At 48.8% G+C, this 141,346-nt stretch overlaps 5 protein-coding genes across 8 annotated transcripts in view; all 5 read right to left on the bottom strand.

The window, feature by feature from the left end:
• The window catches only part of MEIS3 (Meis homeobox 3), an 11,713-nt gene extending 1,770 nt beyond the window's left edge, over positions 1–9,943 (bottom strand). The window contains exons 1-12 of one of the 2 annotated variants that reach the window (XM_063109895.1): positions 9,914–9,943; positions 8,237–8,406; positions 7,804–7,963; positions 7,658–7,708; positions 6,684–6,734; positions 6,355–6,504; positions 3,238–3,349; positions 2,902–3,050; positions 1,755–1,831; positions 1,515–1,573; positions 1,324–1,407; positions 851–917 (exon numbers count right to left, since the gene is read on the bottom strand). In XM_063109895.1, coding sequence (XP_062965965.1) covers positions 868–917; positions 1,324–1,407; positions 1,515–1,573; positions 1,755–1,831; positions 2,902–3,050; positions 3,238–3,349; positions 6,355–6,504; positions 6,684–6,734; positions 7,658–7,708; positions 7,804–7,963; positions 8,237–8,406; positions 9,914–9,925 — 1,125 coding nt within the window. In that variant the 5' untranslated portion in view covers positions 9,926–9,943 and the 3' untranslated portion in view covers positions 851–867. Of the gene's footprint in view, positions 1–850; positions 918–1,323; positions 1,408–1,514; positions 1,574–1,754; positions 1,832–2,004; positions 2,092–2,901; positions 3,051–3,237; positions 3,350–6,354; positions 6,505–6,683; positions 6,735–7,657; positions 7,709–7,803; positions 7,964–8,236; positions 8,407–9,913 lie in introns of those variants that run through there. The other variant, XM_063109894.1, reaches the window with a different exon arrangement.
• A 19,023-nt stretch (positions 9,944–28,966) lies between these two features.
• Positions 28,967–56,021, bottom strand: SLC8A2 (solute carrier family 8 member A2). 2 transcript variants are annotated; one of them, XM_063111814.1, is made up of 9 exons: positions 55,347–56,021; positions 50,007–50,671; positions 42,600–43,022; positions 37,631–37,734; positions 37,464–37,481; positions 35,386–35,510; positions 35,024–35,123; positions 30,919–31,197; positions 28,967–29,343 (listed from the first exon to the last, which is right to left on the bottom strand). In XM_063111814.1, the coding sequence occupies exons 1-9, from the start codon at positions 56,019–56,021 to the stop codon at positions 28,967–28,969; spliced, it is 2,766 nt and encodes a 921-aa protein (XP_062967884.1). The 2 variants fall into 2 exon arrangements, with proteins under 2 accessions (XP_062967884.1, XP_062967883.1); XM_063111813.1 differs by lacking the exon at positions 37,464–37,481.
• Positions 56,022–62,761: 6,740 nt separating this feature from the next.
• On the bottom strand, positions 62,762–70,474 carry KPTN (kaptin, actin binding protein). 2 transcript variants are annotated; one of them, XM_063111816.1, is made up of 12 exons: positions 70,223–70,474; positions 69,778–69,860; positions 69,570–69,654; positions 69,431–69,485; positions 68,203–68,278; positions 68,012–68,085; positions 67,526–67,635; positions 67,374–67,451; positions 66,403–66,478; positions 65,451–65,586; positions 65,195–65,356; positions 62,762–63,157 (listed from the first exon to the last, which is right to left on the bottom strand). In XM_063111816.1, exons 1-12 carry the CDS (start codon positions 70,443–70,445, stop codon positions 63,029–63,031), a joined length of 1,287 nt encoding a protein of 428 aa, XP_062967886.1. In that variant the 5' UTR covers positions 70,446–70,474; the 3' UTR covers positions 62,762–63,028. The 2 variants fall into 2 exon arrangements, with proteins under 2 accessions (XP_062967886.1, XP_062967887.1); XM_063111817.1 differs by lacking the exons at positions 69,570–69,654; positions 69,778–69,860.
• A 2,816-nt stretch (positions 70,475–73,290) lies between these two features.
• NAPA (NSF attachment protein alpha) lies at positions 73,291–100,493 on the bottom strand. Its single transcript, XM_063110821.1, has 11 exons — positions 100,185–100,493; positions 87,337–87,416; positions 85,142–85,258; positions 80,033–80,079; positions 78,596–78,673; positions 78,341–78,396; positions 78,170–78,254; positions 77,009–77,113; positions 75,770–75,838; positions 74,925–74,975; positions 73,291–74,058 (listed from the first exon to the last, which is right to left on the bottom strand). Exons 1-11 carry the CDS (start codon positions 100,280–100,282, stop codon positions 73,957–73,959), a joined length of 888 nt encoding a protein of 295 aa, XP_062966891.1. The 5' UTR covers positions 100,283–100,493; the 3' UTR covers positions 73,291–73,956.
• Positions 100,494–104,829: 4,336 nt separating this feature from the next.
• On the bottom strand, positions 104,830–134,469 carry ZNF541 (zinc finger protein 541). The gene is made up of 15 exons (XM_063113174.1): positions 134,163–134,469; positions 130,435–130,678; positions 126,763–128,623; positions 124,964–125,022; positions 124,531–124,690; positions 124,085–124,243; positions 122,662–122,986; positions 116,050–116,113; positions 115,284–115,426; positions 114,761–114,864; positions 113,483–113,558; positions 112,854–112,942; positions 105,489–105,629; positions 105,114–105,295; positions 104,830–104,992 (listed from the first exon to the last, which is right to left on the bottom strand). The coding sequence occupies exons 1-15, from the start codon at positions 134,467–134,469 to the stop codon at positions 104,830–104,832; spliced, it is 4,077 nt and encodes a 1,358-aa protein (XP_062969244.1).
• Positions 134,470–141,346: the final 6,877 nt, after the last annotated feature.

Here is a 141,346-nt window from a genome sequence, read left to right as displayed (position 1 = left end):
TCTGTTTTCTCATCTGTAAAATGAAAATAATAATAGTCTCTCCCTCTTGGGGGTTGCTGTGAAGACTAAATGAGAAGATGCTCTAAAGTGCTGCCATGATGCCAGACCGGAGGAAAATTTATCCCCCACTTCTGTCCAGCAAGTTCCCATTCATCCTTCAGTGCCCCATCCAGGAAGTCTCCCCTGATCCCCCAGAGAGCGCGATGACTCCATCCTCTGGGCAAGCTATGGTCCACTGTCGCTCTGAATTGTCATCGGTTTTTGATGTCCATTTCCCCACAAGCCCAGAATCTCCTAAAGAGCCAGACCCTACCTGAAGCATGTCAGAGCATGAAGCAAAGGTGCAATGCATGTTGGGAGATGTATGTATGAATGGGTGGGAGGCTAAGTAGGTGTGTGAATGCATGGATAAATGAGATGTGCAGGTGAATAGGTGGGTAGGTAAACTGATGTGTGGGTAGGTGAGTGGATCAGTGTGGAGGTGGGTGGATGGGTGGCCAGCGGGTGGATGGGTGGGTAGGTGGATGCATGTGTAGGGAGGTGGGTAGGTGCGTGAAGGCATGGATAAGTGGGTGGATGTGTGGGTGCTGGATCAGTGCGGAGGTGGATAGATGAGTAAGTAGGTGGGTGGATAGATAAGTGGAGTGAGTGGATGAATGATTGATGGATGGATACATTTTTGGAGGGGTGAGTGAGTGAGTGAAACGGATGAACTATCTCTCCACCAAGCCTCGGAGAACTCTCAGTTCAGGGGCCCAGGCTGACCGTGCTCTGGGGAGACCCACTACTGGAGTCTGGAGGTCTTCTGAATGTTTGAGAGTTGTGCAACCCTTGGGCCTTGGACACTCACATTTCCGAATCCAGCCTCTACAGGTAATGCCACTCTCCTTCTAAGTTCAAACTCATCCCCACTGATCCTGGAAGACAAAAGAGAAAGGTTAGTGGGTTTTCCCCAGACACATCCAGTTGCCCCTAAATTCTTCCCGCCTTCGTTCAGCAAGAGATCCCTCTACCAGGATAGACCGAGTCATCTTTTAGGAGGGTGCTGGCCCTTTAAGAAAAAGCTGAGCCTTCCAATGTGGTGAGCGGAGCCTAGAAGAAGTGAGCTTTGGACGGAAAAGGTGTGTGTGTGGGTCCATGGACACTTCAACCACTGGGAGGGAGGCCAGAAAAAATTTAAAAAAGGAAAGGTGGGATGAGGAAATCTGTCTTGGCATCTTGTGCTCCCCTGATATGCAAACGAGGCACTGCATTATTCATGAACGGAATCTCAGAATGTGGGGCGTCTCTGTTTAGGAGAGGGGGCCTGGTGGGGGGCCTTACCCTGCGGCCGGACAGTCACGTGTGGCTGAGTCTCCGCGTAGCCGGCCATGGGCTGACCCTCTGGGCTGAATGCTGCACCCTGACCTACGAAGGGGGTTGAGGGGCGCCGGCTGAGCTCCAGGAAGCCCGTGTCCCGGCTTTGACACCCTCCTGAGGACCCCAAGCCCTCCCTCCCCACCGTCGCCCTGCACCTGTGCGGTTGGATTGATCGATCATCGGTTGCACGATGCGTCTCCGGGCGTTAATGAACCTGGGAGGCGGCCATCGAAACGGAGGGGGATGTAAGGAGGGAGTAGGAGGGAAGAAGACATAAACACGGAGAGAAGAGAGCAGCGGGGCTGGGCGCCGGGGCCTCCTTCAGCACCGTGGACAGCGCCCGGCCTTCCACCCTGTGCCGACCCATGGCCCTCCCGACCCTCCTGCCCACTCACCAGTTGTTGACTTGCAGGATGGTGAGCCCCGTGTCCTGCGCCAACTGTTTCTTCTGCTCCTCCGAGGGGTACGGGTGCTGTGGCCACCAGCAAGAGTCACTGCCAGCCCGGCCATCTCCTGATCCCCAAGGCCTGGCTCCAAGGATGGCGAGCCCAGGCTGGGGCAGGAGCCGGGAGAGCCAGCGTGTCTGGGCGTCTCCGCTCTCCCTGGGCCGATGGAGGCGAAGCGGAGCCAAGCTGCGGGCTACTGCCTGTGTGGTGCCCCCGCCTCTTCCGGCAATTAGAGGCTAATTGGCCAGCTCACCTTAGGGAGGCCAGGCTCCAGGAGGGAGCTCCACTGGCGTGTGGGAGGAGGCAAAGCCATCCCTGAGTCTCTCTGTCAGGATCCCTGTGCGTGTGTCCCCCTACCCCTGTGTCTTTCTCTGTGGCTCTCTCTCTCTCTTGCTTGCTTCTCTGTCTCCCACCCTCTTTCTGTTTCTGTTTGTGTCTCTTTGCCTCTGTATCTCTCTTTCTGTTTCAGTGTTTCCCTATGTCTCTCTGTGATTCTGTCCCTCCCTGCCTCTGAGCTTCTGGTTTTCTCTCTGTCTCTGTTCTTCTGTGACTCCATCTCTCCCTGTCCCTATCTTGCTCTGATTTGGGCCTTTCCCATATCTCTGTGTCACTCTGTTTCTTTCAGCCTCTCCCTGTCTCTACTTTTCCATCTCTCTCCATGAGGCAATGTGATGCAGTGGTTAAAGCCAGACTGCCTGTGTTTGAACAGCACTTCTGGCTGTGTGACCTTGGGCAAGTCCCATAACCTCTCTGTTCCTCAGTCTCCTCATCTGCAAAATGGAGATAGTAGCCCCTCCTTCACAGGGTACGTTTGGATGGATGGTGGGTGGGGGGTGGATGATTGATGGATGGTGAATAGATGGATGAATGGGTGGGTTGTAAGTGAGTTAAGAGTCCTTAGCAGCACCTAGCACACAGATAATGCTCACTGACGTTTGCCCTTGTCATTCCCCACCTCCATGAGAGTCTTCCTCGATATTTCTCCCCTGCCTCAGTCTCCCATCTCTGGGTTTCTCTTGGGGGCTCTGTCTCTGTGGATCATCCTTCTCCATCTTTCTCTATGCCCACCCTGCACCTGGGGTGGCAGGGTTCTCACCGAGAGGTGCTGGAACAACCAGGCTCTCATGATGCTGGTGGCCACCTTGGGGAAGATTCCCCTCTTCTTGTTCCGCCGCCGCTCCTGGTCCAACTCCTCATCCTCTCCCCCAGAGCTTGGAGAGGCCATGCTTGTGTCCAGTCCATCTCCTGAGGGGTACAGGCATGCTGTGTTTGTGGACAATGAACAGTGGGGGATCAGAGGACCCCAGAACCCTCACCCAAGACATGACCTCATATCCCAGCTGTCCTTGCCCCTTTGGAAGTCCTACTTGCAGTCTAACTTCAATCCTAAGACCCGCTCCTGTGTTTCCCCTTTACCTACCAAGCTTCTTACCTTGGTCACTGGAGTTGTCCCCACTGTGGGAGGCCAGGCCCCCACTGGATGGACCTGGGGTCCCCAAATGTACAGACCCGCTGTCCTCGTGGTCTCTAATCCATGTATTAGTCTAGAAAGCAAGAGTTGGAAGTTAGTACCAAGGCTTGGGACACAATATAGCACAGTGGCTAAGAGCACAGGCTCTGAAATGAGGACTCCTGGATCTGAAGCCTGTCCCTGTGTCTCTTTCCTGGCTGTGTGATCTGTGGCAAGTCACTTCATCTCTCTGTGCCTTAGTTTCCTCAACTGGAAAATGGAGGACAATAACAGTCCCGACCTTACAGAGCGAGGTAAGGATTCAATGAGTTAATTAACGTAAAGACACATAGCAATCGCCCAATAAAGATGAGCTTATTCAGGTCTGTGGCACCTTGTCTGAAATCCGTGGGGCCAGAGGTATTTCAGAATACAGAATTTTTCACATTTTTATGCAGTAAATCAGAACGTACATTATGTATGTCATAACTACTCCAGCAGGGTCTGGGGCATAACCTCGTCATGAAACTCATTAACATTTCTGCAGCAAAATGGATGAATATTTAACTAAGTGGAATAAATAAAGACTATAAATAGTCTCTCATTATTTCAGGTCAGATTTTGCTGCCAAATGAGTTTGCACTAAACTTATGGGGAAAGAAAACCCACAAAACTTTAAGTTTTCAGAGACTCTGGGGTCTTAGAATTGCAGATAAGGGAGTCCAGGGACTGTATTTTCTTTCCTTTTTTTTAAAAAAAGATGATCGGTAAGGGGATCTTAATTCTTGATTTGGTGTTGTCAGCACCACGCTCTCCCAAGTGAGCTAATCGGCCATCCCTATATGGGGATCCGAACCTGCGGCCTTGTGTTATCAGCACCACACTCTCTCAAGTTAGCCCCAGGCCAGCCCAGGGACTATATGTTCTTTCTCCAAACTCCAATGCATTTTGAGGAACTTGAGATGTGTTGGACTCACTCTAGGCCCCAGCTCTGTGCCCCAGGGAGCCAACCCACCCATATCGACTGCATCAGGACTTTTGTCATTCCGCTTAAGGTTGGGTTCAATTTCTGCCAGGTGGCTGTAGGTTAGTTGTGTCCTTCTACCCAAGGACTCAGCAACTATTAAGCAGCCCTCTGCATTCTGCTCCTCTTTGGTGCTGGCAACCTCTCCTTCTCCCACCCTTTAGACTAGGGGTGGAAATATTGCCCACTGTTGCTCAGTCCAGAGGTACACATCATCCTTGGTGACTGCCTTAAACTTTGCCCACCTCTTTGCAAACAGTCCCTTCCCAAATCATCTGGTGTGGGTGCATAGTGTGTTTCCTGCTATGGCTCAGAGACGTGTCCTGCAAGCGCCATACATCTATGTGGAATTGTGCATTTGATGCATTTTGGGATGAGTGTGTGCAGCTGCCAAATCACTCAAGTCAGAAAGCTGTGAGCACAATCACGGCTGTCACCTGTAGCTTTTACAGTGCTGGGTCTGATCAGATGCTGCAGGTGGGTGTATACAAGTGGATGTGCCTGAAGCTTTCCTGAGCCTTTCATTTGGCACATAAGAGAACATGACCTATCTGACCTATGAGTGTACCCACCATAGGTTGTACCTGAGGATACTGAGATGGCATGGCTGTCCCCTGAGAGGATGTGACAGTGATACGGTTGTTACATGGGTGTAGCTGAGGCATGCAGCAGGATTTGAGTGTGGTTGTGTCCATCTGTGCCATGCCTATGTGGTTGTACCTGACTCCAGTTATCACAAGACTACATTGTTCTAAGTTTGTGACTGCAATTTGAGGGTTTGGTTGTCCTATTTGTGAGACTGTGCATGTGGTGACTGTGATTCCCACACAGGTGGGTAGATGACTCCGTGACTCTATCTGGGCTGGTGACTTTCATGCAAGCATATCTGAGGCTGTGTGAAGATGTCCAAGGGAGATGTCACCAATCATTGCATGCAATGTGCTCCCTCTGAGCATGTGCATATTATGGTTCGTGGGGCAGAGGGTCCATGAGGCCATTCTGTGATGGCTGTGTGTGGGTGTGACTGAGTCTGTGCAGTTATACTGTGCGCCTGTATCTGACTTCACTCTGTGCTGTATCATTGCTGGGTGTGTTGACAGGTGTGGCCCTTATGTGACTTTTCCCTGAGGCTTCCCCTCTCTCTCTCTGTACATAGCTGTGGCGAGTTGGGACCACATGGCTGTTGGGCTGGCCCGTGGCTCACTTGGGAGAGTGTGGTGCTGATAACACCGAGGCCATGGGTTCGGATCCTATATGGGGATGGCCAGTTTGCTCACTGGATCCACATGGCTGTTATGTGTGTGACTGTTGTCTGGTGTCCTAAGTCAATGACATTGTTGCATGGCTGTACCTGAGATGGTGCCACTTTATCTCATTGCTTCACTGGGTCTACTTCTGTATGGCTATATCCAAGTCTGTGAGTCTATTTCCAAGTCTGCGTGAATGAATCTGTGGTGTGTGGCTGTCGAGGGGTGTGTGTGCATGCCTACTGTAGCCCGTCTGTTACATGGTCAGGGTCACGAGAGTGCATGTATGCATGCCATGTGGTCACACATGGGTCTGTGGTCAGTCTGGGTCCAAGTGTGGCTGTATCTGAGTTTGTGTGGCAGTATCTGGGGCTGTTTGGTTCTATCTCCATCTATGTGGCTGCTGTGTGGCTGGAGTGCGTGTTTGTGTGCTGCGTATACATACACACACTCTAGAACGCAGTGCTGAATCTGGCTGCGAACTACATTGTTGTCATTGGCTGGGATGTGGCAGTATGTGATACATGCTGTCACCTGGCTGGGAGTGGGGATGGGTAGCTGTGTGGGCATCTGCGTGGATATAGCCAAGCCTGTGGGTGGTATCTGAAGCTGTTGCTGTGTGTGTGTGTGTGTGTGTGTGTGTGTGCGCACGCATGTTGCCCAGCAGCATCCGAGTCTGTGTAGCTGTTGTGTGACTGTTGCACGTGTGTGCCCCATGGTCAGGCCATGTCCATGAGGCTGTGTGGTGTGGCGTGCATGTACCCTCATGCTGTGTCCAAGTGTGGCTTTGGTTTCGGGGTGATGCCTGGCACCCTGTCCCAGCCTAACCTGGTCTGGGAGGCTGGGGCAGGAGGCCGAGTAGTCCTCGAGATCCTCCCTGCAGCCGCCATCCCGATCCTCGATGACCAGGTCGATGGGCATCTTTCCCTTGAGGCAGGTGATGTAGCGGTGACAGAAGTTGTCGCACAGGTCGTGGACCTGGGGGGGCACCGGGGTACTGGGGGGGCACCCAGGGGCCAGGGCTGGGGTGCACAGGGACGGGGTGGTATTCTGCTTCAACTCCAGTGGGGAGAGAGTCTGAAGTGGAGGGTGCAGGAGGCGAGAGGGGGAGGCATGTGGGGCAAGTGGGGGTGTGAGGGGAAGTGGGGGGTACTCACCTTCTCCAGCTCCAGCAGGTGGAACCTGAGCACCTGGATGGCCTGGATCATCTGAAGACACAGACAGGAAGGGATGGGAGTGGGGGAGGGAGAGAGAGAGGAGGAAGAAGGAGGAAGAGAAGGAGGAGAAAGGAGAGGAGACAGAGAAAGAAAGAGGGAGACAGAATGACAAAGACAGATAACAGACAGAGACAGAGCAAAGAGAGACAAAGACAACAGGGGCAGAGGGAGAAACAGGACAGAGACAGAGACCAGAATTAAGGAAAGAGAGGATGTTAGATTGAGAGGCAGAGACAAGAAAGGGAAGCAAGAGACAGAAAAGTGTGCATCAGAGGAGGAGTGAGCTAAGGTGCACCATAGGAGTAGACACACCTGCCCCATGCTGGTTTGCTCTCAGCCCCATTTTCCACCTTTCACCTGCAAACTACATTTCCCAGCATCCTTTGCTGAAGGACTTGGCCAGCAGGAAACCCTGGCAGGAGCTTGGAGAGCCAAGGAAAAAAGAAGCCAGGGTATTTCTTTCTTTCTCTCTCTCCCTTCCCCTCCTCTCCTCCTCTCTCTTCTGCAGCTATGTCCCTGTGCTCATTTTGGTGTGGGCTCTGTTCTGACAGGTAGAATGGCAAATGCCCCACTCTGTGCCAGGCATTGCTCTGAGGGCTTGACTTGTGTTAATTCATTAAATCCCCACAGCAGCCCTAAAAGAAATTACTGCTACGTACACTTTACAATGAGGACACTGAAGCACAGGGAGTCGGAGCTACGTGCCCTGTGTCATAGAGCCAGTGAGTGGCAGGGTTTGGATTCGAACTCAGGCCATCAGTCCCATTCTCAGCATTGCCCATGGGCAACAATGATCACGGTTTGAGAAAGCAGAGCAGGTGGTCTCCTCTGTTCACCTGCCAACCAACCCCAGGGATATGAGGGTGGGGCAGGAGACCACCCTGGAGGAGGGAGCATGGGAGTGTGGGTCTCACCAGATTGTCCAGCTCTGGGTTGGAGGAGAAGAGGGGCCTTTCGAAGAGGACCTGTGAGGGAGGAGAGAGAGAGTGAGGGCACATGCTGTCTCCCAACCACCCCTCCTTGCTGGCTTTCCTGGCACATGGCCGATGGGAGTGTCCACCTGCTTGGCAAAGGCTGCGATGTCCTCGTTGAAGGAATCAGAAGAGCAGACGTCGCCGCCCGGGGGTGTGCTCAGCCCAGCCCCAGCCCCGTCGCGGGGTGAGCATGTGGCCAGTTCACATTTCTCAAAGACCAGAGCCAGCAGGGGGAAGAGCGGGTGTCTGGGGGAGGTGGGAAAGGAGAGAGTTCATGAAGGGAGGGCAGGTGAGCTGTGAGGTACGAAGCCACTAGGAGGGGGACAAGAGACCCAGAGAGATGAAATGGAGGCAGAGACACGGAGAGACAGAGACCGAGGCACACAGAGAGAAACAGACCCAGAGAGCAAAGGGACAGAGCGAGACCAAGACAAAGACAAGAGGGAACGGCAGAGGCAGAGAGAGACAGAAGCCCGAGGCCCGCAGCCCAGAGCCCCGGCGTTCCCAGGCCCCTCTTACCCATAGATCTCATCCTTCTCCCTCTTCAGGCTGTCGCTGTCCAAGCCCGGGGCTGGGTGCTGTGGAGGCCGGTGCAGGCCGTAGGGCCCCGGGGCTCTTGGTGCCTCAGAGAAGCCGGCCAGGGCTGCGGTGCTGTCCACGATGCCTGGGTAGCGGGGCAGCTCATCATACTGGGGGAGGCGAGATGGGGAGAGCCCAGGGAGGGGTCAGACGTCCAGCTAAGGAGCTTCCCTACCCTGGGACGCTCCCTCTGTGTCCCAGGAACTCGCCCTTCTGGTCCCCAAGTTCTGAACCCCTACACCTTTAAGCCTCTCCTGTCCCATAGAACTGTCTGGGTGGGACTGAGGACACTGTCCCCATGGACTTCTCTTGTGCCCTGGACTGTGAAAAAATGCCCCGTCAGAGATTCCTGACGTGTGGGTGGGAGGACCCAGAGGAAGCAGCTGAACCCGGTTGTGGATAGGAGGTGGTGGTCAGTGATGGTCTGGCTGGTGACCACCAGCTCCTCACACAGGGAGGAGGGGAGGACAGAAGGGACAGAAAGACACAGAGGAAGTCAGAGAGAGGTGTGGGAGGAGAGAGAGACCGGAAGGAGAGATTTTCACCCATGGACAGCTCTGATAGAAACGGCGCATTGTTTGTACCCAAATGTACACGTAGGCAGCCTCCCCCACTTCCATTGCGTTTCACTGTTGTCAGATATGCACGTCTGAGTGTGTCCTAACAACCTGTCTCACCCTACTCGCCATGTGAATCCGCCACACACATATACACAGACAACCATACACACACCCGCGTGCACATCTATGCACCCAAACACCCCCACATACACTTTGGTGCACATCCCCCACAACATGCAGGCTTAGAGGAGCCCCCATCACCAGAGACACCCCCTACACACACAGTCGCAGAGCCAAGCTCCAGGCACGGGAATGAGGAATGAATGAATGAATGAAACATTTAGCGTAGTGCCTGGAACACATTCGCCAAACGCTTGTTGAAGGAAAGGACAGCTCCACACAACTGCACAACACGCTTGTGCAAGCAGCCCCAGAGAGAAACATGCGCATCGGGTGGGATTTCGTGTCCTGTTGTCATGGCACCACACACCGGGGAAGCCCGAGGAATCTTTGAATCTCCAGGTCAAACCCTTTCCTTGTCGATGAGAGACTGGGGCTCGAGGGGCAAAGGGACTGGCCAGGGAGCAGCGCAGGAGCGGCCCCGCCTGCGGCTGTCGCGGACCTGGGCGCCCGGGCCGGCGCGTTTCTCTCTCCCGCTCCGTCTCTCACCTCCTCTTCTCCTCACTTCCCCTGAGCCCCGAAGTTGGACCTCGCTGCCCCCTGCTGTCGGTCGCGGCCACTCGGCGGGGCCTTCGCGTCCTGCGGTGTGTCCGCTCCCACCCTCCCCATGGGTGCTGCCCTCCTGTCCCGTCTGCTGTCCCCCGTCCCACCTCTGCCAGCACTGTCCCAGCCCAGCCCTCGGGGACAGCGACGGGTGGGGGTGGGGTGGAGGGCCCGGGGTGGAGGAGGAGACCGGGGCGCCGGGAGGGAGCCGGACGGAGGGGCCGAGAGCGGCGGGGGAGGCCGGGGCGCCGGAGCCGGCGGAGCGCGCGGGAGGGGAGCTGGGGGGCCGGGGGTGCAGACGGGCCGGGCGCCGGGCTCCGCGCCCTCGACCTACCCTCCGGGCCATGGGCCGATGGCGGCGGCAGCTCCCGGGTCCTCTCGGAGCCCGGCCGGTGGGGAGGGCGCAGCCGGGGCCGGGGGCGGGCAGGAGGCTGGTGCGCGGCCCCCCACGCCCACCGCCGTCCGTGGCAGGCGCCGGGCAGGGCGCAGGTGCCGCGCATGGACGCCCCCGGCCCCCTGCCCGCGGGGGTCACAGCCGGGGGCTCATTGCAGCCAGGGGCGGGCGGCGGCCGGGGGCGGCGGTCCGGGAGCGCCGGCTTCTCCCTCCGCCCGCCGGGCTCGCCCTCCTCTGTGGTCACATCCGGAAGCTCCGCCGCGGAGACGCTTCCCGCGCCGTCCGCCGCCGCCGCGGCCCCGCCCCGCCCCTCCCCCCGCCTCGGTCGGCGCGCCGCGCCTCTCCCGCTGCTTCCGCGCCCCAGTCGCCCGGCGGCCCGTCTCCCTCGCTCCGGCGCGCCAGCTCCGCGGTTCCCTCCTGCTTTCTACGTCTCTCTCCGTCTGTCTCTCCCCGCCCCCGAATCAGAGGGGAGGACGAGAGGCAGGAAGGGAACAACACCCCATACTTTCGTGTCCCCTCTTGCTCCGGCCCCTTCCCGTCCCTTCCCAGGGAGACAGCGATTCCTGGGCCTGCGCGTGTGGCCGCCTCTGGGCGCCGCGCTCCTGCGTGTGTGTGTTGCCCTCTCCCTGGCAGCGTCTCGGTGTGTGTCTGGCTGCTGGACTGTGTGTGCCTTAGGGGCAAGTGTGTGTGTGTGTGTGTGTGTGTGTGTGTGTGTCCCTCTGTCCCTCTACCCATCTTTGACCCCCTGCCTTCTAGAAGGTCCTTAGCCTGAATCCCCTCACTGCTCTCGGCGTCTGTGGCGTCTCCAAAACCGAGAGCGAATCATGCGCCGCTCACGTGTGCGCTGGCGAGCAGGTCCACAGCTTCTGTCCGATTCCTAGACAGGCGTTGGGACTGGCGCCCTAGCGAGGTGAAGAAGACGCGCGTGTGCAACTACAGCTCACGGAGCGCCTATTCTGTGCCAGGCGGTGTTCTGGGGATATAACAGGCAACAAAGGACAAACTTCTTGGCCTGGAGGCGCTCACATTCCATTGGGGATAGGGTAGGGGACAGAGGACAGTCAAGTAAACAAACGTGTAAGTAGAAGATAATGCCTGGCGAAGACAAGTGCTCTGAAACAAAGCAGTGTGACAACGGGGATGATTTCTATTGGCTGGACAGGAAAAGCCCGTGGAGGAGGTGACAGCTGAGCAGAGACCTGAGGAAGGTGAGGGAGGCCCATGCAGGTGTATGGGGGAAGATCATCTCAGGCGGCGGAACAACAGGTACAAAGGCCCTGGGGCAGGAGTGCGCCTGCTGTGTCTGAGAAACAGCAAAGAGGCCGGCGAGGGAGGGGGCGACAGGGAGAAGAGACACATGAGACTCATTCTCTGGATGGCATTTTCTACATTAGGGCTCTTTATCTTCTGGGGTCCTCGGACTGCCAAGGGGGTGTACAAATGGGTGTCAGGAAACTTATGAATTCCTAAATTGGATGGGAAACCGTGGACTTGGTGCTTATGTGTTTTTTCCCAGGGAGGTGGATTGTGTTTTTCATCCTATTCTCACAAAGGGATAATTGTCCCCACAAAAGTTACAAACCACCACTTCAGAGGAATAGCACCAAAAAGAAATGAGACAGAGATCCAGAGAGAAGGATAGAGATCAAGAGAGACAGGGGACAGAGGCCCAGAGAGAGAAAGACAGAAACCCAGGGAGACGGGAAGACAAAGACCAGAGAAAGGACAGAGACCCAGACAGAGTGTGGCAGACACCCAGAGAGGGAAGTAGAGACCCAGGCGGAGGGGAAAGCTGAGAGAGGGGTCTGGAGGCAGTGCGCCCACCCCCTGCTGGCTCTCTTGGGACTGACTTTATGATTGTCACAAGCAGCGCTACCTCTGCTGCATCCTGCTTCTCCTTCACCTTCCCGTCTAGTAGAAAAACAAAACCACCCAAGCACGGGCAGGGAAGGGGCGAGCCAGGCTGAGCCAGAGCTACAGCATCAGGGGTCAGGGTCAGGGCAGCAGCGGCGCCCCCCTACGGGAGAGGGTGAGTTGGAAAGCTGTGGGCAGAGGATGAGGAAGAGATGACGGCCCTAGTCCCCTCAGGCCCCTGGGAAGGCCCCTTCTCCCATCCAAGGCTCAGCTTCTCCTGCAGGTTTCTCAGTCTCTCCCTGTCTCCCTCTCTCATGCTCTCACTTTCTCTGTCTCTCTTTCTTCCTTTCTCTCTCTCCCTATCTTTGTTCTTTGACCTTCTGGACACAACACTGATCCTCCTCTCTGGCCATCTCCAGGGCTCCCCAGGGAATCTGGAGTCTGGACCCACCTCAGACAGGTCCTTCCCTTTCTGAGCCTCGATCTCCTCACTTGCAGGACAGGTAATGAGCTGGGGGGTCAGGGGAGGAGCAGATAACGAGGAAATGGTTAAACTAGAGGATGCCAGGACTGGGAGCGGGGGCTTGGCTGAGTCCGGGGTCCCCACACCCGCGGGTGCTCCCCGCTGAAGCTCTCAGGCCTGTCCTGCGGGACGCTGGCCCTTTAAGGTAGGCGGAGGGAAGGGGTCTGCAGAGCCTTCAATTACTGCTGTGCAACCCGCCCCCCCCATAGGGGTTTTGGAGCAGAAAATTAATTTAAATCACTTTTTAATTAAAGATGCAAAGCTCTTCAGTCTGTCCCACTCCTGCTCCACCCTCAGCCTGGATTCAGAGTAGGAGACCCAAGGGTCTGGGGTCCCAGTTTCAATTTGAATTTTGGGGGGTTGTGTGCTGAGGTGTCCTTTGCCCTTGCCCTTGCTCAAGCTGATTCTGAAAAGAACAAGTGTGGCCTTATCTGACAGTCCCAGCAGGTGCTGAGTGGAAAGAGGGGTGGGGTGAGGGTGAGGTGCGGAGGGGAGTCCAATGAGGAGGTGTGACTCGGAGAAAGCAAAACAGAGTGGCAGAGAGAGAGGAGGAAAGGAGGAAGAGAGGCGACTGAGCGAGGCGGGGGGGGGGGGGGGGGGGGGGGGCAGGGAGAAAGGAGAGAGGCGCATGAGTAGACTCCAGGGTTGCTTCTGCCATCGCTGCAAGCTCAGAAGGACCCTCTAGCCCTGAAACAAGGAGAGCAAGGCTTGGACTCTTGGGCATAAATCTTTTTAATTAAAGAAAGGAATGAGATGTTGGAAAGGGAAAAATGAGAGTGTCTGGGAGAGAAACTGATGGGGGAGGCAAAGGACTGGAGGGACTCCAGCTTCCTCAGTCTCTCCCCCTAGTCAGCCTGTCTGGATCACACACACACGCACGCACACACACACACACACACACACACACACACACACACGCACATACACGCACACACACACACACACGCACACTCACTCACACCCCTGTCCTGTCTGTCTCTTTCTGAATCCAACCCTCCTCTTCCCTGCTATCTCCCTTAAATGGTCCTTGGATCCTTCCGTTCTCAGGAGAGGGAGCAGGTGGCAGCCAGGTCTGGTACTGGAGTGGGGGTGTCCCATGCTTGCTGATGTTGTGGGTGTCCCCGGCTTTGTGGCTGCATCCGTGCCTCTGTTAGGCAGGTGTTTGGGCCTCTCTGTGCAGGTATCTGGAAGTACCTTCACCGAGTGTGCATGCCTGTGCTGCTCTGGGGTGCATGCCTCTGCGCATGTCAGAGTGGGCACCAGCTTCCAGCCTGGAGGGTCTGGACCCTCTAGCCCCGCCCCACCCCATCCCCATTTTACAGATTGGGAGGCCTTTAGGCCAGAACTGTTGTGAGGCCCTCTATGAGTAAATCTGGGGGGCTCCCAGATCTCCCCAACACAGGTGGGCGACCCCTCAGCAGCCTGGCCAGAGCCCTCAGCCTCTCCTCAGTCTCCCCGCTTGAGCACGGACCGCTAGGGCTGTGACTGTCAGCAGCCACACGCTCCAGGAATCCCCAGCGGCCCCGGGACCTGCTCTCAAAGGCTGTGGGAACAGATTGAGTGAGCAAGGACCTGCTCAGGGCCTCCTGTCTCTTCTCTTGGTCCACCTACCTCTCTGCCTCAGTTTCCCCTCTTTATCAGCAGCTCTGGGGGGGCTTAATCTCTGTCCCTCCTTTCGAACTCCTAGACCTTCTCTGAGACTCTGTGTCTCTGCTTAGACGTGGAAGATAAAGGGGTCCTAAAAGAGAAGCCCTCTGTGTCTGTTTCTGCTGGGGAATGTCGGTCTGTCTGTCTCTCTCACAGGTCTCTCCCTCTATCTGTCCCTCTGTCTGGGTGATCTCTCTGCCTCTGTTTCTGTCCCTGTGTCTCTGCCTCTCTCTCGCCCTCCTCCTTGTTCTCAATTTATCTCCCTCTGGCTTTCTCTCTCCGTCTCTCCTTCTCCGGGGCCTCTGTCTCCCTCTTCTCTCTTTCCCTCCATCTCTCGGACTCTGCCCCTGCCCCTGGGCTTCTCTCTCCCAGGTTCCGCCCTGTACTCCCCACCCCACTGCTCAAGCCCCTCGTAAATACATTGCCCTGAACCCCCAATTCCTCCCCCACCTGGCCTGGCTCCAGGAGAAGGAAAGGTTTGTCTTGGTGGGTCCCCCCCACCCCTGCGCCCGCCCCTCCGCCTGCCAGCCGGGCCATCCATCACTGAAGCTGGTGACTCAGGCGGCTCATTTGTCACTCGCCCTGACAAACGCCTGCCGCCTCCCTTCCCCTCCCGCCCCACCAAGCAATCATACCATTAGCCAGGGCTCGGCCACCGCCACCGCCACCGCCACCGCCACCGGGGGACCGGGCCTGACCCAGGGTGGGGGAGGAGCACAGGGGTGCGACTCTCCCACCCCAAGACTCCCCCTGACCTCCCTGCCTCTTTCTTTTTTCTTTGTTCCTGTGTTTCCCTTGCCCCTTCGGTCCCTTTGTCTGAATCTGCTTTCTTCTGTCAGCTTCTCTGTGTGTCTCTGTGTCTCATCTCCGGGTCCCCCCTCTTCCTCCTCTTCTTTCTCTGTCCCCAACTCTGTCTCTCTCTTTGTTTCTCTCTCTCCTTGACTGTCTCTCTTGGTCACTGTGTCTCTATAATTCTTATGTCTTTGTCCCTCTGTGTCTTTCTGCCTCTGCTTCTCTCAGTCTCTCCCTCTCTCTGCCTCGCCCCCACCTTGCCCTGCTGTGGTCTGTCTGTCTGACCCCATCCATGCCTCTTCAGTGTCTGTTTTTCTCTGAGCACATCCCTAGACGGCTGCCTCCCTTTGTGGCTTTGGGTGCTGGTGAAGGGTGACAGGATTGCTTCTGACCTCTGCCACCATCTCTGGCTCTCCGTCTTCCATCTCCCTTGGTGCTGCGTTTCTAAGTCTGGGTTTCCTCCCTCTGTATCTACTCCTGTGCGTCCTTCTGTCTTTCTCTCCATCTCTGCGGCCTCCCTGGCCACATGTTTTGTTCTGTGGCCCTCTGCTCCTTCCATCTCTCCTTCCCTCCTCTTTTTGGGCCTCTTCCCCCTCCAGCCCTGTGGTCCCTCCTCTACTGACCCCACCTGCCCCTTTCGATCCTTCATCCTTGACATTTCTTTCCCTCCACCTCACAAGGCGGGAATTGCAGCGAGAGGGCAGGGAACAGGAGGTGGGCAGTGGGGGAGGAGAAGGCTTGTAGGTACCTCGGGAGGCACTGAGGACCGAGCCCCTCTCAGGCCTGGGGAGCCCATCCCTTCTTTCCTCCAGCCTTGTGTGCTGGGAAGTCCTCCCTAGAGTCTGACTTCAGTCCTCAGAGGGACAGCAGGATGTGGAGGAGGTGCCAGGAACCAGCCCTTCCCAGTTCCCAGGAGAGAGCACCTTCATGCTGGGAGGTGCTGAGAGGGGAGCTGGAGGCACCGGGCCAGGACAGAGGGAGACGCAGGCACAGCTGGTGCCTCCCCTGCTGGTGCTCACAACTGAAGGAGGGAGGTAGTGAGCCCCCAGTCCTGGGAGGTAGCCTTAGCACAGGCTGTCGCAGCCCCATTCATACCCCTTATGACACAACAGCAGCTCTCACACCAGCACCAGCACCTGCCACCCTGTGTTGAACATGCTCTCTGGCCAAGGCGGGAAGGGCTGGGAGTCTACATCCCTGGAAGGAGCCCTGGAGCCCTGGGCCATCATCAGACAGGAGTTAGTGGATGAATACCCTAATGTTCTCACCCTTGGGTTGGGCAACTCGAAGTGAGTCCTACAGAGTCCCTGAGAGGTCCCTGGCAGGACAGAGATCCTGTTGCCCACAGGGTAACCTGCTCATCAACATGCCCCTGAGGCTGGCCGGTTAGCTGACTTGGGAGAGCACGGTGCTGGTAACATGCCCTTGGATGGCTTCCTTCCCTTCCCTGTCTCCTCTCCAGTATCTCCTGGGGTCACCTCCCAAATAAGCCACTTGCCTCCACCGGCTTCTGTGCAGTGCAACCTGAGACAGTGGCCAGGCCGGGATGTGGTGGATGGAGAGGCAGAGAGGAGGCAAGGGGAAAAGAGCTTCCTCTTCTGCTGGTTAGTTTTATGCATCCACTTGGAGAGGCTATGGTGCCCAGATATTTGATCAAACACCAGCCTCGATGTTGCTGTGAAGGTATTTTAAAGATGAGATTAAAACTGAAGTCAGTTGACTTTGCATCAAGCAGATTGTATGGGCAGGCCTTATCCAATCAGTTGAAGGCCCTAAGAGAAAAAGACAGGTCCTCCAAGGAAGAAGTGGAGCTGCATAACTGGTTTCAACCAGTGTCCCTTCTTTGCACTAGCATGTTGTTGAGCATGCACAGAGGAGAAAGGTTGTGACCTTGAGCACTACAGGAACAAAATTCCCCACCAGCAGAACCAAAGCCTGGAAACTTAACAGCTGGAGCCAATTCCGAAGTGAGGGATCTTACAATGCAGAAGATCGGGTGCACGGACCAATCAAACTCTGACAACTTGCAACTTCCTTGCTCTCTGACCCCTTAAAATATGCCCAGACTCTAGATTGGGGAGACAGATTTGAGCCTTGCCTCCTGTCTTCTTGCTGGTGGACCTTGCAATAAAGTTTTTCCTTTTCTCAAAAACCAGTGCCATAGTATTGTCTTCTATGAGCATTGGGCAGTAAGCCCTTCTCCGTGACGGGAGGATCTCTACTCCCAGACGGCCTTCGGACTTGGGCCGCAGCATCAACTCTTCCCTGAGTCTCCAGTCTGCCAGCCTGCCCTGCAGGACTTGGACTTAATGGCTCCCACAGTCATGTGAGCCAATTCCTTAAAATAAATGTCTCTCTCTAAATATCTTTACACGTCCTACCAGTTCTGTTTCTCTGGAGAACCCTGACTAACACAGTTCCCACTCTTAAAGTGCTGTGGGCATTGAGCCATGGGAAAGAAACAAAAGGAGCCTAAGAGTTCAAGACTGACGAATGGATAAACAAAATGCGGTCTGTCCACACAGTGGGATATTATCAGCCATAAAAGAGAATGAAGCACCAATACAGGCCACAGCATGGATGAAACTTTAAAACATGATGCTGAGTGCAAAAAGACAGACACAAAAGGCCACTTATTGTATGATTCCATTTATATGAAATGTCCAGAATAGGCAAATCCATAGCAACAGAAAGCAGATTAGTGGTTGCCAGGGGCTGGGGAGTGACTGCTAATGGCCGTAGCGTTTCCTTCTGGGGTGATGGAAAAGACCTGGAACAAGTTAGAGGTGCTGGTTGCACATTGTGAATGTACTAAACGCCACTGAACTGTACACTTTAAAATGGTTAAAATAGGCAACTTTACGTTATGTGTATTTTTACCACAATTTTAAAAAGAAGATTTCAAGACACAGTGACACATAAGAACTAAGAGGCAAGAGGCAGTGGTGAATCAGCTCCAAAGATTCTGTGGTAGTTTCCTATGGCTGCTGTAGCAAATTAGCCCAAACTTAGTGTTAAACTAAGCACAAATTTATTCTCTCACAGTTCTGGAAGCCAAAAGTTCGAAGACAGTCTCACTGGGTCAAAATCAGTCTGTCAGCAGGGTCACGCTCCCTCTGGAGGCTCTAGGAGACCATCTTTGCCTCCTCCAGTGTCTGGTGGCCATTGGCATTCCTTGGCTTGTGGCAGCATCACTCCAGTCTTCAAGGTCAGCATCTTGAAGTCTCTCCCTGCCCCGTAATCACACCACCTCCTCCTCTGTGTGTAGTCAAATCTCCCTCTGCCTCCCTCTTGTAAGGATGTGTGTGATAGCATTTAGGGCCAGTTTAGATAATTCAGGATAATCTCCACACCTCAAAATCCTCAAAATAATCATATCCGCAAAATCTTTTTTTGTTGTATAAGGTAACACATTCCCAGGTTCTGGGGATTAGGACATGGACATATTTTGGGGAGCTATTATTCAGCCTGTCACAAATGGCCACCACCACTTCTCTCCCTCCCTCCACGCACATCCTCTCCCCATCAAGATTCCCCTCTCCCTGAATCTTTTGACTTGCTTTGACCAACAGAATATGGTAGAAGTGACCTCAGGCTTTGCAGTTTCCACTGTGGCTCTCTTGGAACCCAGCCCCCTGCTGTGAAGAAGTTGGTCTGGTCTTCTGAATGAAGGGGGGCCATGTGGAGAACTGAAGTGCCCCAGTCCACAGACAGCACCCACTGCCAGCCACGAGTGTGGGCATCTTGCATGTTCCAGCCCCAGCCAAGCTCCAAGTGAATGCAGCCACATGAGAGGGCTCAGCCAACACTGCATGGAGCAGAACTGCTCTGTCAATGCAAAGCATCGTGAGAAATAATACACCATTGTTTTAAACCACCAAGTTTTGGGGGGTGGTTTGTTACTCGGCAATAAATAACTGATACACACACTCTCAGAAACACACAGACACACACGCACACGGATGGGGACAGATATTTGGAAACAGATAAAGAGAGAGGGAGTAAAGCTACAGATTGAGAAAGCAAATGAGAAAGGGTGGAGGGGGGGTAGAATTGGGGAAATGGAGGAAACAGGGTCAACAAGAGACACAGAGACCTTTGGAAACACAGAGGGAGAGACAACATTGCAGAGACAAGATGCAAAGAAAGAGAGATGGAAATTGTCAAGAAAGACATAGCTCCGTCAACAGCTGCAGCTCGGCTTTCAGTCAATAGCCAGCATCAACTGCCAGCCGTGGCAGTGAGCTGTCTTTCACATCCAGCCCAGCCGAGCCTTCAGATCACCGTCGCCTCAGCTGACATCTGACTGCAAACATGACAGACCGCAAGCAAAGACTGCCAGAGTCAATCCATGGAGCCTAACTGAATGAAGTCCACCTACAAAACCATGAGAAATAATGACAAATTGTTATTTAAAGCCACTACGTTTTGTGGTGGTTTGTTATGTAGCCATGGATAACAAAGAAAAGGGAATGAGTCAAGAAATTTAAAGAATCTTGGGCACAGTGACAATGCTTGGAGTGTCAGAGAAAGCTGAGTGAGGAAATTGTGAGGGGATCTTAGGCTGAAGATTTATTTGAAGAAAACAGGATAAGGATATGAGGTACTGTTTGGAAAGACGAGGCTGAGGAAATGTGGGTTTCAGAGTTTGGGATGGTTAGAGGATCAGGACTGGATTGGACAAAGCAATTGATGGATATCCAGGGGACGTTTCTAAGACCTGAGGAAACAGAAGGCACGGGTGGTGGAGAAAAAGACCCAAGCCCTGACTTCTTGGCCATTCTATTAGGCTATTATGTGTCACAGGCAGACAGCTGGCCAGCAAGCATTAATTCTCCCCTTGCATAGCAGAGTGTCCCTGCGAAGCGGCTGCCAGAGACTATGTTCCCAGACCCTTGTGTCTAGTTTGGGTCATGTGACTCAGTTCTGACCAATGTCGTGTGAGCCTAAGTTATGTGTTCCTTCAAACTGATGTGGGTAAAAAGTGGATATGCCTTTTCCACCACTTTAGCCCCCATTTGTTGGCAGAATGGAGAATATTCCAAGGACTTAGCGGAGGGAGAGCCACACGGGAAGCTGTCTGACTGTAGCACAAATCCAAAGTACACTTTGATTATGTTAAGCCATTGAGGTCATGGAGTTCATCTAGTATCAAAACTGGCATTATCTTAACTAATGTAGATGAGGATAAGGGTGAGGGTGAGGATGAGACGATGCCGATGAAGATCACATTGGGAACAATGGTGGGGGTGGTGATGATGACAACAGTGATGAAGGTGATGATGGTGGGGGTGGTGATGACAACAGTGACGAAGGTGATGGTGGGGGTGGTGATGACGACGGTGATGAAGGTGATGATGGTGGGGGTGGTGATGACAACAGTGATGAAGGTGATGATGGTGGGGGTGGTGATGATGGTGATGAAGGTGATGATGGTGGGGGTGGTGATGACGACGGTGACGAAGGTGATGATGGTGGGGGTGGTGATGACGACGGTGATGAAGGTGATGATGGTGGGGGTGGTGATGACGACAGTGATGAAGGTGATGATGGTGGGGGTGGTGATGACGACAGTGACGAAGGTGATGATGGTGGGGGTGGTGATGACGACAGTGATGAAGGTGATGATGGTGGGGGTGGTGATGACGGTGATGAAGGTGATGATGGTGGGGGTGGCGATGACGACAGTGATGAAGGTGATGATGGGGGTGGTGATGACGGTGATGAAGGTGATGATGGTGGGGGTGGTGATGACAGTGACGAAGGTGATGATGGTGGGGGTGGTGATGACGGTGATGTAGGTGATGATGGTGGGGGTGGTGATGACGGTGATGAAGGTGATGATGGTGGGGGTGGTGATGACGGTGATGAAGGTGATGATGGTGGGGGTGGTGATGACAACAGTGATGAAGGTGATGATGGTGGGGGTGGTGATGACGACAGTGACGAAGGTGATGATGGTGGGGGTGGTGATGACGGTGATGAAGGTGATGATGGTGGGGGTGGTGATGACGACAGTGACGAAGGTGATGATGGTGGGGGTGGTGATGATGACGGTGATGAAGGTGATGATGGTGGGGCTGGTGATGACGACAGTGACGAAGGTGATGATGGTGGGGGTGGTGATGACGACAGTGATGAAGGTGATGATGGTGGGGGTGGTGATGACGATGGTGATGATGGTGATGATGGTGGGGGTGGTGATGACGATGGTGATGATGGTGATGATGGTGGGGGTGGTGATGGGTGATGACGGTGATGATGGTGGGGCTGGTGATGACGGTGATGAAGGTGATGATGGTGGGGGTGGTGATGACGATGGTGATGATGGTGATGATGGTGGGGGTGGTGATGACGGTGATGAAGGTGATGATGGTGGGGGTGGTGATGACGACAGTGATGAAGGTGGTGATGGTGGGGTGGAGATGATGATGACAGGTAAACTTCATTGAGCTCCGTGTGGAGGGTTTTAGGTGGATCATCTCACTTAATCGTCACCACACACCTAGGAGGGGAGGGAAGTCCTTTGGTTATCCTCACTTTACCAATGAGAAAACTGTGGCTCAGAGAGAGGAGTGGACATTTGCTGAGGACAACAGTTGGCTTCCAATGTTTGTGGAATTCACAGCTGTGTGAGTCTCAGGAAATTGTTGGATTCCAAATCTCACTGAAGAAGCCAAAAAGGTCAAATGCTTGCTCTTCTAGACCATGAGCACATGACTCTAGTTTGGCCAACCAGATATTCTAACTGGGGACCTTGATTTTGGAACAGTCCTGATGCAAAGAGTCTGGGGCTCTTTGGCATAAATTTCAGTGGTAATTTCATCCGGTATTCCTAATCTGACTGGTTAGAGCTGCTGAGAATCAGCTGTGTGCTTCCTCAAATCTTTCTGCAGAAGAGGCTGTTAATTGTTCCTCCACATCCATTCTTCCACTTTTCCTTAAAAATCCTCTATGAGTTTTAGCATGATGACTCAGAAAAAAACCCTACATTTTTCAGCTCTTCTTGCAGCTAAATGCGGCCACGTGACTCAGGTGTGGTCAGTGAGGTGTGGAAGGAAGTGCTGTGTGGAACCCATGGGTCAAAGTCTTAAAGAGAAGGTTGGACCCTGGGCCTCCCCCTTCCTATGTCTCCCTTCATCCGTCCTCCTGGTTGGAAGGACACTATGGAGGTGAGCCACCTTGGACTAAACAGATGAGGGTCATACTCCAGTCATGTCAGAGGAACAAGATAGAAGAGAACTAGATTTTTGATTGCCCTCATGAAATAGGTTGCTGTTCCAGACCTGGACTGTTACACAAGAGAGAAATAAACCCTTATTTTATTGAGGCCACTGTTATATCAGAATACTTTTATTCACATCCAAACCCATATCTAACTACTGTTAATAAAAATATTAACAGAAAGTTCTTACAAGGGCTTAATATATGTTAAGCACCGTTCAAATCACTTCTCATACACTTCCTTACTTAATCAGTTATCATCACCATTTTACAGATGAAGAAACTGAGGTTAAGTAACTAGCCCAAGATGGCACAGCTAATGAGTGGTGGAGCTGGGATTTGAACCTGGGTGGTCTGACTCCAGGACCAACAACTTGGAGTATTTTAAGTCAGTGACCAATTTGAAAGTCTAATAAATGCTATAGGCCCTCTCCTTGGGAAAATGCACCTGTGTATGCAGTTTACACACATGTTCAGGGAGTTCCCGAAACTTGCCCACTGATCTTTTTGGTGTCTGTGGACTCTGGCTTAAGAATCCCCATCTAGTCAATCCCCTCAGCATCTGTCAGGGTTCTTGGGCACACACAGCAGATGCTGATTCTGACTGATTCTACAGAAGCAGAGTGTATCGGTCAGCTTAGGCTGGGTTGCACTGCAGTAACAAATAGCCCTTAAATCTCAGTCGAATAAAATAAAGGTTCATATCTTGATCAAACTGCAAGCCCACTGCAAGTTGCCTGCATGTCACCTTCACTCCAGGACTCCAGGATGTTACAGCAAGTCACTATCTACAACATTATGGGTCACTGTGGCTGCGGGAAGTGACATGGAAAATCATGAGCTTTCAAAGCTTCTACCCAGAAGGGTCACACATCACTTCTACCCTCTTTCCTTGGCTGAAGCAAGTTGCATGGTCATTGCTGAATTCGAAAGGGCAGAAATGGGGAAGGAAAATAGAATTTAGTGAACAGTAATATAATTTGCCAGATGGGGTTTATTAAAAAAGAGATGAATGGCTTACAAAAGCATTTGGTGGCCTGGAGAACTGAGCAGGAGGCTAAGTTTCCAGAAAGAGAGCTCCACAACCAAACCCAGAACTGAACAAGTTTCTGGCAAGGAAACTGCCTCCACAGCCACTGATCAATGTCCGTCTTAGGTGCCCCCATTTGCATTGCTGCCAGGCAATATCACTTTATGTCTTCCTTCTTGCAACCATTGTTCCCTCCCAAGGTCAGACGGTTCCTCTCACACCATTCTCCCCAGTGATATGGATCCAATACAGAGACTCTTCTGCAAGGGACTACTTGAGTGGAGTCAAAGTAACGTGCCTGTGCCCTGGATGCAACGAAGGCTGGGAGAGGGAATTCCATGGGTTCTCTCTGGAGGATCTGGGACTCTCAAAGCTGGAAATTCTCCCAAACATAGTGAGTGTATTTAAAATGTAGCCAGAAATAGGAGAAATATCCATCATGTGCTCATGTTATGCATGAAAAACTGAGGTCCAGGGAGAACTGAGTTGGGACTAGAACCCTTCAATAAGTGTCTGTATTAGTTTTCTATTGCTGCTGTGACAATTTCCCACAATCTTAGAGGCTTAATACCTCATGTTTATTCTCTTACAGTTCCAGAGATTGGAAGTCTAAAAAGCAAGGTGTCAGCAGGGCTGCATCTCTTCTGTAGGTTTTGGGGGGAATCCGTTTCTTTGCCTTTTCCAGCTTCTAGAAGCCATCTGTGTTCCTTCCTCATGTCACTCCCATCTCTTGCTCCCATCACCACACTCACTGTAGTCCAACCTCCTTCCACCTTCGTTTTATAAGGACCTCATGATTACATTTAAGGGCTACCTGGATAATCCAACATAATCTCCCCACCCCAAAATCCTTAACTCCTTCACATCGACAAAGTCTTTTTTTTGGTCATTTAAGGTAACATACACAGGTTTCAAGGACTACAGTGGGGACATCTTGGGGGGCCATTATTCAGCCTCTCGCTGTCTCCCATCAGTGGTTTAAAGAACTGTATCCAAGGCTTCTCTCTACTGTGGATTTCTGCAGAGCTCAGCCAATGAAGGCACCACAGGCAGGGTGGAGAGTGGGGTCAGGGAGTTTGTCCCCCAGCTCCTGTTGTATCCGGCCAGCATGGGTTGGCTGCACCCCTGTACTGAAGCCACATACAGCCCTGTTCTGCAGGTTCTGGAAGCCACTCCCTTCCCTTGCCCCTTCCCCACCTTTGCCAGCCCCAGGTGCTGCGCCATCTCTTGTTCATGTCCTTACACCCTCGCACACCTTTGTTAACACCCCCGTCTTAAACCCTCCTCAGTGCCCCAGTTTAGTGCCATCTGTGTCTGGCTCTGTCCTGCTAAAGAGTCTTTCCCCTCTCATGTCCCAATCTGACCACCACCCCCTCACCCTGTTCAGCATCTGTGTCCCCCACTGCGCTGTAAACCCTCTGGTGATAGCAGGTGAGAGCAGGGTCCAGGGACATTTTGGTCACTGTGCTGTTCCCACTCTAGTGCCAGACACAGAGCAGGCACCCAATGGATAAAGTGAATTAAAGAATTCCAGGGACTTGAGCGACAGGAAAGAATAGCTTCCTCCTCCATCTTCTCCCTTGGTGTGTTGGGTGATTTAGCAAATGAACTCAGGGAGCAGGGCACATTCCTGGGGATTCTGCATTTTTCTGTCATTTTGAGGCTGTTTGTTCTAGTATGTCCATTGTGGGGGGTGTGCGGGGGGGGGGAGAATATGGAAGTGAGCAATCTGGCTGGGAATATCTGGGAAGCATATTTATAGTTACACCATTTACTGAGCTCTTACCCTGTGCCAGGTATTATTCTAATATATATTAATCTTGTCCTCACTGCAACCCTGTGAAATGGGTACTATTAGCATCATTAATGTACCCATTTTCCAGATGAAGAAACTGAAGCACAGAGGAAGTTAAGTCAACATGCTATGCTACCTCCACGACAATTAATTTACTCCTAAGCAGACCTCATGGTCTTTGCGTCCAGGTGAGAATCATGACATTTGGGACAGGGTGAAGGGAAATTTGTGCTGTTCCTCGTCTTCTCCAAGTCCCAAGCTCTCCATATGTCCTCTTTGAGGCTGAGACCTCACTCGTCTCCCTACCCTTGGACTCACATTCTTCCCTGCCTCCACACCTGCTCTCCTTTGCACCTGTTAAGATGGAGGTGTCCCTTGTCCCATTCTGCATCCTGGGCCCCTATCCTCTCCCATCTCTGCTGTTGCTTGCTGTGAGACTTTAGGTAAGTTGCTTCACCTCGCTAAGCCTCAGTTTCCTTTTCTGTAGAATGGGGGTGATTCACAGAACTGGAGGTGGATTTAAGGAGACTGCATAGCTCAGTGCCTGGCATGGGAGTTCTCCATCCCTGCCAGCTCTGGCTGGCACTGTTCTCATGACTTCAGCCCCTCAGTTGCTCTCTTAGCCCCTGTGGTCAATGCCCTACTGCTCTACGGTTCCTCCTTGGGGGAAAAGCCCCCTCATGCCCTCCATCTTCCTCCAGCAACCTCCTCCTCTCTCCTTCATGGTAAGGTTCTTCAAAGAGTGGCCTGCGAGCTCTGATCAAGTTCCCCACTTCCCTTCCCGCCTCACTCCAGATCAGCCTGGTTTCTGCCCCCGCACCCTCAGTCAAACTGCTCTCATCAAGGCCGAAATCCAAAGGTGCTTCCTCGTCCTTGTCTCTCTCGACCACTCCACAGCCTTTGGCCCTGTTGACAACACCCTCATTCTGGAAACTGTTCTCTGGCTTTCAAGTGCCCCAGTCTCCTGGTTTCCTTCTACCTCTCTGGCTTCTCCTTCTCCATCTACAGTTCTCCTATCTTCTATGTGCCCTTTAAGTGTTGGGGCACCTCAATCCACCATTTATGTCCTCTCCTGACACCACACACTCCCCAGGCAGCCCCATGCCCTCCAGTGGCTTGGTGGCATCTCATGGCTGACAAATCTCTAAGTCTAGCCCTCTCTCCTGAGCCCCAGGTGTCCCCCGCATGTCACCCCTCCCTGACATCTCCTCAGAATGTAACACAGGCATCCCACCCTCAGCATGGTCCCACCTGAATCCAGCATCTTCTCTGAACATGTTCTTCCACTTATCCCACCTTGGTTCCCTGAGCCTGGGAGAGATCTCACTCTCTGTGCTGGAAATTCTCCGCACTGCAGACCCCTTCCTCAGATCCACTCTCCACCCTTCCTCCTGCTGCTGTGTGCCTGAGACTGACCTGTATGCACTGCACCTGCACTGCACCCACTGCCTCTCGTGACCTGTGGCTTCAGGTTGGGTTCAGACAGTGGGAGCTGGCAGGAGGAGGCTGCTGGGTGGGAGGAGCGCGAGGTTGGGGTGTTCACTCTCCAGGCCCCCTTCTCTCTTGGGCGTGGATTGGTGACGCCTGTGCTCTTCTCCTACACTGTGGTCACACCCATGAGTTTCCAGCCTCAGGTAACTCTCCGCTCACCCCTTCAAGCCCAGGGGTGGGAACTGCTCCCTCTGCTGCTAACCCTGGGCTACTGCACCTCTCCTCGTCTGTTTTCCTTAACCCTGCTCACTTTTTAATAGTCTTATCACTAAACTCTCCCTGGCTACAACTTTGAATGCACCACCTCTTTTTTGCCAGAATGCTCTCCCTGAACCCCCTCACCCAGCCCGATCCTCTCTCTCTTAATCACCCCCTGCTCACCATCCCTCCCCTACCACCCTACTCCAGCCCCCTTCTTCCGCTGCCTGGGTTCCTGCTCCAGCCTCTTCCCTGGTCTCCCAGCCTCTAGTATCACAGGTGCCCGGGAAGAACATTTGAAAATATAAATCAGACAATATCAATCACCTGCCCCCCACCTTCATTTAAATTCCTTCCAAAGCTGCCCTTTACTCTTAAGATGAATTCCAAGCTCCTTAGCAGGGTCTTGTAATTAGTCCTCTTAAGTTCTCTCCACTCCTCACCCCGCATGCACCCCATACTCCGTTCATGCTAATCACTTGCAGGATTGTGAAGAAGCCATTATCTCACAAGTCTGCACACCTTTACATAGGCTGTGCCCTTTATCCAGAAACACACACACACACACACACACACACACACAGAGACACACACAGAGACACACACAGACACAAACACACACAGACACACACACACACACACACAGAGACACAGACACACAGACACACACACACAGAGACACACACAGACACAAACACACACAGACACACAGATAGACAAACACACACACACACACACACCTCCCCCTATTTCAGGATTCTGAGAAAATTATTTGCTTTATTTAGGAAACCTCCTTAGTCCCTGCTCTCCAGCTCAGGCAAATTAGGGTCCTTCTCTTTTGCCCTCTAAGGATACTGTATGAAGAGAAATAGTTGTGGCTGTTGGATGGGGGTATGGCTAGTGGACTCCCATGGACCTTGTGTGGCTGGTGGATGTGGGTATATTCTGCAGAGGACTGGGGGCGTGCAAAAACCCAGACTGCCTGGTCTATTTCACAGTTGCCTAAATCTCAGTCAGAGACCTCATTAGCCCCCTTCTGAATCCCAACTTCCCACGGGAAGATTGTTTTTCAGGCAGAATTTCAAAGTTTTATGGCAACTTTTACAGAAATCACAGAAAAGACAGCGACTGGTGCTGATGAGCTAGAGAAGGGGAGAGGGCAATGGGTCTGGGATGTTGGGGCTGATGCACAACAGGATGGTAGAATGCTAAAAACCTGTGGGAAGCAGGAGGTTATGGGGATGGCAGGGCCATCCTAGGGTCCCAAGGAGTGGGTAGCACTTCCCATACCCCAAGTGTGTCCTTTAGGCAGAAAACATCAATAGTAAGAAAATACAGAGGGCCTACCATCAGTTGGGTGGCCTCCAAAATTAAAAATGCCCACCCAGACCCCCTGACTAGTCCCACCCTCCCTCCCACCCCCGTACTAACCCCCACCCCCCATCAGGCAGAGATGTGGCAGCATTTGCTGGCTTGTAGCATTGGTCCTCTGGGACCCTCGGTCTCCTCTTCGAGGGTCTTGCCCAGATTGGCTGGCACTGAGGGCAAATGAACCTTCTGGATTGTCAGGGGAGATCAGCTGGACTCCCTTTGATTCCCGGCCTCCTCTCTAAAGCCGATTCTCATTTCTCATGGCCGAAGGAGACTGCTGCCCTCTCGAAAGGAAAGTCTGTCACCCCACCTTCCCCAAGACATGCACCCTCCCATGTCCCCCCTCCCCCAAACACACTATATACACACACAGGCCCCTCCCTCCGAGGCGTGTCTGGGCTCTCAGAGGTAGTGGAGGGTGAGTGGAGGCGCTGGAATGTGAGAAGTTGCGGTTCACAATGTGCCTCCTCCAGCTGAGCCTTGGGACTGAGACCCCAAACCTCTGCTCTCCCTTCTCCAAGCCTCGAGAATGTGTCCTCCCAGGAGCCTGAGTGGAGAAATCAGGAAAGGTGTGCGCCCCCCTTACGCACACACTCACCTGCTCCTCCCCTCGGGGGCTGAACAGAGCTCCCTGAGGGTTGGGGGAAGGGCTGAGATCGGTGACACCCTGGGGTGGATCAGCCTCCTTCCAAAGGTTCCCCAGGGAGGGTAAGTTCTGAGGCTCTGGGGCACGGGTTGGGGGGTCGCTAGGGGAAGGAAGACTTACAGGACGGAGCCAGGCTGGGTGTCTAGGAAGAGAGATGTTAAATTCTCTAGAGGAATGGTCACGGGACGTGGGGAAGGGTGTGTGTTCTCTGGGGAGGGGCCACAGATGGTGACTAACGGGGATGGGACGGAGTCGAGGGGTGGGGCGGGGAGGCCGAGCTACTGGGGACAGAGGACGAGGAGATCACATCCCAGGAGAAAGGGAGCCCGCGTCTGGAGGGAACAGGCGCCAGGGGTCCCGGAGCAGGTGCAGCCGTGCGCCCGGGGCGGGGCGGGGCGGCGCGGCCGAGTCCGCCGAGAGCCCTAGAAGCCTCGGATGTGGCAGTACGCCTCGAGGCTGGCGAAGAGGATGTACAGGAGCCAGAGGCCCAGGAAGAGCGCGGCGGTGGCGAGCTTGGGCCCGCGCGGGCCGCCCAGCTCGCCGCCGATGTGCGGCCTGCGCCGGTACAGCAGCACGGCGATGCCCACGAAGGCGAAGACGGTGAAGAGCGTGACGGAGAAGGCCAGGGTGCCGGTGCGCACCTCGAAGGGGCGGCCCTGCACCGCCCAGTACACGGCGGCCACCGACCAGGCCACGCCCAGGCCCAGGAACACGTTCACGGCGTTGGAGCCCGTCACGTTGCCGATGGACGCGTCGGCGCACTGGTCCTGCAGCGCCGCCACCTTGCTGGCGAACGTGTCTGCGGGGCAGAGACACGCGGGTCGGACGGGCTCCGCGCGCCACCCGCAGGGGGCGACGTCCGCTAGCTCCGTGCAGGCCGCGTGGGCTCGAGGCCCCTGACCCGCCCCAGGCAAAGCCCGTCGCCATCTCTGTGCCCGCTCGCCACGGGACCAGCTGCCTGCTTTCTGTGGGATCCACGGCCTGACGTTGATGGGACCTGCTGCTACATGCTATTGGACGTGTTGCCTGCTTTCCATGTAACCTGCTGCCTGCTTTCTTTCTATGGGATCCACTGCCTGCTTTCTGTGGGATCCACGGCCTGCCGTTGATGGGACCTGCTGCTACATGCTATTGGACGTGTTGCCTGCTTTCCATGTAACCTGCTGCCTGCCTTCTGTGGGACTCTCAGGCTGCTTTCCTTGGGACCCATTGTCTACTTCGGGGACCTGCTGCCTACTTCGATGAAACTCGCTGCCTGCTTTCGATGTGACCCACTGCTTGTTTTCTGTGGGACTCAGTGCCTGATTTTTATGGAATTCACTGCATTCTATGGGACCTGCTGCCTACTTCCTATGGGACTCGCTGCCTGCTTGTGATGGAAATCACTATCTGTTTTCACTAAGCACACTGCCTGTGTTCTATGAGCCCAACCATCCAACTGCCACTTGGCCTGACAAAAATGTGTCAGGCCCCATCCACATGCACCCTTATCCTGTCAATTCCCACTAAGTTTCTATCAGGCACACAGCCTGCTTTCTCTGGCATCCCCAGTCCTGAACATCTTGCAACTCAAGTCTCTGATGTGGAAGGCAGGCATCAGAAAACAATGAGACTCCCCACCCCACTGCCTGCTTTCTAGGCCTACAGTACCACCACCTGACCGGTGAACACAGTCACGTGAAAAAGAAAACTTTTGGGCCCCCCACACACCTGGTTTTCCTACTCCCGTCAGAATTTCAGTCTTGCCACCTTGTTTCCAAGGGACCCTCCCTTAGGTTTATTGGGAAGTGGAGATCATGGCCATTTGTGTCAGTGGGACATTCCCTATAGCCTCTGAGGCCCCACTATCTTATTTCTATGGCACCTCCTCCTCCAACATCTGGTTTCTACTCTGTCCTCACATCTTAGTTAAAACTTTCAGATTCACTGGTTTTGTTCTCCTCATGCCCATCAGCACAGTTCTGTCTCGTTCCCTGGGGGATGGAAGCAGTAATGTCTTGTTTCTCTAGAACCCACTGAATGATTTCTATGAAGTCCCCACCTTATTTCTGTGGGATCCCTCTCCCAACACCTGTCACCTCAATGCTCTGCCACCTTCTTTCTATGGAATCCATTGTCTGCTTTCTACCATTTCCCACCACTTAAGTTCTGCGGGACATTCCACCTGGTTGCTTTGGGAAGGGTGGAATTCACATACTGCATCAATGGGACCTCCTTCCTGGCTTCTATTACGCCCCCACCACATTTCTCTGGGCCCTGCCACATGGGCTCTGCATGATTCCACCACCTTATTTCTGCAGGATCTTTCCCTTATGCTGCACCTGCCAGGCTTCTCTGAGACCCCACCCCAACAAGCAGTCTCCCAGGGCATTACCAGGGATGGAGGTTCCCAGGGCCACAAAGACAACGGCGTTGACAGAGTCCTTGAGGCCAACGGTGCAGCCAAAGTGGGAGGCGAGGTCCCCAATGAGGGCGGTGAGCAAGCCAATGACCAGGATGCAGACACCAAAGCAGGCCCAGCCATGGCAGTACTCAGTTGGAGGCACGCAGGCGAACAGCACCTTCCAGAACACTGTCAGGAAGTGCATCACGTAGTCAAAGCAGGATGGCAGCCGCTCCTCCCGGGAGCCGTCCTCCTCCTCCTCCTCGTCCCCTGTGGGCACACGACTCAGCTGGGGCACACACCCGTGCCTCTTTCCTTGTCTACAGAGGCTCTGTTTTGTTTAACTTTCAGACAACAAGTCCCACAGACAAATTGCTTTCCCAGAATCCCTTGCAGGTATGTATGGCTAAGTTAGCAGCTAAAAACAGTTACTTTCCCAGAATCCCTTGCAGCTAGGATAAAATATTTAACTTCCTAGGATTCCTTGAAACTAGAGGAGGCCATATGTGCCCAGCTTAAAATATCCAGCCTGCCAGGATCCCTTGCTGCTAGGGATGGCCATATCCCTAGCTAAAAATATTTCTTTTCCCAGAAGGCTTTACAGCTACCAAAAGCCATATCTGTAGGTAGAAAGATTTACTTCCTCAGATTTATTGCAGCTAACCATAGTCATATGCTCTGCTAAATGTACTCACTTTCCCAGAATCTCTTGCCACCAGAGAGAGCCATATACCCAGCTAAAATTAATCACTTTCCCAGAATCCCTTGAGGCTAGCAACAGCCATGTCCTCAGATAAAAAATTCACTTTCCCAGAATTCCTTGCAGCTAGCAGTGGCCCTGTCCTCAACTAAATACTTGCTTTACTAGAATCCCTTGCAACAATGGCCATCTGACGTAGTCTGGCAATGAGACATAAACAGAGGGTTTCTGGAAAGCTCTACCTTTCCTGATATGGGCACTGTTATGAATGTGTTTTCTGTACTTTGTAAGGGATGCCTCATCCTTGGCTTGTTAAAGAATTAAATGCTTGAATTTGTAAATGTTCAATCAAGTGGTTTGTGTGGTTTCTTGGTTCTGCATGCTACATCTCAAAGAATAAGGTTTTTACTGTGACTCCAAGTAAAATGGTATTAGAAACTAAAACAGGAAATTCAGATTCAAACACTTCCTGCTTCTCTGCTTCCTCTTTCTTCCTGCTTGGAATATAGACTTGACAACTGGACGTGCAACAGCAATCTTGCCACCACGAGGGCAAAAGCTGAGAATGGGAAGGAGAAATAAAAGAGGAGCCTGGGTGTTTAGTGATATGACTGGGCTGCTGTACCTACTCATTGCCTACTAGAGATTTTTTTGTTCCAGAAAAAAAGAAACTTTAGTGTGTTTAAGCCATTTGTGGTTGAGTTTTTTGTTGTCTGCTGCTGAACGCATCCCTAACTTAACCACGGTAAGACATGGCCAAGGTCAGAGCAGGGAGGTCACACTCTTTGGCAGGGAGGGGACTGTTAGCACTGTATCATTTGGGGCTTCTCCCTGCTCTACCCCAAATCTTGCTTTGGCTCTCTACTGCTCTCGAACCCAGTCCCACACTCCTGGGACTGGCATTCTAGAACTGTGGGCTCTGACCTCTGCTTGCTTCTCCAGCCTCTCCCATCTAGAGGGAGCCTCATGGTTACACCTGTGGTTCTGGAGCCATCTCTCTGGTGTCAAACCTTGGATCTGCTGTGTGATCTTGAATCAATGACTTAAGCTCTCTGATCCTCTGGGTGCCTATCTGAGAAACAGGAGTAATAACTGGATCTGCCTCATGAAAAGGTTGTGATGACTGAGTCAGTCTGTGTAAAATGCTCTCCTGACAGTGCTTCACACATCTCCTGCATTATTATTGTTGTGATCATTATTGCTGAAGTCTCCTTTCAGTGTCTGGGGGGATTCAAAGATGCTCCAAACCGAGCCCAGCCCGCAAAGAACCTACAGTCTAGGAAGGGAGGCATAGAAAATACAAAAGCACCTCCAGGTATAAAATGGGACATGATTCATCCCTAAAGGAGCAAGAACTGCCCTTCTCCATCACCTTCATGCTCACATAACAAAGAATCAAAAGACTTTTGTGGGACAAAGTGCAAAGTGATCAAGCACCAGTCCAGACACTGACAATACATTGATTAAATGAGTTCATATGGGAAACGAACTTCCAACTGTGACTGGCACTCAAGAGATGTCAGTATCACCACCTTCATCATCATCATCATCATCATCATCATGATTAGTATTACTGTTATTCACGTCATGATGGTTGTTATTCTCCCTTCACTCCAATACTTGCTCTGATTTCATTACCTGGTTTCTATAAACTCATAGGCTGACATGTCTTGGGCCTCCATGACTACCACCTCATGCCTAGTTTCAGTTTGCCTCGCCCTCTCTCTCCACGAAGCCCCCAGAGGAAACATTCTGAAGCTCAAAGAACCTCTTTCCTGCTCCCAGCTGTTCTTGGAATGAAACTCAATTTCCCACCATATCCTCTGAGACTCTCCAGGACCCATCTCCTGCCAGTTCCTACAGCCTCAACTTACACCCCATCCCACCCTCCCGTTTTCCTCCCACAAACTCTCTCTAGCTCCAGGAGCTCTCCCCACTTCAAAATCCACCATGGATCCCTAGTGCATTGAAAATGACAACCAAGCTTCCTGCTGTGGCCTAAAACAACCTGCATGGTCTGGGCTCTGCTGACTTCCAGCCTCATCCTGTACCTCTTCCTCATGCCCCAAACTAGTCACCCTCCCCAAACGTGCTATAATCTTGCACACTTCCAGATTTCTGTACTTGGCTTTTCCTCTGCCTGGGACACTCTCCTATCTTATTCCTCCTCCTAGCTGACATCTATTCCCATCTGAAGACTCATCTCAGATGCCTCCTCCTCCAGGAAGTCCTCCCTGACTTTCAGACTGGGTCAGGCACCCCATCTGGGTTCTCCCTGGGTTGCCCGTCCCAGACCTGCCAACTCTGGGTTGTCATACTCTTGTAACATGTCTGTCTTCCCCTACTGGACTGTAAGCTCTGTGAGGACAAGGCCAGGACTGTCTTAGCCACTTCTCTGTCCCCTGCAATGTCCTACACAAGGCTGGGTCCAGAGGATCCCTCAGAAATATTTTGAAAGAATGTGGCTTCAGAGGCAGAGGCCACTTTGTTTCCATTAGGCCTACAATCCGGTGTCTCTAAACCTGCTTCCTGGTATTTTTCCATCCCTGAAGCCTGGTTTCTTTTGATCCCACTCACCAATTTCTTTCCAATCACAATTTCTCCTGTGTTTTCAGTCCCCACCAGCCGGGGCTTCCCTGAAGGAAACCTGATGTTATATAAGGAATGGAAGCCCTGGACTCCAACCTCAGCCCCTTGGACTCGCTGTGGGACATCAGGCCACTCCCTCCATTATCTCTGAGCCTCAGTTTCCCCAATCTATATTACAAAAGGCCAGTGTTAGTCTCCAAGATCCAGTCTGCGGATCCAAGTGTCATAGTGTCTACGGCCACAAGAGGGCAGTGCAGGCCAGTCTGAGGCCTAGGAAGGGTGGGGCCTTCCACAGGAGGCAGAGAACTCGGTGCCCAGTGACTGTCTCCATGGCAGCAGAGGAACCCAGGCTCCGGGGAAGCCATGCCCTTTAAGCTGTTCCCACCCTCCAACTGCCTGCCCAGGTCAGGTCCCCTCCTCCCCTCAGCTTCTCTGCCTCTGTTCTGTCCCTGCTCTGTCTCAGCGTCCGCCTGTCTCTCCCATGCCCTGGCCCACTCTAGCGACTGGACTTTTCATTCTCTGTCTCCTGCTTCCTCCATGTCTCTGTCTTCCTTTGATTCTCTGGGTGTATCTCTGTGTGCCTCTCTCTCTTGTTCACATCTGCCTCCTGTGTTTTCCTTTGTCTTTCTGTACCTCTGTTTCTTCTCTGTGTCTGTACTCTGTGTCTTTCCTGCCCTCTTTCTCTTCTCCATCACTCTGTTCTCTCTCTGTCCCTCTGTCCCTCTCTCTGTCTTTCCATTAATTTCTCCCCCTTTCTCTGTCTGTCTCTCCATCCCTCTCTCCTCTCTCTCCTCCCTCCCCACTTACCTGCGCTCACCGTAATTGCCTCTAAAAACTGCTCCCTCCACGAATGGGTCCCAATCACCAAGGCCAAGTTTGTTTTCTTGATGAGTTTATCCACTGTGTTCTGGGGATGAGAGAGTAGGGAGAGATCATTGCCAATGAGTACTCCAGGGCAGCTCCATGAGAGGTATTGGGGTTGGGGGCTCACACCCCATGTTCAGTTCTACCAGCAGGAAAGAAAAAGGGAAGTGTGTGCTGTCTGTGGTGCTGAGATGGACCCGTTGGTTGTTCCACCCATGAAACCTTCATGGTTCCTCCCTTTTGAGACCCTCCGTAAGGAAATGACCCAGACCAGACTCCAGGAAGGTGAGGCCCCAGAAAATAACCTTAAAATCATACGACTCCTCGATGATGACCTCCAGCCGGCAGTTCTCCCCAAGAACCGGCTTGCCCATCTCTGCTATCCTCCGAGCCTCCTCCTCTTCGGCTGTCAGTTTCCTGTCCCCATCCCCTGCAGCACGAGGGACGGCTGTTAGACTACCAGCAGGCCTGCCTAACCGGGCCTGTGATGCCTTTGCTACCTGTTCTCACAGATAGAAAAAACCCATCTGCTCTGTGGGAAGCCTCCTTAGTTACCCCTTCCAGCCTCCCGTCTAACCCGCTCTCCCTCAGCCCTGAGACCCAGCTCCTGTGGGCTGTCCATGAAGTTCAGCTGGTGGGCTCTGGGGTTCATATTGTGGAGACTGTGTGATCCTGGGCAATGCCTTAGCCTCTCTATGCCTCAGTTTTCATATCTGTAAAACAGGCACAATAGCAGTACCTACTTCACAGAGCAGTTGTGAGAGTTAAATGAGTTAATTCACGTGTAGTGCTTAGAATAGTGCCAAGCACACAATAAATATTCAATAAATGTTATTTTCTTTATTGTTATAACCAACATTGTCATCATCATCACCACTCTTTTGGGAGGAGGCCTGATTTCTACATCCAAGCTCTGGGAACATTCTAGAGTGTGTCTGAGGTGATGAGGAAAGAAAAGGACATCTGATCTTGGTACAAATATTGACCCAGACCCATCTACATCTTGGCCCTGAGCTGATTTATCTTTCCAAAATATATTGACCTTTTACTCCAAACCCAGCACCAACCCAATCCTAATTCTGGTCCCTAACTCTGAGCTGGAGTCTGTGATCACAAATGTAATTCTGTCACCAACACTGATTCCAAACCCCAGCCCTTAACCCTAGATCTGACCTCAATCCGACCCTAACTCTAAACTCCAATCCTAACCCTAACACTCACCGTAACCTGGCCCATCAGTAACCCAAAGCCAAATCCCAAACTCTAACTCCACGTTTAACTCCAGTCCTAAATCTGATCTCAAACCTCAGTCCCAACTCCTAACTGACGCTATCACTAAGAAAGAACTTGACCACGTGTCAGAGACTGCTATGTGTCTACCTGACCCTGCTCCTTTCCTTCCCAGAAAAACAGCTGAACTACATTTCCCAGCCTTCCTTGCAGCTAGGCATGACCATGTGATGGAGCTATGGCCAATAGGACGTGGGCAGAAGTAATGCACAGTTCTTCCAGGCTTGGCCCAAGGAAACCTCCCATGTGATCCTCCTAACTCTCTTGCCCTATTTGCCAGCTGGAAGCAGTTGAGGGTCCAGAGGCAATGCCAAAGCTTCCTGGCATGGTGGAGCCATAGGATGGAATGGTCACACGGCAGAGGAAAGCCACCGACCAATGAGGAACACTCTCATACAACTTTGCCCAAGCAAGAAATAGCATTTATTGTGTTAAGCTACTAGGATTTGCAGGTCTATTTGTTACAGCAGGTTGTATTACTTACCCTAACTAATACAATCTTTACTGTAACACTAGTCCTAACCCCAAACACCAATTTTGACCTTGATTCCAAAACTACTCTGTCACTATCTCCAAGCCACTACAGTTAGCCCCAGCTCTTACCCCAATCTCTGACCCTAACCCCAATTCTAACCAAAATCCTTCAAACTCTATTACTCATCTTAAACTCCAACATCACCTTTGACCTAAATCTGACCCTGATTTTGATACCACCACAATCCCAGAGAACAATCTCTGTCTTAACCTCTAACCTTAACCTAGTCCTAACACTGATCTCAAATCCCAGCCCCACCCCTGTCCTAATTCAATCCCAAACCTGATTCCCTCTGACTTTACCACAAACTCAGATCTGATTCTATGATTTATTCTTCCCCCAAACTACACTATAGTCTTTACCTCCAAACCCCTAAGTGTAACCCCAAACTCACACCAACTCTAAGTCAAGCTCCAACCCTCACTCAGCCCTGAATCTACCTTTACCGCCAACCTGCCTCAAACCCCACCTAGAAGGGTAGTTTGGGCTCTGACCCACCCCCGAGGCCCCCTTCCAGTGGCCCTTTCCCACTCCAAGCCCGGAGGTGACTCCACTCACCTTGATTGAGTAGCAGAGCTGGGGAGAGACAGAGACAGGGAGACAGTGAGATCACTTCCCTGCGAAGCTCAGATTTACAAGCTTGAAGAAGTGCCCGCAATTAAGCCCTCAAGGATCCCCCAACCCTGGACTCCTTATCTCTCCCACAGCCCACCCGTCATCCTCACCTGAAATCCCTCGCTTAAGCCACTGGGGCTGGCCCAGCTCGATGAAGAAATTATCCTTTTTCTCATATTCCTCGTCATCAACTATCTTCACTTGAAGAGTTTTCCTGGAGGTGGGGGAGGGGGTGAGGCAGAACACCCAGCATAAGGCTCCCTCCCCAGAATCACCAGGTAACCCTCCTATTAGCCACCCCATTTCTTGAGCACCTCCTCTGTCCCAGGCTCCATAATTTCATCCAATCCTCACAACCACTCTAGGAAAAGGCTTTGTTGTTATCACTATTTGACAGAAACAAACTGGTGAGGAAGCTGGGGTTTATTAAAGTGAAGACACACGAGCTGGCCAGTTAGCTCAGTTGGTTAGAGCACAACCTTATAACACCAAGGTCACAGGTTCAGATCTCTGTAACAGGACAGCTGCCAAGAAGTTTTTCTAAAAATAAAAATAAAAAAAGAAAGAAAAAAAAAGAAAAACAAGTACATAAAGTGAAGAAACATGAGTTCACGGATGAGACAGGATTTGAACTTGTATCTGTCAGACGTCCGAGTCTGAGCCCCGCCCCCAGACTCAGCACCACCCCTCTGCCTGTACCAGAGCCCAGCCACCATCATCTCCCACCTGGACTACTGCAGTCACCTCCTAAACAGTCCCGTGTTCCAGCTTCACCACCCACAGTCTGCTGACCCAACAGCAGCCAGAGGGATGATCCCAATGAAACTGAAGTCAGGTTGGGTCCCTCCTGCTCAGAACATTTGTGTGGCTCCCATCTCACTCACAGTAAAAGCCAAAGTCCTTAAAATGGTTCACAAGGCCCCATGCCATCCAGCCCTTGTTCCCTTTCTGGCCTCCTCGCTATTTCTCGAACATCAGGCCTGCTCATGCCTCCAGGCCTTTGCACTGGCTGTTTCCTCTGCCTAGAACACTCTTCCCACCCTGGCTTGCTCCCTCAGTTCCTACAGTTCTTTGTTCAAACTTCATCTTCTCATTGAGGCCCATTCCCACTATCTTATTTAATATTAGAATCCATCCCTGCTCCCACCCCAGCACTCCTAGCCCCCTTACCCTGCTCTGTCTTCTTTTTTCCATATCATCTTCTAACACACCATCTAACATATTTATTTATTTTGTTTACTGTTTGCCATTTGCCTCCTCACTTTACAGCAGTTTCTTTCTTTCTCTTTTTTTGGCAGCTGGCCAGTATGGGGATCCGAACCCTTGACCTTGGTGTTACCAACACCCTCCTCTAAGCAACTGAGCTAACTGGACAGTCCCCCAGCCCCACCTCCCACCCCCAACTTTAAAATGTAAGTTCTATGGGGAGAGATCAGACAAGGGGTATAAAGAATAATTACGATTTGTAACAATAAATATGCTAGTAATATTGATTTGATCAACATATCTCAATGTTGAACCCCAAAATTATGTATAATCAATTTTGATTTAATAAATAAAATAAATTTTTTAAAAAAGGGATAGATTTGGAGAAACAAGGACCCCCCCCCCCAAAAAAGTAAGTTCTACCAGGTAAGTTCATTTATGTTCTTTGCTGTATCCCCAACTTCCAGAACGATGCCTGGCACATCATATGCCTTCCATAAATATTTTAACTCAAATTCTTCAGCACAGAAAATGCTTGGTTTCCTGCCCTCCACCCCAACAATATGCAGAGGGTCAACTAAGTGCTAATTGATTTTCTCTGATTTTCTTAGCATCTCAGCTGCCATGGTAACCAGGGGGTGGCAGGGAACAGCCAGAAGTTACCTGTCCTCTTCAGGCACACGTCTCATTCTCCTTAATCACAAAGACCCACAACCTCGGAATGCCCACAGCTCTGCCACTAGCAACTCTTCCAGCTGTAGGAACCGTATAGTCCCACAAGGCCTGGCCCCAGAACTCAGAAACACAAACACTCAACCCACACAGTCACCCAGTAGAGGAAGCACAGCCAATCACACCACCCACACCCACACGCCATCACACCCCGCAGCCATTCTCTATGCAGTGGCAAAATCTCATGGACCAGATGCCCGTTTGTTAGCATGACACCCCCACCACAGCCTAGGCAGCGACATCGCCAACCTGCACACCCCCACTGTGGTATCACACAGACTATCCGTCCTTCTGTCTTGCTCTTTATGCCTTTTGGTATCTCTGTTTATTGCTTCAATGTCTCTCTCTGCATCTCAGACTCTTCCCATTTTCCTTTCTCTCTCTGCCTATCTCTCAGCTTCGCTGTGTCTTTCTGTCTCTCCATCTCTCTGACTCTTTCTTTCTCTCTCACTCTTCAGTGGTCTCTCTCTGACCCTCTGTTTGACTCAGTCTTTCCCCATCTCTCCACCCTTCTTAACTGTATTCTTCTCTTCCCTTTTCTGTCCCTCAGTGTCCAAAGAATGGAATAACCAAAGTCAACAGACACATCTCAACACAACATAAATATGCACAGGACACAGTGACACCTGTGCAAGGACAGGCGCACACAAGACAGTCAAGTGGGGACATACACGCACCTCCACCCTCCTAGTTTCAGGATATTTTAAATTTTCTGTGGGTGGAAAGAAATGGCTGCCCCCAACCTGGGGGTGGGGGTGGGTGGACTGAGAGCCCTCTGCGGTTCTGAAATGCTGCGACAAGAAGGGGGCCTCCTAAGACAAGCTCCTCACACACCCTGGCACACACAGACAGCTGCCGACACAGTGACACGTTGACAGAGTGACACAAACACACCTCCGTCGTGCACTCTCTCGCAGACACCCTGCGATCCGCTGACAGAGTGACTGACATACAGCACCACACACATCACTTGGTGCCTTGGCAGACATTACCTAAGGGGACCTAGAAGGAGCAGAAACCCAACTGGCAGGCAACAGCAAGAGGGACTCGAGCTAGACAAGGGCAAAACTTCCTGAGATCAAAGGAAGCAGATTTCCTCCCCAGCCTGCCCCCCTTGTTTCCTGGAAACTCCACTCTCCTGCCCCTTATCCCTTGAGGCCTCTGATCACAAACCCAGTCCCTTTCTCATCCTGTCTCCCTTCATCTCTCACTGACCCAAACTCTCTTTTTTTTCTGTAGCATCATGAGGATCTCTCCTTCCCTGGGTCTGCATCTCTCTCCTCCATGTCTGTCTTTCTCTCTCCTGCACCTCTCTCCCTTTCAGTCCTCCTCAGTCTCAGTCTCTCAAACTTTCTCCCGCGCACGCGGGCGCTCTCTGTCTCTGTCTCTGTTTCCTTCTCCCTTTGTCTCTGTTTTTCTGTCTGACTCTCTGTCACTCTGTCCCTGGCTCTCTCTGTCTCTTTCCCTGAGTCTCCTCTGTCTCTCTGTGTCTGTCTCTCTTGCACTCTCTCCGCACTGCCCCATCTCTGGATGTCTCTCCTCCACGTCTGTGTTGATCCTGCCCAGGCCTCGCCTTCAGCCTGGCTGCTTCAAAGCGTCTCTAATTAGCGTCTGCCCGTCAGGGGAAGGATGTGTTCCCTAAACGCTAATCAGCCTCCTGTCCCCTGTCTCCAGAAGCCACAGCTGGAAGCTGGGGCGGGGGCGGGGGCAGAGGGCGTCCCAGACTGGGGAAGCCGTCCGGGGTGGGGGGGGGGAGGAGAGGGCCTGTGGGGCCACAGCAGCAGGATGGAGGTGGGTTAGACTACGAGAAGGACCGGAACAAGCAGAAAGAACACTGCCCATGCCTCCTGCCTCTTGGGTGTGAAGGATGCGGCTGGGATGGTGATACAGCCGCCCCCCAGTCCCAGCCTCCAACCCAAGATCTCAGCAACTCGAGACAAGACAGCAAGCCAGAGATAGGAAGAGGTACAGAGGGCCCGTGCCTGAAATATCGCCTGAGTCAGAGAGCTAGATGCTGGGGACAGGGAGCCAGAGATGAACAGGGCCACAGAGCAGAGAGATCGCTCGGGAAGCGAGAAGCTGCGCTCTGCCCGAGGCGAGGCGCCGAGGCTGGGAGCGGGAGGGAGGGGAGCGGCGGCCCGCTCGGGCGGGAGGCGCGTGGGCGGCGTGCAGGGGACAGACGGGCGTGCGGGGGCGGAAGGAGCGGACGAGGGGGGCAGGGCCGTCTGCACCCGGGCAGCGGGTGGGGCTGTGAGGCCGCAGTCGCGCATCGGCGGTTCTCGGGCACTCTGTAAGGGGCGGCCGGGGGTCTGGGCGTGAGGACAGTCGTGACTCTGTTTTAATGTTCATGTCTGTGACTTTACGTGTGTCTATGCCAATATAAATGGCTTTGTGCGAATCCGCGCATGTCTGTACGTCTACGTGTGTGTCTACACATCTCAGCCCTCCAGTCCCCGCGTGTCTCCCCAGGCCCTGCCCCGCCTTCTCCAGCCCCCATACTCCTGCACCATCTTTTCCCAAGACCTCGCCCACACTTCCCTGGGGTCCTCCGCCACTTCCCAGGTTCTTCCTCACACCCACAAGCTCCACCCCTCCCGGTCCCGCCTTCCCAGGCCCTACCCGTTTGCTGACGCCCCCCTTTATCCGCACCCCACATCCACTTCCCTGTGTCCTTACCCACTCCCCACCCATCGCCGTGGGCCCTGCCCCTTCTCCATTTCCACAGACAGCGTCTCACCTCGGCAGGACCCTCCCTCATCTCCCTGGGCTGCGCACCCCCGTTCCCGCTTAGGCCGCAATCCGTCTCCACCAGCTACCAGTGAAGGCCCCACAGCCCTGTCCCCGGTCCCTGTCCTGTCTCCTCTCCCGTCTCTCCTCACCTCGCCCACCCTTTCTCCTCGGGTCCCTCCTCTAACCTGCCCCGATCCCTCCCCTGGGCCCTGCCCCGCCTCTTTATTTCACAGCCACTGCTCCAGCCAGGTCCCGCCCATTCCCAACGCCCCTCCCTGTCGCCACGGCCCGTCCCCTCTCCCAGCCAAGCTCCATTTCTCAGGCATCGCCCACCCCGGGCCCGCCCGCGTCCACAGCTGCGGCCCCCTCGGCCCCGCCCGCCGTCCCCCACCCGACGGCCGGCGCGCTCACATAGTCTCGTCGTCGCCGAACTCGAGCTCGCCGCACGCGTCCTCGTAGTGCACGCCGCCGCCGCGCGCCGTGCCGTCCACCGTGCGGTAGGGGAGGCGCACGGTGCCGCGCGCGCCCGAGCTGCGCACGACGCGCACGTCCACGGTGCCCATGCACTCGCTCACGTGCAGCAGGCGGTCCTGGAAGGAGAAGATGCCCGCGTGGTCGTCGTCCAGGATGGTGACGGTGGCCAGCAGCGGCGCCACCAGACGCCCCTTGGGCCGCCCGCTGCCGTCGGGCTCAAACATGCCCTGCGCGTCGCCCACACGCAGGTTCAGCAGCCGCACGAAGAAGTGCTCGTCCTCCTCAAAGATGTCGTCGTCGATGATGCCGATGCGCAGCTCCTTCTGTGTCTCCCCTGGCTTGAACACCAGCGTGCCCTCGCTGTGGCAAGGGAAGGGGAAGAAAACAGGATGAGGGTCGGCCAACGTTTGCCGTCGGGGAGTCAGGACGGGCTTCCCAGAGGAGGGACCGGTGCCACAGGAGAACTCACAAGTATGAAGGTGGATAGGCAGTAAACAGGTAGTGCTGAGGGCACATCAGGGTGGGCTTTCTGGAGGAGGGGATGCAGAGCAGGAACAAGACAGAGTTGGTCTTTCCCACCATGGAACTCAAGAGGATTAGAAGGGTGGACAATGAACGGATAACGATGAAGGTGAGATCAGGGCAGGTTTCCTGGGGGAGGCAACCTAATACAGAAGGAGACAGTGGGCAGGCATGCTCCAGGCAGAGGGAACAGCACATGCAAAGTTTCAGAGTTGAGAGGGAGCCTGGAGTGTTCTACAGCCCTGCTTCTCACACCTTAATGTGCACATGTATCCCCTGGTGTATCTTTTAAAATGCAGATTCTGATTCAGAAACTCCTGGGTTTCTAGATTCTACATTTCTAACTAGCTCCAGGATATGTGGATGGTCCTGGTATGGAGTCTACACTTTGAGTAGTGGGGATATAAGGACTTTGGAATGGATGTTGTCACTCCTCTGATAAAAACCCTTCTGTGCTCTCAGGTGGCCCCAAGAGAAAATCCACACTTCTTAACTTGGCATCATTCATTCACTCAACAAACACTCCTCAAGCATCTGTTCTGTGCCCTGTGCTAAGCAGTGCTGGGAACACAGCAGTGACCAGGGCCTGTCCTCAAGGGGTTCACAGGCCTATTGGGAGAGCCATATCACAGCAACAATGACACATTCAATGATTTAATTACAGTTCATTCATTCAACAAATACTGACTGAGCGCCTGCTGTGTGCCAGGTCCCGTTTTAAGTGTTGGGGAGAAAGCAGCAAAACCAGGTCAGACAAAAATCCCTGCCCTGTGGTGGAGCTTCTGTTTTAGTGCAGGAGATTGTGTGTGTATGCAGGAGATTGAATAATAAGAAAACATGTAATGTCAGGTGATGATGGTGCTATGGAGAAAAACAGAGTAAAGAAGTTAGGGAGTGAGAAGAGGGAGCTATATTAGGGTGGTCAGGGAAAGCCTTCTGGGGAGATGACATTTCAGCAGAGACCTGAAGGAGGTGAGGGAGAAGCCATGTGGAGGGTATCTGGGAAAGAGTATTTCTGGTAAAGGGAATAGGCAATGCAAATGTCCTGAGGCAGGAGCCGACCTAGAGTGTCCAAGAAACAGCAAGGAGGCCAGTGTGGCTGCAGCAATGGGAGCAAGGGACAGGGGTGGGAGATGACATCACAGGAGGAACAGGGACAGATCTCATAGGGCCTTGGTGGGCCATGGTGAGGACTACCAAGTTTACTCTGAGTGAGATGGGAGCCATGGGAGCTTCTGAGCAGAGGGGGGATGTGAGCTGGCTGTGAGGGATGTTAAAAAAGCAATAGTGGTATAAGTCTCTGAAGCTTCTATAAAGTGCTCTGTAATGGAGGGGTGGGGAAGAGAACGAGGCAGTGACATTAGATCAGTCAGGGTGAAACTTTGAGGGGACAGGGAATGAGTGAGCTTCTCCTGGCAGGGCTGAAGACGTTAACGTGATTCTGAGATGTTAATGAATCATGAAAATCTGTCATTTCCCCTCAGTCCCTCCCACCATGCACGTAAGGGGCTCAGCACCATTTATGAAATATGCTATATGAGCAATAAGTGTTCACTGTCTTTACTATTATTTTCATAATAAAGGGGTCTTGGGCTCCAGTTCTCCAAGAGAAGCCCAGCTCTTTGGGAGGGACCCCAAGGTTCTGGCAAAGAGGTAGGGGGTGTAGAACCAGGTAACAAGACCTGCAGTGGAAAGACAAGGGGCTCATTGCTGCGGCCCTCTGCTTGGGACACACTGTCCATGGTGGCCAAGCACCCAGCAGTGTGGCCAGACCTGCTGCAAGCCCAACTTGGTCACCATGCCAGCTGTGTGATCTCAGGCAGTTAGTATTCTGCAGTCCTCTGAGCTTCGATTTCCTTATCTGTAAAATGGGGCTAATGATAGTGTCTACCTCATGGCGTTGTGGTGAGGATTGAGTTAATTACAAGGGAAGCACTTGGAGGCACAGCAGAAGCACTCAATGCAAGTTAGCATATTAATGTTATAATCTTAGAATCTTAAAGTCACAGGATTTTAGAAACTTAAACTTAAGGGATAGTAGAATGTGAGGATTTTAGCATCGTCTTTGCCAAACAAGTAAGCCAAAGATTTAGCACCATCTTTACCAGACAATTAAACTAGACATCACCAGCAATGAATGAGTGGACATCGTGTGCCTCCTGACACAATGCACAGAGGAGGATACAGCATCATTTCTGTGGGATTCCTGCCCAAAGTGCCACAACTTGAGTCTAATCATCAGGAAACATTAACATACCCAAATTGAGGGTCATTCTAGAAACTGGCCTATCATTTTCAAAAGAATCAGGGTCACAAAAATCATGGGAAGGCTGAGAAACTGACCCAGACTGAAGGAGACTAGAGACATGACCACCAAATGCAACATGAGGTTCTGGATTGAATGGGAAGAGAGAGGAGTGAAAATACAGCCATAGGACCGGCCCGTGGCTCACTCGGGAGAGTGCGGTGCTGATAACACCAAGGCCATGGGTTTGGAATCTATATAGGGATGGCCGGTTCACTCACTGGCTGAGTGTGGTGCTGACAACACCAAGCCCAAGCGCTAAGATACCCTTACCAGTCATCTTTAAAAAAAAAAAAAAAAGGAAAACACAGCCATAAAGGATGGCTTTATACAGGCACAGCTGGGGAAATGCAAACATGGACTGTAGATTGGTTAATAATATTGGTCTAGTGTTAAATTTCAAGTGTGATCATTGCATTGTGATTATGTATGAGAACGTCATTATTTTAAAAAATGTATCCTCAAATATTTAGGGGTGAAGGGTCATGGTGTCTGCAACTCACTCTCATAGAGACCACAATTATTAATATTACTATATTTAAAAAGAGAGTGAAAGCAAACAGGACAAAATGTGAACGATCGGTGAATCTGGGTGGAGTTTATATGAGGGTTCATCAAACTGTTCTTGTAGCCCTTCTATAGGTGTGAAATTTTTCAAAATAAAAAATTGGAGAGAGGGGCCAGCCTGTGGCTCACTCGGGAGAGTGCGGTGCTGATAACACCAAGGCCCCAGGTTCGGATCCCATATAGGGATGGCCGGTTAGCTCACTGGGTGAGCGTGGTGCTGACAACACCAAGTCAAAGGTTAAGATCCCCTTACCGGTCATTTAAAAAAAAAAAAAATAGAGAAAAATAATATGGAGATTTTAAAAGCCAAGTATCACAATTATAGAAGGCTACATTCACAGGACTGATTATCCAACACTGGACACACAGAATCTGAGAAGATGAAATCTTAGAACCATCAAATCAGACCAGTTGGGGTACAGATTAGAATTCCAAAATGTTGGAATCCTGGAATCTAAGAACTTTAGACCCTTAGTGTGTTAGGATTATAGGGGCCTAAATCTTAGAATCTTGGAAAAACTGTGCTGTTTGGGGGCCTCAGAGATCATGTTTAATTTGGAAAAGTGAGGCCCACAAAACCTCTGTAGTCCATGTGATAACTGGCCAAATCAGAAAAAGGCTTCCCTTCTTCAAGACACTTATTTCCATGAGTCAGGAAATTGTCATAATAGACACACAAATCTACAATGTCCACTATGAATAGAGCTCTCTCAGATATGGTGCTCTTGAGGAGTGCACAACCTCAACAACTGTACATGACAGCCCTGCATGCCCAGACTGAGGCAGGGACTTCCCCAAGGAACAAAGTCCAGGGCTAAGTTTGGACTGGAACCCAGGTATCCTCCCTTTCAGTCCTGGACATACACTGCTTTGATGTCAGGACTTGGATGTCAACTGGGATGGGAAAGGATGGGTAGGAAGGTGTTGACTCTTCCTAGCTCTTTGGTTCCACCACTGAGCAGCATTTACTCCTTCACTTCAAACATCTAAATCCTGAGGTCATTTGCAGATGAGAAAGTGGCCTCTTATCCCAGCAGGTGACAACTATACTCACTTCTTTCTGCAAAGGCTCAGGGCTTTAGATGGGGGCATTGTGGATGAGGGTTGTGGGTAGGAGTGGATAAATGAATCCCCAATATGGTGAATGCAGTTTCCTTAACCACGGGAAACTGGGAGATGTTGGACAGTGGGGGAGGATGGAGGGAGGAGATCACAGGTGGACAAAGGGATTCCATGCAACAAAGACCCTGAACAGTTGTGTCCACTTAGGGAAAGGCTGGGGTGGGGCAGGGCAGGAGAGGTATGTAAAGATGGGTGGACAAAAGGATCCTGGACTGAGGTGGAGGGAAAGACCTGCATTTGTCTGAAGCAGTGGAAAGCTGTGAAGTGACAAAGGCAGAGAGGGGAAGCTGGGCTACTGAAGGTATTTGCTGAGGCACAGTGGTGGAACTAAAGATCTGTGAAATGGATAATTCAGCCCCAGAAAGAAAGGAGTTAAAGGGAAGAGGGATTGGCTGCTGTTTGATGGCAGAACCAAAGATCTGTGAACAGTTCAGCCTCAGCTCTACCCCAGGGAGAGGATCAAAGGGGGATGTGTCAGGCTGCCCCGTGGTTCAGTTGGGAGAGTGCAGCGCTCGTAGCGCCAAGGCCCCAGGTTCGGATCCTATATAGGGGTGGCCAGTGTGCTAACTGGCTGAGCGTGGTGCAGACTTACCGGTCGGGGGGGAAAAAGAAAAAGGGGGATGTGTCAGGCTACTTAGCAGGTGAAACCTGTGAAAAGCTCGGCCACTGACACTCTTTCTTCCTGTACTCTGCGTTATTTTTCTTCACAGCTCTTACCATTACCTGACATTTTTATGTAATCCATGTTTACTTCCTAATGGTCTCTTTCCCAGGAGAGTGTCAGCTTCATTTGGGCAGGGACATTATGTGTTTTGTTCACTGCTAGTCATATTTGCCAGATCCGTTTCTGGCACAAAGTAGATACATGATAAATATTATTATGGGAAACAGGAGACATGTACATCAATTAACAAGACATATTTTAAAGCTATAAGTCTTAAAAGAGTGTGGTATGGAAAGGAAAACTTCAAATAGATGAATTTTGTGGGCCATGTGAGAACAGAGATCTCATCTATCTTATTTATTATTCTATGTTGAGCCCCTAAAAAAACATCTGGCAGACAATAGGTGCTCAGTAGATATTGTTGACTGCGGGAATACCACAGGTCTGCTCAAAAAGGGGTAAGGAGAGGGACTGAGGAAGTGAAACAAGATAGAGGGAAAAGGCTGGGTTGCTTTATGGGGTAACCAAAGACCTGTGAGCACTTTGGCATTGTCTCTCTCCTCTTATCCTACTTTATTTTCCTGCATAGCACTTATCACCACTTCATGTTTATAGGTCTCGCAGTTTATATCTTCTTTGCAACTTGAGGGCAGGGGACTTCAGCTCTTGTTCACTATGGTATACTCATTGGCATATAACAGGTGCTCAATAAACATTTCTACTTCAGTAATGGTGGTAGTGGTGGGGAGCTTGTTCTGCAAGGTAGCAATACATATAATAGAGCTATAATAATTAAAACTGTAGCATCAGCACAGACAGACAAAGAATTGGGAGGGGCAGCATGAAAACTGAGAGCTTGTCTGTCTAATACATCATATGTAGCAGATGCCTGGGACAGTGCCTGGCACAAAGGAGGTGCCCCCTAAATGTTAACACTATTATGAATGTGTGGGGTGAGGGGAAAGCCATTTTACCAGGCAACAAAACACAGACAAAGCTGTAAAAATGAAAACAGCATGGTTTTGAACCAGTGCTATGGATAAGTTATGACTATTGGAGGGAAAACTTGAGGTAAGCAATTTTATATGTCATGTTTCTTCACCATTATATACACACCTAGAATAGTCTCTGGCACAGTGTTGGGTGCTCAGTACATATTTTTTGCTCTTAATAATGGCAGAGGGCAGACTTGATCAACCCAGTAGCAAAACATATGTTAAAGTTATAATAGCTAAAACCGTGTGGTTTTGATACAAGAAGCAGTGCATGATACTGGATGCAGTGTGAGGGCAGGAACCTTATCTGCCTTCAAATCTAGTACATGTGGGGTGCTCAATAAATGTTTTTACTATGACTGTGTGTGTGTGTGGGGGGGGGAGGGCTGTTATCTTCCCAGGTAACAGGATATACAATAAAACTATACTAATTAAGACAGCATAGTTCTGGAACAAGAGGTACAACAATTTCTGAATATTGGAGGGAAAATTTGAGGGTCGTGATATTGTCTTGCTATTACATACCAAATACCTGGAATGGTGTCTGGCACATACAAAATGCTTGATAAATGTCATTTATTACCAGAATATGGGAGAACACTTGTCCTGCAGGTAACAAAGCATGTGATGAAGCTGTAGTTATTAAAAGGGCATGGTTCTGGCACAAGGGCTATGAATAACTCATGCATGTTGGAGGGGCAGCATGAACCCAGCACATTATCTGTCTTGGGCACCACCATAAACACATCACCTAGAACAGTGATTGGCTCACAGTCCACACACCATGTATCTACTCAGAAATAGGAAGAAGCTTGTTCTACCAGGTAACAAAGCTTTCACTAGAGCTGTAATAATTTACACACTATGGTGTCAAGCACAAGAAACCACAAGTAGGGAGGGGCAGTGTGCAGACAGCCATGCTGTCTGTCTTTTCCAGCACTGTGTGCCAAATGCCTAGGACAGTGTGGGACAAAGTAGGCTCTCAATAATGAATGAAAGAATGGCTGAACAGTGCAGGTCTGCCCATAGCAGGGTAAGAAGGAGCACTGGAGGTAACTGGGAGGCAAAGAGCCTGGAGGCTGCTGGACGGTGGAACCCAGGAGTGCGAACAGCCAACCCTCCCTGTCCACCCACCCAAGGCAGGTCGGGGAGCCCCGTCTGGGACGCACCTGTACTCATAGTCGGAGCCGGCCTTAGCGGAGCCGTCCTCGGTACGGTAGTCCACGTAGAAGGTGCTGTTGCCCTCGCCACCTTGGCAGGTGACGGACAGCAGCACCGAGCCACAGTTCTCCAGGCAGTGGTAGAGACTGGGCTCGAAGAAGATGCGGCTGGCGCCGTCGTCCTCGTCCTCCCCGGGGCCCTCGGACGGGGCGGCCCTGCGCGAGGCGTCCACCGCGTGTCGCCGCAGCACGTTGCCAGCGCCGGTCATCAGCCGCGTGGCCTGGATGCGGTAGAAGGCGCGGCTCTTCTGCTGGTGCAGCAGCGCGTAGTAGTTGGCGATGCCCACCAGCTGCTCCAGGTCCTTGTCTGGGTGCTTCTGCTTGAGGTCCTTAAGGATCTGGATGACCTCGCGGCGGCTGGCGTCCAGCTCGCGGGCCTCCGCCGGGCCCGGGCCCAGGCCGCCCAGCTCGCCCGGCGCCTCGGCGCCCACGAACGTGCCGTCCAGCTCGATGCTCTTGGGGGGGTCGCCCTCGGCGCCGATGATGATGCCGCTGCGCGGGTCGGTGCGGTAGCGCTTGTACACGTACTTGTAGAAGAGCAGCCGCTTGTCGGCCATCCAGGCGAACACCACGCACACCGGGAAGAAGACCAGGGTCAGCAGAGCCTCCCACACCTGCGGGCGGCCGCGGGCGTCAGCACCCGCCGCGCCGGCAGGGGGCGCGCTCGCCAGCCCCGCCCCGTCCCCTGCGAGTGTCCGCGGTCTCGGCGGCCCTCTCCGCAGCCTCTCCGGGAAGCCCCCCGTCCCCGTCCCCGTCCGCGTCTCTGTCCATCTCTGCCTCTCCCCATCTCATTCCACCTCTCCCTTTCTCTCTCCCACTCGTTTTGTCTCTGGCTCTGGCCTCTCCCCACTGCTCGCCCCTCCCCTCCCCCAGTTCCTCTCTCCCTCCCTCCCTCTCTTCCCCGCTACTTCTCCCTGTCTCTGTCCCTCTCTTTTGGTCTCTGTCTCTGTCCATCTCTGCCTCTCCCCATCACTCTCTCTGTGTGCTGTCTCATTCTCTCCGTGTCTCAGTTGGCTTTTTAGTCTTTCCTCCTCCTCTGTCTCTCTTCTTTCTCCCTCTCTTTCTTGCTGCCTCGGTCTCCTTGTCTCCATGTCCTTCTTTTAGATCTTATTGTAGATACCCATCTCTCTCCCTTGTGTGATTCTTCTCAGCTTCTCTCTCTCCATGTCTCTCCAGAGCTACTTCTCTCTCTCTCTGTATGTCTGTGTATGCACGTGCTCTCTGCCTGTCTGTCTTCTCATCCATCCACCCATTCACCATTTACGTGCAGGAAACCACACCCAGCTGCCCAGGTGTGAGGAACCCAAACATCCTCACCACCACCCAGAGACAGACACATTCTATCCTGTGGTCCCAGCCCCTGTCACAGGGCAGAGCCCGTGTCTCTTCCTGCTTCTCTGTCTCCTTCCATCTTCTTTCTCCCTGCTCCATTTCTCCCCCATCATCTGGGATGCCTCCACTTCTCCAAACCCCATGCATCCTCCAGGGTCTGCTCTCTGCTCACCAAAACTTCCTCAGTTCCCCCCCCCCCACCAGTAACTACAGCCCTTGCCAGACTCTCCCTCTTTAGAAATTGTTTGGCCCTTAGGGACAGGACTCTGAAGCAGAAAGAGGCACAAGTTCAGCTTGTCACCTCACAGCTTCATAAAGTGAATTCCCACATAGAGACAAAGCTGTTCTGAGTGGAGAGCCTGGTTCTACAAGGGGGAATACCTGGCCCAGCCTCTTGGTCTATAAAGTGGGGACATCTCCAAGACTGAATGAGGATATGAAACCTTAGCACGTAGCATTGTCAGTTCCATGGAAAACACTCAAGCTGTGAAATTAATATTGTCATCATCATTATTATTACTTGTACTATTATCCTGGGCCGATTGAGGTCTGAGACTCAGTCTGCCTGTGACCTGGCATAGGCATGGGTACATACAAGAAACATCCACCAAGACTTGACAGTTTTCCTTGCAGATATTCATGTAAAGACTCAAATGTTACGGGCCCTGTTACGGGCCGACCCCGCGGCTCCCTCGGGAGAGTGCGGCGCTGGGAGCGCAGCGGTGCTCCCGCCGCTGGTTCGGATCCTATATAAGGATGGCCGGTTCGCTCACAAAAAAGGACAAAAAAAAAAAAAAAGACTCAAATGTTACCTTTCTCATTGAAGATGGAAAAGAAAAGATTAAAGAGCATTTACAATCAGATGGCCCCAGAAGTACTTTAAAAATGAGCCTGGCAGGGAAAATACCTTTTAAGATCCAATTGCCACATCTCATCATCATTGTGTTTACTGATGGCTCAGAGAAAAGCCAAGACCTGGAAACAACAAAACTACACAAAGCAATCAGGCAGATTTGCGAAAAGAATCTCAAGCTGTGAAATGAACTCTCTCCTCCTGTATTAATTGAACCTACCACTATGTATATTGCAGGGGAATCTCTATTAATCAGAAAAAAATCTGAAACTCTTAAGATTTGCTTCCTCCCTGCAGGTAAATATAAGATGATTCTAGCAAATTCACACTGTCTTTCCAGAGCAGCCACTGCAAATGGGCACCATGAATGTGCCTACTCTGGGGGGGAGGGAACAAAGACACTTTCAGGTCTCAGTAGGGCAGGAATGCTTCTGAGAGGGGATATTGGAAATCTAGGGGTGTTTATGGTTTGCCATCATAGTTGGGGATGGAGATATGGTCCTGGACTTTAATGGCCAGTGACTCATGGGATAGCACACACAATACAGAATGATGCCATGTGTCACCTAACTTTGCTACATCCCACTGGATGTCATGTTCATGAAAACCCTGTTTATAATCTGTTTTATGTATATCTGAAGTGTTTTCCTGTATGGCTTCACATACACCAAATACACTTATTTTTAATCTTGTGGCTACCTGCTCCTCATCCTCGACTTCTTGCACGGGATGCTTTGGGATCTTCTTCTTCCTCTTAAACCCAACTTATTCATTATAAATAGGCATCTGGCTCTCTTGTCATGAGAGTAGTGATGCTGAAGCATTTACATGTGGGAATGCAGATTGTTCTATAAGAAATCTTTCCTTTAGACAACAGTTTGGACATTATACTGACTTTGTGAGAAGCCAACTACATAGGCAAGTTCATTAATGGGAAGAAGAGCTAACATTCACTCTATCACAGGCATGCTGTTCTGGTATAATCTCTTCAACCCGGAGCAATTCAGTTGATTCTCACAGCAGCCCTATGAAGTCAGGACTATGATCACTCCCATTTTACAGGTGGGAAAACTGAGGCACAGAGAAGTTAGGGAACTTGCCCAAGGTCACACAGCTAGGGAGCCAGCAGAGATTGGATTTTGAACCCAGGTCTCTAATTCTAGGATCCATGCAACAAACCTTGAGGCTAGACCTCTCTTCTATTATCTAAGAATTTCACATCAGCGAAGTAAAGGGGACGTAACAAAACATTTGTTATAAAAAGGGAGCACTAGGTATGGAGGGTCAAAAACCAGTGGTTTAGTCCAACCCCTTTTGTGATTCAGATGTGAAAACTGATGCCCAGAGAGGGTATGGGCTTTGCCTGAGGTCACACAACAATTGTGGAGAAAACCAGAGCCAGACTGATCTTCTCACTCCCCCAGGTCACTGCATCTAGGAGGAACTGGAATCAGTTCTTTAATGAAAATGTCACATAATTCTGGTCTCCAAGTTACTCCTGGAGGGATCCCCTGTGGCTACTACTCCACCCAGGGCTGTGGCATGTTATACCCTCCCTCTGTTCTCTATGACTCAGCCAGCTCCTTTTCAAGGAGAAATGTCTCTTCCACCCCATCCACCCCATTACTACCTCACCTCTTGCCCAAGGCATCTAAAATTCTTTTCCACAGCCTTGGTGTAAATTTTCAGCAAAGGCCATTTTGAAAGCCCAAGTCAGGACACCACACATTTTTTTTTTTTTTGACAGCTGTGTGGTACAGGGATCTGAACCCATGACCTTGGTGTTATACAGCTGTGCTCTAACCAACTGAGCTAACTGCCCAGCTGGGACACCAACCTTTGTAACAGCACCTGAAAACTGTATGATGCATCATTCCATATTTTTCACCATGGCAGCTGGGAAATTCAGCACTACAGTCACGGGTCAGTCACAATAACTTTCTCTCTCCCTCTTTCATCCTTGTCTTCTGGTGCCACTCTCTCCCCTTTTCCTCTCTGTGGTTTCTGATCCCTTAGTTCTGCCTTTACATATCATACGCAAAGGATTTTTCTATTTCTAGCTTTAGATCTTTCCCGGGAAGAAACTATAACTGGCAAAATCTGACAGATAGGCATGAATAGATTACACACATGTTTGAATGAATCTGGGCACCCCTAAATAAATTATGCATGGGTGTGAATGAAGTAGGCCAGGTCCATAAATAAATTATGCAAATGTAGTGGCAGTCATGGAGTTGTGGGAAATAAATTAGGCAAATGTAAAGGAAGACTATGCAGTACGCAGTTAAAACACTGGACAAATGAGAGGCAAGTGGCTATGGGACCATAGGTGTAAATTATATAGCTGTGGGTATAAATTTTGTCGCACTGTTGGAATAAATTATGCAAGTGGTCATTGGGCTTATATCTATGTTGAATTGGATGGGAATATAAATTACGCTGAAGTGGCATAAATTATCCCAATATCAGAAATCAATTATGAGTAATGAATGAATTATGCAAACCATGATTGCATATCTGGCAAATACAGAGCTAAATTTTGCAGATATGGGCATGTATCTATGCAATCCCATGGATAAATTATGCAAATTGCACCAAGTTACCCAAACCAATTACCACTGTTAGAAAACACAAGGCTAGATTACAAAAATGTAGTATGAATTATGCAAATAGGGATGTCTTATTGCAAAAGTGGGAATAAATTATGCAAAAGGCAGGGAGTGTAGGAAAACATGTGAACATACCTGGCATGCATTACATAGAAAACAGGGGCTGTTAGCACATAGAGCAACCTTGTGAGAGTTAAAAGGTGCCCTTTCTGGATGGGTATAATGCAAAATGGCACTTCCCGCTGGGCAGATGAGCACTTGCAGCACCTTCCAGAGACATGGCTTGGGAGCACCAACCAGCAGGAATCCGGCCCCAACTTGCTCTCTTTGGTCCCCTTGTGCAGTGCATGACCTGTACAACCATACCTGGCAGCCCTCTCAGATGTGAGCATGCATTTCTGCAAATAAACTAATCACACTCCAAGCCAAGAGTCACCCCTCTGGATTTTTGCAGACACCCATGCACCAAGAAGGTGCCCATGGGGCCTTGCTCACCTGGACCACACCCGGGGAAAAGACAGCAAGGATGAGATAAAGCCAGACATAGGCGAAGATACTCCAAGAGGCAGTGACAAAGAAGACTCTCAGGTGCTTGATCTTGCGGCTCTCACCAGCTGGGATGACGTAGATGCACACCGCGATAACCACAAACATGTTGAAGGCAGCACTGCCCACGATGGTGCCTGGGCCCAGCTCGCCCGCCTGGAAGTTGTGGCCACAGACCTCGATGACCGACAGCAGGATCTCAGGCGCTGAGGAGCCAAGTGCCATGAGCGTGAGGTTGGACACAGTCTCATTCCAGATGCGAACAGTGCCCACGCTGGTCTCACCATTGGCCTTGGTGATGGTGATCTCCTTCTCCTTTGATGTAATAACCTCGATGGACGCCATGAAGCGGTCAGCAATGATGGACACACCCAGGAACATGTAGACCATGGCCACAAAATATACCACTGCCCGTGCTGCCTTGTCACCCAGTGACGGGTCGTCAGGTTCCCAAACAGGCAGCAGAACCCCCGGCTGGCAGCGGTTGGAGCCCTGGCAGCCTCCAGTGCTGGTATCGCTGTCATTGGCTGGGGGAGGCGGCAGGGAGGGGGTCGGGGTGGCTGCCCCCAAGCATAGGGGTGCCCCCAGGAGGAGCACAACCCCCACCAAGGCCAGGGGAGCCATGGGGGGTGGTGGGGTCCTATGGGGGAGGAAGAAGAAGTCTGGGTAAGGGGGAAAAACCCCTTCCTGTCACGTCAAAGCTTTTGGGGGAGGGAAATGGTGGGGGAAGCTGAGGACCAATAAAGGGAAGATGGAAACCGAGGGAGACAGAGACAGAGAGAGATACGGAGAGCAACAGAGACCCCGAGAAAGAGGCATGGAAAGATAAAGAAAGACAGAGGAACTCTCATGTGCTGCTGGTGGGAACAAAATTGATCTAAGCAGTTTGGGAAACTACAGCTGAACACCATGTACACTACAACTTGGCAGTTCCACTCCTAGGTATGTACCCAAGAGAAACAGGTACATACATCCACCAAAAGGCACTTACAAGAATGTTCATAGCAGCTTTATTTATAATAGCAACAATCTTGAAACAAACCAGATGCCTATCAGCAGTAAAATGGAGAAACACACCATGGAGTATTCCTACAGTAGAATATTATATAGCACTGAAAAGGGAGTGAACTACCAATGCACCCAACACCACAGCTGAATATCACAGACATTACAATGGATGAATGAAGCCAGGAACAAAAGAACACAGACTTATAATTTAGTGTGAGAGGCAGGGAGATGGTGGCCCTAAATTCATTAGGTGATTCTGATGGTTTCTTACTTGGCCCTCCGGGGGCTCCCACTTGGGATTTGGTGTGTGGCAGGTGCTGGGGGGGGGTCTGTCTTAGATGGGGCTGGGGAGGGGCTGCTGGAGGTCTCATTCACATACTCCCTGGTGATGGCAGCAGGTGTCAATCTCTCCAGTATCCCCGGGTCTCTGATCTAGGTTTTCCCCCAGGCTCTCAAGCACAAGTCCTCAGCAGCTGTAACACACAAGGCCCTCTGTTGGGTTTTCTGTCCCATTTTAGGTGTGGGGTCTCTACAGTTTCAACACTTCTCTCCCTGCTTCTGTCCTGGGTTTTGAGTGGCTATGTCTGTGTCTCATCTAGGTTTCCTTTAAAAATACAAATCAGCTCATGTCCCTCCTTTGCTCAGAATCTTCCATGGCTCTTGTCTCGGTCAGAGTACCAAAGTCCTCTCCATGGCACCATCTGTCTCCCATTTCTCTCTGGCCTCATTTTCCCCCCACACTACCCCCCATTTCACACATGAGAGGATCAAGCCTCAGAGAGGTTAACAATTTGCCCAAAGTCACCCAGCACCAACTCCATGGCTCCCAGGTTCTCTCTCAGCTCTGCCCTCATGTTGCCATAGTAATGCAGTAGCCTATAAAAAGGGGACAGAGAGAAGGGAGGTGTCCTCTGAGCCTCCACCCCGCCAGACCCCTTTTTTGACCACCAGCCTCACCTCCCAGTAATTTCCATTTCTGTCTGAAAAGTTCTTATGGGAATCTAACCCACAGCCTGCCCCCAACTCACACCCACATATCCACAGGCTGGGAGCCAACTCCTCTGGGGGAGGGAGGCAGAATGTTGGCAGAACTTCCCTAAGAAGAAGCCAGCTAGAGAGAGAGAGAGAGAGAGAGAGAGAGTGAGAGTGTGTGTGTGTGTGTGTGTGTGTGTGTGTGTGTGTAGGTGGGGGCAGATGAGAGGAGTGATTCTTAAAGGGCCACTGTACAATTAGCCCCCTCTGCAAGGCCCCTACTGATACGCCTAATTAGCAGCCCCCTAATTAGCAACGACTTAGGAATAATTACAAACCCATCAGGATCCAAAGCAAAGACTCATGCTCTCTTCTCCCTCCTCCTCCCTGGCTTTCTGGAGAAACAGGGGCCACCCTGGAGTCAACTCATCTAAAGTATCTAACTCCCTGTGTCAGGGAAGAGTTGTGGCCTGGAAAGTCCTCCCTTAAGTCTAACCACCGGTCCATCCCACTGCAGTCCTTATGAGAGACTAGGGTCAGCCCATGGGTACTCTCATGTCTGCCCTCCAGGACTGGGTTAAGCAGCCTAGCTCAATCCCTTTTCCTACAAAACCCGGTTTCCTCTCACTGCAGCCTTGGAGGAGAAAGGGTCAGAAAGAGAAAGCATTAGATATATATTTGTAAAATGAATGACCAAGAGGTCTGAGCCTTTTTGCTGGGGACAGCCGGGCTCTCTCTGCTCAACTCTCCTGCCTCTGCCTCTCTTGCTCCATCAGCAGATCTGAAACCTAATCTGGGCTTAGAATTCAGGAGCAAAAGGATCAGGTTGAGCCCAGGATGGGAGCTGGGAGGGCAGATGGTGGGCACCATCTCCCAGGGCCATCTCTCCCTACCCTTGTGGGCCCATGGCCAGCTGGGTCAGTGGTGAGCACCCCAGTTCTGCCTCACACGCCTCTGGGGGACTTTGTGTCCTCATCTGTAGAGTGGGACTGCAGGCTTAGGGGTGGGTCCAGTCTGGCATGCTAGGTGGTACCCCTCCCTCAGGTCCCTCCTCATGCCGCCACCAAGTTGGGGGGTGTTCCTGACCATCCTTGTGCTAGGGGGTGGGGGGTACCCACTGCCCCTCGGAGCAATGTGCGAGGTAAGCACACGGACTTCTCAATACACGCATAGACTGCTCCAGGGTGAGCCAGGCTCTCCCACCACTTTGCAATGTCCCAGCCTGGGGATCACACACACAGACTTTTGGTGTTCAAGGCTGTGATACACTGATGGATAGACTGAGATATGGAGGGGGCAAAGGGCTTGGCCAAGTCACACAGCTTCAAGTCAGAAGCAAAGTAGAGATGGAAAATCAAAGCATGGGATTGTTAACCCAGTGCTACCTTTAAGCCATGTGGAACCCCACGTGGGCACTGTCACACAGGGCGGGGATCTCACGAGCAGCCAGAGAGATGGTGGACGCACACTCGCACACAGAACCCCACTGCAGCAGGCACAGGCTCACACCTCTCCCCTTGTCACTCACTCTTGCCCACCTTCTCAGGGCACCCCCTTCCCTCATGGAAGGGAGAGGATGTATTGGCCAGGGACCTCTGGATTTAGAAGGGCCCTCTCAGAGCCCCCACAAGGTGGTGGAGAAGCTTTTGAGATCCATCCCCACTGAGAGACAGGTCTGAGGCTGGCATGCCATGAGAGGGACAGAAGTGAGCCTTCAGGCAGGACTGGCCTGGCCTGACCCAGTACCTAGTGCTGTGCCTGGAGGAGGAAAGGTGCTCAGTAATTATCAAAAGAATGAATGAGTTAAGAACTGGACAAACAAGAGGTATGGAAGTTAGACTGTAGGGAAGTACAGTTTATATGAAGAGGAGTGGGGAGGTTAGATGGAAGGACGGACTAGTCCAATCTCTACTACAAAGGTTACAGGTCAGACTATAAGGACTGGCCTCAGAATGCCAGAAACAAGGCAGGGGAGAGGAGAAGGGCTCTGTGCTCAGGGGAGAGAGGGGGTGGATGCCACCTGGCAGGATGGGCGAGAGCTCGGCTGAAGAGGGAGAGGAGTCTGGAGGACTGTGGGGGAGCCCACTCTGCAGGGAGATCTGCTTCCTCTGGGTCTCCCCCTACCAGGGGCGGAGACAAAGGTGTGTAGGAGGAGAGTTAACTGGCTGGGGGGGGGGGGGAGAGAGACAGACAGACAGACTGAGATACCCAGAGACAGAGATGGAGACCAGAGAAAGAGAGAGAGAGGCACGAAGAGAGAGGAAGACACACGTGGAGATGGGAAGAGACGGAGACAGGGAGGAAACAGAGACGGAGGAGAGCTGAGACAGTAGAGAGAAGCGGAGACACAGAGACAGACAGAAATACACAGAGATGGCGCAAGAGGAAGGCAGAGAGAAACCAGGGACTGAGAGACAGAGCACCCGAAAGACTCAGAACAGACCCAGGCACGGAGAGAGGAGGACAAGAGGGAGAGACCTGGGGAGACACGAATACAGGGAAAGGGACTCAGAGACGTGGACAGACTCGGCCAGAGAGAGACCCCTGAGAGATGTGGAGAGACAGACAGACGGGACCCAGACACAGGAAGGCGGGGGCGGAGGCAGAGAGCGCGGGCGGGGCTGGGGGATGTTCTAGCCCCCTCGGTGCCCAGGAGGCACCCCCTCTCCAGCGCCCCATTCCCCTAGGAACGCAGGACAGGCTGACGGTGAGTGTCGAGGCTGCCGGTGGCGCCCCCATCCAAGGGAAGGGCACCGGTGTGGGCGCCCAGGATATGAAGCTCCCCCCTCCCCATTAATGAGCTCAGGGGAAAGCAGCCCCCAGTTCCTCAAGTCGCCCCACTCTGTGCCTAGGGTTACACCATCCTTCTTGCACGCCCCCCGCCCTGAGGGTCTCTTACCTGCGGCTACAGCCTGGAGCAGGTCCCCCCAGCGCTGGGCTAGCAGTGGTGGGCGATTCTGCCCGAAAGAGAGACGGAGAAAGAGAGAGAGAGAGAGAGAGAGAGAGAGAGAGAGAGAGAGAGAGAGAGAGAGAGAGAGAGAGAGAAGCCAGGGACTGAGGGAGAGCCAGGGAGGAGGGGAGGAAGGGGGGGACACGGGGGAGGGGGAGTCTGCGAGTGAGCGAGGGAGGAGGGAGGGGGAGGAGCCAGAGAGAGGGACGGAGTGGGAGGAGGCGGGGAGAGGGGAGGCGGGCGCGGGAGGCGGGCGCGGGAGGCGGGGGAGGGGCATGAAGGGAGGAGGGGAGGAAGGGGCCGAGAGGAGGGAGCTCAAGCCTCGACCCAGCAGCTTCCGGGTTCAGCACCAGAGGCCAGGGACAGCGGCGGAGGGCAGAGTGTGTGTGTGTGTGTGTGTGTGTGTGTGCGCGCGCGTGTGTGTGTGTGCGCGTGCATGCGTGCGTGTGTCACAGAGGTGTATGTGTGTTTCAGGGGCATCCCCCGCCCCCCTCAAAACACACAGGCACACAGTCTCCAATCCATACAAGGGCCAAAAGACGCAAAAAAAAAAAAAAAAAAAAAACAACCCAAAACAACCAACGAAAAACCCGACTACAAATAGTTACAGGCTCACAGAACTTGGGGGAGGGCAAGAATGTTTAGCCAGAGTCAGATCCAAAATCACATACAGTGCCCGCACACACAATCTCACAAAGAAGGCCAGAAACAACCACAAAGGCACTCATTAATAATAATAACAATGGCTGCCATTCACACAGTCCTTACCAGGGGCTGGTATTGTTACATTTCTTATAAGCGCCTGACACATGCTGACACAATCAACCTTCACGCCAACCTTGTGAGGTAGATTCTATTACTAGCCACATTTTACAGACTGGGAAACTGAGGCATGGGGTGGTGAATATGGCTCCAGGCTCTACACTGTTACCCCCCACACTACACACCTCCCCAGGCTGAGGACTGGGCAAAAAGTCAGGGTGCAAACTGCAAAGGCCCAGGTAGGTGACCCAGTCTCCTGAAGAAACAAACTTTCAAGCATCTGAGGTGGACACACACACACATTCGCATGTGAACACATGCTCACCTCTCCAGGGTGCATGTCATTGTTGCACAGTCTCACTACACTAACTCCAAATCCCACCCCTGCCCAGGACAAGAGGTGATGGTGAGTGAATTTGTCTTGAGTGCTCCATCTCTGCAAGCAGCAGGAGGGAGGAGACTGAGCTCATGCCAACAGTCTATGCCCACGGCCAGTCCTGGCTGGGCACCCTTGGGCCTGCTGCCAGGAGAGGGAGAGGATCCAGCTCCCTGCAACTTCCCACGACTTGCCTGGCTTCTGGGAGAGGGAATGAATACAGAGGTGGCAAGAACTGGTGGGCTCCTATCTCCCAAAAACCCACCATAGAGAACCAGTGGCTGGGACTTCACTGTCAGTGCTGGTGGTCAGGCTTATGGGTGGCTTTCCATAGCAGGGGGCAGACAGATAGCCAAAATGACTGCCGTGCCTTCCCTCACCCCAGGAAGCAGGTGCCCTGTCCAACCCTTGCCCCAGGGAGGAAGGAGTCCTGTCCCCAGCCTGGGTCCTGCTCAGGAATTACTCCACAACCCTGCACGCTGCTGACCAGGATTCTATTCCTGGCCTGAGGAGAAGGAACTTCCATCATTCTTGCCTTCCACCAGTCCCTGAGATCGAGGTCTCTGATTCCTTCTCCTAGTACCATTAGAAGGGACGACAGGAGGGGGAATTTCCTACAGCAATAGGCTGGGAAAATCAGCCTTTTCTCCAACTCCCTGGTTCCCCAATCCCCTGGGCTTTCCAGATTAAGTCTAATCTTAGTCCTTCCCAGCATGGTATATCCTGAGTTCTATCTGTCTGGGTCTCGCTTCAGTACTCTCCACTGGAATCTAAACTCAGTTTCTGCTGGGGTCTAACCTTGGCCTTTGCACAGGGTTTAATTCTTGTTGGGGCCCAATCTCAGCATTATTCATAGTGGATTCTAGCCTCAGACCCTCTGCTACAATTTGATCACACCTTTCCCACAGCAGTCCTTTCCACCCACAGCTTTTCCTCTGAGGCTCAGTTTCCTTGCCTTTCCCCTGGGATCTAACCTCAGCTCTCTCCACAAGGGTCTAACCTCAACTCATTCACTGGGCTATAACCTCAGACCTTTCCCTTACATTTTACACAGTCTACTCCACAGTGGTCTAACTTCAGCCTTTCTGCTAAGGTCTAATCTCATTTCTTCCCTCTTAAGTCTCAACTGGGATCTAACCTCTGTCCTGTTTCTGTGTCTAACTTTTGATTCCCTCTCCCCCAAATCCCCATCTCTCAATTCTTTTGGGTGAATCCAGCATCCAATACAGAGCCTGGCACATAGCAGGTGCTCAATAAACGCTTGCCAAACAAAAGAATGAAGACAACTGTGAAAGCTTTGTTCCTCTGGACACATAAATAATTGTCAGCTGACCAATTCTTTTCGAAAGTGGAGAGGATTGGGCAGGGTCATCCCACACTGAGGCACAGAGAGAAAAGCGGGTTAGCCGGGGTCACAGGGTACACTGGAGCAAAGCTGGAGGGGGGAGGGTCTGGGCAGAGCATCCCCTCTTTCAGGATGCCTACCCCCCAACCTCCATCAACAGCTGGAAGCGAGCACCCCATGAATCGGCCCAGGCCTGGGAAGAATGGGTGGGTGGGTGCTCAGGAGACTGGGGTCTCAGAGGGCCCTGGACACACTCTGTCCCCCAGCCCTTGTGGCTGACGTCTCCTCTGCTCCACTTGATGGCGAAGCCGGGTCAGGACCAGCTCCGAGGCCTGGATCAGGCTGTGCTGTGGGGAACAAGAGAAGGAGGGAGCAGAGCTTAGACAGAGCTGGGGAGGGTGTGGGGTACAGCACGGCAGATGGTCTAGAGTTAGACAACCACAGTGGCCAGGAGCTCAGCCTAGAGCTCCATGTGTCAAGCTGCGAATGGGTCTCTGTGACAGGGATGGAGGCTAGACCCTGGGGGATGGCCTTAAGTGAATTTCCAGTGCGAAGGACAAAGCCTAAACCCAAATGTAAGGAACTGAGGTTAAAAATTGGTGGAAGGGTTAGGGATGCATAAAAATGAGAGAGATTACATTATAATGGGAGTGAGGTTCATCCACTGGAGAGAGGTTGAGGTTAGAACAGAGTGGGAAGGACAAAGGTGAGACCCCAGCAGAAAAGGACAGGTCAATAGAGCAGAGAAGGAGCAAATCGAAGTGGAAAAAACAGGAATATATCACAACATGGGGGACAGAGTTAGACCCTAGTTGGAAGTTCTGAGGTTAGACCTTAACAGAAGGGACAGAGAGGAGACCACAGTGAAATGGCTTGAAATAGATCATAATGAGAGATGATGTGACAGTTAGATCACAGTAAAAGGGAAGTCCTTTCTCCCACAGTTGGAGCACAGTCTCTTCCCACAGGCTAACCTCAGTGCTTCCTACGGGGATCTAAGCTATATGCTTTCCACTAGGGTCTAATCTCAGGACTCTCTACTGGCTCTAACTTCAGTCATTTCCACTGGGGTCTAACCTCAGGCATTTCCACTGGAGTCTAACCTTATTCCATTTTACTCAGGACTAACCTTTGTCCTATCGACTATGATTCAACCTCAGACCTTTCCACTGGGGTCCAACTATCTTTTCTCCTGAGGTCTAACAGGGGATTAGATTGTAAGAAAGGGTCCAAGCAAAGACTGCAGATGAAGCAGCAAAGATTGGACCTCAGTAGAAATGACCCAGGTTAGACCACACCAAAAGGATCCTAGAGTCAGACCAGAAGGAAGGAGAAAGCAAATACGATATTAGGAAACAAAAGTATACCACAGCCTAAGGGTAAAGGCCAAAGTAAAAAGGGTCAGATGTTAGACTAGAGCAGGTGGAGCTTAAACTGCAATGGAGGGCCCAAGGTTGGACCCTGGACCATTTAAATGATTGGATGTTAGACCATAACAGGGGTAATGGCAGTCAGACCACTGTGAGGTCAGAGGTCAAAGTACAGCAGAAGGCTGGATGTTCAAGGGCTTGACTCCAATAGAAAGTTTAGAGGTGAGACCAAAGTGGAAGGGTCCAAGGTTAGACTATAGCAGGAAGTTGAAAACTGGCTGTAGAAGAAGGGCTGGAGGTCATACTGCAGGGGAAGGGTAAGAAGTGTGACTTGGAAGTTAGAAACGCAATGACAAGTTGGAAGTTAGACCATAGCCAGAGTGAAGCCAGTCAAGATGGAGAAGAGATTGTCGGCTGTAGTGAGGAGGGTAAGTCACCACCTGACATTAAGGGCAAAGGTTAGACCACAGTGGGAGGATCAAGGCTAGGTCATGGTGGGACAGATCCAAGGCTAGGCCACAGTGAAGGGACAGTTAGGCCACAGAGTTAGACAAAGTATGAGGAATGAGGGACAGAACTTGGGAAGGCTTCCTGGAGGCTGAGGGTAGGCTGCGAGGCCAAGGGTAACAGATGCCACCTCTAAATCCCCTTCACCAGGCTAGTGCCACCACCTGAAGCTGCTGAGTGCTCACGGCTGCCCCTTCTCCTGAGAGCTGTCCTGGCCAAGAGAAACCACCTTCCAGAAACAGGTCATTCCCTCCTGCAGGAGGTGGGCTGCAGCCACAAGTCCCTGCCTGAACATGGGAAAACTGCAATAGCATTCATGGTCCCTTGGGATCAGGCACAGGTCTCTCTCCTTTGACCCACCCCCTTGTGTGCCTTCTCTCCCTCCCTGTCCTGCCTCTTTCACTCCCTGACAGGTCCCCTGTCAGAACATGCCCTCAGTAAAGCAGCTGTGTAGAAACCCCCACCTCAGGCTCTGCTTCTAGGGACCTGTCTGAGAACCCCAGTTACCTGCAGGATGTGCACACCCTTCAGGGAGACCACCGCAAGCTCCTGCAGCCCATCCCCGGTCAGGTCCACATGAGCCATGGCCAGCAGGGGACTGGAGAAACTCCGCTGCCACAACAGGTGGAACCCAGGCTCTGGGCCCCAGTACTTGTAACAGAGAAGTTCCTGCAGGGGTGAGGAGTGAAGAGTCAAGGTCACACAGGTTGATTGGGGTGGTGGAGGGAGACAGATGGGTGGTGGCCCATCCCTCAGGTCCCACCTGTCCATAGGTGGCCACCAGGACTTCTGGCCGCCCATCCAAATCCACATCGGTTACCAGGCCACAGAGGACACTATCAAACTGGTCACTGCCGGGCAGGAGAAGCTGATCCTCAAGGCCGCGGCTCAGCAGATCCCTGACGGTCCCAAAGGCAGTGAGGAGGCTGAGGTCAGACTGCGGTTCCCACCACCCTTAGCAGCAGACCCTGAGCTGGGCGCACATGTTGCTTCCCTTCTCGGGTCTAGATGCATTGTTCCTCCTGAAGCCCGGACATCCTCGTCTCCAATCTAGACATCTTCAAAGTCCCAGCAAGGAGTCAACCTAGTCACTCAAATTGTTCACCTGAGGGTGTCTAGCCCTTAGTCCCCAATCTGGACACGCACACTGTCCCCTGAAGGCTGTACCATCTCACTCCCAAATGGAGACCCACATTGTTCCTTCAGGACAATGTTCCTTCTGGGAGTTAGACAGCCTTGTCCCTGATCTGGACACCCACATAGAGCTTGGAGAGCTCAGCCCTGACTTGGACATCTTCACTGTCCATCAGTGGTGTGCCAGAGTTGGTCTGTACTTGCTCACAAGAGTTGACTGGGAAATTTTCAGAAATTTTGGCATCATGTTAGTGGCTTGAAATCCACCATGATGAGAATATTTACACTATAGAAATTGGCAAACACTACAAATCTGGGCTTTTCCCCACATAGAGCCAATGGTTAAATATTTGCTAGCACACCTAGTATACCTACTCCATGGTGTGGATACCTCTGTTCTCACCCCAACGCCTCAACATATTCCCCACAACATCTAGACTTAAATACTTGCAGTGCCCTCCCAGGGTCACATACATTTTTACCAGTCCAGCCCTGACTAACTTCACCCAAAGGGACTTTCTTCAGATCACAGTGCAAAGACTTGAGGTTAGACTGCACCCACATGCCCCAGGCCCCCTCACCGATACACCACTGCTGGCTCCAACATGCTGGCCACAAGCACACTGTACTCTTCCTGCTGTGGCCTGTCCTTGGTCTCTGGAGAAGAAACATGAATGGGGGGTGCGGTAGGTCTGTGGGGACAAGTTCCTGGTTCCTCTCAAACCCCTGCCCCCTTCAGTGAGAGGAATGCAGGTTAGACCTCAGGGAAAAGACTTGATGTTGTGCTAGAGAGGGAGGGGTAGAGGTTGGACCACAAGAGAAATGACTGAGATCAGACACCAGAAGGAGGAACAGATGTTACACTACAGTTTAAAAGGTCTGAGGTTAGACATCAATAAGACAGACAAAGGTTAGAAGACAGCAGAAAGGTCTAAGGTTAAACCATAGTGGGAGTGTCAGGGAATAAATCACAGGGGGAGAATAAGAGTAAAGACCAAGTTAAGCAACAGAAGGTAGACTGTAGTTGGAGGGACAGAGGTCAGGTCAAGTGAAATGCTGGAAAAGAACAGATCACAGTAAAGGAACAGGAACAGACCAACATGTGCGGGGAGAAGGTTAGACCCTGAGTGGTGGGGCAGTGGTGAGTTCACAAGAAAAACCTGGGGTTAGACTGCAGCAAGAGACAGAGTGAAGAAGCCAGAGATCAGAGTAAGTCACAATGTGAGGAGTGAAGGTTAGACCACAAAGGGAAAGGTGGAAGTTCGACTCCAGGGTGAAGGTCTAGACCAAAGTGGGTCGAACAAATGTAGGTGGACCCTAACAGAAAAGGTCTGGGTTAGAACATGTGGGCAAGTAGCTGGAAGTTAAATTCAAGAGAGTAGAAGGGAGGGAAGGGGCACACTATGTAGCTCAAGGGCTAGAGGGAGGGAGGGGGGCTGGACACTTTGGGAAAGGAGTGTAAATTTGGGTGGCGGGAGCTGAGCCTGCAGAGTCGCCCACCCCCCTTCAACCCACCACCTCCAACACCCCCACCCCAGTGCCCAGAGCTCACCCTTGGGGGCTGAGAGGCTGAACACAATCACTCGGGAGATTGGGCCATCCTGCAGGATCGTCCATGTCTGCAAAACCTCTGTGTGGAGAGTGAGGACTCAGGGCCCTGCCCCCAGCCTTCAGCCCCTGGCCCAGCCCGGCCCTTGCGCTCACCTCGATTCTGTTGGTCCACGTGGGCAACACGAACATAACCACTCTGGCAGCCAAGAGCTGAGAGGCGCCGGGATGTGCCAGGGAGGTTGTGGACGTCAAGCCAGAGGACGCTGGTGGGCAGGGAAGTGGGTTGACAGACAGACCCACCAATGCCAGGCAGATGAACAGACAGGATGAAGAGCTGACCTTGGGTCCCAGCCCCACATCCCCACCTCCCCAGGAGCATCCATCCCCTCCCTGTAGCCCATGGGCTGCGCTGCCTGATCTCTCTGAGGTAATCCCCACCACCCCATTACTGAGTCTATCTCCTGTTTTCTCTGGGGTCATCGCTGTTGATCAGTTTCTCTGAAGTCATGCCAGGGCCCCACTGCCCAATTTCTCTAAGGTCATCTCCACCCCCTGCTGTCCTTGAGGTCATTCCCACTACCTGATTTCTCTGAGGTCACTGCCCTGGTGCCCACTGGCCTTTTTCAGGGACTCTCCTACCTACTGGTCAGGCTCATGAGCTCTGGGAAGAGGTTTTCCACAGGCTGTTCCTCAAACTGATGCAGCCCCTCGTTCTGCGGGAAATAAGACCCATCCCACCCCCTTCAGCGTCAGCCACCAGCCTCATGCATATACCCCAGTGACACCCCATGTTGACCCCTGCGGGCCCAGCACACCTCCCCATGCCTCACCTCCTTGTAGAGATGAATGGCTGGGTCATTCCCACTCAGGAGAAATACGGTCTCCAGTTGATCCCCGACCTGGACCCTTAAATTAGAGAAATCCAGAACCCCAATGGGGTAGAACGTAAATGTGGTAGAATCCACGCGTTTTAGAACCTTACTCTTGCAAAAACCCTTGCCTGCAAAAACTATAACATTTTGGGATCCAGACACTAGATTCAGGGCTAGAATCACCAGGTTCAGCCTCCTTAGTACTCTTTATCTCCTTGAAATGCAGAACTGTAGAAACTAGACCTCATAGAGTCTCAGAATCACAGAACTGTAGAGCTTCCCAATCTCAGAACTGCAGAAATTTATCATGTTAGAAACTCCCATTCCTACAGCCCTCACGTACTAGAATTTTTCATGCTGATGTGGATTCAGGAAGGGAACATGGAGCTCTAGAATGGACTGTGGAACCTCAGAATGCTAGGACCTCTTTAATCTGGGACCCCAGCATTCTATAAGTTCTGTTTTCTGTCTCCTTTGAAATACCAGAACTTTTAGAAATTGCCATCATGGATATTTAGATTCATGAAATGGTGGGACATCAAATCCTAGCACAGAACATTAGTATATTAGCATCTTCAGTTTCTAGATCTCTCACCTGCTAGACCAGAGGTTGGCAAACTATGACCTGCAGATCAAATCCAACCCCCTACCTGTTTTTGTGAATAAGATTTTATTGGAACATGGTCATGCCCATTCCTTTACACAGTGTCAGTGGCTGCTTTCTTGCTACAATGGTAGTCAAGTAGTTGTGACACAGACTGTCTGGCATCTCTGGATCTTGAAATGTCAGAATCTACAGGTGCTCAATTAATGCTCTCAGATTATCTAATTTGGGGATTACAAAGTGCTGGCCCCTCAGCCATCTGGTCCATGGACAACTTAAAAGCATGATGCTCTAAAAGGCAGAAATAGAATCTAATTGTTCATGGGCAGGTGTGCAGTCCCCACTTAGGTACAGCACCCCAATCACACATACACACACTCCTTACTATATTACACTTGTGACTTCCCACTCTCACATTACCTCTCTGGGCCATAGAAGCGTTTTAGATTTCAATCCCTAATCTAGTACAACCTCTTTATTTTCTAGATGAGAAAACAGGCTCCCCGTCTAAGGAAGGGGTTCAAGAACTCAAGGCTCCTAAGCCTACAGCAGGGTGGGCATGGGTGCCCAGGGGACACTCACTCTGCATGGCACAGCTGGAAAGGAGTGAACTGGAGCTCCAGGTTTAGGCAGCTTTCTGTAGGGGGAACATAGGCACATGGTTACAGTAGGCCTGCTGGGGGCCCCCTTCCCACCCTCCTTCCCTCCAGGCCACACTCACGGGCAATGGAGTCAAGGTTGTACTCAGAGCCAGGCTCGTAATCGCAGTAAATGTTAAGGAAGGGGCTGCCTTTGTCCCCTGAATCCTGGGGGAGGAAACTGGCCTCAGGGTAGAGGAGAGGTAGTAGGAGGGATCTGGGGCAGGCTCAGTGGGACCCACCATGTGTGTAAGGAGAAGGCTGTGGGTAGGTGGGGAGAGCTCTGAGTACCTTGATGAATGTGATCCCCACAACTAGGCCCTGCTTTGGGGCCGACTTGTTGAAGGCATCGATGGAGACAATCTCGGCGTCCACTGGGAGGGGACAGTTCAAAGTTCACATTTCAGGCAGACTCATGACTCCGATACCCCCAATCACGGTGACACTTGACCAATGCAACTGTCATGACCTCTGGGTCCGAGGGAATCCTGATCACCATCACGACCTCTGACCCTGGTCTGACCTCTATGTCTGAGGAATCCTGAACCCTAACCATGCCAGGGCCCTATGATCCCAGCCCCCTGACCCCAATGATTATCAGCCTTGAGCTCCCTCAATCACCCTGATCCCATTCTCCCATCATCATGACCCAGCTCACACAGCCTCAGAAGCCTTCTCAACACCACGTTCCAGGCGGCCCCGCCCCCCCCCCACCGCGCCTCAGGGCGCCACGCACCGGGGATGTAGTTGAACTGCAGCTCCTTGGCCACTGGACGGATCTTCTGTCGGAGGTCTTGGTAGCGAAAGCCGAGCACCTTGCCTTTAAGGGTGGCAGCCAGGAGCTCCCCGCGCCCACAGGCGTCACCTGCCAACCCGTACACATTGCTCTGCGACGAGAAGCGCGTAAAACTGTCCTCGCGCAGCGGGCAAGGCCCCGCGGCCACGGCCGCCTCTCCCATCACGCCCCTCAGCCACTCACTCGCTCCGCACCCCCCACCGAGGCCCGCCTTCCCACCCCAACCCACCCCACCCACTGCTCCCAAAGCAACCGCACGGCCCTGTGCCCGCCCGTAGCGCGGACTGATGACGTAAGAAGCTGCCGTCGCTGCCCTTTACCAAGATGGTGGCCAGCCCAGCTCCCCGGACCTCCCAGGCGACTTTGCCCCGCTGCGCCTGCGCGCTCTTCCCCTTTCCATTTCAGGGCCAGGGAAAGGGACTGTTACAGAAAGTGTGACCAGAGATGGCAGGTGGTGGCCCACGGTCCGTGCCCCTCGCTGTAGGCTGAGCGGAAGGTAGAATAATAATACGAATCATAAAACTTGATACTGCCCTTACGTGCCAGGAACTACTCTAAACGCATTCCATCTAACAATTTATTCAAAACTCACAAGCAGGAGAAGGTAGGTACTCTTATATACATTTTACAGATGAAGGAATTGAGGCACAGAGAAGTAAAGTAATTTGCCTAAGCAGATCACACAGCTAGTAAGAAGCAGGGAGTATTGGAACCCAAACAGGTATTGGAACCCACAGTTAATTACTTCAACAATATTACTTTTAAAACGGTGTAATGCATTCTTTTTACCTCAAGGAAGAAAGACCCAGTGATTTATCCTGGCAACAATCATTTCTTTATCGAATTCCTACTTGGTGCCAGTCATGTTGGCCCTGATTATCTTACTAATTACTCACAACCACTCTGCAGAGGCCTTTTGTTACCTCTCTTCCCCACTGATTTATTCAGCACTTATTGAGCTTTTACTATGTGCCAGGACATGTTTCACAAATTGATCTCACTAAATCCTGGCAACAATCCTACAAAGAGATTTATTATCACAGTTTACAGAGGATGAAACTGAGGCTCATGGAGAGTAAGTCCCTTGACTAATACGCTAGTAAGTGGTGGAGACAAGATGTAAACTAGAGGTGTCTGATTCTGTGGTCTTCGAGGATTCCTGTATATGGTTCTATGTCCCCAGAAGGACATGAAGGGCTTGGGGACTCTGTGTACATCTGTGTATCATTTCCAGAAGACATGGGTTGGCCAGTAATCTTGGCTACCTTGAGTAATCTGTAGTTCCCCTCCATACAGAAAGAACACACATACCCCAACTGCAAACTCCATGAAGGCAGCAACTGGCTCTCCCGTGGTCATAGCCAAATCCCCAGCATTCAGACCACAAGTCTGGACATAAAGCAGGCATTCAGTAAATATGTGTTTAAAAAAATCACAAACTGTGTGCCAGGCCCTTTCCTAAACATCTGGGACACTTGTACATAACAGACAACAAATGGGAAGTTCTCAAAGGCAAAGCGGATGTTGAAAGTGGTAAAAAAGAGTTTGTGATGATTCCAGATTTCTGGATTTGGTGAGTAAAAGCTCCTAGAGGGAAGCTCTGGGTATGCTGTTCAGTGCAATATTCCCAGGGCCTGGCACACAGTAGGTGGCTCAGTGAATACTTACTGAGTGATGGAACATGGGGTCTAGTTCTGCCACTTCTGAGGTACATTTTCTTCAGGCTTCTACTGCACACGGTAACCTGTAAAACCCATTCACTTAATATTTGTTGAGTGAATGAATAAAAAAAGGATGTTATGGGTTGGGAGGGGGAAAAAACTTCCTATTCAGGTTTCCAATCCTAGCTGCACATTTGAATCACCTTTGGAGCTTTAAACAAAGGATAAGCAACTTCAATCAAACCACAATTTATAAGGATGCAGCCCAAGCTTATATTTTTAATGATTTTAAAGCACAGCCAGGGCTGAGAATCACAGATTTAGGTCACGGATGGCAGAAATGGATTCTTATACTACTTATTCTTCAGCCTGTGCCCATGGCAGACATTAGTAATCCATCTCAGATTTCAGGAGTTTTAACTGAGCTCTGGGTAGCCATTACCAATTGATTGGAGCTGTGGAAGGAGCTGAAGAGTACAGAGAGGAGCAGGGCAGGGCATCAGAGATAGGCCACCCCTTGTCAACACAGGCAACCTGAACCTCTCCTGAACTTCTTCCAGGCTCACTAGGCTTGGATCACCTCTCCAAGGAGACTACCCTGGTTTCCCAGGCAGACCCGCCTCTGTGTGATTACTGCCTGTCTATTTCCTAACGTTATCCCATCATGCTGTGACTCTCTACCTGCCACCAGGCACTGAGCCTCCTCCAGCCCTGTCTCCCTCACAGTGAGGGGGCCCAGCCCAGGGCTAGGGTGAAGCGCATGCATACCAGGCCATTCACCTGACATTCAGGCAGACCTTCATCAGAGTGTGGCACAGGTGGCTGGTTCTTATACTTTCCTGGGCAAAGGGCTCCTGTCATCTCTCCCACTCCCCAGACCCTCTGTGGCCACGTACTCTGCCCACCAAAGCTGCTTTCTCCCCCATCCTGTGACAGGTGGAACTGTCACTGGTGTGTTCTGCTTTCCTTCCAGGGAAATGTGGACATGGGTGAGGATAGGAGATTTGGTGGGCCTCTTCCACCCCTTCTTGGCCAAAAGTTATGGCCACTGTTGCATTCAATCCTCCAGCTCTGAGGGTGGGATCATCACCCCTCATCCCAGCTGAGAAAATCAAGGACCCAGGGAAAGTCAGATAAAGACTGGTGTTCTGAGACTCCCAAGCCCATGACTCCTCCTCAAGCCTACCCTCTATGGGTCACCCTTCCCTAGATCCTGACTCATCCCAAGCCTCTGGGTCAAGCTTGCCTGGAGGACACATGCCATCCGCTTCCCCCAAAAGTGTGCCCAGAGCCCAAGGGGGAACCAGAGGTGAGGGGAGTACCAGTGAGGAGGAAAAGAGACTCATGCAAAAGTGTTGTTTTTTATTTTCTTTCTTGGGTCAGCTGCAGCTTCCTACTGACAAAACCTCAAAGCATTGGGGAAGGAGCAGGAGCAGGAGTGGGTGGGCTTGGAGGAAAACCTTCTGAGTTCCAGGGCCTGAGTTCTAACCTGAGAGGTCAGGGCTGCAGGAGGCTGGAGGAGGCTTCTGCGGACTTGGGGAGTGGGGTTGAAAGGAGCCTATCCCCAGCAGTAAGAGTAAGTCTTAGCGGCTACATGTGTTCAGAGCTGGGCTGGTGGACAAAAGTGGGAGACAGAAACCAGCCTCATGACTCAGCTGGTCAGGAGATAGGGACTAGATGTTGACCCCAAACCCCTGGCAGCACCCACAGCAAGCAGGTCTATATCAAAGATTCTGCACAGCTGGCTTTTGGGGGTGAAGAAGGGCACCTTTGGGGACTTAAATAAATGGGCAGGGGGCAAGGGATTTAGCAAAAACAGAGGATGACTGTCCAGCCAGCAGGCCCCAGCCTCTGGCTCCCCTGAAATGGTGCTGAGCCTGTGCGGCCACCTCCTGTGGCCTGTGAGATTCCCCGGATGGGGTAAGGGGAGGGAATATCTTGCCGCCAGCCTCAGGCCCCATCTCTCTCTGAGCAGAAAGGACAGGAAGACAGGCACCAGGGGCTAGGTGGGGCTTAGCGCAGGTCCTCCTCATCGCCCTGTATGGTCTTCTTGATGCGAAGCAGCATGGTGGTGAGCCACTGGTCCAGCCGTGAGATGGAGTCATATTCCTTCACCTGTGGGCACACCACATGACATGATGGACAGCTGATCACACGCCTGGCCCCAGTTCCCTCCCTGTCCCCAACCCTGGAGCCCAAAGTGCCTCAAGGATGAGGAGGCCAGAGAGAAGCCAGCCATGTCCTGCCTCCCCCTCCATCCCCCTCCTCCCTGCTCCTGGGCTGAGCTTCCTGTCTGTCCCTGCACAACATCTGGGGCAGGAGGGACCAGATGGGGTTTGGTCTCTGTCCTCATTAAGGGGCTTAAATTCCTGAGGGGCACCCAGGGAGAGACACGCTTGACATGTGCTGTCTACAAGACTGAATTAGGACCTGAGCTGGACAAAACTGAGTACCAGCACATTCAGAACAGCGTAAGGAAAGGGAGGAATATCTGTAAGAGGTGGTTCCTTCGGGATAAGGACGTTGGAGCCTCTCCCTGCCCCTCAGCTCTACTTTCCTCCTTACCTCTTCCCTCCTGCTCTTGGGACAGAAAAGGGGAGGACATGACTCATTTCCCTCCCTACCTGCTCCTCCTAGGTGACCTAAAGTGCCCGATGTGAGACAGCCTCAACCGCTCACCCTGGGGGAATCTGAGTGGTGCAAAGACCTTGGCTTTCAGGGGCAGATAGATGATGTGGGTCTGAACCCCAGCTCTGCCCCCATGGGGTGAAGGCCACATCTCCTCACCTCCTCAACCTCAGTGCCATGACTCATAAAATGGGGAGAACACTCCCTGCACCCTTGGAGTTACTCGTGAGGATTCTGGGGTAACTAGAGAAAGAATTCACAGCCAGGGGCTGGGAAATCTCAGGGGAGAGTGTGTCTGAGAAGGGCAGCCTGCCCTGGGGGACCCATCCCTTTGGAGGAACCTAGCCACTCACCGACTCAGTGTAACTGTCCACGTTCTGCTCCTCGTGGGCTTCTAACAACTTCTGCAAGCAAATGGCAGGCAGGGGTCAGGGGCCTAGGCTGGCCCAAGGCCTGGCCTAGATTAGATGTAAGCACATGCTATCTGGATGGGTTAAACCCAGGATTGAGGGGAGAGGGGATTACCACACTAAAAGGAAGAAAGGGGCATGTTCCAATCCCACCCGCCCTGCTCATCAGAAATGGCTTGCACTCAGGAAAACCTCACTGACACAAAACATCACAGGGTGTGTGTATATGTAGTCACCCAGCCTCCCAGCTCTGTCCCAGCTCCATCACTGCCTAAGCTGAACTTTATTTTTAAAAAAGATGACTGAGAGCCGAGTGCGGCACTGGGAGTGCAGTGATGTTCCCGCCGCGGGTTCGGATCCTATATAGGACTGGCCGGTGCACTCACTGGCTGAGTGCCGGTCACGAAAAAGACAAAAAAAAAAGATGACTGATAAGGGGATCTTAACCCTTGACTTGGTGTTGTCAGCACCACGCTCTCCCAAGTGAGCTAACCGGCCATCCCTATATGGGATCCGAACCCGTGGCCTTGGTGTTATCAGCACCGCACTCTCCCAAGTGAGCCATGGGCCGGCCCTCTAAGCTGAACTTTTTTCATCTAGAAAATGGAGACCAAAATGGCAGAAAAAGAAAACAAAACAAAAACACAAACACTTTGAGAGCCACTGGACAAATCTTAGTGATTGTCCCACCTGGAACCCAAGCCTCCAGATTCCCCATTCTGGGGACCCCACCAGCTACCCACCCCCTCTGGGGTCAGGAAAGAGAGACCTGAGTGCCCAGCACTCACTTTCACCAGCTTGCATTCCCGGGAATCAGAGAAAGCTGGGAACAGTTCTTCATATTTCTGGACAGCAAGCTAAGCAGTGAGAAGGAAGGAAGGGAACAAGTTAATAAAGAGAGGAGCTCTGGCCTGGCAGCTGAGGGGATGTGGGGACATTGGCCCTGAGTCAGCTCTCTGTGCCCCTCCCCCAGCCTCAGGTGTCACCTGGCTCTGTGCCTGGCAGTACCTCCATGGAGCTGAGCTCAACGCCAGCCTGGCTGTAGAGACAACTGAGTGGGAGATGGGCAGTGGAGAGGAGGAGGGTTTCCCAGGCAGGCACTCAGTGTCTCCCCACCTGGCTCAGCTGGGGTAGGAGGCAAATGAGCACATCCGACCTGTCAGGCCTGGGGCTGGGCACTTCCCACATTTAACCCTGAGAGGGACAAATGATGGTGACCTTATTTTGATAGTGAGGAAACAGATCCAGAGAGCGGCAGTGACCTGCTCAGAGCACAGGGTTGAGTGGTGGGGCAGGGATGTGAACCTGGCCTGAGAAAGCCCAAGGTCATACCAACTGTGCCAGTGCCAACAAGGGTAGCAGGACTCAGACAGGTGGTGGGGCAAGGGCAGGACAGCCAGAAGACACCAAGAAATCCCAAACCCTGCAGATCCCTGCCAGGCTATGTCTGTTTAGGGAACGCTCGCCATTCAAAAATCAAATACCAACTCTCTAGCTCCTTCACACTGTCCATTCCCCCTCCCTCTGCCCAGCACTGACCCTTCTCTTGCCAAAAAGCCCTGAAAACACATGGGGGGAGCTTGCAGGCTATGGTCAAAGTCCTGATGCTGGGAATCACAGAGACCGGGAATGCTCGGCTGCAGTTCACTAGCCATGTGGCCTGGAACAATGGACTCTCATATTAGCGTCAGCATCTTCACTTGTGAAACGGGTGACAGTGGTGCTGACTTCATGGTGTACAGTAAAGATTCAAAAAGTATACCCACGAAGGAAAGAGCCCATCACTTAGCAAGCCAGGAGTTAGAAAGTCAAAAGCCTACAGGCCAGGCAGGTGATATCAGGACAGAAATGCACCAGCAAGAACCAGCATCTTCTGTCCAAAGGCCAACTAGCAGGGCCAGGGATGAGGGCATGCTCCTCTTGGGGATCTAGAGGCAACTTGACCCAGTGACAGACACACAGTGGCCCAGATCTTGTCCTGCTGGCATGGGATAAACTCTGGGCAGGGCCCTTGGACCTGGGCTCACCTTGGCATTGAGCATGTCGATGCAGAAGTGGCAGAGGGCTGCCTTGAAGAAGTAGTCCTTGGCGCTGTACTTGAGGAGGGGGCTGTCCATGGCATTGGTCCCCACCTGTGGCCACATGGAGGTGGCACTGTGAGCTCAAGGCAGACAGCCTGGGTGCCAGGGTCACTGCCAGGCACTGGGGGGTCAGCTGGGAGTTGGGGCCATATCCCGGGGTGAGACCCTGTTAACTCAGGACCCCAAGGGCAGGGAGCCAGGGAGCAATTGGCATGTGAATGACCAGGATCAGGACATGAAGGTAGCAAGGGGGAGGCTGAAGCCAGGTGTCCGTGGGCCTCCTGAGGCATGCGTAGGGGGAGGCAGCCCGCTGTCACGACTGATGGGAGCCTGGCATGTTGGTGGGCAGAGGGGTGGCAGGTTTGGGAACATGAGAGGCGGTGCCCACCCCACCCTCCCCCAGGGCCAGCTGCCTGCCTTTCTCTCGGCCACCAAGTACAGCAGAGGGGAGCCCATGTGACACTCCTTTCCTCCCACTGTGGATGAAGGACCCCGCTCCACCGCCCATGGTTCTTCAGAGTCTGCCTCACTCTGGGGCTGTCTTAGAAACTCTGCATGAGGGCTGTGGGAAGAGCACCTCCAGGGAGATGGTGGTGCATGGGACTGGATCGTGGGTGGAGAGTGTTTAGCCAAGGAGAGGACGAGGGGGATGACGGAGGACAGTGGAGAGAAAGGGAGGAGAGATGGAGAGGGTGAGAGACAAGAAGAAGAGGGTAATGGCCCCTGGGGCTCCTGAGCCGGGATGGGGGTGCAGAGAGCCTCAGCCACAGCCCCCCCCCCACGTCTGCAAAGACCCACCTGCCACCGGAAGCTCCCCTGGCCTCCTGGCCTCCCTGGCAGGAGTGGGGGACCTATGGGCCTCAGCCATGCCCTCCTCACCAACCAGGCCAGCCCTGCCTCCCTCCCTCTCCCCCTCCCACTGTTTTCTGCAACATCTCAGAATGAAAGAAAAAAAAAAATTAGGCAAGAAATAAAAGGCATCCAAATTTAAAAAAAAAAAAAAAAAAAAAAAAAAGAAGAGGGCAGTTCCATAATAAGGCACTGGTGCTTAGGATGGGCACAATGCTCTGAGCAGAGGGCAAGGCTAGCAGCACCCCTGATCCCCACCTGTTCATAGATGTCAATGGCCTTCTGATACTGCTCCAGCTGTGCAGCGTAGCCAGCCACCTTAAGCAGACACTTGTTGGCTGAGCTGTAGGGAGAAGAAAGGAGGGAGGGTAGTGGTAGCAGGCCCTGTAGGTCACTGAGGAGCTAAGGGTAGACAGGGAAAGGGCCTACCTGTTGGACTCCTCACCCTTGTAGTAGTCTGCAGATTGCTCATAGTGGGCAATGGCCTGGGTAGACAAAAGGAGGGGAGTGGATCTGAAGGGAGGCCTCCATGTCTCAGCCCTGGCCCTGCCTGGGGCACAGCCAGACCCCTTTACCCCCCCCATGCCCCTTTCTCAGTGCTCAGACCTCAGAGGATTCCCCAGAGAAGAAGGCAGCCCTGGTCCTGGCCATCAGCCTAGGTAGGGCCTCTGACTGCCCACTCACCTTCTCAATGTCCACCAGCTCTGTCTCATAGATCTCAGCAATGGAAATGTGGTGCTTGGCTGCGATCGTGAATCGACCCTGGGAGGGACACGGGAAGGGGCTGCCTGTGACCAGTGACATCCTTTGTGCCCCACCCACCTCTCCACCCCTCAACCACTGGTGAGGTGAGGTGAGCAGAAGAGGGAACCAGGAGCCCAGGGTTGAAGAGGAAGGGCCCAAGCCCTTAGGAAGCATTTGACAGATGGTTCAGAGAGGCCAAAGGATCAGCCCAGAGTCACCTGGTCAAAGGCTTTGGAGAAACCAGGACAGAAGGCTTAAGAGTCCCCCTGGCCAAGGGCTACCCATCCCCACATGATTGTGAAGCCAGCCCTTTTCATAGGCCAATACCCAGAGCTCTCCAGAAAGGCCTCATGCACCTAGGGGCTGACCACCCTCCACCTGCCTTGGCTCAGTGTCCAGGTGCCTACCCCACCTTTCTGCAAACGGGCTGGTCGAACGAAGGCTGCCCGCCTTGTTGAGGGCAGTAGAAAAGGGCAAGGCCCTGGGCTCAGGCAGACCTAGTTTTGGGTCTCAGCAATTCTTGTTTTTATCTGTGTATCCCTGGACATGTTATGTCACTTGTCTGGGCCCCCCTTGATTGTCAAACAGGGATAACAACAGTGCCAACCTGATAGGGTTGTTGTGGAGGAAAATTAAACCACTCAGCACTGTCTGGTTCAGTAAATGGCAGCTGCTATTACTGTTATAATTACAATCATTACTGCAGCATTGACCTGAACCTGGTAAAGGGGCAGGGGCCTGTCTTGTGTTCCTGCCTGGGGAGGGGTCTGACGAGACAGAGGTGGCATGTGAGAGGCCAAAAATAAAGAGCACACAGGGGCCTAGGTCTAGTTTGAGTCTATCATCATGGCCCCTGACCTCGGCCTGGTGGCTGCTCCCCTAGACTGCATATGTTGATGGAAATGCTACCTGGGGCAGGGCAAGGCTGAGCCTCCTCTGGGCTGTGCCTAGCCCTCTGGGCTGTCGAGGGTTGCTAATCAAACAGGACACTGGTGGGGAAGGCTGGACATGGAGAAAAGTTCTGGACACATACATGAAGATTCTGATAACCGTGTCTTCTCAGATGAAAACTGTGATGGCGATGGAGGGCTGGAGGCAGGATGTGGGTAGGTAGGGGCTGTTAGGCTCCCATGTTGTACAGGGAACTGCTGCCAGGAGCCAGGCAGGTGGGGAACTGGGTGAGGATGCGGTATCCCAGCCAAGCCCAACCTAGGTGACCACATTCCCCCAGCTCCCTCTGCCCTCTCCCACCTGCTCTTGGCAGCAGAACAAGGATCACCGCTGAGGGTGCTGAGGAAGGGAAGCTGAAGTGAGGCTGGGGCAATATTGCAGAATACTGGGGGAGAAGGGGAAATAGGACAAGCAAGTGACCCTTACCATGTCTGTGTAAATCTCGATTGCTCTCATCAAACAGTTAATGGCCTCTGGGAGAGAAAAAGGGAGGTGGGGGGAGAAATGAGAGAGTGAAGTCATTTCAGCAGAACTTGAGGAGAGAGGCAGATGCAGGAACTCCCAGAGGATATCAATAGGCACTCAGAGTCGCCAGGGCTACACTCTTGCTCCCGCTCTGGCTCTGGTGGGGCTGGGAGAAAGGGTGAAGGAATCCCCGAGCCCCAGGAAACTTGGTCAGACTGACTGACTGTGACTTGCTGGGCACATGCTTCAGGGGAAAGCTCTTCTCCCTCCGGTCATCATGATGCCACCAGCTTTCCAGCGACTGCAGGGACAGGACATGGCCATGCTGGACCAGGCTGATTGCAAGACCCCATAGGTGTTTAGAGTTGGACCAGCCAAGGCCCTGTTCTCAATGGACAAAGTAGCTGGCAAGCGGCAAGGCAGGGCTGGAGGTGGCCAAGCCTAACATCTGAGGTAGTCTTGAAAGTAGCAGGGATGCCAGGTTCTACCAGGGCTCTGCCACTGTCACAGCAGGATCCTGAGCATGTCTGTCCCCTCACCACACTGGCCTGGATCTCTGGCACACAGAGGCCCCTTGGGGTGGGCTCTCTGCCATCCTCACTTCTCCACACCTTGATGGTCAGCAGAGCCCTCTGCTCTTGGCACCCCCTTAACCTGACCCTGCCATGCACAGGTTTCACACACATACACAAAACCCCTACACAACAAGATGGCACTGAGAAGAATTGGGCTACCTTTGTTGTACTATCTCTTGCAAGATTTTAAATTTGGGAAAAGCTTTTTTTTTTTTGACAAGTTATTTGAAGGAGAGAGAGAAGCATGAGTGGGAGGCATTTTCTAGCAGATAGAAATGAGCTCTCAGGGTATTTTTTTTTTAACATCATTTTAATGCATCTCAGGAGGACAGGGGTGTTGAGGGGAGAGAGGGTAAGGGAGGTGGAGGGGAAGGGCAGAGAAGCTGGGCAGACCACAGAGCCTGGACTGAGCTATCCAGGGTACTCAGCCTCCTATCACCATCCAGGGCTCCACAGTCAGCCCAGCCCACTGGGCTGGGATAAAATGCTTGGCTGGGATAAGGATTCTACCAAGAAGCACAAGGCCTGGCACTTGCTCTCAAGGGGCTTATGGTCTGGCTGGGACACCAAACTCACCCCTCCAACCCCCAGGGAGACATGTGAACAGAGGCTCTTAGCTTTAGGCCTGTGCCTGGGCTTTCAAGGAGTCCACAAGATTCCCTACATTTACATGCAAAAAGAGGGTGTTTGAGTGCTACTCTCAGGGAGGAGAGTTCATAGGTTTTGTCCAATTCTGAAAGGCCTCTGAGAACCCAAAAAAGCTTCAGGGAATATACACCGTTTAGTCAAGGTTTGGAAGTTGATAGATAAAATCAAGGCAAAAAAGTGGCAGACAAGGAGGAAAAGGAGAGAACACCACACACACACACACACACACACACACACACACACACACTCTCTCTCTCTCTCTCTCTCTCTCTCTCTCTCTCTGTTGTCATAGAGAGATCCAGAAGCAATTGATGCTATAGCGACAGGCAGTTGGGCTGTAATACTGATGAGAGAGGCAGCTGGGGTGAGCCAGCTCTGTACCCCCCACCACAGCTCCAGCCCCACCTTGAGGCCCCAAACTACTCATTGGCTCCCCACCCCCAACCCCCCTGGCCACAAGAGCTGGAGCCCAACCTGGAACCCCGTGGGCTGAGGTGGCAAAGGCTGTTTGCTCAAGTGGTGAGATCAGCAGCCGCTTGGCAGGACAGGCTCCCCTACAGCTGCCACTGGGCCTGAACTAGCTCTGGCTGCAGTCAGCAAGGTAGCGGCCCTTGCAGTGGCAGCAGGGGTGGAAGGTTTACCCCCAGGCAGCAACATGGATTGACGGGGTTAAGTCCCCTTCATGCCTGTACCTCGCTCCAGAACTCAGGCCAGAACAGCTGTCCTGGAAAGCGGCAGGCCACCAGCTGACACCCCAGCCACTTCTTGGACAAGCTTCTGACACACTCATTACTGCTGGGCTTATCTTGGGTGGCCAGGCCCTCAGAGTATGGCCTGCCAGTGTGCCCCTGTATGAGCAGAGCAAAACCCAGCTCCCTGGTCTGGGCCTCTGGGCAGTAGCTCAACTGCCCCCCTCCCCCTCTGTCCACACACGCAGAGAGCTGGAAAGGGGTGTTGGGAATGATCCAGCCCAAGGTGGGCGAGCAGAGGCTGAGGCTGCCACCTGACCCGACTATAGTCACTCCTAACATCAATGCTGTCCAGCTCAGCTTCTGCCTCTCATTCCCGGATCACACATAGGACTCAGCCTTTCTCCTCCTCAGTAAAACAGGGGCAGACTGTAGAATCGCACAAGGAAGTCGAATGGGTTAAATGATGCCAAACATCTGGTACACAGTAGGCATCCAGTAGATGGCAGTGGGGGAGGAGGGGGGGAATGTGGGGCCCAGGCCACTTTCCTGTCCCAGGTATACCCATACACTTGTGCCCTGGGCCTCAGCTATCAGGCAGGCTGGGGAAGAGGCTCCCTGGCCTGAATCTACACAGAGCAACTGGCAGAGATTGGGAAATTTTGAAGCACCAATGACAGCCTCACCTTCCCCCAGTGCCACCAAGGGGGCAGCAGGCCACCCTCTGCAGAGGGAGAGGGTGATGACAGGAGCCAAATCCTTTCCTTCCGGCCCAGGCTGGCTCTGGCAGGCCTCAGGTGCATACCAGCTGCCTCTTGAGGGGAGGGCCCTTCAGGAGAGCCTCCTGTAGGGAGTGCTGACACAGGGCAGAGGTGCTCATGAGGCAATGAGGAAAGCCCCAGAGAGCTGGCCACCTGCTTGGGGAAAGTGGGAAGAGTTCCACATCAGCCCTCCAGCTCTGTTTCACAAGGCATCCGGCCAAGGGGCAGAACTTGTGGGGAACCCAGGCCAGGCAGAGGCACTCAGGCTGATGGGAGCCAAGGGCTGGCCCCTACTGGATGTTGATCACATGCCAGGTGCCATGCTGGGCATATCTGTGCATTACCACACAGTACAGTCTCTGTTTTAACAGATAAATAAATGGAGGTTCAAAAAAATAAGTAACTCACCCAAGGTCACAGGGGAGAAAGAGTCCTCCCAGACCTTCGAGACAATTCACCTCTCCCCTACTGAGCCACACATAGCTGCCACAACCTTCTTTCTGAAGCTTGACTGGCCCCAGACACAAGCAGTTGTCACCCCCCGTCTGGCACATTCCCTGACATGGAGCCGTGACTGGGTGGGCATCTTGAGGCAGTTAAGTCGCTGTAACGTCCCTCCCTGCTTGGCACCAAGTGCCCAGGGCTCCAGACAAGGCAAGTTCTCCTCTTACAAACTGCCCTCCTTCTTCCCTGCAGGGTCTCCCTCCAGCCAAATTCACCCACTCCTCGACTCAGCTACCAGGGTGGTCTCTGTGCCCTTTTGATGTGGCATCAACGTTACATTTTCCCATTGGTCTGGGACTCCTCAGATACCCTCTGTGCTTCCTAAGGCCAGAGACAAGCCACACCCTATAGTCTCACTGTAGAGCTAGAAAAGCTCAGATCAAAAGCTGGGAGAAGTACACAATAATATCACAATGCCAGGCAGCGCCTGTCCACAGAAAGAGCTATGCACATGTCACCAGCCTGGCACTCAGCTGCCACTCCAGAAACAAGTCCTTCCAGTCACTCCGGATGGATCAGCAGCTGAACTCACAGACTTTAAGGCAGCATCTCCAGACCGACTAGTTCCCCGGAGCAGAAGGGAAGGTCTGGGATGGAGAGGTGGGGAAGGGCTCTGTGGAGGACAGGGAGATTCACTGGGGCTATAGGGTGATTCAAGCTGAAAACAAACCCAGAGGTGCCCTGGGTCATCATCATGTCACCCACGCAGCCTGCTGTGGCCGAGCACACCACTCAGGCATTCAACGGCCCACCCAGCCATGAGGCTGCCCCTCTGGTTCTTGCCAAGCCTAAACCACCACATGACCAGAACATCTCTGAGATGCCTGGCTGGAGAGGAGCAACTGGTCAGTCTGGGGACAAAGAAGAGCTACTTGGTCTACACAGAGATCAAATCCTTGACTGGGAACTAACTCTCTGTGGTAACAGGCACACCAGGAGTTCCCAAACGCTGGTATGTGAACCAGTCCTTGCTGATCCTTGGAGAAACCTTCTGTACTGTTGCAAACCATCCTCTCTTGAGAAGGCCAGGCCTTTATTGCAAGATTATGTAACTCTTTTTTAAAAAAGAAATTCATATATTTTCCATTCATTTTTTAAAAATGTCTTTGCATGCTAAAATTAAAAGTTAGCTACCTTTTATGGCATGTAAATTATACATCAATAAAGCTGATTTTTAAGAAAAGAAAAACATTTTTAAAAAGTTAGCAACTTATATTTGGCACCAAGATTAAAAAAATAAATTAAAATTCCCACCCAATGAAATCCAAAAGTCTGGTATCCATTAGGCTGTGCTTCTACTTCAGGATGAGCCCAGTGGGACAAAAACTGTTTTCTCATTAAGAGTCAGTCCCAAACTAGGTTTCTGTCCCCAACATTCTCTCATTTTAAGTAACTTGTTCTCTGGCAACTACATCTCAGACTCTGTTCTCTCTGTTTTTTTCCCAGCATGTAGGGAAGTCAGGTTAGGATAATTTCCGCTCCTTTTTCGGCAGCGACTCCTACCTGGCTGGTCTTAGAACTCCCCCCTCTCCCTTCTGCATGTTAATTCTGACAACAGAACAGATTTTCCTCTCTCCCTGGCAGGCGGTGGGTCTGAGATGTAACTCCCACACCCAAATGCTCCCAGGCTTTGGGAGGGGAGTGATCAGCTGCACATAGCCAGTATATGGGGGGAGGTGGAGACTTGGAGCAGCATGCGAATGCCAGCCGGAAAGAAGGGAGCCAATTCTGACGTTAACGCTCACTTTGCCTCAAACACTTCCCCACCAGCCTATCACATGTTGGCCACTGGAAAAAACCAGAGCTGTGTGGAAACCTGAGGACTTCTGTGGAGAGAGCTCAGCTGGTGCCTCTGGGCAGCCAGCCCATGAGGCCCACAGAGGCCCTCCTCACCTTGGGGGTCAGCTTTCTTGAATGCGTTGCCAGCGTCCACAAAGCAGGTGGCTGCATCATGCTTGCTCTGGAGCTGTAGGTGCAGCTGGGCTGCCTGGCAGAAAGCGTTTCCAGCAGCTGGAACAGAAAATAAGGGTGATCCTGGCCTCAGTGGGGCTCCACACTTTATAAAGCCACACAGACACTGCTCTGGGAGTTGGGTCAGGGTCTCAAGAATGTGGAAAGAGTCCCTGAGAGAAGACAAGACTGGCCAGAGTGAGCCCAGGTTGGGGCCTAGATCTCAGGTCCCCTGATCCCTGGGCTGAGGCTCCTGGTGGTCCACCTGGTGGTCTCTGAGGGAGCAGGAAGCTGCCTCAGCGGGAAGCCCCTCAGCTCCAGGTGTACAAAAAGACAGTCAGGGTGAACCAAGCTAAGATCTCATGCCCCCAACCCCAGCCTTTGCCAATACGTCCAGAACCACCACTTCTAAAGATCCAAGGAGAAAGCAAACAGACCTGAGAGCTGCAAAAGCTACAATAACAAGGTAAGGAGGTCTCCTGCATCTCCTGGCCTCAGCAGTCCTCCATAGCGAGCCTCAAACCACAGGGTCCACGCCCTCCAGGAGCTTCATGACCAGAAAGGGAAGTAGGACATGGATACCAAGAACTCAAGTACATGTGGACAAGTGCCCATGCGCAAAGGGCAGTGAAGACCACACCTGAAGCCCAGTAAGTCCTGTGCTTATCTGCACACAGTCACCCTCCATGGGTCCCAAGCCATTTTGTTCACATGTCTCCTAAACTGACTTTCAGGAGGCAACAGGTGGAGCTTCTTGTGTTCCGTTGGTGCTTCTTGTGGAGCACCAACAGCCACTTCCAGCTCAGTTCTGAGGCCCTTTCCCTTCATTCTCCTCCAGCTAGCTCTGAATCACAGAATTCCTGAGCTGGAAGAGGACCGAGAGGCCTGGCCCCCATCCTCTAACTTTTGAACAGCAGAACAGGCCAGAGCTTTCCAGGCTTCACGATATGATTTCATCATTATTTTTAAGAGCTCTAAACTTGAGTGTAAAATTTCAAGAAAAGGGGATGGTATCAGGGGAAAAACGGCCTCAGACTTTTGTTTGAATAGCTGAGGGGAGGTGTTAACAAATTTTAGGGGAAAAGCAACATCTATGTGATTAAAAAATAAGCATTCTTTCTCTAAAGGCACTTGATTAGTTTGGGAGCATAAAAATACACATAGCATTTGGCTTTGTGCACAGTGTATTCTGTGAAAGCTCAGGAAAAACTGTCCTAATTTTCAGGAAAGCAACAACATTTTCAGAAAATAATGATAATCGACTTTACCCTGCACCTTGGCACTGTGCCTCCATGGTCCCATCCCAGGTTTCATCTCCTCTGCGGTCAGAAAGCTCCTCCCTGGCTTTCAAAACTGTATCTCTTGCTGGATTTTCTCGATCCAGTTTTGCTGACGCTGGAAGCCATATTATGGAATTGGCCTCAAATGGGCTCAACATGCTGGCTTTTCGGGCCTCTCCTTCAGGCCCATAAAGGTCCTCCACATCTCTGAGCTCAAGGAGCTCCTCCCCACCCCCAACTCCTTGGTTAAGTTCTCCTGCCTCATCAGGGTAGTCAGAGCCCTGGTTTCTGAATCACATTTCTGTCAATCACTAGTCATGTCACCTTGGGCAAGGGCTGAGCCAAGGCTCGGTTTCCAGATCTGTAAAATGGGAATATTAATGGTACTGACCCTCACAGGGTTGGTGTGATTATTCAATTAAATGATGCATGCTCAGCACTTAGTACTCAATAAATGGTAGCTGTGATTAACACTGTTATTGGAATCATTTGAACGTCCCCCCAGCCCAGAATTCAAACTCTGATGGAAACACTAGGAAACAGTTTCCAGAAAACCTGAAATCCTTCCTTTAGAAAGAAATCTCTCAAAGAGCTCATCAATCCATGTGGGTCTATCTGGATTCAGTAATATATTTATACTTTCCATCCTTATTCTAAGGCCCCATGACCCAGTGTATAAAGTAACCCAGTGGGCACAAAACAGCTTGATGGCAGGCCAATGGGTTTCTGGTGCTTGAGACAGCATAAAAGGAGAAGAGACTGCCAGGCCAACCTCTCTTTCAGTCAGACCTTCAGGACTGAAAGCTGAGAGAAAAGAGGAGAAAGAACCACAGAGGAGCTCTAGCAAAAATCACATACCACTCCAGTTTTTGGCCATTTTGAACATGTTTGCTGCTCTGGCGTAGATTTCACATGCTTCCTCTATTTTGGATGAGCCTCTGGGGAAAAAAGGAAAGGGAAAAAAGATAAGGAGACCATCTAGTCTGGTATCAAAGAGAAAGCAAGTATTCTGCCCCAGTGACAGTGGAGATGTGCCCCCACCCCCTGATTTCTCCATGAAACAGCTTCCTCCAGGCCTCTTGAGTCTGTGGCCCCCACCTCTGCATACAAAGGCACACTTGGTGAGGACAGACTGGCTCCCCCCGCTCTGACTCTGACAGTCTCTTCCACTTCCTGCTCCAGCTGCTGGGTGGCCATTAGGTCCCAGGCACTCTACAAATCCCTTTTCCCCAGGAAACTGCAAAGCTTTCTGGGGGATAAACCCAGCTTTAGATACCTGTTGCTTCCCCAAAGCCTTAATCCTGAGCCTTGCGCACTGTAGTTGTTCAACAAAGACCCTGCAGCCCTAAGAATGTGCCATTACCAATCATGACTTGTCAGATATATCATAATACAGCCATGCAAAGACATATTACTTAAAGATGTACATATAAAATGTTCCCATTTGTATATAAAAAAAGTGTGAGTAGAAACATCCATGTTTATATAAACATAGAATATTACACAAAAAAGTAGTAACAGTATTCTTCTCTAAGGCGGAGTCTGTAGAACTGGGGCCAGGTGTGGGAGGCAGACTTACTCACTGTATACCGCTCCTTTGTTATTGTTGAAATTTTTTTGTTTTGTTTTGCCATCTGCACATTTTGTCTATTCAAGAAATATATATATATATTTTTAACATTAGGATTTATATTTGGCCTTGTGGTCCAGCAATGAATTACATTCCTAGCAATTTATCCTAAGAAACTAATCAGAAAAGTTACAAAGATGTTCAGCATAGCATTGTTTAAAATGGAAAAAGAACCCTTAAAAAACTTATTGTAGGGGCCTGGGAGATATACATGAGTATATATTTTATTTTATTTATTATTATTATTTTTCTTTTGCATTTTTTCGTGACCGGTGCTCGCACCGGCCATTCCTATATAGGATCCGAACCCGCGGTGGGAGCGTCGCGGCGCTCCCGGCGCCGCACTCTCCCTAGTGCGCCACGGGCTCGGCCCTATATTTTAAAAAAAATAAAGGACACCCTGTTTGGGCAGCTTTATCATGGCTCTTTGACCTCCAAGCAGTACATCTGAACCTCTTCCTGACTTGGGGAACTCTTCATTAGTACCTCAAACCCATAAGTCCCTGCCACATCCTTCTGTCCCCTAACACCCCCAGTAATACAACCATGATTAGCCCATGGAGTCTTCGTGACTATTCAAACTCCCATCGCCCACATAAACAGTAGAACAAAATCCATGCCAACAAGTGGATTTCAGATTCTCCATTCATTGACATAACCAGTGTTTTTTGTCTTGTATTGTTTTGTTTTAAGGAAGAGAAAAGTGGCGGATATTCCCAATAAAAAGCCATACAAATCATCCTCACTGTCTCACCCCTGTGATTCTGCTCCCTGAAATCTGTCAACACCAACCACAGCCATGGAGGGCCTTGGAGGTAATCTTGGGAGCTGGGTTCCAAGCATTCCTCCACTCTGCACTGCCAGGTGCAGTATGTCTTACCTGTCCATCCCTTTGAACCACATGAGGTGCTTGTTATAATATCAAACCAGAGCCCCATAGCCACATCCCCTGGAGATTCCACTCAGTGGTCAGGGTGGGGCCTGGAATTGGGATTTTTAACCATTGGGATTTGGAAGACCCAGGTGATTCAGATGATTGGGTGAATTTGGGGAGGAAAAACTGACTGTGACTGACCACCTAGAAAGCAGCCACTAGTGACCTGTCCCAGGTTTGGCAACATCAGCAGGCAAATACTCCCAGCGTGGGCAGGCTAGCTGGGACTAAAATCCCAGCCTCCTGAATCCAAATCATACCAGGTAAGGTGGTTCTTTAGATGAAGAGTCTACCCTCTGCCTGTCCCCAATCCTCTGTTGACCTTGAGAAGTGGCCCTGAGCAATGTGTTCCCACACTCACCCCACTGGGCCCCACTGTCTTCCCTTAACAACCTCACTCTAGCTGGTCCAACACACCTTGGGCCTGGGACCCTGGTTTGAAGTGACTTTAGAATGCACTACTGGCCATGGAGAGGTAAGGAACTTTCTCAAGCTTCAGAGGAGAATTCAGAAGGGTCTCTTGGGGTCTGGCTGCAAAAAAAACCTCAGGAGGACTTTCTCTAGAATATTCTCTTTAAGGCACGTGTTCACAGACTTCAATCACTGGTCTGCACACCCCACAGACCCCCTAGCTGATCCTTCCCTTCTCTGTGGGTATGACTAAAATCCTACCCAGTTCCAGACATTCTCTGAAAGAGCTCAGTCTCCTGGATGAGCAGAAATGACCCATCCCACCAAGAGGCCCAAAGCTGAGTGATCAAAAATGAGTAGTCAGCCCCAGCCATGTTTGTTTTGGCTCAACGGGACAGAGCGGACATAGAACACAAAGCCTGTCAGCTGCCGGGCTGAAATTCTATGATCCCAGACTAGGCTGGGCCAACCCTGTGCTGGGTCAATGATTCTAACTGAGGGGTAGAAAAGCCAGAGGGATTAATGCCTGCTCAGGCCCCCAGGCCTCCCTCCTCCTGCCCCTGAACACTACAGTCCTGGCAATTACCTCAGCCAGAGGATGACAGGGGATCTCTGGAGTCCCACCCTCTTAGAGATGAGCATGAAGTCCCCAAAGGGGGAAAGTGACTTGTCTAGGTTTCACTGGCAGATACTGAAGAAGCCATTCACCTGGGGAACAAACATCTGAGCATTTATTATGTGCCAGGCACTGAAGATAATAGCAGTAAACAAAGAAGGGCCCGGCTCTTAATAAACGGAATCAACAAGACAATTTCAGGGTGATTAAGTACTACAGGGACTGGGGGAATAGGGACTTCTTTGGGCAGGTCAGGGAAAGCTGCTTTTGAGGATGTGAGGTTTGTACTTAATCCTCAGTGATGACTGAGGAGCCAACCATAAAAAGAGGGAAAAGCATTCCAGTCGGCAGTCATAGCACATGCAAAGGCCCTGAGACAGAAACAAGCTTGGAGAGTTCATGGAAGAGAAGTGGGCCAGGATGGCTACAACACAGAAAGTGGCAGGAAATGATGCTGGAGAGGCAGGCAGGGGATACCCCACGCTAGAGGCCAGGATAAGGGATTAGGCCCTAATATGATAGGAGGATTTCCAGCAGGGAAAGAGTGACCAGAAGGAAGAAGTGACTGCAAGGAAGTAGTCCCCAGCTTCACTGCTGTACCAATCTGTCTCTCCACATGGTAAATCTGCATGGTTTACTACAGGATTTCTCTCCCAGGTCAGGTGGGCTTGTATCATCCATCAAAGTTTGGCCTCCCAACTAAAACTGCAAACTCCCTGAGGGGAAGAAACCAGGCCTTCTCCCTCTGCCTCCTGCATGAGATCCAGAAAAGCCAGCTGGGGCCTCCTCTCCTGAAGGGCCCGGGTGGCAGAACATGTGACAGCTGACTGTTCTTCCCTCTCTGACCTCCTCCAAGCTGCCTCTGCTTCACTCTTCCCATCCCACGGCTCTGAGCCACACCAGGAATACAGGGAACTGGTTTTGGCTGGCCTGGTGTAGAGCTGTCTATAATTACCCGCTAAGCTTTGCTCTCTCCCCCCTCCCAAAGCAGAGGAAGCAGTCTTGGATCTCCCAGGCGCAGCCACCAACCTCCAGTGACTGCCATATGGCAGGGTGAGCACTGCCAGGAATGAACAGACGCCTGGTGGGACCTTGGCCAGGGGGTTCTGCAGGGCAGAGTCTCAGCCTCCTTTCCTCCTTCCTTCATCCCATAGGCACTTCCTGACTCCCAGAAAGATGCCATCCCCCTAGCCCCCACCCACAGTTCCCTAAGGACCTCAAAAGGCAGGGCAGATGGAGTAACTCTCCTATTTTTGGTCCTAGAATCTCTGTCTCTCCCTCCTGTCCCTCTGTGGTAGCCACAGTCACCAGCCCACAGTTCTCTCCTCAGACTTAAAGTCCACTGCCCCAATTCTCCAGTCAGTATCCTCATTGAGGAAGAAGGGACCCAAGGGCCTGTCCCATGCTCTTACCTTCTCTACAAATATGCCTCATGGCACGGCTCTCAGTGCTTACTGCCTATCAGGCACTCTGCCTAAAGGAGCACTGACAGTTTCTTGCAAGAACCCTTTGGGGGACTGCCCCTGCTTTACAGAGGAGGAATCTGTGGCTCAGAGAGGATAAGGGACCTGCCCAAGCTTATGCTGCCCTGAGGCTCCAGTCCTGCCCTTGCCTTTCACTCACCCAGTGATCGTGAAGGCTTCCTTCCCCATGTCCAGGGGTCCTTTGGAAAGTAAGGAGGGCAGACAAGGTCCCTAACTGTTCTTGCTTTTCCTCTAGATAAAAGTAGCCCCATTTGACAAGCAGACTGCTCTCTGCTGGAGCTGCACTGAGCTTCTTCTAGGCAAGGGAGGGATTAATTAAGGCAGCCCCTTACTGAGCCCCCCGGCACAGTCCAACAGGCAGAATGAACATTAAAAAAAGTAAAGGCTTTTAGAGGTGTGGGGTCCACTCTGGCACAGGGAGCAGGCAGCCACCAGCCTTGCTACTCCACTGACTGCACCAGAGCTGTCAGAACAGTGGGAACTGCATCACCTGCTAGTGCCAAACCACTCACTGCCTGCCTCAGCTCTGCAGTGTGCCTGGCCTCACCTTGTCTAATAGGGTACAAGCTCCTGCAGGGCAGAGCCCAGGCACCGCTCTGCTTTCTCAGCTACCCATAGTGCTTGCACAGACCCCAGTAATGACAACCAAAGAAGAAAGCATCACATGCCAATTGCCTAACTCTGAAACTGTCACAGGACATGCCTGTTTGGGCAAGGGGTAGAAAGAGAATGGACTTTGGAGTGAAGAGACCTGGGCTGAAATCCATTTCAGGCACTTTGCTAAGTGTGCAACCTTGGGCAGTAATCCTTGAGGCTCAGTTTCTTTATCTATAAAATGGAGACAACGAACATGACCTGGGAAGAGTCTTTGTGAAAATTAGAAGTGATACCCAGTACAAGGCGCAGCACAGAGCAGATGCTCAAATTGTTGCTACTACACAAAGGAGGAGAAATACACTCAAAGGAGTGCCAGCCACCCAGAAACAGGAATTCTAGAGTCACCTGTGGTGGTGAAAGACTTGCTGATAGTAGTCACACAAGCCTGGATGTTGGAGTGACCAGAACTGAAGCCATGTTGGGACCTAAAGCCGCTTGGGCTGCAGAGGGGGGGAGGATTTTTAAAAGGACAGTTTTTTTCTCTCCACTCTTGCTTCCCCTCCCCTGACTTTCTTATCTCACTCACTAAGTAGGAAAACAAGGCCAAGAAGCTAATTAGTGCTTTGCAAAGCTAACAGTTCTTTCTTTGAGATTTGTAGAGTTTTGAGAAATGATCAAGGCCAAATGACTGAAGCTGACCTTGGGCACTAGCCAAGCATACTGGCGCAAATCAAAATTTTGCTGAGATAACAGCAAAGATGAGAACAGAAACCAAATGAGGCCTTGGCAAGACCTTATACCTGACCCATAGAAATGGACCCCTCGTAGCTCACATCTCCTGCTCTCCTGCTTTTCACCTCCCACATTCCATTCCCTCAACCCTTCCTTTAAAAACCTTTCGGTAAATGCAAATCTTTGAGATGGGATAGCCTACCATCTCCTGCAGCTGAATACATCTGCTTTTCTAACACCAACCATTTGGCTTCTGAGTTTTTTTTTTCTTCCTTTTCAAAGGGGCGGGCAGCCAGACCTGAGTCCGGCAACATGGATTCAAATGCCAGCTCACTGCTTGCCAGGCTCGGTTTCCTCATCTGTAACTGGGGATAAGACTCCACACCTTGTAGGCTTGCTGGAAACATGAGCAATATCACAGGTAAGCGCCTGGCAGAGAGCCTGCCATGTTGCAGGTGCCCAGTAAATGACAGCATCACTCTCATCAGGCCCCGCAGAGAGAGCAGATTCCAGAAATATTATCCTACTTCAAAATTTCAGCATGGGCTTCATCTCCTCCCCCTCCATGTGAGCTAAATGTTGCCCTTCTTCCGGTTTTCATAGTCCTTGGTTTCCCACTACCCTACCCCTTACCTTATGATGCTGACCGTACTTACTTATGTGCCCATCGCCCTTCTAGACTATAGGCTCAGAGGTAGGGACCCTGCCTGCCTGATGGCCTGGCAGGTTCTCCTGTGTTTCTTATACTGATGCGCCTCTGTACCCCAACAGAATTAACACTTCATCGCAGCCCAAGAGTGAATGTGTTTCCTTTTCTTAAAAGATGTCCTGAAAGACCCTTTCCTCTCAGTAGCTCCATCCCAAACAGAAGGTACATGGAAACCTCCATAAGACCAGGCAGCAGAGTCCCATCCTTTGAGAAAGCCAGGAACTCTCAGATTCCCCAGAAACCTTGTGTGCCATTAGGAGAGAGTCTACTCAGACTGGGCAAGAGATGCCAAGTTTTCAGTGGTGGATCTTGGCAGCCAGCAGGGCACTGTGATTCACTATCATGGTACCCACTGAAAATGGTACCAGGGGTTTCTGCATGCTCTGCAGGTGTAAGGTGATCTGGGAGCAAAGATGGAAGCTCGTGCCCATACCAGGCTGAGCTAAGACCTCAGGCAGGCCTTGGACAGGGACACCCTCCTCACCCTGACAATTCTTCCCTTACAAAAGCTGGCCCTCCAGGGCACCTGGAGGTTGCTGATGCCTAAAGGCAGTTCAAACAGGAACTGATGTGTCAACATTTGATCTGCTCTTTGTATGCAGAACACCCAGTCACCTCAATTTCTTCAGTGCCTCCAGCTCACTTCCAATGACAATACCTAATAGATAGTCAGCCCTCAATAAGCATTACCTGGGCCAGCACTCTGCTCTCACCACTCATCCACTCCTTAGAACAACCCTAGAAGCAGTAATTACTATGGTCTTCATTTTACCGATGAAGAAACTCCCTATACGTGTTGATATCCAGGAGGAAAGAAGTTTTTACTTTGGATTTTTGGGGGATGAAGGTGGCAGGGAGACGCTAGGGATGAAGAAAAGCCCCAGGGAACAGAACAGCCATTCAGAACCTGTACAATCCCAAAGGGGCACAGCAGGGAACTCTCTGGATCCATCAGGAAACAGAGCAGGAATGAGGAAAAAGTGGGTCTTGACTCTCCCCTCTTCTTCTGCCGTCTCATTGTGCTTTATTTCGGAAATCTCGGGTTGACTGGTTAGCTCAGTTGGTTAGAGCGCGGTGTCGTAACACCAGGATCAAGGGTTTAGATCCCCCTACTGGCCAGCCTCCCTCCTCCCCCCCAAATATATTTTTATTGCATTTAATAATAATTAAATGCAATATTTTGGGGGCTGGGCGGTTAGCTCAGCTCAGCTCGTTAGAGCGCAGTATTATAACACCAAGGTGAAGGGTTCAGATCCCTGTACCGGGCCAGCCACCAAAAAAAAAAGGAAATCTCCATCTTTCTGCTTCCAAAGCAGAGGTTTGGGCTGCTTCCCCCCCCCCCCCCAAGAAACAGTACAAAAAGGCTTTGATCTTCTACTAACTGGCTGGCACTGCCACCCTTGAAACAGAGTAAGGCTAGGCCTGTGAACCAAACTGACTCCATTTTCCCAGCAGAAAATGTTACTTTTCCACTCCTCAGTCCTGAGACCCCCGGGGCAAATGATTATCCCATGGGCTGCCCTGCCAAAATAGACTGAGACAAGAGAGGAAACAGAGATTTACTGAGTTGCAAAACCTCTCCCCAAGGTTTGTTTTACCATAATAATAAAAGTTACAGATTAACCTTAAAACCCCTTTAAGGAATTCCCACCTGTGCACAAAGCATCGAGGTGACTGCTACAATGACCTTCCTGGGGTGACAATGATGAACAGCACTGCCATTTTGGACCTACTGAGCAGGCAGCCCTGACGCAACCAGGAAGAACAGAATGGACCACCTCCAGTGGTGCTGGCCTGCCACCCCTTAACTCTTTTCCCCTATAAAAGACCCTGAACAGCCTCCCTTGGGGGGCTACCTTTACTGTTGCTACCACCCCTTACGCATAAGTCTATCTCTTGTCTTAATAAAGCCTTGCTTGCTTTACTGTTGGGTACATTGTTCATTTCTATGACTTTGGAATCCAAGAGCCTAATTTAATCACTGGCAAAAATTGGAAAGCTTTGGGAACCAGAGAAGACTCCAGCTGCAAGAGGCAAGTGGCCACTGGGACTATTTTGCTCCCATGTCTCTGGTGCTTGTAGATCTCTCCTGGAGTCCCTGGCCTAAATTCTGAAAAGGCAATGCTTTATTCTCTTCACCTTTCTCTGATTTTCTGAGCCTTCTTCTGCTGTTTGGTTGGACTGTATCCACTACTACGTAGGTGCACCCTGGAAGGCTCCTGGCTATTTTTTTTTCTGATTTTCCGAGCCCTCTTCTGTTTGGTTGAATTGTATCCAGTTCTGTATAGGTGCACCCTGGAGGGCTCCTGGCTATGCTTTGTTTTTCTGATTTAAATCTAGTCGATACTTTTCTTCTTTATGCTGAAAACAGTGGGGAGAACTGCTTTTATCAATTACTGTTCATGGAATAGGTTGGCCCCACCAATTGGGACTAGGTTAAACTGGACCCCACTGCTCCTCTTTTCTCTTTGTTTGCTTGGTTAGACATTTTTAGTTGAGTACCGGTGATCTGAATAAATCTTCCAATCCTTGCATCAACTTTTGGACTTTCAGGTCATTTGTTTAATGCGAGAGGGCAAGCTGAGCCTGGCCTGTCGGTAACACCCTCATTGTCTGCTGGTGTGTCAAAGCCCCTTAGTGCCTGGAAGCACAGAAATAATGAAGAGCAAAGGCAGCCAATCAGCACACACATCCTTGGAGATGGAGCTGCTCCAGATCCCAGGGGAGGCCTATACTACTTGGCCTTTTTGACAAGAGCAGAGACCTGTCAATCTGGGAAGCTGTCATTGCCAAGGTTCCTAAAAGGGGAGGGAGAAGTACCATGCACAAGCTGAGCCCCAACACTCCCTTTCCCAGTCCTTGAGTAAAGGTGGGTTATGAAATGTTTAACACATTAATTCAGAGGGGAGGAGGTTCCTGGAGTGGTTCCCACCAGTAAAGTGGGTCCTCCTGAGCTGACCTCCAGACATAGGCTTCAGTCAGGCTGGTCTCCCTGCATCCTGCCTGATGGATTTTGGATGTGGCCGGTGCAATTGTGCACAAAATAAGCACCAGCATGAAAGAGCCGCCAGCCTCCTTTTTCACTCCAGCACCAAGCCCCTCCCCCCTTCGCTTTAGAAGCCTCCTGACTTAGAAACAACTTTCCGGCTTCTGCATCTGCGCAGTTCTCCACCCAGTTACATCAACCTAATGGTACCTCCCCCCATACATTTCGCGCCCAAAAGCTAATATAAACCCTCACAAACCCATTGTTGAGGCTGTCCCCCATTTTTAGGGCAGCCCCGGGCTGTCCTCCATTTTGAGTACAGCCTGGCAGCTTTCTTTCTTTAATAAAGCTTGAATGGTACCTGGCATCTTGGCTCACTTTCTTTCACTGCCCTCTGCTCTTACCTTGCTCGCTCCCCTATTAGCACTATCTCAACTCCTCTTGGAGTTGGAAAGGACTGGGATGAACAGTTAGAGGGTGGCAGCTCCCCAAGACACACAGTTTGCCAATATCCTTCCTAAATGTAGTGCCCAGAAATGGGCATGAGCTTCAGGGAGAACTGCCATGGTTGTACAGCGTAGTGGCTAAGTGAGAGGGCTCTGGAATTGGACAGGCCTGGGTTTGAACACCACTTCTCCTACTTACTGTGGGACTGGGCAAATAACTCCTCTAAGCCCCTCATATCTCCCTTCACAGGGATTTTGTGAGGACTAAATAAGAAAACACAGGTTAAATGCCTGGCCCAGGCCTGACTCAGAGTTAGTGTGAACACTCAATAGCATTATCTGCTACTATTGTCACTGCAACAGCTTCCTGCCATCACTCTCCCCAATACCAGCTTCTACGGTCCTTTCTAAAAGGCAAATGAAAACCCTCCAGGATTGGCACCCCACTAAAATCCTCAGTGCTGTCCAGCATCTCCTCAAGTCCAAGCCCTTGCTCAGAAGGCCTCATCTTTGTCCAGCCTCACCTCCCCCTTCTACCCATTCTAACTTTATGATCTAACATGTAACTCCCTGTATTAAACCTTCAAAAGGCATGCTTTACACCTCTGCGCCTTTGCTCAAGCTGTCTGCTCTACTTGGAATGCTACTCCCCACCAGAAAGTACCCCCTGAACTTCTCCCCCAGGAAGCCATCATGGCCCTTCTGGATCTTGGTTCTCCCCTCATTCCAGGTAGAACTTCCCCTCACAATAGACCTTTGTTCACATTGTCCCTGCTACCTAAAACATTCTTCCAGGCCCCAGTTCCCTCAGCAAGTCCTGGGGTTCCTTGGGGCCCAACTCACTCCTCACCAAGGGCCTCCCTCCACTTCACACAGCCACTTCCCAGCTCAGGAACTTCACATAAATGACATAATCTAGCCCTTCCTCACATTTGACAATTTTGCTTTACTAGTGTCTGGCAAGTGTTGATTTTGCTTCTCAACCAGGTGGCAAGTATCTCCAAGCACAGCCCAAGAGTGCACTAATTCCCGGGCTAAAGGGACCAGATACCAAGAGCTACCCAGGAAAACTAAACCGAAACTGAGCTCTTGGCTCCACTCCCAAAACACTGCACTTGAACTTCTTCCCTTGTGAAGAAAGAAGAAACACACACATACCTTCTCTCTGCTCTCAGCTTCTAAAACAAAACATTCCTCACTTAATCAATACAACCCATCAGCCCTGGATGTTTGTCCACACCAGGCAATTCTCAGCCAAGTTCTTCAGGTTCTTTTACTAAACATTATCCAACCTCAAATAACAAGGGGTGGCTCCTTCTACCTAGTGGCTCCATCTCCTCTCCTGGAAAGATCCTGCTCCTTCATTTCTTACCAACCTCTGCCCAGCTCCTCACACAATCCCCAAGCCCTCCCTCCAACTCCCCTTCCCCAGCCTTCTGGCAGACTCTCCCAGTCCCACCACCTTCCCCAGTCTCTGCCTCTCTCTGGTTCCCAGACTCCGTGCCTCACCCCCCTACTACAAACCCACCAGTCCCTTTCCCAGTCCTCCTCTCAGTCCCACAGCTTCCTTTTGACCCTTTCAGGTCCCTCCCCCAGCATATCCCTCCCCTAATCCTCCCAGCTACCTTCTACTTCCTCTGCCCAGAGCCTCAAGCCCCTTCCCCTAACCTTACTAAGTCCCTATGGCCTACAGCTCTTTTCCCATTCCCTTTCAACTCCCCTCCCCCTTATCACACCTCCAGGGACCCTTTCCAGACTTCTTCCCTCAGGCTGCCTGCCACCTTGATCCCTAGCAGGCTTCAAACCTATTTCCTTTGGGGTAGTGACGTTAATGATAGCTAACACTTTTAGAGATTTACCATGTGCCAAACTCAGTTTTAAGCACTTCACACGGAGGTAGGTTTTACTAGTGATTCCCTTAATCAAGGAAATTAAATAACTTACTCAAGCTCACAAAGTGAGTGGCAGAGCCACATTTCAAACCTAGACTTTTTTTTTTTTTGGCTGCTGGCTGGTAGGGGGATCCAAACCCTTGACCTTGGTGTTATGACACCATGCTCTAACCAACTGAGCTAACCAGAGAGCCCTCAAACCTAGGCTTTTGACATTCCTAAGCCTCTAAAATTCCTCAAAGAATGGTCAACTTTTATGAGCTGACAAACTGAAATGCATGATGTGAAATGTCTGTCACATGGTACATGTTAATTCTGTCTCCCAATCCCCTTCAGACTCTCTTCTCAGCATGCTACAGTCATCCGCTTCAGACCCTCTTCTCAGCATGCCAGAGTCATCCCCTTCGGACTCCCCAGTCATTATTTGAGAATCACACAGCAGGCCTTTGACCCTCTTTTGGTTCTCGGGGTTCCCTCATCTCTCCCTTTCATTCCTCTGTCTCCTTGGTCAAGCCAACACCACTCATTCCCCCACCATGAGTCTCCAGCCTCTCAGACCAGGCCTCCTCAGTCTTAATTCCATCATACCAGGTCCTCTGTTCAGGTCTCCTTAAACTAGTCACTAGTAACCCGGCCATACTCACCCCACGCACCCTCACACACCTCTCTTGGGCTCAAATCACTCCCAGGATCACCTAAGCCCTCCGCCTACTGTCAGATTCCTTCAACTCTCACCTCTGTCACCCAGGGCCCACGCAAATCACTGCTGCGGGCCTTGGAAAGCTCAGTCCCTCCGGGAAGGGTCCTCAGCCCCATACCCCATCTCGCCATCTGAGACCCTTCAAACAGGTTCTTCTAGAACTCCAAAAGACTTCTGAAGCTGGATGTTTTCACTCTGTCCCCTCACGCCGGTCCTCTTCGAGGCTTCACAGCATATTCCCTCGGTCCGGGTTCTCCTCCGTCCCCTTCGTGCGTCTTCAGCCTGGGGCCCCTTCCCAGCCTCCAGATGGTGTCGCCTCGGCCAGAGTGGCCTCAGTCCAGAAACCCTTCCGCCATCTCAGACTGTTTCTCCTCAAACCATGTTGCCACCGCCCGGGCCCCTTGGCTCTCAGCCTGTGTCCCCTCTCCTGCCTTAGACCACGTTACCTCATTTCGGAATCCCCTCCACTCCCTCGGCACAAGCCCTGCGTGCCTGCCCTGCCGCCTCAGGCCATGGCTCCTTCGTCCCCTCAGCCTAGGTCCCGGCCGACCCCTCGGCCCGATTCTTACCCAAAGAGGCCAGAGAAGAAGGACTGAGAGTTCTTCACTTTGCGCTCTGCCTCGGCTAGCAGCGCCATCGCCTCCGCTTCCTTCCCGGAGTTGTCCATGTTGGCCGCAAAGGTACTCAGCAAACCGCCCGACCCGCGCCTTGGAAGAACTCAGCCGCGGCCGAACCGCGGTAGACAGGCGGGCGAAGCTTAGCAGGCTGCGTTGACGTTGCACCGGCGCTCACCGCCTGCTGCCCAGCACCACGTGACTCGGGCTGGCCAACCAGTGGCCTGGTAGCCGGGCGAGCGCCCCGCCGGCCCCGCCCCGCCAGCTGCCGCACGCCGCACTGTGACTCGCCACCTCCAATCGGCGTCCGGAGATCTCAACGCAAGCGCATACACTAGCGTACGCTACCCAACTCTTCCAAGAGCTCGGTGCGACACACCCACGTGACTCTGCATAAGCCAATTGTAGTCACCACCACCAAGCACCCGCCCCAAAGCGCTACCACTGGATTTTTCTCCACCAATCAGCAGCAGCCCTCTACTCGGGTCCGCCCCTCACTGCGGAACTTGAGCATTAGTCAGCTGACAGCTGACCCTCACGTGACAGCTCCCCGCCCACCCCCGGGTTTGACAGTTCTCCTGCTCAGAATTTAGTTCCGCCTCGGCGCCTGATCACGCGTCTTTCTTCGATTAGAAAAGCCATTGAGGCAAAAAGGAGACTCATCTGCTTTGTCTTCCGCCCTCTGCTGACGGATGCTGAAACTGGTTTGGGAGGCTAGTGAAATACTTCAGGGCTGGCCGGTCAGTTGGTTTGAGTGTGGTGCTGCTTCCAAAAGGTCCAGGGTTCGATCCCTATGCCGGCCAGCCTCAAAAACGAAAACAAAACAAAAAAAACCCTTCAAAGACCAGAAACAAAATTTAGAACAGAGGTTCTCTAACTCCGGTTTCATAAAAAGTAGCTGGAAAGAGCACTGGATTATAACCCAAAGTATAAACTATCCATGAGCCCATATCGATATAAAAGAACAAATATATATTGAGCAAATACATAAATGGGGGAGAATAGACAAATAGTCTGTGCAGAAGAATTTCAAATAATTTACGTAGACACTCTGCCCTCAAAAAGGTGGAGCATAACTTCCCACACCTTAAGTGTGGACAGTGCATAGTGACTTCCTTCCAAAGAATACAGTAAGGGAAGGGGATGAAGTTTACAGTGGAGAAATCTGACATTGTCAGCCAGGTGATTGTGGTTAACATCAACAATGATAAGTCATGTTGATGGTACATAACCTTAATAACATGTGGTTAAAATGGCACTGTACCTCTGTGGTCTTCCAGTCTAATCATGAGGAAAACATTAGATAAATCCAGTTGAGGCACATTCTCTGAAATACTTGACCAGTACTCCTCAAAAGTGTCAAGTCTTCAAAACAGGGAAAGCCTGTGAAACTGCCATAGCCTAAGGAGACATACCTACTAAATGTAATGTGGCATCCTGGGTGCGATCCTGGATCAGAAGGACAGTAGGTAAAAACTAAGGAAATCTAAATGAAGTATGAACTTTAGTTAATACTGTACTGCTATTGGTTCATTAACAAATGTGCCATACCAATGTAAGATGTTAATAATAGGTAAAACTGGGTGTGGAGATATATGGGAATTTTTTGTACTATCTTCACACTTTTCCTATAAATCTAAAGCTATCATAAAAGGCTTTTAAAAATAAAATCAGGTTCCAGGGCACACCACCAATGATTCCAATTCTGAAAGTCTGTGGCAGAGAATAGGAATCTGCATTTTTTTTTTTTTTTTTTTTTTTTTACAGAACCCCTGATGACTAGGGTGCAGATAATCTGGGGACCACCATTTGAGAAAACGCTGTTATCTGCGGTGGAGTTTCACCGAACAGGGTAAGGTAAAGACACCTTCACTCAACTCTCTTAGTACACTAAACAGACTTTCCTGGGCCACCCGCTTGTGGCTGCCACTGCCTCCTGACCACAGATCGGGTGGGGTGAGTCTGGATTACCACAAGCAGTTTCGGTTCTATGTCTGTCAGCACTATTATGAAAGCTTCCATTTGTTTTAAGCTATTAAGTTTCAGGGTAATTTGTTATACAGCAAAAGATAATTAATATACCACCTCCCCAACCTTTTAAACCAGTCTTATTTCCAGAGCTCTCAAATTTGTTATTTAGGGTGGGACCCAAATGATATTAGCAATAGCATGAATGCTCATTAAATAGTAGCTGTTCAGTTCATATGGCACACCCTGCCAAGTACTTAATTTATATTTTCTCATTTCACAGATACATGGTGGGGAATGGGGGAGACATTTTAAATCCCATTTTACAGAGTGAGAAAACTGAGGCTCAAACAGGGAACGTGACTTGCCCTAGGTCACAATGAAGGAAGAGGGGCCAGGATGCAAATTCAGGTTCACCTGATGCCTGAGCCCTTTCCCTTCACCACAGTGCCCAGACTGCTTCAAACTCAATTTCCACCTCTACTCCTCACCCCTCCCAATCTTTAAGACTTAGCTGATATGAGACCCCTCTGTGAAACCTTCTGACACTACCATGTACTCTGACCCCCTACCAGTCCCTCAGAACACAGCACACACTATTATAGACATGATCACACTGCAGGGCAATCAGTCCTGTTTCCCTCTTCCCCATCTGACTTAATGACATCGATTCAGTTGATCAGGCCCCAAACCCACCATGCCAGCCTTAATCTTATCACCTCCCCAAGAAGTGAGACCCATCAACAAGTCTGTGGAGTATACTTCTAAAATTCACCCCTAATCCCTGCCTTTCTGTCCCTGTTAACTGCTACCCTAGCCCAGGCCACTGTCATCTTACTTTGGAGCCCTCTATTTACTCTCTGAGCTTCCAATCTTGCCCTCTACAATCTCCATACAGCAACCATAGTTTTTTTAAAAAGGCACATCAGATGTCACATCTCTACTTAACACCCTCTGCTAGTTTCCCACAGCAGAGTGTGTGCTTTGCCACACCTCAGCCTGGGATCCAGATCTTGGCCTCTCCTCTGGCTGTCCAACACACACCACCCTGGTCACTCCCTAGGACTTGGCCATTTTATCTTCTTCATGTCACTTTGTGGCAGACACACTGGTCTGCCACCCAGTAGCCATTTGTTTCCTCTTCTTCTGGCTGAGGGAATTCCAGTTTTGTTCAGGTGGCAACAAACTTGAAGGAATACATCGGTTTTCTACAGTCCTGGAGACAAATATTGAGGGGCCCAGGATAACTGTGGTCACTTCCCTTCCTGCTGCAAGGAATCAGTTTAGAAATGAGCACTGTCCTGGCCCATGAGCCATTAGGGGCTGTCTGCTGGGATTTCCTCACCCTTAAAAATGGACACAAGGAAGGGAGCGCTGTGCTCTCTTTTCTGCCCCCTCTGCAGGTTTGGATGTTGATGCGAGAGGAGGTTATTTTTGCCTCCGCAGCAGCCTAGATACTGATGCTGGACACTGTCACTGCTGAGCCACCGGAAACACCAAATGTCATGGTTGCTTAAAACTATGTTGATTCTTCTATTACTTATTGCCAAAAGCATACCTACTATCATGATCTAAAATCACCTATTCACTTATTTATTACTGCTACCTTCCACTCCTAAAATGTAAGCTCCATGATGAAAGGGGCTTGTCTCTCTTGCTTCACTGTATCCCTGCTACATGGATTGGCAATATCTGGTACATACTATAGTAGGAGCATAATAAATGTTTGCTGAATGAATGTATGAATTAATATGCCCAACTTCTGGGGGCCGGCTCGTGGCTCACTTGGGAGAGTGTGGTGCTGATAACACCAAGGCCACAGGTTCAGATCCCTATATATAGGGATGTCTGGTTAGCTCACTTGGGAAAGTGTGGTGCTGAAAACACCAAGGCAAGGGTTAAGATCCCCTTACCGGTCATCTTTAAAAAAAAAAAAAAAAAAAATGCCCAACTTCTCCACAAGGCCCCCAGCTCCTCCAAGGCAGGCACTCAGCTTACTCATCTTCATGGTCTTAGCAAGTGGCTGGGGCTCAAAAGCCTTTATTGGATCAACAGGCAGGGAAGTCAGAAGACAGCTGCTCAAGAACCCAATTTAATAAGATTTACAAGTAGACACATACAAAAGAAAAAACAAAAAACAAAAAACACCTAACAATGTACAAGTCATTGCAAGACTAGGGACTGAATTCTAGAATGCAGAGAGACCCCCTGCCCCAGGGAAGGGGGCCCCAACATGTTGGAGATCTCAAGGTATTTTCCCACTGATTCTCTATGTCTTGGCCTTAACTAACAAATGTAACCAAACCCCACAACTGAGGCTAAGATTTAAGAGCTACCCAGATCTTTCCTTCCCTGCTCTAGAAGTGGAATTGAAAAAAGGGGAGAGACCATTAACTTAACAAGAATGGAGCCTCTGGCACCACCTGACAGGGACTTCATAGTTGTCCAATACCTGTGTTTCTCCTGCCTATTTGTGGCTGAATGCCTGCCATGTTTGCTAGTGGGGCTGGCCAATGGGGGACAGGGAGAGTGAGGGAGGCAGAGAGGTGTCCCCCAAATACCCTAGAGAGGCCAAAGGGAGGTAGGTGTAACAGGGCTGGAGAGCCCCCTCTAGACTTGCCGCCACCCAGAATCACCACTGCAGGGAGCCAGTGTCAGCTCCCAGCTCCTCCTCCTCCTCCTCCTTCACGTGGAAGGGCTTCACTGGCCATTTCACCCTGACGATGGGCTCCACGTGGTCCTGAAGGCGGTGCCGCTTCATGTGGGCATTTCGACTCTTGATCTTGTCAAACACCCTGAGGAGTCGCCAGAGGACATGGGTTCAGAGCAGGGAGGGAGGGAGGTCACCCTAAGGATGGGACCATGGGGGCTGAGGCCAGAGGTGGGGGCCAGCATTTCCAGGAAAGGACTGAGTACCTCTCACACTCTCTGCATGGAAAAACGCCTTGACTCTCCACACTCCCTGGCAGCTCAGGGGTCCGCTTGGGGGCTGCATTTGGGCTGGAGTTGAGGATGGACTCCCTCCTGTAACTCTTGGCCTTTATCTTTAACTCGGGAGTTGGACGGTGGCTGGGTCTCTCCCGAGGGCTGCAAGTGACCTGCAGAGGGGACAAAACTGACATAAGAGGCTGACCTTCCACCCTTCTAAGGGAGACATGATGCAAGGACACCCTTGTACTCTGCATGGTAACTCTTCCCTCAGGAACACCTCTCCCAACCCTCCGACTTGGATGGGGAGTGGACACCTGGATCAGGAATGAACTACAGACACCTCCCCCTTGGATCCTCTACCTTTTCCTCTGTCCTGTCTACTTCATCTGGCTCTCTCTTGACCCTCTTTTCTAGCCCTGGGGCTCGGCCGCAGTCAAACTTGATCATTTTTTTCCAGACGTAGTAATACTCAACACACTGGGCTACAGTCTTTGTCTGGATCTAGGGAAAGAAAACATAAGCAGGCTGGGGCAGCACCTCAGAGGCCCTACGAGTGTCATCCTCCCCACTGGACCAGTCACCATTTTTGGAAAGCCCTTCCAAAACACCTCTCTCCTTTGGCTGTCGCTACTAGGGCAGAGGATCACAAAGTCATCCCAGGTAATGAAGGGGTTCAAAGTGAAGTCATACAGTAGCCACCAACATCTAAGTCTGGCCCACTGTGAGCAGCAATCCCAGCCCAGGAATTCTTCCCTATAGGAAGATGCACACGAAGGTACACATACAAGGAGGCTCAGTGCAACATCATGCTAACAGTCATATGTTTATCACTGGGAGTAATTAAAACTGAATGCCCTCATATGGTAGGATATCATACAGCCATTACAACAGCCAGGCAAAGCCTCTATGGCAGGAGAAGTGCCCCTAACTAGGGGAGGGGGAAGTTTTGAGGGCACAGTTTGAACCTAGGGCATTCAGGCCCCACCATTTGCTCTTCCCTCCACTGAGAAAGGATCCATTTAAAAATAACTTCTCTAAAAACAAAATGGAAATGTTTATCAGCTCTAGATAGAAAACTTCTGAAGAAATTAAGTTGGCTACTGAGCTCATTCCAGAAAATACTTTCCCCACACAAATTTTTTTTTCAGCTTTGGGTGTATTCACAAACTGGGAGTCAAAACAGTACATCCTTTGCCTAAGAAACATGACTAAGTTAAAAAAGAAAAAAGAAGACGAAATAGAAGAAGTTGGACTTCTGCTTCTGAACAAGATAGAGCAACAGGAACCAGATTTACCCTCCCACCCAAAACAATGAGAAGAAGTAGTCAAAACATACAATGAATGGCTGGCAAGACACTTGGTATCAGATGACAAAGGATAGTGAACTCTGACAGAAAACAAACTACCACTGTCCCAGCTGACTACCTTGAGTTTTCCATGTCTCATCCCAGGAAGGGGGAATCTAGGCAGAGCCCAGCAGATTTCCCAAGCTGAGACAGAGCAGAGTACCTCAGCAGACCAAGGTGGCTAGAGTCCATAGGACAAAGTATGAAAGAAGCAAGAGGGTTGCACAAAGAAAAACTCCAGAGATGTGGAGAGAGTTCCCCCTAATTATTCAAAAAAGCACTGACCAACACATGTATCTGAGGAGACCACCCAACGCTAGGTGAAGAATCAGAACAGACACAGATGTTAGAATTAGCAGGGAAGGACACTAAAAGTTATTATAACTGTTTAATATATGTTCAAAAAGTCAAGTAAAGACAAGGCAAATATATATAAAAAGACCCAAATAGAACGTCTAAAGATGAAAGCTACAATGTCTGGGATGCAAAATATACTACAGGGGTTAATGGCAGATTAGACATCACAGAAGAAAATACAGCAATAGAAACTATCCAAAATGAAACACACAGAGGAAAAAGAATCAATAAAAATTAAAAGAACATAAATGAGCTGTGGGGCAAGTTCAAACAGCCTAATATATATGTAATTGAAGTCCTCAAAGGAGAAGGGAGGAATAGAAGAAATATTTGAAGAAATAATGGCAGAAATTTTTCCGAATTTTAAAAAACTATAAACTCACAGATCTAAGAAACTCAACAAACCCAAACATAAGAAAATATGAAGAAAACTACACCAAAGCACATCATAATCAAACCAATGATAAGGAGAAATTCCTAAAAACAAGCCAGCCAAGCACACAGACATGTACAGAGGAGCAAAGATAAGCAAAGCACTAGATTTCTTGTTGGAAGCAAAAAAAGCAAGATAGTGGAGCAACAGCTTTAAATTAATGGCCCCCCCCCAAAAAAAAAAAAACCCACCCAAAAAAGATCAAGCTAGAATTCTATACCTAGCAAAATATCTTTTAGAAATAAAGACTTTTTTAGATGTTCAAAAGCTGGAAGAATTCATTACTAGCAGACCTGCACTACAAGATATTTTAAAGGATTTTCATTTTATTTCCTTCTGGAACATGATACTAGATGGATATACAGATCTACACAAGGGAATGAAGAGCAATAAAAAGGATAACTACATTGGGAAATATATAAGACTTATTATTTAAATCTCTCTAAAAATATCTGACTATTTAAACAAAAATAATAACAACATATTAGGGAGTTTATAACGTATGTAAAATAAAATGTATGACAATGATAATATGAAGGCCAGGAGGGAAGAAATGGAAGCACATTACTGTAAGGTTTTCATTTTACACATGAAGTGCTGTGAAGTTGCTCAAAGGTAAATCGCTAAGTTACAGACAAAACTATAAAGCCTAAAACAACCATGAAAATAATAAAACAAAAAAATCTATCCAAAATAAAATAAAATTAAATTTAAATTTAAAAAAAATCTACCCAAAAAAGGAGATAAAATAGAGTTCTAAAAATTATTACATTAACCAAAAGAAGAAAGAAAAAGTGGAAAGGGGGAAAGAACAGATAAGCCAAATAAAAAACAAACAGCAAGGTGACAGACTTAAACTTAACCATCTCAATAATCACATTAAATGTAAATGGTCTAAACACCCCAATTAAAAGGCAATATTTTTCATATGGAATAAAAAAGCAATACCCAACTACATGCTACCTATAAGAATAAACTTTAAATATAAAAACATAAAAAGGTTAAAAGTAAGAGGATGGAAAAAGATATATCATGCTACTACTAATCGAAAAAGTAGATTTTTGAGCTAAGAATAATACTGAGGATTAAAAAAGGTCATTTCATGGGCCAGCCTGTGGCTCACTTAGGAGAGTGTGGTGCTGATAACACCAAGGCCATGGGTTTGGATCCCTATATTGGGATGTCTGGTTTGCTCACTTGGGAGAGCCTGGTGCTGACAACATCAAGTCAAGGGTTAAGATCCCCTTACCAGTTATCTTTAAAAAAAAAAAAAAAAAAAAAAGGTCATTTCATAATGATAAAAGTGTTAATTAATCAAGAAGACAAAATAATCCTAAATGTTTATGCATCTAAATCAGAACTTCCAGATACATGAGGCAAAAACTGATAAAATTGCCAGGAAAAATAGAACCACAATTATAGTCAAAGATTTAATGTCCATTCTCAATCACTGATAGAACAAGTAAATGGAAAATCAATCAAGGTAAAAAAGACCTGAACCACACTATCAACCATCTTGAATTAATTGACATTTATAAAGCTCCAGCTAACAACAGCAGAATACACTTTCTTTCAGTGTACTCAGAAAATTTATCAATATGTAGACTATGTCCTGCATCACAAACAAGAGTCAATAAATTTAAAAAGATTCAAGTCACACAAAGTATTTCTTTGACCACAATGACATTAAATGAGAAATCAATAACAGAAGAGCTCCAGAAAATCCTCAAATATTTGGAGACTGAATGATACACTTCTAAATAACTCAAGTCAAAAAGGAAATCAAAACAGAAATGAGAAAGTATTTTGAACTGAATAAAAATAAAAATCTGACATGCCAAAATTTGTCAGAGTAGTACTCTGAGGGGAAATTACAGCAATAAACACCTATATTAGGGAAGAAGAAAGGTCTCAATTGAATTTCTTCAGCTTTCACCTTAAGAAACTAGAAAAAGAACAAATGAAACCCAATGCAAGCAGAAGAAAGGAAATAATAAATAGCAGAAGCAGAAATGAATTAATTAGAAAAATCAACAAAACCTAAAGCTGGTTCCTTGAGAAAAATCAATAAAATTGATAAACCTCTAACTAGATCAATCAGAATAAAAAGATGCAGGACCGGCCTGTGGCTCACTTGGGAGAGTGTGGTGCTGACAACACCAAGTCAAGGGTTAAGCTCCCCTTACCGGTCATCTTTCTAAAAAAAATAAATAAACAAAATAAAAAGATACAAGTTACCAATATCAGGAATGAGAGTGGTGGCATCACTATAGATCTACAGATACTGTAAGAATAATATAAGAATATTATGAACAACTTTATGCTAACTTAGATGAAATGTACAAATTCCCTGAAAGACAAAAATGATCACATCTCACTCCAGAAGACACTGACAACCTGATTAGCTCTATATCTATGGAATAAAGTGAATTTCTAGTTCAAAACCTTCACAAAAAGAAAATCCCAAGCCCAGATGGCTTCTCTATCAAATACTTGAGGACAACATAAAACCAACTGAAATAAACTCTTTCAAAAAACTGAAGATGAGGGAATACTTCTCAACTCATTCTATGAGGTCAGCATTACCCTGATACCAAAGCCAGACAAAGCTATTACAAGGAAAGAAAACTACAGACCAACAGGTGAAAAATTCTAACAAAGTTTTAGCAAATAGAATCCAATAATATATAAAAAGGAAAATATATCATGATCAAGGAAAGCTCATCCCAGAAATGCAAGGTTGGTTTGACAATCAAAAATCAATATAATTTGCCATACTAAACTAAAAAAGAACCACCATGTGAGAATCTTGACAGATGCAGAAGAAGGCTTTGATACAATCTAACAGCTATTCCTGATATAAATTCTCAGCAAAGTAGGAACAGAAGAAAAGAGGAACTGAAAAATGACATTTACAGAAAACCCACAGCTAACATACTGAGGGGTAAAAGACTACATTATTTCCCCTTTAAAATCATGAATAAGACAGGGATGTCCTCTCTCACCATTTCTACTCAACACTATACTGGAGGTTCTACAATGCAATAAAGCAAGAAAAAGTCCATATTGGAAAGGAATAAATAAAACTGTCTTTATGTGAAGTTGACATGATTGTCTATATAGAAAATCCAATGGAATCTACAAAAAAGCTACAAAAATTGAGCTTAGCACCTTTGCAGAATACAAGATCAATACAAAAAAGCAATTGTACTGTATCTCTATATACTAGCAACAAACCATCAGAAATTGAAATGTTTAAGAAGTACCACTTGTAACAGCAACAAAAGATAGGAAATATTTAGGAATAAATTTGACAAAAGATATGTAAAACCTGTAGACTAAAAACTTCAAGGGTTTGGAGCCAGCCGGCCCATGGCTCACTTGGGAGAGTGTGGTGCTGATAACACCAAGGCCATGGGTTTGGATCCCTATATAGGGATGGCCAGTTAGCTCACTTGGGAAAGTGTGGTGCTCACAACACCAAGTTGAGGGTTAAGATCCCCTTACTGTTCATCTTTAAAAAAAAACAAACAAAAAACTTCAAGGGTTCAGATCCCCTTACATACCAGCTGCCAAAAATAAAAAATAAAAATTTCAAAACACTGCTGAAGAAATTAAATATGACTTAAATAGAGAGATAGACCTTGTTCACAGATCAGAAACTCAATATTGTTAAGGTGTCAATTCTCCCCAATTGATCTAAAGAGTCAATGAAGTACCAACTAAAATCCTAGCAGGCTGTTTTTGGTAGAAATTGATAAGCTAATTTGAAAACTGATAGGGTAATACAAAGGATCTAGAATAGGAAAAATAACTCTGAAAAAAATAGTTAAAGAAATAACATCTGATTTCAAGACATTACAAATAAATCTACAGTAATAAAGTATGGTATTAGCTTAATAATACAAAAATCAATGGAACATAACAGAAAGTACAGAAACAGATAAACACATATATGGTGCCAATGATATTTGACAAAGGTACACAGGCAATTAAGTGGAGAAAAGATGGTCTTTTCAACAAAAGGTACTGGGACAACTGAATATCCACATGGAAAAAATGAATTTCAATTCATACCTTGCATCACTTACAAAAATTAATTCAAAATGAATCATAAATCTAACTGTAAAACCCAAAACTATAAAACATCTAGAAAAAAACATACAGTAAAGTCTTTGTGGCTGAATTAGGCAAAGATTTCTTAGATACAACCCCAAAAGTACAGTCCATAAAAAATATTAATAAACTAGACTTCATCAAAATGAAAAACTTTTCTTCAAAAGACATTGTTAAGAGACTGAAAAGCCACAGATTGAGAGAAAATATCTGCAAAGCATATATCTGGATAAAGATGTTGTGTCCAGAACAAATAACTCCTATAACTAACTCAATAATAAAAACACTCCAACAAAAACGTAGGTAAAAGATCTGAACAAGTACCTTACCAAAGAAGGGGTACAGACAGCAACTAAGCACATGAAAAGATGCTTAGTATCGTTAGTCAACAGGGAAATACAATGAGATACTACTACGTACTCATTAGAACTGCTGAAATTAAAAAGAATGAGCAAAGACTGACCATATAAAGTGTTAGTGAGGTTTAGAGCAACTGGAAATCTCACGTCCTGTTGGTCAGAATGTGAAATGTTCTAACTCATTTGGAAAACAGTTTGACAGTTTCTTAAAAAGTTAAACATACACATACCGTATGATCGAGCCATTCCACTCGTAGGTATTTGCCCTCCAGAATACAAAGTACATGTCCATACAAAGACTTGGACATAAATGTTCACGATAGCTTTATTTATAATCACCCACAACTGCAAATCACTCAAACGTCCATCAACAGACAAATGATTAAATAAACTATGGTACATCCATACAATGGAATACTATTCAGTGGTTAAAAAAAGGGTGAATAATTAATAAACAAAACATAGACGAACCTCAAAATAATTAGGCTGAGTGTAAGATGCTAGACAAAGCAGAGCACATGCTGTATGAATATCCTATTTACATAAAACTCTAGAAGATGCAAATGAATATATAGTGATAGAAACTAGATGAGGGGTTGACTGGAGACAGGGAGTGGCATGGGGGATGAATTACCAAGGGGCTGGAGGAAACTTTTGGGGATAATGGTTTTACAGGTCTATAAATAATTCAAAACTTATCAAATCTTGTATTTCAATTATGTGCAGTTTTGTGTACATCAAATCTTAAAAAGAGCAGCAGATGATATTATATGTAGTATGATCTTATCCTTTTCTAAGTACATGCATACATGTATGTAAAATCTATACAGAGAAATGCCTGTAAATGCTTATCCAGATAGTTAACAGAAGTTATTAATCAGAAGTTGGACTGTGGAGAGAGGTATGGAGGACCCTGTTTTGATCACGTAATGCATTTCTGTACTATTTGGAGTTGTTCACAACAATGGCTTTTTAAAATTATAAACTGTTTACAGCATGAACAGAGTGTCTCCACAGGCAGGCAGGCGAGGGGGTGGGCCATAGATTTCAGCTCTACAGCTCCTCTCAGCTGTGTGAGGAGAGGTCTTTCCACACTAGCCCATGTTCACCTTACCATCTTGTGTATCAAGTAAAAATCCTTCTTATGGGTACAGAATGCCTTCTTAAAGAGCCTTTTCTCCATGGGGGTCCAGATGTCCGAACCTATCAAAGAACACAGCCAAGAGGGGTAAGAACATTTCTCCTTCTGGGACCACAGCCATGGCTGAAATGCAGACCACCCTCCCATTTAAAGCTGACATTACCAAGCACAAACTGCATGCTAATCTCATACAAGCCTCACAAAATCCCTAGAAGACAGAAACCATTACTATTCCTTCTTTATAGATGCGTCAACTGAGGTTTTCATAGCTTGCCAAGGGGGTCCCAGGCTGCCTGACTCCAGGACAGGAGGTGCTCAACCGCTCAACCTGAGCCTACCACCGCTCTCCCTGACCAGAAGCATCTCCCCTCCTGCTGGGCAGAGCCCATAAGGGAACCACTGGAAAAGGAGGAAGGTAGGATCCAACTAACAGAAAGCAGCACCCACTGAGCCAACCTGGAGAGGAGAGGCCCTTATGGAAAGGTGGGCATAGGCCCTGAAGCCAACTCCAAGAGGCAGAAGTAGAGCTTGCCATTGGATCTGACTGGTGCACAGGGATCTCAACCAGGCCAAAACCATCCCAGCAGCCTTTCTCTAATCACCTGTATAGCGATAGTCAGCAAGTGGGTGAGACCATGGCTTTTGGGGTCCTCTGAGTAAGAGAGTCTCCAGGGCAACCTGTAAAAAGAGGAATTGCAGGCTACTCAGGAGGGAGGGTAGTGAGACAGAGGACCACCTTCATTCTTTCATTCATCTGAAAAACACTGAAAAGCCATCCCTAAAGTCACACTCCCTATCCCAGGGCTACTCAAAGTGGTCGGTCCCAGGACCATCCACCAGCCTCTGAACTGTCTGTGGGAACATCGACTCCATCACTAAGCACACTGCTGAGTGCAGCTGATGTTATTTTTTAATAACAAGACTTTCTTGAGGAAGGAAACAATGTGTAGATTCATTCTGCCACACGCTCCGTATTCCATTGTAGACCAGCATTTTGAGAAGCACTGCCCTTGCTCAATGCCCCATTTTATTTTATTCATAGCACTTATCATTAGCTAACAATTTTTAAAAACGTATTTCCTGTTTTGACTGTCCTAAAATGTAAGCTCCACGAGGGCAGGGATTTTGTCTCGATCACCAATGTAACTCCAGTCAGGACTGGCTAATTTGCAGGGCCCCATGTTCAAAAAGTGTTAAGAATTTTGAAATGCAGACAGCAGAGCATAAAACCAAGCATGGAGCCCCCTGACCCCAGTGTCTACAACATTACAGACAACCAGTAGGTACCCAATAAATATGTGCTGACTACTACTACGTGCGAGGCATGGCCTCTCAGCTTGATAAAAAGCAAGACTGAGGTATGACTCTCGGGTCCCTAACCCAGGCAATGTGTCTCTTCCGCTCACTCTACTCAGAGTTGAACTTTTATTTTTTTTCTAACCCTCAGAATTGTGAGGAGGGTCCTTGGAATAGGCAGAGGCATTTATGTTGCATCAGAGGTTTTTGTATCTGGGATTTTACTCAAAAGATAAAGCTCAATAAATAAACCAGACTAGGTCAGGACGTAAGCCAGGTCTACCGGGCTCCCCTTCCCCAGTGCCCCTGAGATCTCTCAGGGGAACTCCAGTGCTCTGTTGCTGCTCCACGTAAGTAACTGATTAATTGAGCCCATATATGAGCATTTCCCTACAGTCAGTTCACAAGGACCACATCAATCCCAAAGCCACTGCAGAGAAGGCTGGGTGGTCTGTCTTCACCTTTCATTAGCTGTGAAAACCCAAGCAGGTGGCAGGCACATAGTGTACACCTAGAATTCCCAGCTCCAGAAGAGGAGGGAGCTTCTCACGGCCCCTTCAGGCCCTGCCCCTCCTCTGCCTCACCTGAACGTTGCCCTGGGCTTCATGCAGGCAGTGCAGAGCAAGCTCCAGGTTAGTGCCCCCGCCTGGCATCACGCTGGAGCACGCCACATTGCAGAGCTCAGTCACTATGTTTCCAAGCAAGCAGCATCAGTGGAGTGTTAGGAAGAGGAGACACAAGGCAGTTAGCAGGTACCAGAGGGAAACCATCCCAGACAGCACAGAGAGGGGGCTCCTTTTCACCTTCTCTCCCTCATACATCTTGATCAAGGGCAGGCTGAGGAAAGGGAGGGAGAAGCAGAAAGAGCAGAAACCCTGCCCCTGCATCTGCTCCAAATGGCCTGACCAGCTACCATGTGAGAGGAGAAGTAGGGGTGGGAGAAGGCACCATGAGAGAAGTAATCCTGGGCCAAGGGACAGCTCTCCCCCACCCCCAACCCCACCTAGGGACACTGCTTCTTGGTCAGGTGAGAACCTGGAGGAGAAACTCCCTGGAGATGGAAGGAGAAAGGGGGCCTTGGGAAGTTGACCCTGAAGCCTCAGCCACCTCTATCTTGTGTCTCTGGGTTGGTCATCACATCTCCCCAAGGCTTCCAGACCAGAGAAGCTACATGCTCATCAATTCCAGCCAGTGATCTCTCCTGGAGCTCTGGGATCTCAGCCTGAAACCGGTTTCCTATATTGATGTGTCTGAAATGAGGCCACAAACAGACATGCAAGGCATACAAATGTGACTCAGATGGGAAATAAAACAGATGCACTGTATGCCCTGCTCTTGGGCCACAACCTGCTCTGTGGAATCCCTCTGCCATTTCTCAGACATGTTCGGTATTTGTCACCCCAAATGACATACTTAGGTGTTTCATAAGGTCTCCAAGGATACTTCCTTCTTTCCTCTGTTTTTATTCATTGCCAGATTTCTGGACTTGCGTGCCTCTCTTGGGGTCTAAGACAGGGGAAGTAGATGCTGATACCTGGCATGCTTCTACATGCATGGCCATGTCTGTCCAGCCACATCCCATGGGTACTCTTGAGTCTTGCACTGTGCCATCACCAATGCTACCTAGATCTCCAAGGTTTGGGGCATCCTGGCCCATGTGCCCAACTACATATGTCTGGACAGAGAAATGTTGGGAGAACTTCCTACATATACCCAGAGAAATCTACCACTTCTTGCCTAGGAAGCCTCTACAGCTACACCTGATCCCCCTGTGAAGAAGGAGTCCTTGGGAAAAACTGACATTGGAACCCAACAGGGATAAAAGAATCCTTACTTGGAAGGACCCTCAGGCTTTAAGTCTATTCCAACTCACGGTTCAGTGCTGATCTTGGTGTCATCCTTCACCACACAGATGCCAAAAGAGCCATCTACTTGATCTAGAAAACACACAGTGAAAAGCCTCAAGAAGACTGACTGCAAGTGACCCACAGGGCCCCTCAGCCTGACTTTGTTGACACAGCTGGAATCAGGATCTTTAAGATCCTATGGGAGAGGGCATGACTTCTAAAAAGGCAGAAGAAGGAATTCAGCAAACAACAAATTGATGAAAATTGTACATATATATTAAAACAATAAGTAAATGTCTCTGCAAATTGTATTCACTCAAGAAAATCCAACTAAATAAGAACAAGAGTCTGTGGCATTGGAGCCATGACCTTCTCCCTTACCCACCCAGCTCCCAGTCCTGGTATTGGATACTGCACCCTGAGGGCTCTACTCTAGGTGGGTGTGGCCAAGGTGGGGGCTCCCTCTCCTCACAGCTCCTATGCTTAAAGAACTAAAGGAGGTATGATGAGAATTTCTCATTGAAGAGAGACTATCATTGAGACAGAAATTATTTTTAAAAAGAACCAAATGAAAACTTTGGGGTCAAAAAGTACAATAACCAAAGTGAGGCTCAACAGGTTTGAGTAGGCAGCAGAATGTCAGCAAACTTGAAGACAGATCAATAGAGATCATGGAATCTAAGGAACAGAAAAAAGGAAGAAAAATGAAGATTGCATCAGAGAAATGTGGGACACTACTAAGTGCAGCAATTACATGTAATGGAAGGACCAGAAGGAAAGGAGAAAGGAACAGAAAAAATACTTAAAGAAATAGTGTCTGAAAACTTCCCAAATATGAAAACAAATAAAGAAAAACCAAACCAAAACAACAAAAAAGAAACCACCACCAATATACACATCCAAGAAGCTCTATGAACTCCAAGTAGGACAAACACAAAGAGATCTACACCCAGGCAAAATGTTGAGAGTCAAAGATAGAAATAAAATCTCAAAAACAACATGAGTAAAAATAACCTCCTCACATACAAGAGAACATTAACAAGATGAACAGCTGACTTCTCATCAGAAGTAATGGTGTTCAGAAGGCAGTGGGATAACAAATTCAAAGTGCTGAAAGTAAAAAAACTGTTAACCAAGAATCTTATGTCCAGCAAATTAATTTTCAAAAATAAAGGTGAAGTAAAAATATTCCCAGATTTTAAAAAATTGACAAAATTAATTGTTAGCAAACCTGCCTCACAATAAATATAGATGGAATATCATTCACCAGTAGAAAGAAAAAGCAGCGATACATGCTGCAATATGGGTGAAATCTGAAAACATGATACTGAGTAAGAAGCCTCGAACCATATTGTATCATTCCACTTATATGAAATATCCATAAAAGCCAAATCTAGAGAGACAGAAGGTAGATCAGTGGTTGCCTAGGGCTGGGCAGAAAGGATGAGAAAGGAGTGACTGCTAATGAGGATGGGGTTTGGGGTGATAAAAATGTCCAAAAAATGACTGTGGTGATGGTTGCATAGCTGTGTACATACTAGAAACCATTGAATTATATACTTTAAAGGGATAAATTGCATGGCATGTAAGTTATATCTCATTAAAGCCATTATTTTTTAAAGAAGAAATACTAAAACAGTTCTTGAGGCTGAAAGCAAGTTACGTTATATAGTAATATAAATCCCTCTCCCCCACCACACAAAAGAGGGCTGGTTAAAGTAATCAGTAGGTACTATAACTACAAAAGATGGTATAATTGCATATTTCTTCTCTTTTCTTAATTGACTTAAAGAGCAACTATATAAAACAATATAGGCCTACAACATATATAAATGTAATATATATGTGACAATAACAGCACAAAGGACCAAAGCTCTATTGGAGTAAAGAAATAGCACCCAATGGTAACTCTAACCCACAGGAATAAATAGAGATTTAGAAATGGTAATCAAGAAGTTTAATATAACAAACTATAAATAATACTCGCTATCCTTTATTCTCTCAGCTTTTCTTACATGACACGAAATTATATAAAGTAATAATTTGACAATATATTGTTGAGTTTCTAATATGTATAAATATTATGTATATATTAAAAACAATAAGAATGTCAAAATGGGTTTGACGGAGTAAGATAGGAGCAATATTTCTATATCTCACTGTAACTAAGTTAGTACACATCTGAACAGAATCTGGTAAATTAAGACATATATAGTAAGTCTCACAGCAAACTGAGAAATGCCTAAGTAAAAGTGAAAAAGCAATGAAAGGAATTAAAATGTTACACTAGAAAATATTCACTTAATGCAAAAAAAAAGCAGGAAAGGAGGAACAGAAGGGAAAAAAGACATGTGACATATAGAAAATAAAAAACAAAATGGCAGAAGTAAATCTAACCATATTAATGATAACATTAAATGTGAATTGGTTAAACAATCCAATCAAATGGCAGAGTTTGTCAGACTGGATTAAAAACACATGATCCAACTATTGCTGTCAATAGGAGATACACCATATTGCCAAAGACACAAACAGGCTGAAAGTAAAAGGAAAAATATATCCCATGTTAACAACCATAAAACAGATGAAATGGCTATACTAATGTCAGATAAATTAGACTTTAAAACAAAAAACATTACTAGAGATCAAGAGGGACATTTCATAATGATAAAATTTCAAGCTATCACAGGAAGACATGGTAATTATCAACATATATGCAACCTATAAACAGAGCCCAGAAATACATGAAGCAGAATCTGACAAGCACTGAAGTATAAAATTAAAATTTCAAAAATAATAGTTGGAGATTTCAATACTTTCAATAATTAATAGGACAACTAGGGAGAAGAACAAGGAAATGCAAAATGTGAACAACTCTATAAAGCAAGTAAACATAGCAGACATCTATAGAGCATTCTAGCCAACCTCATTAGAATACACATTTTTCCCAGGTGCACATGAAACATTCTCCAGGACAGAACACACCCTAGCTCATAAAATATGCCTAATAAATTTAAGAGGATTGAATTCATACAAAATATATTTTCTAACCACAACTAAATTTAATTAGAAATCAATAAAAGGAAGCAATTTAGAAAATTCACAAATATGTGAAAATTCCACATATTTTCACAAATATGCGAAAATTCACTCTAATTAATACATCAAAGAAGAAATCACAAGAGAAATTAGAAAATACTTTTGAGAGGAATGAAAGCAAAAACACAACATACTAAAACTCTTAAAATGTAGCTAAAGCAGTTGCTGAGGGAAATTTACGCTGTAAACATCTATATTTAAAAAAAGTCAAATCAATAAACTAAACTTTCATCTTAGGAAACTAGAAAAGAAGAGCAAAAAGCAAACTAAGCTCAAAGCAAGCAGAAGAAAGTCTATAATGAAAAGGAAAGAAGAAATAAATGAAATAGAGAATAAAAATAGAGAAAATCAATGAAACCAAAAAATTTTTTAAAGATCAACAAAACTGATAAAGCATCAGTAGAGAGAGAGGAGTCTCAAATTACTAAAATTGGAAATGAAAGGAGTTCAGATCCCAGTACCAGCCAGCCACAAAAAAAAAAAAAAAAAAAAAAGAAAGAAAAAAGAAAGAAATGAAAGGACTGTATGCTAACAAATTAGGTAACTCTGATAAAGTGAAGAAATTCCTAGAAAGCCACAAACTACCAAAACTAACTCAAGAACAAATAGAAAAACTGAATAGAACTATACAAAGTAAAGATACTAAGTAATTTTTAAAAACCTACACAAACAAATCCCAGGCCAGACAGCTTCACTGGTGAGCTCTACCGGTCAAAGAATTAATCCAATCCTTTACAAAATGGAAAAGGAAAGAACCCTTCCCAACTTATTCTATGAGGCCAGTACTACCCTGAGGCCAAAACCAAAGACAACACCAGAAAACTAGAGACCAACATCCCTTATGAATACAAATGCAAATCTCAACAAAATACTAGCATATCAAATCCAGCAACATGTAAAAGGATGTAAAAAAGGATAATACCCCAAGACCAAGTGGGACTTATCCCAGGATACAATGTTGGTTTAATGTCAAAAATCAATTAATATAATACACCATATCAACTGAACAAACGACAGAAAGTATATGAGCATCTCAATAGATGCAAAAAAAAGCACTTGGCAAAAATCCAACATCCTTTCATGATGAAAACATTCAACAAACTAAGAATACAAGGGAACTTCCTCAACCTGATAAAGGCAGCTGCAAAAACATACAGGTAACATCAAACTTAATGGTAAAGGAGTGAATGCTTTTCTCCTAAAAACAGAAACAAGACAGGGACGTTTCCTTGTGCCACTTTTTGTCAACATTGTACTGGATGTTGTACCCAGGGCAATCAGTCAAGAAAAAGAAATAGAAGGCATCCATAATTGGAAAAAAAAAAAGAAGTAAGGCTGTCTCTATTTGCTGTTGACATGACCTGGTGTACAGAAAATCCTAAGGAATCTATAAAAATACTATTAGAACTACTAAATGAGTTCAGCAAGGTCACAGGATACAAGATCAATATAAGGAAATCAATTACACTTTTACACACCAGCAATGAACATTCTAAAAATGAAATTAAGAGAGTAATTCCATTTACAATAGAATAAAAAAGAATAAGGTATAACTATAACAAAAGAAGTTTAAGATTCATACACTGAACATTCATTAAAACATTACTGAAAGAAATTAAACAAGATCTAAATAGACAGACAGACATCTCATGTTTATGAATAAAATTGTTAGAATGGCAATACACGCCAAATTGATCTACAGATTCAACACAATAGCTATCAAAATTCCTGCTGAACCTAAAATTCTATGGAAGTGGAAGAGACCCAGAATAGCTAAAACAATCTTGAAAAAGAACTAAGTTGTAGAACTCACATTTCCCTACTTCAAAACTTACCACAAAGCTACAGTAGTCAAAACAGCATGGTACTGGCATAACAATAAACATACAGATCAACCAAATAGAATTTAAAGTCTGGAAATAAACCTACACATTTATGGTCAATTGATTTTCAACAAGGGTGCCAAGACAATTCAATGGGAATAGTCTTTTCAACAAATGGTGCTGGAACAACTGGATATTCACATGCAAAAGAATGAATTTGGACCCCTACCTCACACAATATACAAAAGTTAACTTAAAGTTGATTAAAAACCTGCATGTAAGATTCAAAATTAGAAAAGTCATAGAAGAAAACACAGAAGTAACCCTTTATAATCCTGGGTCAAGCAAAACCTTACATATAACACCAAACACACAGTAACAAAAGAAAAAATAAACTGGACTTCATCAAAAATTAAAAACTTTTGTCCTGCAGACAATACCATACATAAAATGAAAAGACTGCCCACAAAATGGGAGAGAATATTTGAAAATCACATATCTGATAAGGGGCTTACATCCACAATACATGTAGTATAAGGACTCCTGAAACTCAATAAGAAAAAGATAGTAACTTAGTTAAAAAATAGGCAAAAGATCTGAATAGATTTATTTCCCTTAAGATGATATATGAGTACAAATAGCCAATAAGCACATAGAAAGTTGCTCAACATCCCTGGCCATAAGGGAAATGCAAATCAAAACCACAATGAGATACTTTACATCTACAAGGATGGTTATAGTAAAAAAGGCAGACAATAAAAAGTTTTAGCAAGGATGTGGAGAAATTAGAATTCTCATATACTGCTGGTGGGAATTTAAGCGTAGCCATTTTGGAAAATAGTCTGGCAGTTCCTTAAATGGTTAAACACAGAGTTACCATATGACCCAGCATTCTACTCCTGTGTATGTACCCAAGAGAAATGAGAACATGCACCCACACAAAAACCTGTACATGAATGTTCATAGCAGCATATTCATAATAGCCAAAAAGTAGAAACAATCCAAGTGTCCATCACCTGATGAATGGATAAACACAATGTGGTTACCAATACAATTGAATATTATTCAGCCATAAAAAGAAATGCACTAATACTTGCTAAGACAGGGTTAAATCCTGAAAACATAATACTAAATAAAGTAAACTAGACATAAAAGGTCACATATTATATGATTCCAATTACAGGAAGTATTCAGAATAGACAAATCAATAGATAGAAAGTAAACAAGTGGTTGTCTGGGACGAGGGGTGTGGGGGTGGGGTATATGGGACTATGGGGATATGAGGGGGTATGACTACTAATGGGTACAGGCTTCTTCTGGGGATGATGAAAATGCTCTAAAATTAGATTGTAGGAAGGGTACACAACCTTGTGAATATGCCCCCAAAACACTGCACACTTTAAATGGGTGATTTACAGTATGATATGTAAGTTATATCTCAATAAAGCTGTTAAGAAAATTATACAGAAGGGCAGGCAGAAGGTTGGTCAGGCAAAATGGCCCTTGTTTTCTTTCCAACTATAAAATCTAAGCACCTAGAAGGGTGCTGGCCCCAGAACAGTGCTGGGATACGTATGGAAAGAATAGGACCCTCAGACCAGGCACACTCAAAAGCTGGAGAGAATCACTGGACCGAATGCTACAAGGGAGAGTGGCTGTGGTCCACAGGAGAGCTGCCATGGGATCTATCAGAGTGTGCACTCCAGCCTTACTCACCAAAGACGGAGCCAATGAGCTGGTCAGGACCAGCCTGTGCAGACATGGAACAGAGAGTGTTGAAGTACAGCCCAGAGCCCTCTCGGATGGGGCTGAGCATCGGAGGTGGTGTGTAGGGGGAACACTGGAATAAGCCCTTCAGGAGGCAGTCCACCAGGAACACTGGAGACCTCAGGCAGCTCTGGTGGCATCCTCCGGGGCTTGGCTCCCCAAATGTGGAGGATGGAGGAGAGACGAATAATGCCTTGGGTTGGGTGCGCTTTTTCCGCTTTCTTCGTTGGCTGCTCTCCTTGCTGTCTCTCTCTTCCCTGTCTTTCTCTTGTCCCTGGAGAGGAGAGTTCAGAACCACAGGTGGTCACCTGAGGCCCTCTACTGCCCACTCAGTCTTCAGGATGGCACAAAAGTGGGAAAAGGGGACTGGCCATGGATATGGAGGAAAATATGACATGCACACCCACCTGTAGCCCTCAGCAAAGGAGGCCAGGCAGGGACTTCTGCAGCACCATCCGGGCCAACATGCCTGAGCCAGACCTGAGACACTGAGCCTGGGGATGTTCCAAGGCTAGAGCCTTTTCAGGTACTCATTGCCCCCAGGAGAACCCCTGACTCAGAGGTTTTCTGAAGTGTGTGAGGAACAGATTCAATTGTTAAAATGACTGGCACTTAAAGAGTGGGAGCCAGAGATATAATGTGAGCGTGGCAAAATGAAAAACTTTCCCTTCAAGGTCAAGGGTTCGGATCCCCATGCTGGCCAGCTGCCAAAAACAAAAACAAGCAAAAAAACTGTCCCACTCAAATGACAATGGCTCCTGTGAGACAAATAATGGGACCCAATCACTGACTGAGGGGATCTTCAGGTCCATGTACCCTGTCCCTGAGTCCAGCATGAGTTTCTTGAGGTGGGGTCCTCCAGTACAGGCTGAAGAGATGAGCCCCATTAGACTTATCGCTCCAACTGATAATGCTCTCTCACCTCCATGAAATCTCCCCTCCTCTCTGCCAGACTTACTCCTCGTCATCCTCCAGGTCTCAGCTCTGACAACCCCTCCTCCAGGAAGTCCTCCCTGACCTCCTCAGGTTGGGTCAGGATCCCCCTTGAAGTCCCCCAGCTCCCTCTGCTCCCATCCCCCAGCCCTGTCCACTTTGGGTCATCACTGCCTGGGGACAGGTCTGTCTCTTCCATTGGACTGGGAGCCCCGAGGGGCAGGGCCTGGGCTAGCGTGGTCACTGCTGTGTCCCTGGCACTGCCCAGCACAGGGCCCAGCACAGAAGTGCTCAGTGAATGCTGAATGACTAAATTGAATGTGCAAACCAAGTCTTCTAGACTCAGGATATTCTGTGGTGTCTGTTTTGGGTTTTTCCCACAGCTTCCACCAATAGGTGGGAAAAGCAGCAGGAAGGAAGCAGACTGATAAGCACCCACCCTGGCTGTGCTCCACAGGGATCGATTTGCTGGAGCCACAGGGACTGACACTGGGATCACTGAATGGGCTGTAGCCATGTTGTCCAAGGGCTTCTTGGCTCCTGGTGGACTCTGTCCGTCCCCCTGTCTTGGTGGCTTGCAGAACTCCATGCCAAACACCTAAACAGAGAAGAGACAGCTCTTTAAGAGAAACAGTAGGTGGAAGACAGAAGAGGACAGCCAGAAAAGCTGTCACAAACTTTCTGGCAGTGAGGCTGGGAGCAAGGACCCAGCTGAGGAGCTGCTGCTGACCTAAAGCAACCGCCTGCCCCTAGAGAGCAGCACAACTCTGACCCCTGCACATGTTCCCCCCATGATGGCCTGAGATCAGTGACACCCAGTTGTACACCCTCCTAAAGCCACCAGAAACCCTGTAACCATGTAAGTTACTGCTTGCTCTCCTTTACCTGGTGCTCCTGCTTCCCTCGAGGTGACGGCCACTGGTCACTGTGAAAACACATGTGGCTGCTCAGCCCTTTCTCAGTATAAAACATCTGGCTGCAATTCTTACAGATGTAAGTGCTCCTCGGCTCTGTCCAGTCTGCAGGACCCCCATTTTGCTGATTACTGTGGGCAGACATGGCAGGAGGGAAGAATGGGAGAATGGGACTCCGTTCCTCATCACCAATTTTTTCTTTTTTGTTTTGAACTCCATTCTATTCACAGCTCTTGACAAACCCTACAAAATGAAGGCTGTACCCAAATTCTTCATGGGCTGAAGCATCCTCTTCAGGACTGAAAACATCCAGCTCACTCACCTAGGACCAGCACTTGCAAGCCACAGAGGACTCCTGCGGGGGTGAGCTTCCCAGGCAGGGCTGGAAGGGCTTCTTAACTTACCATCCACCTGACACGTTCTCTTCCTTCATTGGATGGGGGAGCCTGTAGATGTTTCCACCCTAAAGATGAAAATATATCTGAGCCAATGCATCAGAAATGAAGGGTATGGAAAAACTAAAACTATAAGACAACATTGGAAGTAACATTGGAGTAAATCTTTGTGACCTGGGATTAGGCAATGGTTTTTTAGATATGGCACCAAATGAAAACAAAAGACAAAACAGGCAAATTGGACTTCATCAGAATTTAAAACTTTTGTGTTGCAAATGATACCAGAACTAAAATGAAAAGACAGCCCATAAAGTGGGAGAAAATATGTGCAAATTATGTATACAATAAGAGGATTGCATCCAGAATATGTAACAAACTCTTACAACCTAATAAAAAAAAGATAGGAACAATTTTAAAAACAGGCAAAGGATCTGAATAGACACTTCTAAGAAGATATACAAATGGCCAGTAGGCACATGAAAAGATGCTCAACATTAGCCATCAGGGAACTGTGAATCAAATGAGATACCACTTTACACCTACTAGGATGATTATAATTTAAAAAAACAGGAAATAAAAAGTGTTGGTGAGGATGTGGAGAAACTGGAGATCTCATATATTGTGGGTGGGATTAAAAATGGTGCAGCTGCTTTGTAAAACAGTCTGGCAGTTCCTTAAATGTTAAATGTAGAGTTGCCGCATCACCTGGCAATTTCACTCCTAAATACCCAAGACCACACAAAAACTTGCACGAGTGAATGTTTATATCAGCACTATTGACAACAGCCAAAAAGCAGAAACAACCCAAATGTCCATCAACTGATTAATAGACACATAAAATGTAGTCTGTCCATTCAGTGGAATATCACTCAGCCGTAAAAAGGAATGAAGAACTGATATGTGCTACAACATGGATAAACCTTGAAAACATAATGCTGAGTGAAAGAACGAGACACTAAAGGTCACATATTGTATGATTCCATTGATATGAAATATCCAGAATAGGCAAATCCACAGAGACAGAAAATAAATTTGCTGTTGTCAGGGCTAGAGGGATGGAGAGATTACAACTAAGCGATGTGGGCTTTCACTGTGGGGTGATAAAATTATTCTGGCAAATAGTGGTGATGTTGCACAATCTTGTGAATATATTAAAAACTAACAAATTGTACACTTTAAAATGGTGAATTTTATGGTATTTGAGTAATACAGCTGTTAAAAAAAAAAAAAAAAGAGGTAGCTGTGGTATGATGGGAAGAATGCTGGACCTGGAGTCACTCAGAAAAGTGGTTCACCTCTTCAGACCAGGATCACATGGGCATGAAGTACGAAGGAACTAAGCTAATGCTCATAAATGTGCTGAACAGCATGGGGCACATAGCAGGTGCACACTTGTACTTGTGGAAAACATGACTCAGAAGCAGAAAATATATAGCCATTTCATGCAGGAATATTTAAGGGAGGGAGGGTTTCTACCTTTATATCCTCTGAAGAATTTAAGAAGACAAATCCAAAAGGAAAGAAGGGGCAAAAGAAAGCAAGCAAAAAAAATTTAGTGAAATCACAAAACAACACAAAAAGTTTTGAACGATTCTTTAACATCCTCATTCTGATCTTTTTTTCTTTCTTTTTGTTGGGGGAAAACAAAATCTCTCTGCACCTTAATTTATTCCTTTCTCTCTACAATCATATCTAAGTATTCACTGAGATGAAATAAAAAGCCTGGACAACTAACAAATGTTAAAACAAATACCAAATGCAACTCTTGCCTCACTATGGTCAGGCCACATGAAAGAGGGCTCAGGTACCTGGATTCTGTTGAATATTGTCAGCTTGGACTTCAAGTCCCGTGGAGGATCCGAGGGAAGCCCAGCTGAGGAGAAGGAGGCCATGGCTACCTGGCTCGGAGAAGCCGTACAACACATATCCATCTTTACCTTCTCCTTCCGGAAGCCTGAGAAGCGCTGGGCCCTGGCATTGCCTGAGAAGAGTCTGTAACCTCCACCCCGGGAGGAGGCTGGGGCCTTTTCACCCTTCGTGGGCCCTGAAGCTGTGCCATTCTCAGCCTGGCCCTGCTTTCCAGGCAGCTGGGCTCTAGGGGGAACATCCCCACCTAACTGGGTCGGCCATGGGCCCATGGGGGGAAAGATGTCTCCCAGGTCCAAGGTCCCTTTTGAGGATCGCAACTGTTTGGCCAGAGAAGAGATGTCTGGATTCTCGGAAGCGTCCAGGGCCGGCGTTGTGAGGGCTGGCTGAGCTGCGGTCACTTTCAGTACTCCCTTCGAGTCTCGTCTCATGCTGCCAGGGGAGGCCTCTCTGGGAACCACAGGAGTGGCTTTCCTCCTGTGGGCTGCAGATCCCTCTGGCTGCAGGTTTCCTGCGCCAGCATGGTGAGAGTCAACAGCAGGTGCCAGAGGCAGGGGCTGCTGCGGCCATGGCCCCTGCAGTGGCTTCAGGGCAGCCTGCTTGCCTTCGGGTACGGGGAGCTGGGAGGAGGCTGCTGCCTCCTGGGCATGGGAGAAGATCCGCTGGGACTTTGTGATCATCTGGAACACTTGCATCTGCTCATGGCTCACCAGAGACTCCTGCGACTTCAGGAACAGCTGCCGAAAGAGTGGCATGGCATCCGACGAGAGCCCGCTGGGTTTCTGGACATCCTGGAGGCTGGGCTCCCCAGAGTTCTGCCATGAGAAGGAGTCACAGTCAAACTTGCTATTCTTGGACACCCAGATGTCATCTTCCCCTCTGGCATACTTGGGGTCGCTAGAGGCCTCCCCAGGTGCCTTCAGACGTGAGGGAGGAAACGGCAGCACATCCTCCAGGATGGTGTCCAAGCTAGACGAGGCCTCCCCCGAGGGGGAGGCACTGCTGGACCGTGAGACAGACTCTGAGCCTTCCCAGGATGGCATCGCAGAGGGCTTGTGGACCACGAACACATTGCTGCCTTTGTTCTTGGGGCAGCCAGGCAGGTTGCGGAGCCACTGGAAGTTGTGGCCTGATGGCTGGGAATTGGCAGGAACTGGCTGGCCTTGGAAGAGAGGCAGGCAGGCAGGCAGGGGGCCATCCTCAGGCCAACCCTCCAGGGAAGATGGGAGATGCAGCAGTGGGGACTCAGACTCCAGTGGGTCAGGGGCACCATTCTCGGCCACCCTTGAATGGACAGCTGTGAACATGTCAACGGCTGGCTCCTTCCGTGGGGGACAAAGGTCTTCAGGAACCTCAGAGACCAGTGTTCCTGGCGCTGCTGGGGTGCCGGCTGGAGTGCAGGAGGAAGATTCCGATGAGGAGGTACAGGGACAGGCCGTATTCCTCCCTTCACCATCTGAAGGCCCCACTGTGGCTGGGCCGGGAGAAGGAATCTTCTGGTGAACAATGCTGCTCACAATACAGCGCAGGAGGTCTCGGTTGGGCAAGAGGGAGCCAGGGGACCTGGTTTCCGGGGGGACCAGGGACCGTAGGCCACTGGGAGGCGGCTGGCTGGCTGTCTCATGAGTGTGGGGCGAGTCCCCACAGGCTTCCTCTTCCAGGGGGGCTTCCTTCAGGATGCACAGGCCGTGCTGGACCTCATAGTGCCTGCGCAGAGAACGATAGTCGCAGTAGCTCTTGCTGCAGCCCTGCTCAATGCACACGAAGGGCTTGGTCTTCTGGTGGGTGAGCATGTGCCCGGTCCTGGAGCCAGACACAAGAAGGGATGTCAACAGGCACCTCAGATCAGGTCTTCCATTACAGGACCCCAGTGGCCCCAGGGTCAGCAGTACATCCACACCACCATTCAGAAACCACACTCAGCCCTGACAAGGAAAGACTACCACGAAAACCCTGATTCTGTCAAAGCAATCTGGAAGGGGTACTCCTCTCCCTTACCTTTAAGCAAACCCCTTATCTGAAAAAATAAAATCCACTGAAGCCAGATCAGACTTCCCTAAAGTGGGTTCTCAAGGAATACCAGTCCTCCATAGTTGTTCCCTGAGGACTTGGGCACAGCTGACAAATAAATTTTGAAAAAACACTGTTCACTCCTTAGAGGTTCACAATGCACAGAAGCAAATTTAAAAGCTACATAGAGAGAGAGAAAGAGAGAAAGCTGTTTAACTTTTGGTGTATCTCAAACTTATTTGCCCAAAGATTCATTTTTTTTTCAGATAGCCCCATTAGCATCCCTGAGAACCAGAGTTCTTCAGAATACACTTGAGGTGATGCTGATTTGGGATTATCCTTCCTTTAACAAAGGAGTCTATGCCTTATCGTATGTTTCCTCTAAGGAGACAGCTACCTGGAACCCCACACATCAAAAAAAGACAATTTACAGATGCCCAATCAGTACAACCCTTCGAGAGCCAAACAGCCAAGTGTGTCCATAATTTCTGCAAACATAAATTCAGATAAATATACATTCTACCTAAGTCTACATTAATACATTATAAATATAAACAAATGAGTCAATCACCCTCTGGGTTCCCAACAGTACTGCTCTGGACAGTCCTAGTAAATGTGGCACATGAGGTATATCCAATAAAATAATAAAGCCTTTCTGCAAAAGTTAACCCTTGGCTTCAATCTGAACAAAACAGCAGAGAAGAAACCAGGAGACTTCTGTTCTAGCCCCAACTGTTACCAATTTGTGACGTAAGCAAATAACTTCCCTTCCCTGGGGTAGGGGTGGGCAAGAGGGTAAAATGAAATATGGATTAATCAAAGCCCTCTGTGAAAGTGAAGAGCCTATAAAAATGCAAGGGATTGTCATCTCCACTTGCAAATCTCTTGGTTTGAAAACAGTCTCACAGGCAAGAAAAGCTTATCATTTTTAAGACATTAAACACAAAGGGAATTTTGCTCGTAACTCTTAAATTGGGCTTTCTTTTTGAAATCAAGAGTGTTTAAAAAAAAAATCTAGAGTTTACCTGGTTGATCCTGCCAGTAAAAAAAATAATATAAAAATTGAGTTAAAAAAGAAGTTAAAAAAGAAAATCAAGGGTTAATGCTCTATTGCCATGTTCTAGAAACAGCACCTCAGAATCTTCTGTGCCCCTGAGTTATCCCAACACATATTCTCATAGGACACAGACCCGTTCTCCTCAGACACCTACCAGGGACACAGAACATTTCTCTATAAAGTTAGCCAAGCTCCCTCCATGATGCAATTGCCTTGGGAGTGAGCCATTTCATGTTTTTAGACCAAAAGGGTCCCGTCTGCAAATCAAAGCAGTGATTTCCTCACTGGTGTGAATTTGGGGGCTTGGAAGAGCAACCCATCCAGGGCAGTGTCAAACCTGCCAAAACCTACCCCCAAACACTGGCAGTGTGAGAAGAACGGAGTCTGCATCTGAGCATGGATTATACACATTTGGGGAATAAGGAGGTAGGAAAACCCAACAGAGAATGGGATAGGTTGATCTGGAAGGGTCGGAAGAAGACCCAGGAACACAATCACTCCCACCAGCCCCCGGAACAGACATTTTCTTGACCAGACTCCTACATACAGGTGGTCCTGACGCTTAAAGGCCTTGCTGCAGATCTTGCAAACGTGTTTTCTTTCCTGGCTGTGCGTCAGGTAGTGCTTGCTAAGAGAACTGGCGCTGCTGAACACCTTCCCACACAGGCTGCAGTCCAGAAGTGGGTTTTGAGGGGAACTGTGCTGCCGCTTTCCTTTCCTCACACTCCCCGAGGTGGCCCTGCCTCCTTCGTCAGCCTCTTTAGGCACCTTAAGCATGCCTAGCCCCAGGTCTAAACAGAGGGAGAAAACACAGGTTATATACAACTGGGGAAATCAAAGAGTACACATGCACACTAAAGCACGCTACAACTCTTAGAACCACAGTGGCTTTGAAAGTGTCAGCCAAGAACTCTCACTCCAACCTCAGCAGCTTTACATGGAAAGAAAACAAGGTGCAGGAGTAGGCAACGGGGAGCAAAGACCCTGGTCAGGTCATACCTGTGGGACAGTACCCAGTCTTGATGCCACACATGGAGGGATGGTGGCAGGTTGAAGCACTTCTAGGACAGTGTGATCAAGATGGACAGGACTTTATGACTACATCATACCTGGTACTCTCAGAAGGGCAGGCCAGTATTATCCAAAACCTTGAAAAAGTATAAAATCCTGGCATCACCCAGCCAATTCTATTCTGGGGTTGTTAAAATAAATGTAGCTTTGTACAAGGACCTAGTTGTAAGGGAGTTAGCTGTAATACTGCTTTTCCTGGTGAAATGTTAGAAATAACCTAATACCTGACAAGGGGGCATATAGGTGACTGCACTATGGTTTAAATGGTCTATGACATAAATATTTACAATGAAACTGTAGAAAAACATCTGATGACATGAAAGGATATCCATGCCATATTACTAAGAAAAATGCAGCCTACTGCAAAACAGAATTACCCTAGTTGTTAAAAAAGAAAAACAAATTTGAATAGATCAATTGGTTAGAGTGCAGCCTTGTAACACCAAGTTCAAGCGTTTGGATCCCTGTACCAGCCAGCCACCAAAAAAAAGAATAGAAAACAGCCTGAGAAAATGGGATTGACTGGTAGGATTATGGCTGGTTTATTTTCCTCTTTTTGCATATCTGAATTTTCTATGTTCTTTGTATCCCTTGGGTAAAATGATACAAGGTAGTTTTACAAGTCACATCACCCAAGGAGCAGCTGAAGAAATGGAGTATTCAGGTGGGAAAGGGGAGATGTCTTGAAATATCTGAAGGGCCAGCTCCAAACATCTGTGGAGGGGAGAAGAGATTGCTTCTGTCATGCTCCAACAAAGAAAGCAACATTTCGTGAATGGAGATTAAAGGGAAGCTGGCTTTAGCCCTCTAGAAACCTAAGGGTCATGGATACTGCTGTGTTCCCAGCTCCTGGAATTCCCATTCTGGCACTAATAGGCACTCAATAAAGGTATGTTTGATGAATGAATAATGGAAGATTTGTCTACCCCTTAGATTGGTCTGTAAGATGGATGAGACTGCTTTATCAGAAGGCAAGTTTAGAAATAACCATTTATCTACGATGCTCCAAAGACAAGATCCAAGAATCTAACAGGCTAGGGCATCCGGAGAGGGAGGGGCTTGCACTAAAGGATCCAAAAATGCTAATTCTGTTGCTAGCCAGATGCAGTGTAACAGACACAGCATAAGGGAAACTGGACTGGGGGTCTCAAGGCCTCGACGCTCATCCCAATTCTGCCTATGACCTTGGGCCATCTGTCGCTTAACTTGCCTGGCCTTCATCTTCTTCATATGAGAAATTACTGTGATGAATAGTTGAATAATTCCAACGGTTTAAATGAAGAAAAACTGGACTTCCTCAGGGAAAAGTCCTAAGCCTTGACAAGTTACTTTAGAATGCTAATTAAAGCAACTATTAAACTAGAAGACAAAATGTTTTAAAACATTGGCCAGGACGCTGAGAGACAGGCAGAGCCACTGGCCTGGGAAGCCACTTGACTTCCCTGGAAAGCAGTTTGTAGGAGCCCTAAAGTTGTTTATAGCCTCAGTCTGGTTAAACCTACTTTGAGAAAAATGTTCAAAGAACTAACGCAAAAGAAAATTCAACATGGAAAATGTTGTTCACAGAAACACTTTAACAATCTATCAAGCAAGAACACGGTCTAACAATAAAATGGAACAGCTAATTACAATAACAATTGTATGGTCTACCTTCATATATGAAAGCAAATACACTAAGTCTTAAAAATTTCAAATAGAATTATATACTTAATATTATCTTCACAAGACTATGTATATTTGAGTGACTTCATCAATGTGTTTAAAAATTTACATGTGGGAGCCAGGGTGGAGATTTTTCTTGCTTATTACTTTTCTTAATTTTTTAAGTTTTCTTAAATAAACATGTATTACTTTTCTAATTTAGAAAATTAATGTGAGCATATGCATTTATATGGACCTGAATTTAAGTTAGAGAGTTGAAATTTAATGTTTAGTAGATTTCTTTTTTCCCATAAGGTAAAAAAAAAATTGAGTTTAAAACAAATTTTAAAAGGTTGAACTAGACTAATGATGTGTAACATTTTGGGGGGTACAGACCCCTATGAAAATCCGATGAAAGGTACAGTTTGTCTTTCCAGAAAATGCACATATATTTGCACTACCAGCATTTTTCGGGTAATTTCTGTGGCTCAGGTTGAGAACTCTAATTATTGTATTCCCACGCCTGGCCCAGTACCTGTAACATTGCAGATATCTTATAGGATGTCTCATGATTCTACGATTTCATACTTGGCTGTCATTCCAACACAGTGAGAAGACTTACACCTTGTCTACTACATCTTGTGTGGCATTGGGGGCTCTCAGAAGTTTCCCATTTTTGTAAGTTCTTCAGAACATTTCTTGAGCTGCTTATCCTAATTAACATTAATATCTGCTTTGCTGGGCCATTTCACATGTGGCCTCCCATGCACATCTTATGATTACAAATCTCAAAGAACTCTAACTCAGTCAACCCATCTAAGCAACTTATCCAAGAACCCAGGAAGAGGGTTAAAAGCAAAAAACAAACTTATCCTCTAGGGAAGCCTAAAGACAAACCAAAAGGAGAGTTAACAAAGTTATTTAATTATTTCATTAGTTCTCCCTTTGTTCCTCCACTGCTGAAGAGAAAGGCTTAGAACTGAATCAAGGGCCTATCTAAAATTAAATATAACAATATTGGTAAAAAAAAGCAAACAACAACAACAAAATAATAACCACTAATATGTGTCCAGTATTTTATGGTCTGTGAAGTGCTTTTAAAATAGTTTCTTCTTTTGCTTTTTACTGCTGTGTCTCTGGGGGGACACAGAGGGGATATTATTGTCCCCCAACTTTGCAGATAAAGACATTGAAGCCTAGGAAGGTTAGACAACCAAGGAGCAGAATGAACAGGATGCCAGTTCATTCTGGAAAAGTGAAAAGAGCCTCTGAGTTGTGGTAATGGATAGGAAAGTTTCCCATATACGCTAAGGTCTGCCCACACACCATACAAAAGATTCGGATATCCCCAAACATGTAAGTTTCTTGAGATTATTCCCTAGGATTAGTGTTCTGTTTCCTTTACTAGGAAGTGGGGAACAGTTTCCAAGTAGGAAAAAAAGTGACTGTTCCCTAAGTCACCTGTAGAAGAGGAAAATTTTCTCAACCAATCCGTGAATAGATCCCTAGCTGGCCATAGGAACTATTAAATATTCCACCAGGCCCTTCTACCCACAGCCTCACCTTGTAAGGAAGTCTGAGATTCTGGATCTGCATACTCCTCCAGCAGCTTCACGGAATCGCTGTCCTTCCCTGAGTACAGGGACAGGGTGTCTAAGTTGTCCTCCAGTGCTTCACTTGGCACATCAGGCACTGGGAGGCTGGTGTCTAGGTCCAAACCACTCAGGCCAGCATAAAGCAGTTCTCGTGTGTTGGGACCCAGATCCCGGTTGAGGGTGTTGCTGCAGTTGAGCCCTTGGCTCTCTGAAAATGAAGGGAGGTGCATTTCTGATGGAAGGGCGCCCTCATCCCCAAGGCTGTACTGGTCCATGGCTCTCCACTGCCAGGTCTTGGCCAAGAGCTACTCTCCAGATGAGTAAGGCCGTATAAGGAATAGGGAGCCCTTGACGGCAGCTAATTCCTGAAAATGAACAAGGAGGAATCAAAATTATGAGGTGGCGATACAGCATAGTGGGTAGAGCATGGACTTGGAATTCAAACAGACGTGTATTTGGGTCTGTTCTCTGCCACTTAATAGCCATGTGACTTTGGGCAAGTCACTTAAGCTCCATGAGCCCCAGTTTCCTCATCTGTAAATTGGGGACAAGAGTACTTCCATCATAAGAATGTTGTAAGGAATAAATTAAGAGATTTCCAGCAACATGGTGGACTGAACTCACCTCTTTCTCCAGCTATAAATACATAGAAATATGACAAAAGAATTTTTAATGCATAACCAAGCTCAAAAGGCAGGTAAAACCTCCAGTGCCAGCAACAACGAGAAAACTCAAAACCAGAGATACAAGCTCAGGTCAGCCCCAGGGGAAAATCAAACTCAGATACAAGGCCTAGAGCTATGTTGCCCTATATGGTGGCCACTAGTCCCATGTGGCTATGAAGCACTTGAAATGTGACTGGCCTGAATTGAGACATATTGTGAGTATAAAACACAACCTGGATTTGAAAGACTTAGTACCCCCAAATTTAAATTTATTAAGTGTTTATATAGACTAAATGTTGAAATGACAGTATTTTAGATATACTAGATTAAATATAATATGTTATTAAAATTAACCTCATCTGATTCTTTTTATTTTTTTAATGTGGCTTTTAGAAAATTTTACATTGTATATATGGTTCATATTATATTTCTTTTTTTTTTTTTTTTTTTTTTTGTCTTTTTCGTGACCGGCACTCAGCCAGTGAGTGCACCGGCCATTCCTACATAGGATCCGAACCGGCGGCGGGCAGGAGCGTCGCCGCGCTCCCAGCGCTGCACTCTCCCCAGTGCGCCACGGGCTCGGCCCACATATTATATTTCTATTAAAGAATGCTACCTTGGAGGCTGGAACCTAGGGTCATAACAGACACATGGGAAAAGGAAACAGGCCCTTGAACTCAGAGGAAATGGTGAACTGGGTCCTTTGAAGGGCTATATCATCCACGGGAAAATTAAATAAATGAAAAAAAAATGCAGACAAGCCTAGGGAAGCACCCCAAAAACTAGAAAAAAAAAAAAAACATGACAATGAGAGATGACGAAACCAAACATAAGAGAAGAATAGGTCACTACAGGACAAGAACAAACATTTTAAAAAAGAAACAAATGGAACTTCTAGAAATTAAAAACTCACTGGATGCGTTAAACAACAGATAAAACAGTGTCCACTAAAGAAAGAAACAAAGAAAAGGCAGAGCGGTCTGAGAAAATCTCCCCAGAATTCAGCACAGAGAGATACAGAAACAGAAAATATGAACAAGCAGTTGAGAAACTATGAATGGAGAAGCAGATGTGAAAGTCAAACATATCCAATGAGGATCCCAAAAGGAAAGAGAAAAGAATGTAGGAGAGGTGGTATCTTAAAGATAATGGTGGAGGAATGTCTAAAGTAGCAGAAACTCATGAATCCAGTCTTAAAGATATGACCCTTCAAGATATATGGTTAGGACTGGCCAGTCAGCTTAGTCTGTTAGAGTGTAGTGCTGATAACACCAAAGCCCAGGGTCCAGTCTCTGTACTGGCCAGCCACCAGGACAAACAAACAAAAAAACGAAGACATATGGTTAATGATAAACAAATTGTTTTTAATATAATTATCTCATTATGATTACATCCATGTGACCTTCACCTGAGCCTCAATTTTTCTCCTCTGAAAGTGGGGATAATAGTAGCACCTACCTCCTGGTGCAGGGGCAACTCAGGGCAGAACCAGGACTTGAGATTTTTTTTTTGGTGGCTGGCTGGTATGGGGATCCAAACCTTTGATCTTGGTGTTGTCAGCACCACTCTCTTCCAACTGAGCCAGCCAGCCAGCCAAGATATAGTTCATAATGACCAAGCATTTTAAGGCCAAAGCAGGATAAATAAAAATTAATTCACTCCTTGATACGGTAGTAAAACTGCAGAACACTAAAGACAAAGAGAAAACCCTAAAACCCGCCAGAAAGAATAAGCAGTCTACAAAGGAATGAAATTAGCATGATGGCAAACTTCTCAACAGAAATGAGGCTAGAAAACATAATCAAAAGGCAAAGGAAAAGTAAGAGTCAGCACACATAAGTCAACCTGCATGCAAATTAGTATTCAAGGGGGATGGAGGGAGCATTGTAGACTTTAACAGACAAGGCCTAAGAGTTTACCTCATAGACCCTGGTTTGAAAAACTGCTAAAGGTTTTGAATAATTTGGAAAAAAGAAAAAGATGATGATTAACTTCATACTATAAATCTGCAAGCTAAAAGAACCTAAGCATAACTACCAAGAGTAAAGAAATAAAGTGTGTGACATCTAAACTAATAGAATTTATCCCCCAAAAATGAGGGGGTAAGGATTTGCTTTAAAATACTGTAGGAAAAAAAAAAGAGAGAAAGAAGACTCAAATTACTAAAATTAGGAATTAAAGAGGAGACATTGCTAATAACCGTACAAAAATAAAATGGATTATAAAGGAATACCATGAACAATTGTATTTAGATAATTAATTAACAAATTAGATAACTAAGATAAACTAGTTAAATAGTTATCTAAATTAGATACAATAAATTAGTTAACATATAAAAAATGGGCAAATTCCTAGAAAGATATAAATTACCAAAACTGACTCAAGAAGAAATAGAATATCTGAATAGACCCATGAGAAATAAAAAGATTGAATGAGTAATTAAAAAACTTCTCACCCATCTTACCACAGAAACAATGAAAAAAATCAACTTGATAAAAGTCCTGGAAAATAGTGAGAGATTTACAGCAACCAAGGGAACTCATCAAAAACAAGGTGACTGAAACCAATAGGAGAGCTTTAAGGCATTTTAGTTTACCCTGGCCCCATCCCCCACTCCCCTGCTCAGCAGTGGTCTTAAAGATAGTAGCCCACATTTCTGGTATGGGTTATTGGTGCTGGAGGGAACACAGAGGATCTTGTTCTCAAAGAACTATGGCTGGCTGGCCGACCTGTCAGTGGTTCCCCAAAGGCCTAACACAAAGATTTTACCTTTATTTTGGGTAACTTGGAACTCTCTCAGAAAGGAGAGTGGATATAAAGAGGGTATATGCTGAAAACATTAAAGGCAAAGGAACCAGCTGCTGCAGCCTGGGGCAAAGGATATTAATTGGGGCAAACAAATGACACCCAAAACCCAGGGAGGAAAAGCTGGGGAGTTAGATGCTTTGAGGAATAAGGGCTCTGAAGCTTCCACACTGGCAGTTTCTTACAGAGCCAAATATAATCTTACCATGTGATCCTGCAATTGTACTTCTAAGGTATCTACCCCACTGAGCTGAAAACTTATGTCCACACAAAAACCTGCACACAAATGTTTATGACTTTATGCATAACTGCCCCAAACTGGAAGCAACCAAGATGTCCCTCAATAGGTGAATGGATAAACAAACTGTGGTACATTGAGACAATGGAGTATTTAATTTAGCAACAACAACAACAAAAAAACAATAAGCTATCAAGCCACAAGAAGATGTGGAAGAACCTTAAATGCATATTGCTATGTGAAAGAAGCCAGTATGAAAAGGCAATATATTTATATTGCATGATTTCAACTAAATGCCTTTTTGGAAAAGACAAAACTATAGAGACAGTAAAAAGACCAGTGGTTTCCATGGTTCAGGGAAGGTGGGAGGATGAATAGGTGGAGCACAGGGGATTTTTAGGGGGGTGAAACTATTTTGTATGATACTGTAATGGTGGGCACATGACATTATACACTAGTTGAAACCCACAGAACTACATAATACAAAGCGTGAGCTCTAATGTTAACTATAAACTTTAGTTACTTCCCAAAAAAAAAAAGAAAAAAAAAAAGCTCCCACATATTCCTAGGAATTTAGAAGTCCACATGTTTGGAAAAGACCCAAGAAGACCCTAACCTCTCATCTCTGGTTGACCTTCATATGCAAGCAATAAGGGAAGGCAAAGCAGAGTTGTAAATTGCCTGGCTGAGTGCTGAAGGCATACCCCAACACACAGCCCAGCTGCAAAGAATGGGAGTTTTATTTTTTTAAAAAAGATAACCAGGAAGGGGAACTTAACCTTTGACTTGGTATTGTCAGCATCATGCTCAGCCAGTGAGCAAACCGGCCATCCCTATATAGGATCCGAACCCGTGGCCTTGGTGTTATCAGCACCACACTCTCCCGAGTGAGCCAAGGGCCAGCCCTAAGACTGGGAGTTTTAGAGGCTGTTTTGTTTTGGTTTGGTGTTTGCTCCAGGCCTTTAAGGAAATCTCTGTTAGGTCACTAGCTGACCACTAAACTAACAACAGACTTTACTGACCACACATGACAAAGAACACAGTCTTAAAAACAGTTCAGAAAAGCCACTAAACAAGTAATTATAACCCACAACAAGGAGCAACAACCAACCCTGAGGGCTGTGGGAGGTGGGGGCTTGGGGGTGTCTGATTCCCAGAGTTACCAGATTATAATATTCAAAATGTCCAGTTTTGCAAAAAAAAATTACAAGGCATGCAAATGAACAAAAAAGTATGGAGAGAGCCATCCATTTCATACAAATGGAATAATACATGGCCTTTTGTATCTGGCTTCTTTCACTAAGAATAGTGTTTTCAGGGTTTATCCATGATGTAGCATGTGTCAGTACTTCTTTTCTTTCTATGGCTGAATAATGTTCCATTGTCTGGATATACCAAATTTTATCCATTCACCTGTTGATGGACATTTGGGTTGTTTCCATTTGTTGGCTATTATGAATAATTCTGCTCATACCTAGACATTTAATAAATGTTTGATGACTCAATGATAACAAATCTAGTGCATCCTGGAATAACTAGAGTTTGGGCCTAGATTTGTAGGCCAATGGTTTCTACTTTTTCTTAAATTTTCATGTTGATATGTAATAGAACAGGTGCACCCGTAATGCCTGCATTTCACATTATGTGTCTACCTGCATGTCTATGTGTACGTAGCCTACAGAGGGAACACAAATAAAAGCTGGATACACGTCCATAATCCTCTACCACAACTCTGGGACACAACTGAGTTTCAGAATTCAGAATTTTGAGAGTTTAGAAAGGTAAACCAATACATATACCATATTTTAATGAACCTCCAGTGGGGTCCAGGGAAGCACCTGATAACCAAATCATTATTTCTGCATGAACACCTATGACTACTCAGAATAAATGAAATAAAGCCTGTAAAGAGCAACACATGAGTTCAGGTTTGCCCACCAAATGAGATTTGAGACACCCCAGGATTCTCAGAGCATTGTGGGTTTCTAAAAAACAGAGAAGGGAGTGTGGATATGTAGGCAAAATGAATTTCTCCACCAATTTCAAAGTTTCTTCTATAGTGCTGCTATAAAGAGTTTTCAGTACTCCGCAGGGAAAATAACCCATCTCCTCCTTCATCTCCCAATAATAAAAACAAGCTAATAAAAATCATATTTATTAAGCCCTTTCTCCATGTCAGGCATCATACCAAGTGCTTAATATGCATTAACTCACTCATTCCTCACAACAACCTAGAGTTAGGTTCTGTTTTAACTTCCACGTACAGACAAGGAAAGAGATACTTAGTAAATTGTCTGAAGTCACACACCTAACAGGTAGTTGAGTCAGATCTTAAACCCAGATATTTCAACTCTAGAACTCGCGGTCTTACGCACGACACAGTACCGATTCCCTGACTAACCTATACACTGCACTGCTCCAGTTAAACGAGAAAACACAAAAGGTACTGGGTGGTGGTGAGGTGGGGAGATAGAATGTGTCTGGGTTCCCTGAAGGCCAGATCACCTGCTTTCCAACATACTCCTACAGTTCAGAGGACAAACTGGTCTGGTTACAACCTCAGGCAGGCAAGCCAAAAGTCCAAAGGCCATGCTTTGATATTTACATCCTTTTCCAAATAGTAAAGCAAAACCCTTCAGCTGATATTGAACTTGCTCTTATTCTGTCAACAAACTCAATTCAACAAGAGTTTTAGTACCTTCCACGTACAGAGCTCCCTGCTACTCCCTGTGAAGCAGTTTGTGGTTCCCTGTAACCTTTTAGACATTCCCAAGGGTCCAAATAATCTTTCTAAGAATTTTATAATTTTGTGTTGTTCTTTTAAGAATAATCTAAAAGAAAACAAACAAAACAACAACAACAGTATATTGGGATCACTGGATGATCACTTTATTTATTTATTTATTTATTTATTTTAAAAATAGACCGGTAAGGTCATGATCTTAACCCTTGACTTGGTGTTGTCAGCACCATGCTCTCCCCAGTGAGCCAACGAGTCATTACTATATAGGGATCTGAACCCGTGGCCTTGGTGTTATCAGCACCACACTCTCCCGAGTGAGCCATGGGCCAGCCCTTGGATGACCACTTTATAACCAAGTACTACGTTTGGTTTCAATGCCTGGGTGTGTTTATGACTGCACTCATGCCAAGAAGGAATAACTACTTTAATTGCACAAGCTAATGAGAAGAGGACAGAGGTGGTTCTAGCTCGTATTAATGCCTTTGGGCTCAACTACAGGCCAACCGACATTCTGATAGAAACAGGTTTTCCCATAGTTCAAATTGAGAAAAGGGATGGGAGACTTGAGACATACCAGGCTTGCTAAAACCAAAGGGCCCAGTGTGGCAGTCAGCAAAGTAACTGTTTCAAGGAACAGTTAAGTTTCAGGAAATAGCATCCCTCTCTTTAAATTAATGCTTGTAACTTGAATAACAACGGTT

The sequence above is a fragment of the Cynocephalus volans genome, chromosome 10 (genome assembly GCF_027409185.1).
Source record: "Cynocephalus volans isolate mCynVol1 chromosome 10, mCynVol1.pri, whole genome shotgun sequence".
In the NCBI taxonomy this organism is placed as follows: Eukaryota; Metazoa; Chordata; class Mammalia; order Dermoptera; family Cynocephalidae; genus Cynocephalus; species Cynocephalus volans.
The sequence above is the reverse complement of the archived record's forward strand: the minus strand, read 5'-3'. Positions and strand labels throughout refer to the sequence as shown.

Excerpts from the sequence above, each read along its gene's own strand:
- SLC8A2 (XM_063111814.1), bottom strand. The coding sequence starts at position 56,021 with ATGGCTCCCCTGGCCTTGGTGGGGGTTGTGCTCCTCCTGGGGGCACCC. Across the intron at positions 37,735-42,599 it reads TTCGGCGACGACGAGACTAT|GAAAACTCTTCAAGTGAAGA; the intron begins GTGAGCGCGCCG and ends CCCCACCTCCAG. Across the intron at positions 35,124-35,385 it reads AGGAGTCGTATGATTTTAAG|AACACAGTGGATAAACTCAT; the intron begins GTTATTTTCTGG and ends TCTCATCCCCAG.
- KPTN (XM_063111816.1), bottom strand. The coding sequence starts at position 70,445 with ATGGGAGAGGCGGCCGTGGCCGCGGGGCCTTGCCCGCTGCGCGAGGAC. Across the intron at positions 66,479-67,373 it reads CAGCCTCTCAGCCCCCAAGG|AGACCAAGGACAGGCCACAG; the intron begins GTGAGCTCTGGG and ends TTTCTTCTCCAG. Across the intron at positions 65,587-66,402 it reads GAGCCAGCAGTGGTGTATCG|GGATCTGCTGAGCCGCGGCC; the intron begins GTGAGGGGGCCT and ends TGGGACCGTCAG.
- NAPA (XM_063110821.1), bottom strand. The coding sequence starts at position 100,282 with ATGGACAACTCCGGGAAGGAAGCGGAGGCGATGGCGCTGCTAGCCGAG. Across the intron at positions 75,839-77,008 it reads TCGACATGCTCAATGCCAAG|CTTGCTGTCCAGAAATATGA; the intron begins GTGAGCCCAGGT and ends CTCACTGCTTAG. Across the intron at positions 74,059-74,924 it reads TGGACAGTTACACTGAGTCG|GTGAAGGAATATGACTCCAT; the intron begins GTGAGTGGCTAG and ends GTGTGCCCACAG.
- ZNF541 (XM_063113174.1), bottom strand. The coding sequence starts at position 134,469 with ATGGACCAGTACAGCCTTGGGGATGAGGGCGCCCTTCCATCAGAAATG. Across the intron at positions 128,624-130,434 it reads TTTAAGCGTCAGGACCACCT|GACCGGGCACATGCTCACCC; the intron begins GTATGTAGGAGT and ends GTCTGGCTCCAG. Across the intron at positions 112,943-113,482 it reads TGCTGACTATCGCTATACAG|GTTCGGACATCTGGACCCCC; the intron begins GTGATTAGAGAA and ends GTTCTTTGATAG.